General features: G+C 47.6%; 12 protein-coding genes and 1 long non-coding RNA gene across 18 annotated transcripts; 5 read left to right on the top strand and 8 right to left on the bottom strand.

Moving 5' to 3' along the window:
• Nucleotides 1–25713: 25713 nt before the first annotated feature.
• LOC129600711 (uncharacterized) lies at nt 25714–30183 on the bottom strand. Its single transcript, XM_055499273.1, is given in 9 exon segments — nt 25714–26375; nt 26440–26888; nt 26971–27341; nt 27374–27614; nt 27683–27754; nt 27756–27931; nt 27995–28156; nt 29928–30020; nt 30091–30183. Coding segments are annotated over 9 exon segments (1959 nt in total). The 3' UTR covers nt 25714–26073.
• Nucleotides 29674–41148, bottom strand: LOC129600706 (uncharacterized). Of its 5 annotated transcripts, none has more exons than XM_055499266.1 (6): nt 41015–41062; nt 39755–39851; nt 33791–34767; nt 32118–32648; nt 31232–31801; nt 29674–30929 (listed from the first exon to the last, which is right to left on the bottom strand). In XM_055499266.1, exons 3-6 carry the CDS (start codon nt 34737–34739, stop codon nt 30724–30726), a joined length of 2256 nt encoding a protein of 751 aa, XP_055355241.1. In that variant the 5' UTR covers nt 34740–34767; nt 39755–39851; nt 41015–41062; the 3' UTR covers nt 29674–30723. The 5 variants fall into 5 exon arrangements, with proteins under 5 accessions (XP_055355241.1, XP_055355242.1, XP_055355243.1 ...); XM_055499267.1 differs by lacking the exon at nt 41015–41062 and adding an exon at nt 40411–40729; XM_055499268.1 differs by lacking the exon at nt 41015–41062 and adding an exon at nt 40067–40094.
• On the top strand, nt 34342–37337 carry LOC129600709 (uncharacterized). The gene is made up of 4 exons (XR_008692115.1): nt 34342–35181; nt 35263–35356; nt 36419–36952; nt 37019–37337. It is a non-coding gene; the product is annotated as an uncharacterized LOC129600709 (long non-coding RNA).
• A 1402-nt stretch (nt 41149–42550) lies between the features above and the next one.
• On the bottom strand, nt 42551–49413 carry LOC129600707 (ATP-binding cassette sub-family E member 1-like). Its single transcript, XM_055499271.1, has 11 exons — nt 49159–49413; nt 48914–49054; nt 48201–48360; nt 47763–47904; nt 47554–47691; nt 47319–47485; nt 47044–47255; nt 46619–46900; nt 46132–46444; nt 45750–45872; nt 42551–43250 (listed from the first exon to the last, which is right to left on the bottom strand). The coding sequence occupies exons 2-11, from the start codon at nt 49050–49052 to the stop codon at nt 43091–43093; spliced, it is 1836 nt and encodes a 611-aa protein (XP_055355246.1). The 5' UTR covers nt 49053–49054; nt 49159–49413; the 3' UTR covers nt 42551–43090.
• A 192-nt stretch (nt 49414–49605) lies between these two features.
• On the top strand, nt 49606–53408 carry LOC129600698 (citramalyl-CoA lyase, mitochondrial-like). Its single transcript, XM_055499257.1, has 4 exons — nt 49606–50147; nt 50734–51268; nt 51365–51543; nt 53026–53408. Exons 1-4 carry the CDS (start codon nt 49683–49685, stop codon nt 53188–53190), a joined length of 1344 nt encoding a protein of 447 aa, XP_055355232.1. The 5' UTR covers nt 49606–49682; the 3' UTR covers nt 53191–53408.
• On the bottom strand, nt 53053–57353 carry LOC129600699 (S-adenosylmethionine decarboxylase proenzyme-like). Of its 2 annotated transcripts, none has more exons than XM_055499259.1 (8): nt 57055–57353; nt 55383–55872; nt 54945–55318; nt 54796–54882; nt 54610–54736; nt 54287–54541; nt 53917–54228; nt 53053–53618 (listed from the first exon to the last, which is right to left on the bottom strand). In XM_055499259.1, the coding sequence occupies exons 3-8, from the start codon at nt 55289–55291 to the stop codon at nt 53481–53483; spliced, it is 1266 nt and encodes a 421-aa protein (XP_055355234.1). In that variant the 5' UTR covers nt 55292–55318; nt 55383–55872; nt 57055–57353; the 3' UTR covers nt 53053–53480. The 2 variants fall into 2 exon arrangements, with proteins under 2 accessions (XP_055355234.1, XP_055355233.1); XM_055499258.1 differs by having other exon boundaries at nt 56803–57353.
• Nucleotides 57354–57812: 459 nt separating this feature from the next.
• LOC129600701 (motile sperm domain-containing protein 1-like) lies at nt 57813–60383 on the bottom strand. The gene is made up of 4 exons (XM_055499260.1): nt 59365–60383; nt 59098–59173; nt 58439–58986; nt 57813–58373 (listed from the first exon to the last, which is right to left on the bottom strand). Exons 1-4 carry the CDS (start codon nt 59567–59569, stop codon nt 58342–58344), a joined length of 861 nt encoding a protein of 286 aa, XP_055355235.1. The 5' UTR covers nt 59570–60383; the 3' UTR covers nt 57813–58341.
• Nucleotides 60384–60803: 420 nt separating this feature from the next.
• Nucleotides 60804–74395, bottom strand: LOC129600710 (disks large homolog 2-like). The gene is given in 18 exon segments (XM_055499272.1): nt 60804–61558; nt 61765–62084; nt 62478–62725; nt 62789–62965; nt 63065–63167; nt 66234–66300; nt 66450–66486; nt 66561–66576; nt 66687–66749; nt 66904–66980; nt 67047–67509; nt 67512–67686; nt 67753–67878; nt 67942–68106; nt 69175–69605; nt 71773–71910; nt 72948–73542; nt 74094–74395. Coding segments are annotated over 17 exon segments (2937 nt in total). The 5' UTR covers nt 72967–73542; nt 74094–74395; the 3' UTR covers nt 60804–61246.
• A 300-nt stretch (nt 74396–74695) lies between these two features.
• On the top strand, nt 74696–77277 carry LOC129600704 (uncharacterized). Its single transcript, XM_055499264.1, has 3 exons — nt 74696–74876; nt 74999–76614; nt 76792–77277. The coding sequence occupies exons 2-3, from the start codon at nt 75868–75870 to the stop codon at nt 77029–77031; spliced, it is 987 nt and encodes a 328-aa protein (XP_055355239.1). The 5' UTR covers nt 74696–74876; nt 74999–75867; the 3' UTR covers nt 77032–77277.
• Nucleotides 77278–77542: 265 nt separating this feature from the next.
• Nucleotides 77543–79252, top strand: LOC129600703 (uncharacterized). Its single transcript, XM_055499262.1, has 2 exons — nt 77543–77985; nt 78114–79252. Exon 2 carries the CDS (start codon nt 78172–78174, stop codon nt 78895–78897), a length of 726 nt encoding a protein of 241 aa, XP_055355237.1. The 5' UTR covers nt 77543–77985; nt 78114–78171; the 3' UTR covers nt 78898–79252.
• Nucleotides 79253–83807: 4555 nt separating this feature from the next.
• LOC129600705 (motor neuron and pancreas homeobox 1-like) lies at nt 83808–94024 on the top strand. The gene is made up of 4 exons (XM_055499265.1): nt 83808–84725; nt 88128–88294; nt 88912–88947; nt 93179–94024. The coding sequence occupies exons 1-4, from the start codon at nt 84059–84061 to the stop codon at nt 93812–93814; spliced, it is 1506 nt and encodes a 501-aa protein (XP_055355240.1). The 5' UTR covers nt 83808–84058; the 3' UTR covers nt 93815–94024.
• Nucleotides 94025–97485: 3461 nt separating this feature from the next.
• LOC129600702 (ras-related C3 botulinum toxin substrate 2-like) lies at nt 97486–100991 on the bottom strand. Its single transcript, XM_055499261.1, has 4 exons — nt 100468–100991; nt 99643–99932; nt 99437–99551; nt 97486–97972 (listed from the first exon to the last, which is right to left on the bottom strand). The coding sequence occupies exons 2-4, from the start codon at nt 99693–99695 to the stop codon at nt 97616–97618; spliced, it is 525 nt and encodes a 174-aa protein (XP_055355236.1). The 5' UTR covers nt 99696–99932; nt 100468–100991; the 3' UTR covers nt 97486–97615.
• A 16751-nt stretch (nt 100992–117742) lies between these two features.
• LOC129600712 (exportin-2-like) lies at nt 117743–124791 on the bottom strand. Its single transcript, XM_055499274.1, has 21 exons — nt 124719–124791; nt 124500–124642; nt 124324–124431; nt 123859–124010; nt 123690–123780; nt 123323–123544; nt 123067–123234; nt 122667–122796; nt 122522–122587; nt 121835–121944; nt 121676–121768; nt 120354–120845; nt 119945–120113; nt 119551–119762; nt 119294–119391; nt 119157–119218; nt 118962–119032; nt 118692–118861; nt 118390–118469; nt 118143–118285; nt 117743–117832 (listed from the first exon to the last, which is right to left on the bottom strand). The coding sequence occupies exons 1-21, from the start codon at nt 124789–124791 to the stop codon at nt 117743–117745; spliced, it is 2943 nt and encodes a 980-aa protein (XP_055355249.1).
• Nucleotides 124792–140955: the final 16164 nt, after the last annotated feature.

Here is a 140955-nt window from a genome sequence, read left to right on the forward strand (position 1 = left end):
AAAATATAAAGAACTCGGTTCAATCTTTCGAGATTTTACTCGCTCAGCAAAATAGTGGTCATCTGAACAACTTTTAAAAAAAGTCATTTTTTTGAAAAAAACCTGACTATATATAGCCTTTAAAAATCTGGTAAAAAGGCCGAAAAATTAAATCGAATGAAATGACTGAGAATTTATTCGGCTTAATTTAAGTAACAAAAGTAAGCAAGTCAATCTACGACCGTAGATAAGCGGACCTGAATATGATATCATACAATAACGATCATATATTTCCATGGATATTAGCTGGTCAGTTCTAGAACATTCCATCATGAAGAATGGAGCTGTTTCGTGCTGGCCTAGCTGGCCACAAACAGGACACATCATTTGCAAGCACGCGATATACATCCGTTGGCGCCACTGAACAATTCTTTTCGCAATCACATGTTTGAACAAAATCCGGTTTTGTGCTATACCATCCTCTTCCATACGATTGTTCGGTGCAATTCTACGTTGCTCTAGGTAGTTAAAAGCGGTTCAAACTGTTTCTGATCTCACGATAATTACCGTTGACGTGCAAAACATTTCGTCCTTCTAATCCCATGTATGAACGTAATCCTCCACGTTGCTCTAGGCAGCTACAAAAGATTCACACTATTAGCAACCTCACGGTACATACCGTGACTGGCTTACAAACAGTTCTGTCTGTTATCATAAGCTGAAATCCGTATTAACGTAACTGATCTTTGGACAAACAATTTTGCCACTGCCATCGATTCAAAAATATAAAGAACTCGGTTCAATCTTTCGAGATTTTACTCGCTCAGCAAAATAGTGGTCATCTGAACAACTTTTAAAAAAAGTCATTTTTTTGAAAAAAACCTGACTATATATAGTCTTTAAAAATCTGGTAAAAAGGCCAAAAAATTAAATCGAATGAAATGACTGAGAATTTATTCGGCTTAATTTAAGTAACAAAAGTAAGCAAGTCAATCTACGACCGTAGATAAGCGGACCTGAATATGATATCATACAATAACGATCATATATTTCCATGGATATTAGCTGGTCAGTTCTAGAACATTCCATCATGAAGAATGGAGCTGTTTCGTGCTGGCCTAGCTGGCCACAAACAGGACACATCATTTGCAAGCACGCGATATACATCCGTTGGCGCCACTGAACAATTCTTTTCGCAATCACATGTTTGAACAAAATCCGGTTTTGTGCTATACCATCCTCTTCCATACGATTGTTCGGTGCAATTCTACGTTGCTCTAGGTAGTTAAAAGCGGTTCAAACTGTTTCTGATCTCACGATAATTACCGTTGACGTGCAAAACATTTCGTCCTTCTAATCCCATGTATGAACGTAATCCTCCACGTTGCTCTAGGCAGCTACAAAGATTCACACTATTAGCAACCTCACGGTACATACCGTGACTGGCTTACAAACAGTTCTGTCTGTTATCATAAGCTGAAATCCGTATTAACGTAACTGATCTTTGGACAAACAATTTTGCCACTGCCATCGATTCAAAAATATAAAGAACTCGGTTCAATCTTTCGAGATTTTACTCGCTCAGCAAAATAGTGGTCATCTGAACAACTTTTAAAAAAAGTCATTTTTTTGAAAAAAACCTGACTATATATAGCCTTTAAAAATCTGGTAAAAAGGCCGAAAAATTAAATCGAATGAAATGACTGAGAATTTATTCGGCTTAATTTAAGTAACAAAAGTAAGCAAGTCAATCTACGACCGTAGATAAGCGGACTTGAATATGATATCATACAATAACGATCATATATTTCCATGGATATTAGCTGGTCAGTTCTAGAACATTCCATCATGAAGAATGGAGCTGTTTCGTGCTGGCCTAGCTGGCCACAAACAGGACACTTCATTTGCAAGCACGCGATATACATCCGTTGGCGCCACTGAACAATTCTTTTCGCAATCACATGTTTGAACAAAATCCGGTTTTGTGCTATACCATCCTCTTCCATACGATTGTTCGGTGCAATTCTACGTTGCTCTAGGTAGTTAAAAGCGGTTCAAACTGTTTCTGATCTCACGATAATTACCGTTGACGTGCAAAACATTTCGTCCTTCTAATCCCATGTATGAACGTAATCCTCCACGTTGCTCTAGGCAGCTACAAAAGATTCACACTATTAGCAACCTCACGGTACATACCGTGACTGGCTTACAAACAGTTCTGTCTGTTATCATAAGCTGAAATCCGTATTAACGTAACTGATCTTTGGACAAACAATTTTGCCACTGCCATCGATTCAAAAATATAAAGAACTCGGTTCAATCTTTCGAGATTTTACTCGCTCAGCAAAATAGTGGTCATCTGAACAACTTTTAAAAAAAGTCATTTTTTTGAAAAAACCTGACTATATATAGCCTTTAAAAATCTGGTAAAAAGGCCGAAAAATTAAATCGAATGAAATGACTGAGAATTTATTCGGCTTAATTTAAGTAACAAAAGTAAGCAAGTCAATCTACGACCGTAGATAAGCGGACTTGAATATGATATCATACAATAACGATCATATATTTCCATGGATATTAGCTGGTCAGTTCTAGAACATTCCATCATGAAGAATGGAGCTGTTTCGTGCTGGCCTAGCTGGCCACAAACAGGACACATCATTTGCAAGCACGCGATATACATCCGTTGGCGCCACTGAACAATTCTTTTCGCAATCACATGTTTGAACAAAATCCGGTTTTGTGCTATACCATCCTCTTCCATACGATTGTTCGGTGCAATTCTACGTTGCTCTAGGTAGTTAAAAGCGGTTCAAACTGTTTCTGATCTCACGATAATTACCGTTGACGTGCAAAACATTTCGTCCTTCTAATCCCATGTATGAACGTAATCCTCCACGTTGCTCTAGGCAGCTACAAAAGATTCACACTATTAGCAACCTCACGGTACATACCGTGACTGGCTTACAAACAGTTCTGTCTGTTATCATAAGCTGAAATCCGTATTAACGTAACTGATCTTTGGACAAACAATTTTGCCACTGCCATCGATTCAAAAATATAAAGAACTCAGTTCAATCTTTCGAGATTTTACTCGCTCAGCAAAATAGTGGTCATCTGAACAACTTTTAAAAAAAGTCATTTTTTTGAAAAAAACCTGACTATATATAGCCTTTAAAAATCTGGTAAAAAGGCCGAAAAATTAAATCGAATGAAATGACTGAGAATTTATTCGGCTTAATTTAAGTAACAAAAGTAAGCAAGTCAATCTACGACCGTAGATAAGCGGACTTGAATATGATATCATACAATAACGATCATATATTTCCATGGATATTAGCTGGTCAGTTCTAGAACATTCCATCATGAAGAATGGAGCTGTTTCGTGCTGGCCTAGCTGGCCACAAACAGGACACTTCATTTGCAAGCACGCGATATACATCCGTTGGCGCCACTGAACAATTCTTTTTCGCAATCACATGTTTGAACAAAATCCGGTTTTGTGCTATACCATCCTCTTCCATACGATTGTTCGGTGCAATTCTACGTTGCTCTAGGTAGTTAAAAGCGGTTCAAACTGTTTCTGATCTCACGATAATTACCGTTGACGTGCAAAACATTTCGTCCTTCTAATCCCATGTATGAACGTAATCCTCCACGTTGCTCTAGGCAGCTACAAAAGATTCACACTATTAGCAACCTCACGGTACATACCGTGACTGGCTTACAAACAGTTCTGTCTGTTATCATAAGCTGAAATCCGTATTAACGTAACTGATCTTTGGACAAACAATTTTGCCACTGCCATCGATTCAAAAATATAAAGAACTCGGTTCAATCTTTCGAGATTTTACTCGCTCAGCAAAATAGTGGTCATCTGAACAACTTTTAAAAAAAGTCATTTTTTGGAAAAAACCTGACTATAGCCTTTAAAAATCTGGTAAAAAGGCTGAAAAATTAAATCGAATGAAATGAATGCAAATTTTTTTGGCTTAATTTAAGTAACCAAAGTAAGCAATTCAATCTACGACCGTAGATAAGCGGACCTGAATATGATATCATACAATAACGATCATATATTTCCATGGATATTAGCTGGTCAGTTCTAGAACATTCCATCATGAAGAATGGAGCTGTTTCGTGCTGGCCTAGCTGGCCACAAACAGGACACATCATTTGCAAGCACGCGATATACATCCGTTGGCGCCACTGAACAATTCTTTTCGCAATCACATGTTTGAACAAAATCCGGTTTTGTGCTATACCATCCTCTTCCATACGATTGTTCGGTGCAATTCTACGTTGCTCTAGGTAGTTAAAAGCGGTTCAAACTGTTTCTGATCTCACGATAATTACCGTTGACGTGCAAAACATTTCGTCCTTCTAATCCCATGTATGAACGTAATCCTCCACGTTGCTCTAGGCAGCTACAAAAGATTCACACTATTAGCAACCTCACGGTACATACCGTGACTGGCTTACAAACAGTTCTGTCTGTTATCATAAGCTGAAATCCGTATTAACGTAACTGATCTTTGGACAAACAATTTTGCCACTGCCATCGATTCAAAAATATAAAGAACTCGGTTCAATCTTTCGAGATTTCATCTGAAGATTTTTTACTCGCAAAGCAAAATAGTGGTCATCTGAACAACTTTTAAAAAAAGTCATTTTTTTGAAAAAACCTGACTATATATAGCCTTTAAAAATCTGGTAAAGGCCGAAAAATTAAATCGAATGAAATGACTGAGAATTTATTCGGCTTAATTTAAGTAACAAAAGTAAGCAAGTCAATCTACGACCGTAGATAAGCGGACTTGAATATGATATCATACAATAACGATCATATATTTCCATGGATATTAGCTGGTCAGTTCTAGAACATTCCATCATGAAGAATGGAGCTGTTTCGTGCTGGCCTAGCTGGCCACAAACAGGACACTTCATTTGCAAGCACGCGATATACATCCGTTGGCGCCACTGAACAATTCTTTTTCGCAATCACATGTTTGAACAAAATCCGGTTTTGTGCTATACCATCCTCTTCCATACGATTGTTCGGTGCAATTCTACGTTGCTCTAGGTAGTTAAAAGCGGTTCAAACTGTTTCTGATCTCACGATAATTACCGTTGACGTGCAAAACATTTCGTCCTTCTAATCCCATGTATGAACGTAATCCTCCACGTTGCTCTAGGCAGCTACAAAAGATTCACACTATTAGCAACCTCACGGTACATACCGTGACTGGCTTACAAACAGTTCTGTCTGTTATCATAAGCTGAAATCCGTATTAACGTAACTGATCTTTGGACAAACAATTTTGCCACTGCCATCGATTCAAAAATATAAAGAACTCGGTTCAATCTTTCGAGATTTTACTCGCTCAGCAAAATAGTGGTCATCTGAACAACTTTTAAAAAAAGTCATTTTTTTGGAAAAAACCTGACTATAGCCTTTAAAAATCTGGTAAAAAGGCTGAAAAATTAAATCGAATGAAATGACTGAGAATTTATTCGGCTTAATTTAAGTAACAAAAGTAAGCAAGTCAATCTACGACCGTAGATAAGCGGACTTGAATATGATATCATACAATAACGATCATATATTTCCATGGATATTAGCTGGTCAGTTCTAGAACATTCCATCATGAAGAATGGAGCTGTTTCGTGCTGGCCTAGCTGGCCACAAACAGGACACATCATTTGCAAGCACGCGATATACATCCGTTGGCGCCACTGAACAATTCTTTTTCGCAATCACATGTTTGAACAAAATCCGGTTTTGTGCTATACCATCCTCTTCCATACGATTGTTCGGTGCAATTCTACGTTGCTCTAGGTAGTTAAAAGCGGTTCAAACTGTTTCTGATCTCACGATAATTACCGTTGACGTGCAAAACATTTCGTCCTTCTAATCCCATGTATGAACGTAATCCTCCACGTTGCTCTAGGCAGCTACAAAAGATTCACACTATTAGCAACCTCACGGTACATACCGTGACTGGCTTACAAACAGTTCTGTCTGTTATCATAAGCTGAAATCCGTATTAACGTAACTGATCTTTGGACAAACAATTTTGCCACTGCCATCGATTCAAAAATATAAAGAACTCGGTTCAATCTTTCGAGATTTTACTCGCTCAGCAAAATAGTGGTCATCTGAACAACTTTTAAAAAAAGTCATTTTTTTGAAAAAAACCTGACTATATATAGCCTTTAAAAATCTGGTAAAAAGGCCGAAAAATTAAATCGAATGAAATGACTGAGAATTTATTCGGCTTAATTTAAGTAACAAAAGTAAGCAAGTCAATCTACGACCGTAGATAAGCGGACTTGAATATGATATCGTACAATAACGGTTATATTGGTTGTTTCTACACGGACGCGCCGTGTCTATATAAGTCCGTGAGTGGCAGTACTTTGATCATCAGTTCTCTCATTATGAGTTTTGGCAGTTTCGGAGTTTCTAATTAAAATATCGTCGGAGATGCAGTTCTCGCTTCGCGTAGATTCGTAGACTTAGTTATGGAACATTGAGATATTAGCTCATACTCTGTCGTTGAGTTAGGTCGGTAGGATAGATTATTGCGGTAATTATTCCTATCGTACTGATCTCTTCGTCATCGGATTTGACACTACGTTAGCAAATCGAATAATCAAATCGGCAACTGGAATAAATGCGCTAGCTGCTGCCGTCTTCGACTCAGCATCCGCCACCAACGGTGCAGCCAGGATCCATGGGTGTTCCTCTTTATAAGCAACAGCTGCCTGGGAAATTAAGCGCTCCTGTATACAGGACGACGGCGATAGCGGCGCCGGCGTTCCAGTCAGCCCAGATGACATATCTGCAGCAGCCAGATAACCAGCAGCCGTTGATGTACTGGTCCGGACGAATATGTGCTTCGGTGCAGCAAGGACAGTTGAGCGGCCAGATGGAGTCCGTCCAGCAGACATTCGGCAGCCAGGGCATGGTTACAAAATACCTTAACGTCCAGTAACTGCAGGTGGCTTACTCGACCGACGACCTGTACAAACCACTGGACATAATGGCGCGGGATGGACAAAGACGACGCTAGGCGGCATGCTTGCGCTTTTGAAGCGGTTCTTGGCGCCGGGTGGCTGGGGTTCCCCGACTGCCGGGATGGCGAAATTGACCACGCGGTATTTCTGGTACCAGATGTGGGCTCAGGCGAAAGTTTATATTCGGGAACAGTGATGGGTACAATGGACATGGCCCTAAGTATCCTCGGCTCGGCGCCTAGTTCTGAGACGTCGGCTGGCTGGGCTAAAGAATGGTCCGGTTGACACGGACGGTTGAGTCTGAGTGGCGGGCGTCACTATGTTCTATTGACCCATAGTTGCCGATGCGGTGACCCTGATTGGTGGTGACAGCAGCGTTACTGTCGCAGTTGATGATCCCTGGTTCACTGAACTCAAGGGCGTCGGTATGGTCGGCGGTTGTCCCGTTGATGGCTCCGTTTGGAACCATTGACGTGGTAACGTTGATGATGATACACTGGCTGCTGGTAGAACCGTTGGTCCTGCCGCAGGGCCTCGTTGACTTTTTCTTGTCGACGTTGTGTATCCGAGTCCGGAAAGGTCGGTGGTTCTGCGGACATCTCGAAATGTAAATTCTAGAGATGTACTGTACTGCTACCCTGCACTTGTCCAGACTTTTGTACGGTTTGAGCCTACTGCACTGTAGTCGAGTGAGAGCTAAAGCCGCTCACGTTCAGTCAGCTGCCTGCTCTCTGCACGCAGTTGCAGGCCGTGTATGTGAATCGTGAATGGGCTCATACAACGTACGTGCGCCTGCACTGCAAAATAAATGGACAAGTGCAGGGTAGCAGTACAGTAATTTTTTCGCATCTAAGCAGGCGTTCTCCGTGCTTAGCCTTTCCAGGTCCTCGTTAAGTTCAGTAATACGTTGGGTGGCCGCCTGGTAGCCTTTGACCAGGCCGGCATTGCTGGGCTGCAATTTGATGATCCGGTTGTGTTGGCCCTGAATCACCTGTTTGGCTTGGCTGAAGGCCGGCTCAAAGGACAAAATTCTGTTGCCCAACGGCGCTGTTTTGCACAAGTTGGGCTCAAATCGTTGATTCGGTCCTGAGCTGGCTCGGGAGGGCAGCGATCTGCTGCTGTAGTTGCACGATCTGTGCTGCCTTCTGTTCAACCGTTTGGTCCAATAGTCCTCCTTGTTGGGTCACCCGGACGAGAGTTTGATGATTCTCATACAGCAGGTGAAATCCGTTGCGCAAGCGGTAAATCTCGTCCTGCAGCTTGGACATGTCATCGATAAGACGATCGTTTTCTGTCTGAAGTTGGTCCGCCTCAGAGTCAGTTTCGTCGATGATGATTCGACTTCCCGCCAGCCGAGCAAACAGTTTGTTTGTCTGTTGAGGGTTTATACCGGGCCCGCATTTTATAGCATTTTTTTAGCATTTTATAATTATTTTGTAAGTGAGTTGCCGCGACTTCAAAACAATCGTTGGAATTTATTGGCAATTCCCTGCATCTGACCTTGGAGTTTATTATACAACATTCTCAACGGGAACAGCGCGAGAGAGATGGATACGAGCAGTTTATAATGTTTTACCGGCGCACTCCCGTTTGTATTTCTATCCAATGTCACTGGTGAAGTTAACAACTGAATATTTGCACTGGTGTTACATAATTTATGGCAGAGCGAAATAAACGGAAAAGGTCACGGCGGTGTAAGACCGGCCGGTTTCGTAGTCTAATATGTGGTGTTTACGGAAATATGCATAAACGGCAACGAACGAGACGGCAATTTCGAGTCAGGAATTGTTATTGAAGGAAATTAGGCTGCACGGCTGTGACTGTCTCAGAAAAGCGCAAAAACATCGGTATAAAAGAGCAACAAGTGGAACGGTATATCAGATAACGGCATGTACGGGCATATCGCCCTTAACAATCAGAAAGCGCATTTCATGAGAATCGGCACATACTAAGTGATTCAGGCATTGGGCAAGGGAAAAGTAGCGAGCCGAGCATCAGGACAAAGTACATGTAACACTTCTCTCCATGAAAAAAGGACTGTCCGCAGTCCATAACTAATATAAGAAAAGCAGAAAAGCCAGTCAACCAGCAGTACAATAAAGCAGCTGTTTTTGCATTTTAAAATTTTCGAAACACATTCATGAAATAGCAAATAATAATATGCAAGTAATAGTTATACTTTATACGGTTAGAAGAAATACAGGTAATATAGCGGAATAATCTGAATTTTATTTTTGGAACGCTTTTAGGGAAAACCGGATTGAACCGAATTTTCATTTTATAAATGTTTTGGATTTTAAATTCTCTGACTCATTTTATAATAAATGCGGTTCAGTCGATGATATCTTTCGGTCGCTCTTGAACTTGAACTTTGATCAGCGGTTAACCGTACACCAAAACCACAACACCACACCGTATTTACGCAAATAAACAGACATTTCATTTCCTGAGGCAAAATCGACACAGTACAATTTATAAATATTAAGTCGCTGGTTTCAAACATTATTCATTCGCTTGTCTAAACACACGCCTCTTTTTCCCTTTTTTTTTTAATGCAGCTTTAGTGCATTCAGTCTACGATGCTAAACTCGTGTCTGGCTGGTAAAAATTTTTTTTCGTCTGCTGCAGTCGAGTCGCGCGTGTGCGATCTCGTACGAAATTTTGTTCTGTTTTTTTTTCTCAGCAATTTTCAATGCTGTTGCTTACGGGTTTTGGTCAGAGGCATTACAGCAAAAAATTTTTTTTTGCTGTTGCGGACAAGTTTTCTGCAGAGATTTCACAGCAGATGGTATTGCTGTTTCAGACAGGTTTTTGTACATCGATTCTAGACTGCGTTAGTTGAGGTAATTTCGAAGCATGTGAGCGATTCTTCATTCGCGTAGACACTGTGCAAACAAACTGCTGCACCAGCTTATCCGTTAACTATATTTTTTTAAAATTCCAATATCTAATTTTGCCCCAGAAAATTTCGATCTCAGTCTATTCACACAAACACCATGCGCTACCCATGGTTGTAATGCAGGTCGTTTAATCTGATCACGCACTGTTCGTTGTGAGGCGGTAATGACTGATAAAAATCGGCGACCTAAAGCTTCAGGTAGCGAACCGTATATAACTGGGTTCGCTGGAGCGAACCTTAAAATTACTGGGTTCCCGGGGATAGAAACGGGTTTATCTCCAAGAACTTTTTTTTTGAAATTCAAACGAAAATTTGACAATTCTCGAAGGAAATTTCCTGACCAATATTTTTGATAAATTTTCCACAAAAAATAAAGCGATGCTTTTTACTGAAAAATTTAAGTAAAACCTGACCATGTTAAATTTGACGAAATACAAGCGAGAACCTGACTTGATTTGAATTGTCTTTGCAAAATATAAAAAACAAAAATCGCATAAAATACAATATTTTTGAAATTTTGCAATAGAAATTTTTTTTAAGAAATTTTAATTAATTTGCTGGCTGACTTTACATGAGCGGGAAAATAAGGCTAATGCTAAGCGGTTGTACGCTGCTCACGGTCGGTGGAGTTCCGTACCGAACCGGTGCCAACTTCCGGCGCTGTTCCATCAACGCATTCCCAAAGGTCACCGTCGGTTCCATCCGTGTTCCGACCGTGTGCTCCGGGGAGGGAGTCCTGGCGCCGATTGTTGATCCATCCGAGTCCTCAGCGGTCGTACGCGCATTGGCGTAGACGGGATCCTGTCGGACGGTGTCCGAAGGACGGTAACGCGGCGTCATGGGAATATCCACCGTCCGTGTGGGTACGTCCCGGGACGGGTTCCGATTGGGGGTTTCCGTAGCGGTCGCAGTGACCGCAATCGTTCCCTGCCGTCGAGGCTGAAAATCATACTGCCGGCGCGAACGCGGGCGGCAACAATCTAGAAGACAGCTGAGAAACGCGATTACCGTTCGGTAATACCGAACGCAAAATACCACAGCAATGAAAACGGTTATCGAAGTAAGCGAAATATTTAAGAGACTATGCCATGTCATGGACTTCATTGTACTTTGAACATATTTTGGAGTAATTATGGTACTCAAATTTGAAATACCGGTCTCCAACATCAGGCCGGATAACTCGGCTGTTAAGTCGAGAAACCGAAAAGGATCCATTGACAAGGAGTCACCGAGAGTGTCTTCCAAGTTATCCGTCAGGAATTTGGCAGTATAATGCCAATGTGCAAGCGTTTTATGGAACGTAGGGTTTACAGGAGTCCAGGCACCGTCTTGGTAGCGGTAGAGAGTTCCGTGTATAATTACCACGGAGTGCCGATGGAGGCAAACTGAGTGCCTTTTGAGGGTTTCGCCGTCGAGGGCGATCGTGTATCCGCGATCGTCGTTTTCGGCCGCGATGTACGGATCTGGTCCGCATGTAGAGTACTTGACTCCGATGGTAACATTGACTTCCGTGCACTGGTAGATAGTCGCCGAATCTCCAAGAACTACGGCAGCCTGACATTTGGGAAAACCTAGTTTGCCTCCGACGACCACAGGGGAAAACTGGCTAAGTAGAATCAGACTTTCCATTTCCGTTCTGTCGGCCTGGCATTGCAACTTGTGCAGATGATTGAGGATTTTCATTTCTTGAAACGCGAAGAAATCCTCAACGTACTGAAGGTGGGACGATAGTAAGGTGGTAATTTCTGCCGAAAGATTTGCATTCAACCGACTTTGGATGCCAACAGGGGGACGAGCCGGAGGGCGGATTCTCTCAGTGACGTTAGGACGATACCAAGCGTGGTAAAATTTTATGCGAAGTGTCGGATGGGAGCGGACGTAATGAACAGATGCGCCTTCATCGCATGTTCGTTCCATTTTTCTTCAACCGTAAAGCTGAGTTGATGGAGATGGTCACGAATGTGGATCTCTCCTGATTTTAATTGGAACAACTGCCCCTCGCTGTCAAGAACCGTGTTAGCACGACACTTCGTATGGTTTTTGTCGGTAGTCCACACGTAAGTTACGTGTGGATGGACACTGGACTCGGAGAGAATAGACGAAGAAATTTCGCCAGTGGCGGACAGTACTGGACAGTCGTCACACGTGGTTTCGAGGGTCACGTTCTCTAAGAGACAGGTAATGACGTCAGCCCGGCGGTATTGGTTCCACCGGCGGTCAACCACAGGTATTGCGTCGTATACCCAAGTACGTCCACTTTTGGTCATGGCGTTTCCACTGCATGTCTTTGTTCTGACCATGTCACGGCACTGATCAGCGGTTACCGGGAGTGCGACCTCAAAATTCTGGCTGTTATAGCCGCCGAAGAAAAAACCTTCTTGTATCGTGGTTTTCATAACCATCCGACAAGCGGAGCCGGAGAAAACTCGAGTAATGTTCTTATAGTCGAGAAGATAGTACTTCACGTCATGAGTTTCTCTGATGGGGCCGTCTAACTGCTCGCACCGGATTCGCGCAGAAAGGTCAGCGATTCCCACGTATTTACTCCGTGAGCAGTCGCATAGCGTAGTGTTCAGTCCGGAAGTACCCGACAAGGTACAGAGTAAAAGAAGGACGGAAAGTGTCACAAAGCTGGGTAGACCAGCGCGCATGCGTTTTGCAGGAACTGGAGGCGGCGGTGCCTCGTTTTCTGGTCCTGAGTCATCGCTCGTAAGACCTTCCCGATTTCCTGGTTTAGCCGGAGCGTATGCGGGGTTGTGAACCGTAAGTCCCTTTCTCGATGGTTCTTCGTCCAAATTCACAGTTACAGTAGATTCCGCGTCGGAATCAGAATATGCTTCCAGAGGAGGTGGACTGTCAGAGTCCTTCCTCGCAGTAGAAGCGTTTTCCGTCATCGGAAACAAATGTGCGCAATGAGGACATATGTCGCTGACAGCGCATTCTGCGTGATATTTGTGGCCGCGAATACACTCCATCATCGGCGGAGTGCATTCTACCAATACCACTTCCGTACCGCAAACGCACATTCGGTGGCGGTAGACGGCTATGAGACATTGGGTACAAAGGAAGACGGGACGACCTTTTCTGGTACAGGACGCGGGCATCTGTTGGTTTATTACACCTTCCGTTATTTTTCCGCGTTTCACAAAGACGAATGTTAAAGACGTCTGTCGTTCTAGATGAAATAACCATTGCGTCTTCTCGATCCCTGTTAAGGAGTACGAAGTCCTGACCGATCGCCCGGAGGGCATTGTTCGTAAAGCATTTGCAGTCAAAACTGATATCCGTATCATGGTACGCGACATGACAGGTGTGCTCCCTGGACGAAGTCGGAAAAATGCCAACATTAGGAGAGCTATGGATTGGTAAAAACGGCATCAATGCTTTAAAAGCTATTGCCCTGCATTCATCATTGTGGGGGATCAATGTTAGAAACTGATATATCAGCGGATGGTAGTGAAAATTTCGGCGATAGGTTTCGTAAGTGTCGGCAACTTCACCAAGGTTTTGCCGTAAAAGCCATGCCCAGAGCCTTTTTGTCAGTGGCGCAGAATCAGAATGCGTTGTTTTGGCATAGCGGAGTACTACACAGACCTGATCAGTTGGGTCTGCGTAAGAATTTTCCTCAACGATAAAAAACGAATGCGCAAAATCGTGAGCTATTCTGTTATTGAAATCCCGTTGCGCGTGCTCATAAGAGATTTGACCGGGAGGATACCCAAGATGTCGATGGTAAATTCTGGTCGTACTACAATGATCACAATGGTTGGGTTCTCGTGTACGGTGCCCTGCCTGACAAGTTTTAACGGTCAAATCGTTAGGATGCTGAAAGTAGCCGTCGGTAAACAACTCGTGGTTGGTGGCTTTATAAAAGCATTCCAGACAGAAGAAGTCTGGAACAAGCTTATTATATAAATAAAGACCGTAACGTTGAGCCCGATTGCTACACCTCACGATCGGTGCATTGAGCTCGGGTAATTAATGGTCTGGGCATCGCACCGGCCCGGGTCAGTGTTACACTGAAAGGTCAACGAAGGCGTCGTCATATCAAGTTGTGTCGTTGCGCATCTGCATGCGAAAGGTGCAGGAAAACCGCGTGTTAATCCGTAATTTCCTACGGCTAGCTTAGCCAAGTACAGCGAGGGAAAGAACGGCTTGAGCGGTATATCTGTATCAATTTTGGAAAGGGCACTTATGCAACTTGTAAATTCCGCAAGACGAAGATCGTCAAGAAAAGTATTGTTTACGGTTGTTATACGCTCGATTTCATTGGAATCCAGAAATGGTTCAAGATAACGTTTTAACACCTCCAATCGGGCGAACGAAACCGCGCGTGCACTGGGTACTTCCGAAATTACAGTTGTCAAAACTGTTTGACGATTGGCAAGAGGGTGAAGCTCATTAGCAACACTCACGTGACAGAAATGGTCAAGTACGTACCGGTTGCCCAAAGTCGATGGGTTCAGACCGGTGTACCTGTAAACTGGTGCCTGACGGCCGTTGGGATCAACGCCCTACAACAAAAGAGAGAGAAAGAATTAATTTTAGATAAATTAAAATACCAAAGCTGTCATATGAAAATAAACTACTTGTTTCTTTTTATTTTTTAAATTTTATTATCTTTTTATTTAATTTTAACCGATGATACATGAAAGAATAAAATATGAATGCTTATTTTTCTCTCTTTTGTTTTAGGCGGTCCGAACGTCGAACCGTCTCCGTTCCGTTAGTTCCGGTTATCGGAACGTCAGGTGGGGTTGTGGACACTGGATCGTTTGTTTCTCGACCCTGTTCGAGATCCACGTTATCCAAGTCTCTTTTCCCTTTTAAGTGGTTCGGCCAGAACCGGCTCAACGTACGGTGTGTCCAAGCGCTCGCTATAGTGGCGCAAACGCTGTACATGGACAACCTGAGTCTTCGGCCGACCACGAAGAGATTCAATTTCGTAATTAACTTCGGACACTTGAGAGACGATCCTCCAAGGCCCGTGCCAACGAATTAGAAATTTTGGAGATAGGTTATTTTCAGGAGAAACAATTTCTTTTGGCGGTCCTTTTAAAAGGACCAGATCGCCAGGTGCAAAGGCGTGTTCACGACGGGTAACATTAAAGCGCGGAGCCGTCTTATCTTGCGCGTGATTCGCCATGAGGCCGGCAACCTCGCGTAAGCTACTTAGGTACGTCTGAATTTGATTTGGAAGCGTTTCATCAGGCTCTTCGAAACCAAGGTTTTCGCCAGGATTGATAATATTATCGATTGGATGAGTCGGGTTATACCCGTGCAACAATTCAAATGGAGAGACCTTAACCGTGTCGTTCACCATTGTATTCAAGGCAAAAGTTATCGGTATCACAAGGTCATCCCAGTTTCTATGTGTCGGAGACACGTAGTGCGCAATCGCTTTAACGAGAACACCATTTATCCTTTCGGTAAGGCCATCGGCCTTAGGGTTGTATGCCGTAGTCGTACGATGAGTAATGCGCGCTAGGCGCAACAAATGTTGCAAGAGACTTCCGGTGAAATGAGTCCCGAGATCCGTAAGGATCGACCTTGGGCACCCATGTCTGGAAATAACTTGCTCGTACAAAAAATGTGCCGCGTTGGCGGCAGTTGCAGCTTTCACGGGTCGCGCTTCGATCCACTTTGTCAAGTGATCGACGGCAACAATTATGTACCGGTTCCCTTTACTGCTCGGTGGGAATGGACCAACGTAGTCCATACCCACACATTCGAAAGGTTGACCGATTTTGATACGTTGCAGAAAACCATATGGTGGTTTTAGCGGTGGTTTCAGTACCTGACAGGAATGGCACGAAGAAATGTATTCCGCAACATCGTGGGCCATGTTCGGCCAGTAATATTTGAGATACAGAGCTTCGAAGCACCGGGTGATCCCAGGATGACCAAGATCATCGTGATACGCCCTTAAGAGAGTGACCTTTAGTGAACTAGGCACCACAATGAGATATACCGGATCGTTGCCGCGAAATACGATTTTATACAAAATTTTCTCCTTTACGACGTAGTGCTGAATTCGCGTTCGAAATTTCGCGGTGTCAGTGGCACCGTTCAGGATTCCCAAAATCTTTTTACAGAATTCGTCAGTTCCCTGTAGAGCAGGTAAGTCGACCGTTGAATCTGGTACGACTAGGGCGCAAATCTGCGGTAACGGTGGTGGTAAAGGTGATCGTGAGAGAAAGTCGGCTACGTTATTGGCACTTCCTTTTCGGTACTGGATCCTTATGTTGTATGGGCGCAAAGCCAGGATCCAACGAGCGAGACGACCACTCGGGGTCGGCGTTTTAAACAAAGGAATTAAGGAGTTATGGTCCGTCACTACGGTGAACGGTTTCGGACCTCCGAGGTAAAAATGGAATTTGTCAGTAACCGACCAGAAAATAGCGAGGAGCTCCTGCTCGGACGTATGATAGTTCTTCTCTGCATCGGTTAACGAACGACTTGCGTAGGCAACAACTTTGAAACCATCAGCTTCGCGCTGTGTCAGAACGGCGCCCAGTCCATCGAGACTGGCATCCGTTTCCAGGACGTGCTCCTTTTCATTGTCAAAGTGGGTGAGGATTGGTTTTGTAATTAATGAGTTTTTTATATCGTCAAAAGCGAGCTGCGACGCAGCAGACCAATGAAACGTTGTGTTTTTTCTTGTTAACTCGAGAAGCGGGGCGGCAATGCGCGAAAAATTTTTGATGAATCGCCGATAATGGCTGGCAGCGCCCAAGAATCCCTTAACGTCCCGGATACATGCAGGTACCGGACGAGCTAGGATAGCCTGAACGTTTTCCGGATCTGGGGCAATGCCCTGGGAATTTACCATATGACCTAAGAACTTTAGTTCCTTCTTCCCAAAGAAGCATTTGCCTGGTTTGATTTTCAGTCCGGCTTCTCGAAGCCGTTGCAAAACGATTTGAAGGTTTACTAAAAGATTTTGCCACGAGTCCGCATAAATTTCAACATCATCAAGATACAGTATTAAAATCTTTCCTTTGAGATCGCCCAGGACGCGATCCATCATGCGACTGAAAGTCGCAGGAGCCGTACGCAATCCAAAGGGCATTACTTCAAATTGGAAAACGCCGTCCGGCGTTCGGAAACAAGTAAGACTCTTGGATGAGTCATCCATCCTGATTTGCCAGTAGCCACTAGCCAAATCAAGGCTAGTAAAGTAACACGAATTTTTAAGACTGTCCAAACAGTCGTCGATTCTGGGTAATGGGTAGGGATCAAAAATAGTGTCCTCATTCAAAAGCTTGTATGAAACACAAAATCTTAAAGACTCATCTCTTTTCGTGCCAGTACCACATTGGCACATCGTTCTGAAATTTCGCATGGGCTGATCACGCCCTTTCGCAACATATCTTGGATCTGTCGAGTGATCTCGACTTTTGCCATTCCGCGAAACGCCGAAGCGGTTCCACGACTGGATTCGCTTCCGGTTTCAGAAAAATTCTGTGTGTCAACACGTTACAGGTACCGAGGCCCTGATCGTCGGTCGGAAAGACCTCAGTAAAATCCATGAGCAAACGTACTAGTTCGTTCCGTTGTTCGACCGAAAGGTCACCATAATTTAATTTTTGAAAATTAATGTCTGAAACTTTTGCCGCAATTGTGGTAGGACCAAAAAGGTCATCAATGTCATCTGTGATTTCCGAATTATTCTTCATAAAACGCTTGAGGTTTTCCGGCAGTAACTCTTCCAACGCGACTGCACTATTCTGAATCTCTTGGTCCGGAACCTCGAGGGTTCGCGTTTCTGTAACAGCTCTATTGGCATCCCTGATCCCGAAATTCTCTGTAACGGGTTCCTGATGCTTAGGGATTGTTTTCTCTTCGACCTCAAGGTTAATTAGTTCCTGATTCCCTGCTACCTCAGTGGCAGGTTCCTGGGTCTCCGGACTCGAAACCTCCGGGACCTCTAACTTGAATTCTTTCTGAATGCCAGTGACCTCGGTGACCGGTTCTTGGGTCTCCGGGATCGAAATCCCCGGGACCTCAACCTGACCTTTCAAACTTCTTTTGTTCTCGTTGCGCTTCAGCAACCCAAAATTGAAAAACTTTTCACGATCGGCTAATGCCCTTATCATACTATCTTGTCTCCTTTCCTTCCCATCTTGGGAGGAACCTGCGTCCAACAACTGTAACCCCTCGGGGCCTGCGGGTTCTGTACCATCAAGTGTCCTCGCCGTTTCCGGAAACTGTTCCGCCAGCAGAACAGCTTGGGAAACTAAGTTCGTAGATGCGGCCAAACCTGGGCTCGCCTTCTTTCTGAGCTCGCCCGGAAATACGGGTTTCTCAGACGGATTCTCCGTTAGTATTTCTACGGCAACTCGTTTGCCTGTCTTCGGACCATCTCGTGGGTCGGATGGACCGTGTAGAAGGTAAATGGGATTATTAAAAACCGGCTTCCCATTCCCTTCATCCTGACCATTATCCGGGTTTGCAAGGCCCGGAAAACAGTAATAAAGCAAGGGCAAGACTACAGAATCATTACGCAGTGTTTTAGAATGAAAATCAATTTGAATCCGTGTTTGATTAAGGTAATCAATTCCGATTAATACCTCAAAGGGTGCTTGGGTTATAACAAATAATTCACATGGTTGTACTTGGCCCAAAACTTCAAGATAGACATCAATCTTTTTATTTAATTTACGTTGTGATGTTATTGTGGAGACGTATGGGCCATCAGTATCAATTATTTCCAAACCATTAAGTTTCGTAAAACCTTCCGTAATTAATGAAATCCCTGAGCCGGTATCGAGTATCGCCCGGCATGATATATTATTCACACGAGCCCGACAGATAATTGGACCTACTTCATTATTTTTATGGGGATTTATGATGAAATGGTCTGTGCGTGCGTCGGTACCACGCACAGACCTATTCAGTTTAAAGAAGCGGGGTCGTCCATCGGGAGCTGTTCCCATGGATCCGCCTGAAGGTTACTGTGATAGAAAACTCGTGTCGGATTTGCAGCTGTACCGGCTGCCGGAAAAACTGGCGGGAGCTGTGGTCGAACGGGTTGCTGACCACCTGTAATCATAGGGACAGGTTGGGCTGGACCCACAGCGGGATAAGCATTAGACGGGGGTGGCGGTCCGTAAGAACCGCGAGCTACTGCGTTGGCGTAGGTGCCTCGACCTCGACCACGACCGGTCGATCCACGGTAATTCCGACTTTGTGGGTTTTGCCAGCAGACGCCTTTGAGATGGCCTGCCTTCCCACAGTAATGACATTTACGAGATTCGCGCTGCCGGGTGTCGCGGCGTTGACCACCGGCTTCCAACTGGCTAAGCCTAGCGCGAATAGCTTCCATCTCAGCTGGATCAGGCACCGCAACATCGACTCGTACGGCTTTTGCCTGCGTATCGGTTGGGGGCGGAAAGTTTCCGTAGGACTGTGTCGTCCGTTTAACCGTTTCGGTTTCAACCCGAGGCGGTCGGCGTGAAGGTCCCGCACCAGCTTCAGGAAAGGCTAAACGTTGCCTATATTTATAGGCGCGCGATATATTCTTCAGTCGCTCGAGAAAATCTGTGGTATCCTCGATCTCGTCATAAACGGAAACGATTTCTGCTTTTAAGCCATCAGGCAAACCTTGGAAAAGGTGTAATATCAAATCATCAGGGGAAGCGTTAGGATTACGCGTCGTCACAATACGCGTAATTCGCGTGACATACGCGAGAGGGTCATCAGTTGAAAGCATTTTCAAACTGGTGCCTTCGAGGTCAAAGTCGATGGGATTTTTCCCAAAGGTCTCTTTAAGAGCCTTCTTCAAATCATCCCAGCTATTGTCATCGGGACGATTGACAAACCAATGGAGGGCGTCGCCCCTGAGACAAGCTCGAAGACAGCTAAGTAACTGTCCTGACTTCCACCCGTAAAGGGTTCCCTGTGACTCATATTCAAGAATAAAATTATCGACATCCTCAAGAAAAGTCCCCGTGAATTTCGGCAGGTCCCGAATATTAGGGGCCCGAAGCTGAAAACCTTTTTCTGCTGGCTGATTATCGTCATCAGCGTCGCCTGGCGCCATGGCCTTTGCTGACTTTTTATTTGCTCTACGAGGTTTCCGGTTTTGTTTACGTAGTATCGAAAGGCGACCTTTCAGTTCGGTCCAGCTTAAATTTTGATTCACAGCGGACCGGAGAAGGTACCCTGTGGGCGAAGGCGATAGGGATTCAATTCTCGGGTCAAAAGGTATTGCCGAATGAACACTCAGATCAGGTGATTCATAGAAAGCTGTGTTGTGTAGATCTGCTTGATCAACCGTGTGGGGGTCGGAGTCCGAAGACGACTCTACGACGTTCCCAGGAAGGGTTGGCTCTGGCTTCTTGTTTCGATGCTTGAGCCAAAATTTATCAACCGTGGAATGGGAGCTATACTCCGAATCCAGGTTAAATCAATCTTATTAACACACAATTTCAAACGACGGGTAGGGCCATGACACAAAAAGTAGTAGAAAACAGGAAATGGGTTTGGTACCACGATTGTTCAAGAAGAAATTATCGGACCGATCGCTGAATACAGAATTGGTAAAAACAGGCGCAGCTGACTTATCAGTTTTTGTCATCCGGCTGCGCACAACAACAGCCAACAATCTTGGTAAGAATCTTTACCAGAAAAACATAACGGGATGATTCATCCCGAGGTAACGATTCTCTTATTTTAATATAGAACGGGTCACGTTTTGGAAAAATAAAGTTCATCTGATAACATACATGTTGAATGCTATGTGCAGCATAATATTTATGCTGTTTAAATGGATACGTACAAAAATAAAACGTAGCTCTATAGAGCATAACCGGAAAATATGAATATTATTTGCAAGAAGAAGACAAAAATAATAAAATGAAATCCAGAAAACTGTAAATAAATTTCCGAATGATGAAACCACACAAAAAGAAAAAGGAGAGAATCTTACAATCGATGCGGATTTTGTCGATGCGCATTAACCAACAACGTGTTACAGCAGGGACACACGGTTTCTGTTATATACTGGAAAACATAAAGGTCACTCAGGTTTTGTCGAGGCGCAACTAAATGTGCTCTCCTGGACTCAAGGACAATACAATGGACAAACAAAACTTTTGCATCATTGCTGAAAATGGTAGTACAAAAATCTGCGAATTCATCAACATCATCACTTTCTTTTGTCTGCCAAACGCTGTGAATTATTCGGCCCGTATGATCACGTGAAACAGTTTTATATGTGAATTGCATTTCACAACAGATTATTGAAAAGAAAGAGATAGAGGAATATGTCGATTTATTCCAATGCAACAATGAAATTCATACATAAGAATGTTTACAACAAGGGCACGTTGCCTCAGCAATATATTTTTGTATATACGGATCCGTACTTTTCTCACGTACATTAATACCGCTTCCGATGGGGTTGAATGTCACGTAATCAATTAATAATGCCTCAGGATTATTTTCAAAAAAGGTATCACAAAAGGAATCGAAAGCTTCTTCGTCAGCGTGATTTGCATTCCGAAAAAAACGCCAGTAGATTACGCCATCAGATGTACGGCGACAAAGAACTTTATAGTCGAATAACATTTCTTAAAATGTCTGAAAGAAAGTAAAGAAATGCCCGACAATGATTTTAATTAAAGAGAATGTACGCAATAAAGACGATTAGAAAATGCAAATATTGAAATATTAAAATACGGAGATTAGTGATTTATTCTATTCAGGAATTTGCAGCACATTGCGCATACCACCAAGCGATACCAAACGATCAACAATATCCTGAACAAGAGAATCCGTAATAGGCATTTTAAATAAAATCCCTGTATCTTCAGTATCCAGGTTTTTCCACTCGACATACAATACAGTCGAATTTTGAATAAACAGATTATTGCAAAATGCCGCTAGTTCATTATTATTTTGGAACGAATAAGTCTGCGACAATTGATGTATATACACCTGATTATTAATTCGCTGCACAAGAGATAATTCATATACCATATTTAAATTTTATCACGAACGATGCATAATTAATAAGCGGGATAAATTATAACAAACATTCCGACAATAGTCAAAAGTACACAACAGTATTACAGCATATACATTACGGCAGAATATCTGACATCACTTGATGCATTGACTCTAACGTTCCAATCGGAACGTATAAGAGTATGGTATATTCAAATATACCACTGGCAAATTAGCGTTGGTGAAAAATTAATTTATTTTTAAAAATTAATAACTGGTGCAACTTACAATACGGTGTTGCGCTTGATCCATCGTAGAACTGTGAACGCGGGAAAACGGCTTCCGTAGACGAAACGTAAGGCGGCCGGGTGGTCAGTTAACGGAATAACGATGCCGTAAATACCGATCGCACGCGACTGTAGTAACCGACAGGTGGCTTCTCAGTCGTCGGACCAATTTGTTACATAATTTATGGCAGAGCGAAATAAACGGAAAAGGTCACGGCGGTGTAAGACCGGCCGGTTTCGTAGTCTAATATGTGGTGTTTACGGAAATATGCATAAACGGCAACGAACGAGACGGCAATTTCGAGTCAGGAATTGTTATTGAAGGAAATTAGGCTGCACGGCTGTGACTGTCTCAGAAAAGCGCAAAAACATCGGTATAAAAGAGCAACAAGTGGAACGGTATATCAGATAACGGCATGTACGGGCATATCGCCCTTAACAATCAGAAAGCGCATTTCATGAGAATCGGCACATACTAAGTGATTCAGGCATTGGGCAAGGGAAAAGTAGCGAGCCGAGCATCAGGACAAAGTACATGTAACACTGGCATACCAGAAAATCCAGGATTGGCCACGGCAATGTACCAACCTATAACATTTTTTCCGTTACCTTCGAAAGTGTTATGGGGCTAAATAGCCGGAAGGCTACTCTGACGCCCTCAATGGGGCTAAATAGCCAAGGACTATGAAACCCCAGTATGGGGCTAAATAGCCAACTAACTATTAGACGGGCCCCACTGGGGCAAAATAGCCCAGTAGTTATTTTCCCCCCACACACTGGGGCAAAATAGCCACTCCGAAAAGTAAAAGTAAAGTAAAAGTAAGGGCAGCCGAGGCTTCAGAAGTAAATAGTAAGTAAAAGTAAGACGCGCGAAACGGGAATAGTTTAATTAGTAAAGCAGTCTTTTTACTAAGCGTCCGCAACAGATAAAAGTGACGGGCATCATCAGAATTCTGCTGAACATGCTCTTTTCCATAGCAGTTACGTTTGGCAGTACAGGTTTTCTTCTGGAGCGCAAAAATTTCTGTACTGCAGACGCCTTCAACCGTTTAGGTGGGCGAGTTACGTGACTGCCACGCGTATTAAGTAGTGCCATAGCATAATGAAGGCGCATATTTATGCCTTCATTTATGCTATGGTAGTGCTGCTTCACTGCAACGGATACGGTGTAATGACTTTTGCTAAATTTTGTTAAAGTTTCAAGTACTGTAACTTTACACTGCCCAGAACCAAGTTGCTTCATTGAAACAAATTTCTGAGCACAAATTGAAATTAATCGGTGTGCACACTGTCGCATAGTACAAGCAGTTATTTTTGTTTTAGATACTGAATATGCTTAAGAAATGAATAATTATGGCAAAATTGAAAACTTTTGTTGCGTACTGCGATTTTTCGCAAAACACGAATAGCAAATACTAGTTTACTAGTGATTACTAAGATAGTAAAAGTAAGTAAGGTTACGATAAAAAAACTAAAAAGTAAGTAAAAGTAAGGAAGAAAGATTATGAAAAGTAAATAGTAAAGTAAATAGTAAAGTCAATAGCAGACGAAAAGTAAAAAGTAAGTAAGGTTTTGGGACAATAGTAAATACAACACTGGATTTTTTTTCATTTTTGCCGTCTATCCGGTATCGACGCGACGATTCTGTTCAGTTTTTATTAAGGTTTTATTAGACTGCTGATCATTTTAGCACTCCCAATGTGCTCACAGCGCATCGTCCAAATGCGGTGGGTTTTTGGCTGTCTCCCTACGGCGGGAGATTTATCCCCGGCCTGATGTGGCATTGCGGTCGAGGTCGTATGGTCGAGGTCGTCCGGTCGGTGGCTGTCCACATTGGCAGCGGTTGCGGATCCGTTCCCCTTACCGGTCGCTCGGAGCACTGGCCGCACCCGGGACTCCTTTTGAGCGGACGTTCCAAGTGCTTCGAGCGCACCGGCTAGCGGTTACAGTTCTGCCACCCTCACTTCCAGTGTGCTCACAGCGCATCGTCCACCAGCGGTGGTTTTTCGGCTATCTCCCCGGGACGGGGTCAATGTCCATCTTGTCTGGTTGCTCGGTCGTGGTCGTCCGGTGGCTGTCCGCATTGGGAGCGCTGACGGATCTGCTCCACTGGCCAGTCGCTTAAAGCACTGGTCTCCAACTGTCTTTATAAGGGACAGCTCCAAGTCCTTTTTGCGGACTGGATAGCTGGGACAGTTCAGCCACCACTCCCGGCGTGTCACAGTGCACGGACACCCGGGCAATTTATCGTTCCCAATCTCAGTTTGTCTGCTGTCTTGGATCGGTTACAAAGCGCGGCTGTCCAGTCTAGGTGTGCCGGTGATTGGCAGTGCTGGGCGGTGGCGGACTGTTCCCCTTTCCGTGTTTCTTGGAGGACTGGCCGGCACCCGAGTCTCTGTGAGCGGGCCGTTCCAAGTGCTTCGAGCGTACAGGTTGTCGGGGACAGTTCTGCCACCATTGTTCATTTGTAAAGGTCTTTGATGCAGTTCACTTTGAACGAGATTTTACCTCCCGTCGTGCTCCCTTTTTCTCTGGGAGGGGCGTTTGTGCTTGTTGTTGGATCAATTTGCTTTCAGTGTATTTCGGTTAACGCAAACGCGAGCAACAGAAGTAACAGTAAAGAATAAGAAATTTTTACGCAGGAAGTAACGCAAATTACCGTCGCATATTTCCCAGTCTATAGCAACTCAGATGCACACACAACCTCCCTCTGAAATCTGAATCCACTCCACTCCTAGCTCTAAGCTAATGCAATTAAATTTTGCTTTTTTATTGTTTCATTAGTTCCCTATTTACTGCGTCTCTACTGCGTGTTAATACGGATGCGTCACCCTGCTACGTATTTATTATTATTATTATTATTATTACATCAAGAGCAGACAACCCGCTAAACGGGACTTCAACGTCTGGTCGGCAACAAAATATAACTAAACAAAAACAATTTTAAGACAGATCAACAGTTCGGAGAGCAAATTTAAAAAATCCCACACCATCAACACTGAGTATCTGCATGTTAACTTTTTTTATGCGCTCAAAGATGTTCCTTAGTCGCATGGCCAGTGTGCCTTCTCCGATCTTCTTCTTCGCTCTGGCTGCAATTCTCGTTGGGTTCCGCAGGTTGTACAGCATTCCCAGATCCGTGAAGTCGATCATCCCGACCATATACCGCGGCGGATGGTATGCTTCGTGGTTGTAGATCTTATACAGCCAGACCGCTTCAGACTGCTTCCAACGGTCGTACACCGGCAGGATGCGCAGTTTCTGATACAGCTCGGGTGTAACCCGCTCCTTGTAATCAGAAATCGCCCGCAGTGCTTTCCGCTGTGCCCTATCTAATTTCTCGCGTAAAGCCGAAGATGCCTGCGACCACGTATCTGACCCGTAATCCAGATGTGGCTGCACACAGGCATGGTAAAGGCTCCTACGCTGAGGCAGATCCAGGCCGTCTTTCGAGCGGTTGATCATTGCGATGCCGTAGTTAACTGTTCGCAGTATGTGGTCACAATGCACACTCCACTTCAGGTTGCGATCAATGTGAACGCCTAGATACTTGATATGCTGAGGCTGGTACAACCGCACAAGTACAGTATTTATTTACAGTAAAACTAAGCAAGAGTAGGACCCATAGGGAAACAAAACGGAAACATTAACAGAAAATGTAGGTACATTATACGTTGTGCTTTGTACAGGAGCGCCAATACTGGCATCGCTCTGGCCTAATCCAAAAGAAGGGACAACACTAACAACACTGACTGACAAGTTGTACTGGCACTGCTGCCAACCAGTGAAGTCTGTCAGTCAATTTCCGTCTGACAGCAGAAAACAGAGCATTGGTAAGCTTAGCTAATACTCAAAAATCGCCGGTTCATGTATACTCTACAGCACGGGACATCTTATGCCGCTCCCGAGACACTCAACCTGCCGGTGCCATCGCCTTCAATCCCCGCCCTCCAGGCTCTCATCCAGCTCGCGCGCCATCTCGTCCAGCGTGTTGTCGTCGTCGCTGAAGCGCGGCCCGTCCTCGCCTGAATCGCCAGCCGCACTGGAGCTGGTCAGACTGAGGTCCTCCTGTCGCAGCTGCTTGGCCAGCCGCACTTCCGGCTCCTCCTCGTCCTCGCTCGACTCCAGGTCTAACGAGTCCCGCTTCCGTTTGGCGCCCCGCTCCTCTTCATCCAGCAGCACGTCGGCCTCCTCCGAGCTGGAGCTGCTCTCCAGGTGCCCCACGGCCCAAGCGCTCTCTGCAATCAACACCACATCGTACAGTAGCGCCACCTCCAATTGCACGACAACAAAGCAACGCACCGTGCGGCAGCCCGGAGGATTTGGACGGTGCGTGTTCAGAGGCGAATTCCTCTTCGTCGTCCTCCTCACCGATGGCGTCGTCCACCTCGTGATCCATGCAGAGGATGTCGTCGGCCGACAGACCCGACAAACAGCTGACTGACCGCTCCACCGCCGTGGGACGCGGGCCCGCTGCTTCCTCGCGCTCCCGTACGGCAGAATAACTGGCGCCGTCCGCCGCCTCCTCACTCTTCTTCCTCTCGCCTTCCTTCCCCACCGCCTTGCCTCCGTTCACGGCTGCGTCGCTGCGCTGGGGGCGCCCGTTGCGGTGCGCGTCCACCTTGGCCGCCAGAACCAGACCGGCGCTGCTACTGCTGCTGGCCTGACTGAGGGGGAACAGTTTCTCGTCAACCCGCTCCCAGCGTCGCACGCACTCGGCCAGCCAGTCAGCGTTGACGACATGCACGTGCCTGCAAGCCAATAACCACATAACAACCACCGTTAATCACCGATTAACTCCACCGTATACTGCGATGAAGAACAATTACGTACATTTCGCGGGCTTTGTGGACCTTTTCCGTGCCATCCTTGGCGGCAATGAGGTGCGTGGTGTAGTTCTGTGGCTCGGCGGCTTTGTCCAGCAGGCTGGGCTGCGGCACCGCGCCAAAGGACCGTACCAACGCTTCGGCCTTGTCTCTCTCGGGCGAGGGAGTGTCGCTGGGGAAGAATCCGGAGAAGACCAAGCGGCATCCCTGGAGGACCTTCTTCCGCAGCGCCGGTATCACTTCTTTGGTTTTGGGCAGTCGCCGGTTGCTGGTGTCGCCGCTGGCCGTCTCAGAGGATGCCGGATGCAGTTCGTCATACTGGCGGTAATACTCGGCGTGGATGTTGATGAGAATGGTGCGCAGATAGAGGAGGTAGTCGTCGGCGTCCCCCTGCGTCTCCTCCGCGGCACGGTCGGCAAAGCGGTTCTCGTACTGGTGCTTGGTGGCTTTTCCGAGGGCGCTTCCGCCTTCTCGGGGGCGGCGGCATCCAGCTGGATGGCGACGGCGTTCTTGGGGAAGGGCGCGTTGATGTCGCCGGTGTTCTTGAAGTAGGAGTAGGGCCGCACGTGCACGAGATTGGCGGCGTAATTCCACACGTCTTCGCGGTCGTCGATAATGCAGACCATGTCGTCGCCAACCGGAAACAGGTCCCTATACATGCCAACAGGCAACAGTTATTACGGGCAACAGTTATTATTAATCTAGCAGGCTCTGCGCACTTGATATTGGCAGTTTTGAGACAGGGGTCGGAGATCTCATCGCGGGACAGGATGCGATGGGAGAAGAATGTCTTTGGGATCGAGGATCTCGGCAATCTTGTGGGCGTACATCCGGTTGCCGAAGGTGCAAATGTGCAGCTGGTAATACTTGAGGAGGTCGGCGAGGAAGTCGAGGGTGCCCGGGCGCAGTTTGGTGTGGTACCAGGGATTGTTGAAGTGGCCCTTGGACAACTGGAAATGGTGCACGTTCTGCAGCCATCATTGAAGGTCTTCATTAGCAAATCCCACAAAAACGAGCAACCGCAAACTAACCTTCAAGTTATTGTTGACGGGAGCAATGGTCGTGTGGATGATGGTCTGGTCCAGGTCGACCAGCAGGGCCAAGCGCCGCTTGCCGATCAGGTACACCAGGTCGTCCTCGCCAATGCGCTGAGCGATCTCCTTGCTCACTTTCAGCTCCGATATATTGTGCACCTACCCTAACAAATTTGTAAATAAAAAAAATTGCGCACGTATCAGAGCGGGTATACAGGAAGAGCCAAAGGTGCAGTACACCAAATAATTTTCTATTTCAGTAATTAGGCAGTTATTGCGTTGATGGTTTAGAAGCATGCTGACTACAATTGCAGTATCTCATACCTACAAATTAGACAATGCTATTATGAGAATGACTGACGGTGTTTATACCATTGTTACACCCGGTGCTGACTCCGACTTCCGGTTGCCGTTACCGGATCCACTTTAATTTCCAGCCGCAGGTCGGCGCCGCCGGCATGCGTATCTCATGGGACAGCCAGGCTTATCCGCATCTGCGCATCACGACCGCTCTGCAAATATCACTTGTTCTGTGAATCTGTAGCCAAGCGCAACCTATTCAAGCCCAGTCAATCTAATCACTGAGTAATCATACTGTAATATTACAATTTTTTTAAAATGCGCAACGTCCTGGCAGCACTATCCAGCGCTGTCACCCTGGGGCGAAGGCTCCCGACAAGTACAGCAATTTCAAAACCGTACTGAAAATGACGCACTGAAATTCCATAAAAATATGCTTTTGCATAATTTTGTTAGGAATGTAAAAAGCCGGAAACCTCGCAAAACCTTCCGAAATATTTCTGGAAAGAATTATATTATTATTATCAACAAACCGCAATGGCAACAGTAAGAAAGTAAAAAAACCCTGATTCAGTATTCACTAGTGACTATTCACTACGGTAGGTTTTCCAGATAGACCCGCCCCTGCACATAAAAAGGATAATAAAAACGCCACCAGAACGGTTCCTTGTACCCACTACCCAGGCCTCTAACACTTGAACAGAATCTCCCCTGAACGCAAAGTAATGCGTTTACACTTTACCTGCTCGTGAGAATATCTGTGTTTTCGGTCGGGATTGAAACAATCAAGAGAGATCAAGCATCTGAATTTTCCTTCGTCAGATTTGGATATTTTCTCGTCATCTTGCCAGGAATTCCATAGGTAAACAACACTTACTTGGCCACGAGAAACCTGCTCTCCAACGCGCACTTTGAATTTGGTGATTTTGCTTTCTATTTAAAAAATGCATGAATTTGTACTTAAAAAATGTTTGCGGGCATTTTTATTTTCAAGATCCAAGCACTTTTATGTATATTGAGGTACCCCTGTTTCGCCGACTCACTATTGATACTGTTCGTATACCGTACCTTGTTAATGTTGAAATTTGTGCATTATTCTTGACCTCTTCCAAAATCCAAAGTACTCGGTTAGAGACCGCCACTTTGTGGACCACCCGGTACGTACGTAAGTACCGTACTTGACGTCATTATTTTGTTTTGTCTAATAAATCTGTATTATATATTTGTATAAAATTAATAAGAAGGCGTGTGGTTGTACAGTATTGTACAGAGCAGGTACATGTTTCATCCCACTACAGCACTCGCACATTAATGACTATGGCTTGGTTTCGACATTAAAATGAGATACAATTAGTACATAAGGCGGAAACGCTCAGTGGAGGATTGCAGTTAATCATTTCATCGGCATTATTAATTTGGCCCACAAAACTAATGCGATCATAAGTCATTATAACGCAACAAGGACAGTGGACACCCACACAGAACAACTCAAAGGAATAGCTACAGAGGCAGCAACCGCAACTGTCGCGAGAGACAACAAACTACCCTGCCAACCGACCACTCCCTTGGCCGAAACGTACAAAACAGCAGCAGCAGATTCCTCTATCTTAAGTCAGTTAGACAAACAGACCAGACCAGCCGGCACGGCCGAGGGAAGCCTCTTTCCATCCATCCACTCTGTGGCGGCTGTCCCGTCCCGCTCCGGCTGCTCCGCTCCTCTCCACTACCACAGACGCCGATTCAATTCAGCCACACACCAAACAGAACCACCACCAGCTGCATCCGACGCACACGCTCCGTCCCGTTTCGTTTCCTTCCGGTCCGGTCCGCTCCGTCGCACGCAGGCCGAAAGAACCAAGCAAATCACCAATCAGCACGCGCAACATATTCCGCACTACATGGACAGATAGACGCTTCTCTCTTCCGCGCATTCATTCCATTCCGCCGCCAATCAACGCCAACACAACAACAACGCTAACACACTAAGACAGCTAAGACAACAAGACACGTCATTCCCACAACAAAACAATTTTTTTGTCCTTTTTTACTGTTAAGCAACGTCTAGTTAATTTAGCAAAAGTAACAAAACAAAATCCAACTAACGGAACGGGTTAGTAAAGTAATCAATTCCAAAGTGACAAAAACTAAGATACTCGTAAAGATAAAGGATAAAAAGCGCTCGCGCAAGTCCCTTCCCGACCAGACTGACGTCTTTAGCGGGCGTCCCCCTCCCGCCCCGGGAGGAGCGTCCCGTGTTGAGCCACAATCAGTGTGTGCAGATGCCTTCTGAACTCTTCCGCGCTCCGCAACCGCGACGCGAGAACGGAACGCGACGCCGTCCCCGCCTCGCTTCGCTCGTGTCCCGTCCTCTCCCCTCTCTTTGGCATGTGAAGCAGCGCAGGACAGAGAGTCCGTCCCCGCTCCGCTCACGGACTGCTCAGCAGCGAGGCGTCCTCGTCGTCGTCCGAGTCGGCACCGAAGCGGCTGCAGCGCTTCTTCCATTTGCACATGTTGCACCACTCCGACTGCTTGTTGATGCCGTACACGCCGCGGCACTTGCGCTGGCTGCTCCGCTTACCCAGCCGCTTCTGCACCGCGCGTCGCCGAGCCGCCGCACCGCTCTCTTCGTCACCTGACAATCAATTCAATTTATTCATACTAATTTGATTAATATTCGATTGTTTTATCCTCAAATAATCACCCACACATAATCGATCAATTATCATTGTAATTAATTCTGTGCAGTAACAGTAACTTGATAAATGATTGCAATAAATAAGTAAGTAATCGGAAAGGTTACTGCAAATTATTTTTGTTAAATAACTGGATAATCACTATAAATAATAATTATATTCGATAACTGATACACTGTTCTAATAATTTCGTAAATTGATCAGATAAATCTAATAATCTTGTGAAATAGTTTGTGCTTACCGATATGCGACGAGGGCGGACTAGGTGTCTTGGGGACACTCTGGGCGGGCGCCGGCCCGGGTTTCTTCTTCAAAAAGGGCGGGAACATCTTGGTCTTCTTGTACATGCGGTCTTGATGCTGCTGCTTGACCAGCTTGCCGATGCAGGACATCATCTCGCCCACCTTCTTGGAGGCGTCCATCAGGCCGCCCACCTTGTGCTTGCGCTGCTTGACGCCCAGCAGCTTCTTCTTGGCGTTGCCCTTCATCGTCTTCTTGTACAGGCCCCCCGCCCCGCCGGCCGCCCCGTTGAGGCGCTTGTGCTTCTTGTAGGGCCCGCGCTTGTAGGGGTAGCCCAGGGGGTTCAGCAGGGGCATGCCCACGCCCACGCCGAAGTCCAGTCCCTCCAGCGGCGGCAGTTTGGGCTCGGGCAGCCGCGCCGGCATCTCCAGCTCGATGCGCATCTCGGGCGTCAGGTGGCTCAGGTCCACCGAGGAGCACCGCGACGACGAGCCCGACAGGTCGCCCCACATGGAGTCGTTGTCGTCGCTGTCGTCCATCGCGTCCAGCTCCAAGTCCAGCACCGACGCGCCTAACCAACAACAGTCCAATGTCACACACTTTGACAACAAGCGCTCCATTGTGCAACGAGGTGTGCACTGCACTTTGCCCGCCCTGACATCACTTCCGCATGCGTTCGTCGCATGGGAAGGGCGCGCAGCCTTCACACCCAAACTCTATCGCATCAATCTCCTTATCTCCGCATACAAATCAATTCATTTATCGGTTCCTTGTCATATATCGCTGGTAATATTACTCTTAAGTTAGAGTTTTTATTAATATTTATTTTTTAACGTATTACTTTTTCGGCTAATTTTGTGCGTAATGTATTGGTTGAATAATCTTACAGGGCGGTGGGGGAATGCAGAGGGGCTGCGGCGGCATCTGGAAGGCGGGCGGTGAGGCCAGCGTCCCGGTCAACTTGCCGGGCAGCGGCGAACACGGTCCGGACTCGCTGCTGATGGAGTTGGAGCGCTGCAGCGGCAGGCCCACCGTGGGCTCCGGGTAGCGGCGCATGAAGCCGGTGAAGACGTTGCAGGTGAGGTTGGCGTCCCAGATGAGCTTGACGAGGGTGTTCAAATTGTCGTCCGTCAGGCGGAAGTGGGCGCGCCCGCTGTGCATCATGTGGAACTGGCCGATGTGCTTCTCCATCTGCTCCAGGCTGGCGTAGACGATGAAGCAGCGACTGCACTGGAACAGCATCTGCCCGATGGACTCGGTCTTCACTTCCACGGACACGTCGCTGTAGTTGGACTGGTTGGAGTTGGAGGAGGCCGCGCTGTTGCTGCAGCTGGCCGGGGACAGCGGCCGCGAGCCGGGCACCGCGTGCGACGAGGGGGACGCCGGCGCCGAGCTGGGCACGTCCTTCGTCGCTCCTTCTGCAAACACACAGCTTGCTGGTACATTTAACGCGAAAGGCTTTCTTGGCCGGTGCATCTCGGCTGTGTACACTACAAATTCTACAATCGCTGTGTTATCTATCTCCTAATCAGCGAAAATACCGCGTATTCACACATTTCATTTACTTTTCCCGGCCTGCGCCTATCAATTATCATTCCTTGGCCATCTTTTGCCAGCAAACCAAGCGTCCCTCGCTAACTGCGCAACCAAGAGTTGACTGGCCCATTTACAATACAAATTAGCGCAATCTGACACACTTCTCTTCACAGTAAAAAAGGATGCGCCATTATTTTCCCTGCAGGCAGGATTCCGGCTCAATTGCCATTTACACTGTTTGTCGTAGTTCGCTCTGCCGAGACAGTCCTGCGCTAACAATAACAACGGCACCGGTTTGACGCGTTAAACTGTAACGTACATCCTCCCGAAGCATCCTACATTCACTGCATTCACTCGCAACCTGCCACTGAACTTCACCCGATTGCGTCACAAGCCGGATTTACGGCTCTTTCACAACACTCCTCAACGGTTTTACTGCCCGTGATAACACACCAGATAAAATGTACTATGCAAATTACACGACTATTCAAACAATCAAATTTGAATACTACGGCCAAACGCGCAAACTGATAACTTCCATAATTTACAACGATACAGTTTTGTATCCAATGCGGCTACGTTGATAGGTAGAACAATACAATTAAATAATACTTAATCAGCTACGTAATCAACACAATTTCACACAAGTAACACAGCTCAACTAACGACCACTTCAGTCCGAAAGTACTTTTCGCAATAATTGTAACCATGCAAATTTTCAACTTTAACACGCGTCGTGAGTCTGGCGCCATAAATAATTTTCACACTGTTTACTGTTTACAAAATTTATTTTTGAAACATTAAATTACTGAAAATAACTTAATAGAAGGGCATGATTTACGTTATTTTAACTATTTAATTTTCAAGGCTGTGCTTTTCATAAGTTTAAAAGGAAATTAAATGTACGGTCAGACCAGCAATGATGAATAGGGTATTTTGACATAGCGTATGAAGAATCGCCGTGAGAAACGTACACATTAAGGAGTTTATTACGGTTGAGAAGCGCTGAGTCTCTCTCACTCACCGAAAATGTGATTAGTCCCGTGGGCATAATTGGTCTGACTCGGCGCTTGATTGCTGGAAGCGGGAGACGAGTGGAAGGGCTGCTGACGATGACAAATGGCCGGATGAGTGAAGGTGTCCGCTGGGGAGGGCACCAAGTCGCTCATGGCCTCCTCCAGCGCGTCCAGACTGGCGGCCAGGCTCAGCGGCAACGGCGAGGCCAGCGGCGACTCGCGACTGCCCGGCGAGGTGGGCAGCTGCGCCGTGAAGGACTTGAGGAGGTCGGGATCGTCGGGGTCGATGCCCTCCCAGCCCGCCACGTCCTCCAGACAGTCCATCAGCTCCGACAGGCTCACCACCGACTCCCGCTCCTCCGACTCCAGCTCGTCGCAGCCCGCCGCGTCGTCCCAGGGGTTGGAGGACACGGCCGAGGCGTTGGTGTCCAGCGAGACTGAGCGGATGACGGGCAGGGGCAGGGACACGGGCAGGGGCGGCGGCAGGACGGGGAGGGGCGCGGGCAGCGGGGCCAGCTTCTTCTCCAGGGCCAGGGGGGCCGGGGCGGGGGCCGGGGCGATGGGCAGGACTTTGAGGTTGAGTCGCGAGGGATTGTTGGTGATGATGAGCTGCGTGGGCTTGTTGCTGTTGCAGTGCTGTAGTGCGGCTGACGGGACACTAAGCAACCTGTACTGTGGCTGTGCAACTGCAGCAGACTGCGCTGCGGTCACGCTGGTTGACGACTGGACAGCTGCTTTGACCTTGAGGCTGGCCGTCGCCGCGGGCTGGCAGCGCAGGGCGGACGTCTTGGCCAGCGTGTGGCTGTGGCCGTCGGATTTGATGATGATGGGCGTCTTGTTGGAGAGGACGCCCACGGGCAGATTCAGCGACAACGTGGGCATGTTGGCGCGCGCGATCTGGATGGAGGATGTGGAGGGGGATTTGAGTTTGCTCTCAGTGGCGATTACAGTGGCCATTCTCTCCAGCTACACTGCTCATACTCTCCTACGCGGAAGGAAACAAAGAGTCAGATAGATCAGCGATTGATAACAGCTGCTGCACGATAGATAACAGCTACTCAATGCCACACCAGCAACAGTTGCGAAATCACTGGCACACACAACTAATTTGCCAACTCGACGCCGGTTGTCTGCGTTTCAACTTGAAGCAGGCAGTACAGCGCTATCCGGCTATCGCTATCAGATACGTTTTTCCTACGCTGCAGTCGACTGTATGGCTATGCTGGCAAACGTGCGTGCAATCTGCAAAAAGCTGCAGTCTGGTCTTCTGCCAAGTCGAGCTGTTTCGCCGAATGCGGATTCACCACTCGATGTCGCAATCACGCCGGTTCTGCCTGTGCGCTGTGTGTGCAGGCGAAAACACGTACGAATACGCTGCAGTGGCTGCACACAGCAGCAAGTACGTACAACACACGGCCACCATTCAACACACTGAACACACTGCTGCAGCTTTTATTCACATGTACGGCTATTTGCGCAGGCCACGGCACGATTCCAGGAAACAATCCAACTCGGCGAAAGTATGCAAGCTCAACTAAGCGGAGAAACCGGTTTGCAACAAAGTTTGCTTGAAAGTCAGTAAAGTTGTAGCGCTAATGATACCCAAGCATCGTCTCATCTTCAAAACCCAGACAATCGCCTAAATTCAACTACAGCATCTGTCTGGCCCCATTCATTGCACTTTTGGAACAATTATTTACAACGAAGATTTAATTTTTGCAGGGCAGCTAATTATTATCCCAAGCAACAAAACGAAAAATTAAATTCAACAAATTTCACTGGCCAATTTTCTTGAAAATTAATTTCTCTTTAGCCGCTTTGTTGTTAGGTACGTATTCATTTCACAGTGGATACTCATTTCATATTAATTATTAAACAAATTTCAACCACAATTGAGCAGTTACTGGTGACTGGAAAGTGGAAACAATACTTAATTTAATAACATGACTCGTAAAGTTATTACTTAATTATGCAGTGAAATTTCACAGTACTATACACTTAATTAACTGCTCGTATTTAATCAGACATGACATTGTTGCTCATGTTCTTAAAATTATGGCTAATTTCGCAAAATAAATACTTTCTCAGTTACAAATTTCCATTCAGCGCAATTTCATGAATGAGAAGCGAGATCTCATTCATCACGTGCATGACGTACGAGTACGTAGTAAAATTATCAAGATCAATAATGAGATTACAGAAATACGTACAGTACTGAAAGATGCAAGGAGTACAATAAGCCGTTAAGCAAAATGAATACTTAAATAAGCAATCATTTGCCCTTAGTAACGCAATGCACTCCCATAATAATTCTCAAGCCATACCTCTTTTTACTGAATTCTTACATGTTAACTCCTTAATCAACATTCAGCACAGCACGCCTTTGACTACGACAGAGAAGAATCAATAATAATGTCACAGACTCACAGCATTAATCTGCGCACTGTTTAATCTTTACACTTAATTTTCCGTCTATCAATTACGGCGATGTAGGGCGTTAGCTTCCCGTCGTCCGTAGCCAGTCTTTATTCTGATTACTTTTAATTATGTCCGTTTTGCAAAGGAATCAACAGCAGGTGCAGCCAGTGCAGCTGTACCCAGTGTACTGTTAATAACTGCTCTGCATATTATTACAGTGTACAGTATACTACTCGACTGAGCCGCGCTCTTGTGAATGGCCATTGTCCTGTCTAGTGTCCCTCGCTTTAATATCGCGCGCAAATCGCCTATCAGTGCGATCTATAGCCCGGATTAGTCAGCGATGCACGGCGATCGCGAGGATGTGGGCTGTTTAGTCTGGGCCGAGCGTGAGAACGCCGGCGCGGAAAGGAACCCGGAAGGGAGTTGTGTCTCTGCTCTGCGCTACTCGCTGCTGACTCGTCAAGGGCAAAAAGATCACCCCGACCAACACAACCCGATCGATGAATAAATCATCAGCCACACAAAAACTCACTGCATTCCCCAGACACCAGGCCGCGCGTAGCCTCTCGTGGCAGCGCTTTGACGAAAAATCAATCGACCGTCAACTTTTTGCAACCTACTACACATTGTGCATCTGCGTACGCGCGTAAACAGGTGTTCGCTGGAGTAGTACTACTCACGCACACCGCGCCAACGTACGGTTGCCGTGGCAACAAACGGCCAAGCAAAGGACAAGGACTCGCAGCCAAGTACGTTTGTTTAGCCAACCGGTTTCTTTTTGAGCTGATTCACTTGCATTTGTTATTACGCTACAGTTCCCCTGTCAATAATCGTCCGCACACGCTGCACTTTCCGCCAGATAAGTGAGAAGACAACTCTACTCTGCTTCCTCCATTCCAGGGGCGCGCTGCACTTGAGCGCGCTACGCAACCCCGTTCAGGTTGCTCATCCCCGTTGCACGGAAACCGTCGCCTTGCGCTGGCAAGGCAGCCAGAGCGTTTACCCGCAAAAATGACTGACAGCATTACTTTCATTCCTATTCAAACGGCTCTCTTCAAATCATTTCAATACCAACAATCAATGTGATTTTGCCTTTGTTTCACATTTCCAACTGATTTCAGCCATGAGCAAACAATTTACTGACAACCATGGAATTCGTACGCCTTGTACTGTACATAAGGATAGGATAATCAGTCAAACGGTTTTAACGGGACGTTTTTTTCTTAAATATAACTGACTACAGATTCAAAATCAGCACATTTTTATAGCCGGGAAACTATTTTCCAGAACTACTTTAAACAATCAAAAAAACCTGACTGCCATCCACAACCACAAGAACCGCCCTGGGTGGTTGCAATGGAGTCATAGTCAAAAACTTTTATTTTTGAAAACTGTTCTTGGAAGGATAAATTTCTGCAGCACCACCTCAGAAATTTCTTTTTATGAAATTCTTCATTCAGAAACCTCCAACAAATTTTCTGTCAAACATCTGAATAATCACTGTTAATCAGCGTTATTCATTCGAGCCGGAAAAAGTTTTCAAAACGCAGAAAATAAACTTTCGCTAGTGACTCCATCGCTACCACCCAAAGAGTTCACAACTTCACGGAGACGGCAGTAGAAATAATATTAACCGCTTATGATTTTAGAAAATTGTTTCCAGATCAGAAAAATTCGTTAATTGTGAATCTGCAATCAACTTTAATCAAAGAAAAAAGGTTGCCATAAACGATACGATTGTGGTTAAATGTAAGTCACCGACTTAAAACTATACTTCACAGCTAATATCAATTTATACCATTAACACGAACTTTCACAAAATCCCAAAATAAGCATTAACGGTAACTAAGAAGGTTGCGTAACAGTAGCGCAGAAACAGCCGTGCGAAATATCTCAGACGTCATTTACGGCCCGTGTAAATCCCAGATCGTGACAGCTTCCGCTGGGACATTTTGTGAAACGGATACAGTCTGCAATGACTTTGTACACAGCCGTGAGCAGATCTCAGAATACGGGCGCTGCACCGTAGTCTATTGCGTTCTGCAGTCTTCTACACAGGCTGGAAGTGGAGACTGCTACCCTACTCTATCGCTCAACATACGGGCAATTCGGCAAGCACTGGCCAACGCTGTGTGCGAGCAAGAACGCAAGAACGCCGGTCGCCTCGCCGGGCCATTTCGCAATCGCGACTAATATGCCGTGTCGACTGGCCTGGCCGGGCCCAGCCGCGTTTACATTCCGACGCACAACGGCTGTGTCCACGCCCCGCTCACTCAGCCTCTTGCTCATCAGCTGGTCAGCGCCGGAAAGCATCAAATCATCGAGAATATGTCTGTTCATTGGAGTAAAGGCTGCGGCCTTTACTCTTTAGGCTTTAACCTGCTCGGGACTTGTCTTCAACAATTTAATTCGACCTTTTTACATGTCTGTGATTTTCATCAGCATCGATGACGCTTATCGCCAGGAAAATCGCCAACTGCAGTCGGAACGAGCCGGCGAAACCGGCACTTATCTGGCCTTCTAAATCTCTCAATGGCCGGCGCAAATGCATGGCTGCTGCGCATAAATATCCTCGACTATTTTATCGGAAAGGCAAGCCACGCGGCGGCGCTCATCGCCGCACATCACTGTACTTAGATATCGGCGACGGCTTCGCTGAGTGTGAGGCTGCGAATGCGATAGATAGTTTATTAATAAATCGTAAGTGTACAATTAGAGAAGGTAGAAATTAGGTCGCTCTACTCTGCTAGGCAGACAGTGCAGTCTGGCGGATGAGCGAGGCAGCCGCGGCTGCAGTGCACACTGTACAGCGCAGCCGCTTCATCTGGGCAAACAGCCACTCACGCCCGCAGGCCGCAGCGCAGCGGAGGTTGCAGCCTGCAGCTGCAGGTGGAGAGCGGAGACGGGCTACGTTGCCTGCCATTAAGAGCAAATACTGTACGCTCTAATCAATTGACGAGCAGAGCAAACTTAAAACAAGGTTATCTATCCGCTGCAGATTATGACACCTACACAGCTACACAGGCTGCACAGGCACTGGCTACTATTTATAAATAATCTCCTGGGTCAATAATTTGCGCCCGGCCAGGCTGCCAAGCAGTGCAGCCATGGCACGGACACAATGCAACATCGATACATCGCTGATTAGGGCATTCTCGGCGTTATCAATTATCGCGCAGGCAAAGCGCCGGTGCCGCGCGTTGCAGCACTGATAACGTGATAGCCCAGCCAAACACAGGTATCTCACCCGCTTTTTCTCAACGAACGTCCTCGTTACGCCGCTACGCCAGTGCCACCGACAGGCTGCGTGTATGCATCAGCGCAGATGCTGGCATAGTGAAACCATATGTTGCGGTGCCGTTTAAGAAGAACTAGCCCCTTTTGACTGCCCCCCGCGGGCGCCGGATACCAATACTGGCAGGCGATTACTTTTGCGCAATTACCACCAAATAACTCTTCACTACCGACTGCAAGCCATGCAGAAAAACAGAGAAACGGACACTCTATCCTCGGTCACACTCACGACACGAACATACGGTTGCATTACATACCTGGCGATTTTGCGTGGCAGGCCAGAGCAGACTGCGCAGTTCAGCGGCGCGTAGTGCTGTCAGCAGTTAACTCCGAAGAGACAGCGCGGAAAACTGCCTAAATACAGCGAGAGGCCTCTTGAACAATCCACAACACTTGAAAAGTGGGTTTGCGATTTTACAACCAAAACGAGACCGTCCACTTATTTCTCAATCAGACGCTACTCTCGCTACGTATTCACGTATGACGGTATGCGCTATAGCTATTAGCTACACGATATGGCAGGCTGCAGAATACAGATAGCTGATTTTCATTTACAAGTACAGACATACACCGTCGCATCGATGCGCGTACTGACTCGCATTCCAAAAGTGAAATCGAAGAAATGAATTCCTCCGATAAACAGGCAGCAGCGTTAGCGTCTACATGTGTGTACTGCTGTTGCTGCAATCGAGAAACGCCGGCCGGCCGGCGTTTCAACATCGACAACCACCATTCACACACCAAATATTATGCGCCCGCCTTCGAGCACCGGCGCACAGGGAAAGTGCGCAATGATCGCCAGCAAGACTAACTACACTTTTCAGTTTACTTTACAGACTTTGCGCGAAAAAGCAAGAAAATTAATATTAATTTAGCAATACGAAAACGGCACCCGCCCAACGCCGTCGCTTACCTTGACACACACAGCCAGCAGTCAGGAAACAGAAATGAGCAAGTTATACTGTTATAGTAAGTAATCCACAAAACGAGAAATGAATAAATAACACCCAGTCTGCGCAAATCCTGTCTTTCTTGGTACGAGCCAAGGGAATGAAAAACGTAGAGTTCAGAAAAAACAGGCACACAGTATACCTTAGTGGTTGTTTCAGCACAGTTGATAATAATTAATTAATTACTGAAATGAACCGTTCATTGTGGTGAAATTTCGCAAGCAGAGTGCTGCGTAAATGAAGTGCAGAAGTGGCAGACTGCATTGGGCTGTCTACACCGCGGTGCAGCCGCGTTATTGTAACGCGCGCCGTTCATCGCGGCGTCTGATTGGCTGACTGCATCTCTCTCTGCGCCCTATGCTGCGCTGTCTGAGCTCAAACCGGAAAGGCAGCCGTGGCAGGCGGCAGGGCGGGCGCTGGCAGGCAGCACGCTGCAGCCTGCAACTGCGTGCGCTGTGCGGAATGAACTGGAGCATAGAAACCTGGATAGTCGCGTACATTTCTGGCGTACTACGAGTCCTCATTCTGCAATCAGCAGCCAGTCGATGATGTCATAGGCTGACTTACCATTATTTTTCTCTTCCGCCGCGTGGCCCACTCTCATTTTCTTCCCGCGTTGCACCGCTCCACCGCCACGGATAATCCAAAAGAAGATAATCAACAGGAAATATCAATAACACGCTTTGAATACCGGCTTTAATGTTAAAGGCCAATACGAAACCTCGACGGCCTCTACGATTCAGTCGATGACTCGATACTTGCTGATACTGCGTGTAAAATTAATATTTATACAGTATCAATAAGACTTAGTATTAAATTATTATTTCATGTATTTAAATATTAAAATATTATAATATTTAAACATTTATGCAACCGTAATATAAATTTATACATCATATGTACCACAGTAAAGTACATCATTCGTACAATTAATTTTATTATTATTAAATATTAACAATGTAAGTGCTAGTATTGCAAATATTTTTAAATGCACTAGCATTTAAAATAATTATTTTAACGTAAATACTGTACTTCTATTAGTAATATTAGTACGTGGAAGGAGTGTCGGCGCTCTCGCATTTTGTCAATACTCTCTTTACTAGGAAGTGTGAAGACTTATGAACTACTATTACAGTCATTTACAGGATTTGATTATCGAATACAGTAAGTACTTATAATAATATTATCAGCTCAAAGCGACAAAATCGCTCGGTTAAAAACTATTATGCAAAATAATTACTGGAATAAATACAACAGATGAATTCTGTCAGGCATCAGTTGCAGGTTGGCCAGTCTGCGTCTCACGCGGATGTGGTCATCGCGTTATTCACCAGAAACCGCTGCGCAGCGGGATGCCGATCGTTGTGTGTCTTCAATCTTGTGCATCTGACATCACCGGCAATTTACTGTACTTACTGCAGGAGAATTCCCTGCCATTTGCCAGAGCCCAGACAGAACCGGCATCAGATTCTCCTTCTCCCGATGGCAGTCGATGCGACGCCGGTTGGCCGACTAAGGCCTTGTCCCGAATTCAAAGCGAATCTCGCTATGGTACGGTTGCTCAACCGCACGAGGTGGCTGTATGCAGTGGCCACGCCTACAGATACGGTACGCGAAGCCACCTCGCGAGGTGGAGTTGCTGTATCGCAACGAGATTCGCTTTGAATTCGGGACGAGGCCTAAGAGTTGTCGCCGGCATCGCAAAGTCTAATGTTCTATTTAACTGCGACATGCACCGATCCAGAGACAGCCGGGGTAGCGTTTGCGGTTACGCAATCGACTAGTGGTGCGGTTTCTGCTTTCCGCTGCAGTGCCAGTGCGGACTGCGGAGAAACCGGGCGCGATAAATATATAGCGTATTTTTGGCATGTCTATCGATATGGCGTATCGTTAGCACTTCGGGAACATTTCTCTATCGGCAGCCGCGGGCCAATTTCGCAACGTTGCCGCAACGTTAACGCAACGCCGCGACGTGCAGCACGTTACTACGACTAATGATCGACAGCTGGCCTCCTTCGTAAATCGCGATCGAACGCCTTCATTACGATTCAATTAACCAACGCAACTCACAATCAAATAAAAACTAATAAACATAAACACGAATTAAATAGTCAATGATTTTTAATACGTATCTTATAATTATACTATTCTACCAGTTGAACTAAATAGTTACTAAATCTCTAGCCAGATAAAAAACCATTCTGCCTTGATTTTCTGTTTATTTTAGTGGAATCAGACAAGAAAAAATAAGCACAAAGGGACATTTACTACTCGTAGAGAAAAACAAGTAAATTAAAATGAAGTAAATGAAATAAGAGCGCGGGATGCACATGCAGTGGAGAGGGAAAGCGGAAGAGAGAAAGATGGGCAAAATAAACAAGTGGCGTCGCGGCGTTGACGGGCAAAGCAACGGCTGGGATAAGCAACGGCTGGTGGGCTGCTCTCTTCTGTTTATTCCGCGCCGGCGTGCAGAGTAAACAGAGTGTTGACCGCTCTCACCCGCCAGGCCAGCCGCAATCTTATCGCCCGCGCCTTATCGTCCACAAACCGACACCGCCGTCCACACCGCACCGCACCGCACCGCACCGCCGCCGCGGGCCCTGTCCCCCGTTGCGAGCGAGGACGGATCCAGTCAGAACAGAGCTAGTCCTCGAGGAAGAAGTAGTTGCCGCTGCGCTTCTGCTCCGTGTCCTTCACCGAGGCCTTCTTGTTGATGCGCGGCCGGAAGTTGTCCGGGTCGCGGCGGAAGGTGACGTCCAGCGACTCCAGGAACTCGTTCATGCCCGCCAGCAGCGTCTGCGGCCTGTGCAAAGGAAACAAAGGCAATCAACACACAGATAAATCGTCAATCAACACGGCCGCACAGCGTTCCAGGTGAGCCGCAGCCGTATCAACGTCCACGCAGTCACAGGCCTGTTTATCGCGCCCGCGGGGTCAAACTGCACGGCTGGTTATTTATTTCCCTTGCAGTTGCAGCTTCGCTACATTTAATCAGCACGATACATTTAATCACAACAAGCATCAGCCGATACCCGCAACCAGATAGTTTGATAGCGTCGCATTAACGGAATTTCTCAATCAGCTGACGCCGCGTTAAGGCTGCAAGCTTAACTGCGCGTGGCATGGCGCGCTGCCCGGGCCCCGGGCCCGACCAGACAAAAAACACATTTTCCCACAGACTGCCAGTGCGCGCAAGCAACAACCTTGTGCCTGGCGGACGCACTGGACTGGACAACGCGGCTGCCAGTAATGGCCTCCGCGTTGCATAAGGCGGCCTAACGCTTATCTAACGGCCATCGGCCATCGCCGGCCGATAACGAAAGCGCCAGTCCACATTTGCAAACCTAATTTGTGCAAATCCACTTCCGCACACCGCCTCTCTACCTCTGCCTGCACAACTACACACTGCAGGCCAACTGACAAAGCAAAAAACACTGCAGTTGTGTGCTGCCAGTGCCGGTCCTGTCAAAACAATGTCTTACTGATTCTAATATTTTAACCAAAAATAATTTTGTCATAAAAGAACAGAATAAAATGGCCCAGTCTACAAGCACTGCACTATACCAGTACATTTTTATATGTGTTTATACGATAATATTCCTGAAACTTTTAAAATCCAGTCGCTAGCAGTCTGCAATCTACAGTACTGCTGGCCATTTTTCAAGATAATCATCATTCGAAATTCATATATATCTGTACTAAGGAACGACCGTCCTAGGAAAATGGAATTCCACGGATGGAATCCAATTTCCAAATCCGCGCTCCTCGCGGGCGGCTCGGATTTGGAAATTGGAATTTAGGAAATCCGTGGAATTCCAATTTTTGCTTGGAATTCCAGATTCCCTGTATTTGGAATTCCAAGCGCATAGAAATGTCAGGGAAAAACAATGAAAACAAAACATTTTTCGTGTTGTTTTTCGACAGGTGGCTGCAAATTTTTACATTACCTCGTCTTCCGGTCTCAAACGATTTATTTTGAAAATAGCGTTTCTATTTTATTGTTTCTATAGTTACTGTTCCTATTTTATTTCTTTTGTATTCTCAATAGATCAGGAAGTCTGCTTGATCTATCCGAGAGAAAACAATGTTCTTCTTCAAAAATTTGCATATTTCGGTCACCTGGTGTTCAGATTTTCTGGCAAAACAAATATACTAGAAAGACTTAGCTCATATAATAATTCGAAGCATGAACTTACAAAAATCCATAAAAGAGCAAACAGAGGACAGAAATTCGACCGGCTGCAACGTAAAGGAACCGCTCTTCAACATTTGCAGAATTCAGAAATTTCGAGTTCAATCATTTTTAATTTTTCTATCAAAGTAAGTCAAAATATGAAACCGTATACTTAAATTGACCAAAACAAGAGAAAAATCAAAGTCATCCTCTTGGAAAGGATGATACGGAGATATCTAACGGCAGCGCTCAGTAGCTAACAATCTACAATCTGCCGACTTTTGATGTTGTTTTTCGCTTTCTTCAACTTGCGTATGCATGGCCGACAGTATTCGTAAATCGTACCGGTACTATACTATACAGTCTATACTACAGCAGCATATTACTGCCAGTCTGCCTTGGTTTATGATAGGCAGATAGTAAATGTTTAGGTTTCTTTAATCTGTTTGGAGTTTCAAATAAAGTTTTTAATGACGAATGCGCAGTAATTAAGCAGCTGAAGTTAATCAAAATGATTTTTTGTTCATAGTTATGTAAATAGATAGTTAAATAACGGTTTTCCAACGAAAACTAAGAAATCCTTGGAATTACGGAAATCCGTTTGGATTTCCGTAAATCCACGGATTCCATGGAATTCCATGGCAATTTCCTTTCCAAATCCTTTCCACGGGCTCGCGCCCGTGGATTTGTCCTCCTTAATCTGTACAGTATGTAAGCGAAAGTACCAAGAAAAAAGAATCAGTCACATGCAGGTCATATGTGCAATACGCACATTCCTCTCCCTTCTGAATGCGACAAAATCTATTATCGATAGAATTCATTTTAGCTTATTTTCATTCTACTATTATACATATTATGTGAAGTTAACTTATTTATTTATTGTTTACCGAAAAAAAGCCGAAAATTCAGAAAAAAACTATGTATCTTTTTAATTTGTCTTATCAATGATCACCTTATTATTGAAAAGCAGAATGCAGAAAAGCAGACAACAGCTACAGATACTAGTACTACTCCCCGTGACTGTACTTGCATTTATTGTAAAGCCCGTTTTGGCGCGAGAAAGGCAGTAGACGAAGGATGCGTAGGAAACGATCGGCTAATTAATGAATATGGCAACTTTAAACTTACGACTTGGCAGTGGCGTCGACGGACGGCGTCCCGGTGAAGACGATGACGCGGTCGGCCAGGTAGGTGGCCATGATGAAGTCGTGCTCCACCACGAAGGCCGTCTTCTTGGCGTGCAGGATGAACCTGCGCAACAATTCAGTTCACTTCATTCAAATAAAATAAGTGCAATTCACTAAATGAAAGAAATGCAAGTCTGTAAATGAATACAATTCAACTACTGTAAATAAACTCCAACCAGCTAATAAATAAAAATAAAGGAATCGGAATCAATTCAATGAATTATTAATAAAATAAAATCAATTCAACCGGCTACAGCTGGGCGCACACTCTCAGTGGCAGTTCAAGTGGCCTGCACTGCAACTGCATAAACGAGGCGACTGACCGCTTGATGACCTTGGAGGCCACCAGACGCTGCTCCGAGTCCAGGTAGGCGGACGGCTCGTCGATGAGGTAGACGTCGGCGGGCTTGCCCAGACAGACCGTGATGGCCACGCGCTGCAGCTCACCGCCGGACAAATTCTGCACCTCCAGGTCCATCAGCGCCTCCATGTTCAGCGGCTTCATCACGTCGGTGACGAACTGCGGGTGCACGTAGGCGTCGCGGATGCGCTCGTGCAGCAGCAGGCGCACAGAGCCCTGGAACTTCGGGCTGATGGCCTGCGGCTTGTACGACACGTTCAGCACCGGCACTTCCCCTGCAATTACCCGCATAAATGCACATTTCATGCTTCTAATTCATATTTATATCGTTTTCTAAGTAGGCTTGAATTATTCCTTTAAATTTAGTATCTGACTGCTTTTAAATTTTGTTATTACTAATTTGTTATCACTTTAAGACTTCAATTAATGTTTTATTTGTGTCAACTGACCTCCGTCGTCGGGCTCCAAGCGGCCGGCGAGCATCTTGATGAAGGTGGTCTTGCCGGTGCCGTTCTCGCCGAGCATGACGACGATCTCCGAGTCGGTGAAGCTGCCCGGCTCGATGGTCAGGTGGAACTTGGCGAAGCGCTTCTTCATGGCCGGGTAGGTGTACTGCCGCATGCGCTTGATCTCCTCCTCGCTCAACTGGTCCGAAACCTTGAAGGACAGCGCCGCCTCGCGGAAGCGCAGGTTCTCCGACGGGATGAACCCGTCCAGGAAGATGTTGATGCCTGTGGCAATCAAAACATATTACAGCCCTCATTAACGAAACAGTCTCCCATAAATCTCAATTATAAGTTAACGGTTAATTGCACTGGCGTTGTTAAAGTCCTCAAGCGGAAATGAAAGCGGTAAAGGAAGAAGCCAGACTGACCGTCTCTGACGCTGGAGGGCAGCGTGACGACGCCGTAGCAGCCGGGCATGCCGTAGAGGCAGCAGATGTAGTCGGAGAGGTAGTCCAGCACCGACAGATCGTGCTCCACCACCACGACGTAGTTGTCGTGCTGCAGCAGGCCGCGGATGGTCTGGGCGGCCTTCAGGCGCTGCTTCACGTCCAGGTAGCTGGAGGGCTCGTCGAACATGTAACTGCAAGACAGCTGGTTAAGCAAGAGGACGCGACAGTCACCACACTAGTCAGTGGTCACGCACATGGTGGCCGTCTGGATGCAGGTCATGGCGATGCAGAAGCGCTGCAGCTCCCCGCCCGACAGGTCGCCCACGTTGCGGTCCAGCACCGTCTTCAGGTCCAGCGCCTCGATGATCTCGCCCTTGATCTGGCGCTCGTCCTTGCGGGCCAGATGGTGGCCGACGGTGCCCTGCAGAACCAACCCAGACTTGTCAAAGTGAATACAGTCAGTCTCCCCACAGTTCCATTCCTTCGCACCGTGATCTCCTTGCCGATGCGGTCCACGTACTGCAGCTTGACCACGGCCTTGAGCTTGTCCTCCAGAATGCGCGTGAAGTAGTTCTGCAGCTCCGACCCGCGGAAGTACGTCAGCACCTCCTCCCACTCGGGCGGATCCTAAAGACAGACAGACAACGGTGAAGGTGAAGCCATGCAGAAAGGGGTGCCTCTTTCTATTGCCCACTGACCACGAAGCGGCCCAGGTTGGGCTTCATCTTGCCCGAGAGGATCTTGACGGCCGTCGACTTGCCGATACCGTTGGTCCCCACCAGCCCCAGCACCTGCCCCGTGCGCGGCATCGGCAGCCGGTGCAGTTTGAACGAGTTGGCGCTGCAACCAATCGCCAGTCAACCAACACTGCACAACTGCACTACACTGAGTGCAATACTCGTACACTTCATTTCAACCATATTGCGTATTATACAAGTAACAATACAGTAACAAAAATTCCACATTCACAGTGCATTCCACGCTCACACAACTTCATTTAACTTCGTTTGTCAAGTTTACTTTTTCAACTTTTAGTCTACTCAGTACTGTAATCTACCTATTATAATTTAAATCAGAATTTTGATTTAATTTGATATATACTTCAGTCAGCTCATTTAACTGTTTCACAGCATTACCTGAATCGGTGCGTGGTGTCCTTCTCCAAATTGGAGGGCAAATTAATAATCTGGATGGCCTCGAAGGGGCACTTGCGCACGCAGATACCGCAACCAATGCACAACTCTTCGGAAATGAAGGCCACGCGGTCCGTCGGCGTCACTTCGATGCACAGCTTGCCTGCAGTCACAAATCACCACTTTAGTACTGTATTTACGTTCCATTCTATGGGGAAAATCGGTTGGTTTCGCATAAATGTCGTTGAAAACGGTACATTAACGACAGAAAATGATTCCCGTAGTTTATTCTTATTTTATAACCCAAATTCTTCAGAAAAAGCCTCCTTGAAGGCGATTAATCGAAAGTGAAACGCGGAAATTTCCAACAGCATCCAAACATGCAGCGAAAATACCGCCGAACTGGGCGGTGGTAATTGCGACACATGCCGGAAGTCCCTGAATTCCCTCGTCTGCACTGTCTAGCCTTTATATCTTCGGGAAATTTCAATGTAATAAAATGTAAAAGAGATTTATGCAGGAGTACGGGATAGCCCGTCGAAAATCGGTTGCACAATTTTCGAGATAACATCATAACGTACTGAAGCGTCACCCACGACTGCCACGTTGATTAACAGCATGCTAGGGATCGTTCAAAATCGGAAGCTCACCCAGCTCCCAGGTGAATCGGAATACACTCAACGAAACAGAAAAACTTGGAACTTTTAATGGCTCACCCATGCGCACCACGGGGCAGGAGCGCTTGCACTCCTGGCGGCACTTCTTGGGCTTGCAGCGGTCCTCGTTGACGATGGCGATGCGGGTCAGGTTCTCCTGGGTCGCGATGCCGCCGCCGCCTCCGCCTCGGCCAGCCATCCCTACACAGCCACTCGTTAATTCCCTCTGATCATCAACACAATTTCCCAGATTGTTACGGCCCTTCCCAGGCCGTACCGTTCGTGGAAACGCCACGACAACTCACCAGCTGCTGGATCGCCGAACGACGCTGCGCACGCACTGCCTTCGATTAAAGACGCAAATTCACGTCCACACTGGGCCCAGCCTGGTTTCTTCCACAATCCAGGAAATTCAATAGCACTCGTAAAACACAATCTTTCCCAGCCTCGAATGTACAGTAATACAATTAAGCAATGGAAGAATTCACAAGGAGTAAAAAAACTGGTTGGTTTTCTGTTTTTACAAGCGCAGCACAGACTGCGCAGTTCAGCGACCTAGATCGGCTGTCGAGTTACTTATTAGATTACTCGCATCTGTTACTTATCAGTTATCACTGCGTGACATCACCAATCTTGCACACCGCCACATGGAGTAGTTTGGCGGGCAACGAGCCAAAATCTCTGTCTGTCCTTCTCGAGGCGGCGGTGTGCTGATAGTTCAGTTCTGATTTGAAATTCAGCGTAAACCGCGCGCAGAATTCGTTACAAAAATAACGAAATTTTTTCTTCTTATTTTCAGTTGATGATTCGTGGCTGAAATTTTTTGACTATGAATTCTGGTAAGAGTCTGTTGACTGTATTTAGCCGTGGCTTCATTTGGCCGTCATCCTCCTGGTGTCGACTGCCAAGCGGACCAAGCTCGTTTCGCGCCTTGGCCAGCATCAGCAGCAGCACGGAAGCAGGAGCGCAGCGCGACGAGCAGCAGCTGACTCCGGAAGAGCGCAACCAGCGGGCTCACGAGCAACTCAGAGTCCAGTACGAGGCTGCTCAAGAAGCAGGTGGGAAACAATCGCACGCTGAAGGAAGTGTCGAGGAAAAGGACGCTGACGATGAGAAGAAGAAGAAAAAGAAGGACAAAGCGCAACAGCAAGCGAGCGTCAGTGTGGCGAGCATTCCCCGTCGCGCGGTGATGTACGTGCCTGGCGACGACGAGAAGAAGCTGGCCAAGATCGCGCACCTCCGCGTCGACTGTCCCGTGCTGGAGTGCGAGGACGGAGTGGCCTTTCTCCGCAAGGTAACGCCGTTTTCGTCTTGTTTTGCCATATCCCAAACTTGGTGAAAACCCGTTTTTGATAACTGTTTATCATTCTGGGAAGCAAGTGTGCTCAACTACGCTGCCGCCCCGGGTGGTTGTAATTGCTGCAAGCACCGGAAGTTCTTGAACTTCTTTTCTTTGTAATCGTCTGCTTTGAGATTTTTGTCAGTTGTGAAAGAACTTAAGTAGGATAGTGATTTCCACAAAAACAGAAGCCAAGTCGAAGGTAGTAGATCGTGCGCCTTTCGAGCTAGTGATTAAACCCAATTTTTCTGACGATAAAAACTGGATTAATAACCACAGTAGACTGTCTAATCGGGCGGTTGTAACTGCGTCAAGCACCGGAAGTGCTTGCATTTCCTTCCTTTACGTTGTTCAGCGTCGAGATTTTCGAGCAACATGAACAGAATAAAATAGAAAGGTAATTTCCACAGAAACTAAAGTTAATCCGAAAAAGGTTGATCGTATGTGCCGTGAGCTATCCGCCTTGAAACAGTTTTATGCGCGAAATAATTGGTCTTCCGGCTGCCGCACTGTTGACTGTCTGGTTGCTGGTTTCGCACAGGAAACGGCTCGCAACCTGATCGTGCAAACACTGAACCGCGCCCCCTGGGTGCGGCAGCGCCTCTCCCAGGGCCGGGACGTGGCCGTCCGCGTCAACGCGCTGGCGTCGGGGCTGGCGGAGGCCGACCTGGCCGCCGTCCTGTCCGCCGAGCAGCTGCCTTCCACCCTGCTCATCCCCAAAGTGGAGGACAAGGACGACGTGGAGCACATTGCCCACCTCTTGCAGCAGCAACTGGCGGCCCGCGCCACCCCCCTGGTGTCGCCGCTGCGCCTGATCATGTACACGGAGAGCGCGCGCGCCCTGCTGAGTTTGCAGAAGACGCTGAAGACGGCGCTGAAGCTGGCCGACAAGAGCGAGGGACTGTTCCGCGTGGACGGCATGGTCCTGGGCTCGGACGACCTCTGCGCCGACATGGGCGCGCGGCGCTCCAAAGAGGCCGACGAACTGGTGTTCGCGCGGCAACACTTCCTGGCCGTTGTCAAGTCCTTCCAGCGCCAACTGCAGGCCATCGACCTCGTCTACATCGACTACAAAGGTCACCATTGCTGTCACTATTACTATCTTTTCTTCTGATGTTTTTGGTGTCGTTTGGTCGTATTAATATTTTTAACAAAATTCTGTCTGTCTGCAGACGCGGCGGGTTTGCAGCGGCAGGCGGAGGAGGGCGCGCGCTGGGGCTTCACCGGCAAACAAGTCATTCATCCCGGCCAGATCGACGCCGTGCAGGCCGCCTTTGCGCCCTCGCAAGACCAGGTGCAGTGGGCGCAGCAGCTCACCGCGGCCTTCCAGCAGCACCAGCAGCAGGGAAAGGTTAGTCGCCTACTGTTAGCTCAACTTGGCTGTGATTTTTCTACAGCTGCTAATCTCCAGTTACTGGCACTGCCAGTTTAATTAATTTAATTTTAGATTTGTAATTATGAAATTTAATGTGTTGTTTTGGTTCACTTATTTCTATCTTCAGTTCTGGTTGAATTTGATTTGTTTTCTTGAAGTCAAGTTTCGTTACGGCCAGGGCCGTAGCGAGGTCCGTGGGATGGGGTAGGCGCAATTTGGCTGCGCCATTTGCGCCCGCTTCGAAGGTCAGTCTAAGCCCACTGCGCCCATAAATTTCGAAGCCTGCGCCCGTTGCGCCCGTTTAAACAGCCCTCGCTTTAATACTTTAATTAATAAAATTAATAATAGTGAAACCTGCGTACATTGAACACCTGCGGTTCCAATTTTTTCGTTCAATGTGGCCGCCTGTTCAATGTACAGAACAGCTGCCCCCCAGGGCCCTCCCCTGGGGTCAGTAGTTCTGCTGCTCCTGAGGGCGAACGGACGCCGCCTCAATGGGGACAACCCCGTTACCAAGCCTTTTTTATGCCTTTTTCGCGCATAACAAATCAAAAATCGTGTGGTGTTAAAGTTGGAACAAGCGGATGGCTAGTAAAATCTGGTCCGTTGAGCGCTTTTCTTGTGTTTTTTCGCTCCCAAAACCAATTTCTGGCGCTTTGTTCATTTTCGAAAGGGCTAAATATTAGTAAATAATTAGCTCCGTTCCAGCTAATTTGTTCCATGTTCACTTTAGAGAGATGTTCAATATACGCGAGGTCCCCCCTGTGTTATAATCTACGAGACGCGCCGGTTCCGTAATGACCGTTCAATGTACACCCGTGTTCAATTTGCGCGAGTGTTCAAAGTCACAGGTTGTAGTTTAATTATTATAGTTCTTGATCGCCGTACATCAGACCCAGGCACACATCCGGCCAAAGTCCACTCTGCGCCACGGGCGCACGGTCAGTGGCGCCCGCTGCGCCCTTTGAAAAATCCAGAAATTTTGCGCCCGTGCGCCTGTGCGCCAGTTTCGGACACAAATTTAATTCAAAAGTTGGTCGAGGAGGGGTAGGCGCGCGCCAGTGCGCCTATACCCTCGCTACGGCCCTGGGTACGGCCTTCCTAATCCTACCTAAGTAATGATGTGATTTTTTGTTTTTGATTCAGTTTATAATATATGGATATTCAGATGTTATTAGATTTGTTGTTTACGGTAACTTGTTTATGGCGTTCCCAATTTAATTAGATTTAATTTGTTTCATTTTCTTAATTATGGGTCTAATTGTAATGAATTGGATTTTTAATTACAGTAATTTATTTATGGCTTTCAAAATGGTGTTACCGAGTCGCTGGCTGATCTATTCTTCTCCGAACAGATTTGTATGCTTTCTGGCGGGAATTCGACAAAATTAGTACTTTGTGAAAATGCAACAGAAACTTGCATCGCGGTTATGTGACTATTTTCGTGTGCATTTTCAGGGAGCCTTTGTCTTTCGCGACAGCATGATCGATATGCCGCTTTTACTGCAAGCCAGAAACATCCTGCAACAGCACGAGGTCTTCTCTAAACAACAAGAGCAAGCAGCCACTTCCGCCCAGCAGTCAGCCAGCAACACCACCAAATCCCCGTCAAAGCCGGGATGAACATAATGGATACAAACCGAATAGCACAGCACAGAATTTATCTACTAATTCTAGCAACAATGTTCTAAACGGGCGCGTTGAATTAAACGGATACTGGAAAACACTGATTACTGTACATCATGTTTTGATGAACAGAAAAAATGATGCGACTTTATCTCTCGTGATATGTGAAATTATTAAGAATGACGAGTTAAAATTGAATAAGAATAATTAGCCGGAAGCGGCGCGGTTGGGGTGGGGCCGTGTGTGTAGAATGCGGCACAAACGATGAGGCCAATTATCGTCGCTAGTCAGGTGATGTCCTGGACGTAGGACAGGTAGCTCAGCAGGTAGTTGCGCAACGAGTACACCTGCACGTCCATCTTCTTGTAGCCTTCGAAGGTCGCGTACTCGTCCAGCTGCAGCTGCATCAGAGAAGCCAGCGCCTTCTACAAGCAGCAAACACCACTGACTACTTCACAATACCGGCCAATTACGCAGATGGACGAAGACAATCGTAATTCAAAATAAAAATAAATTTATTTCCATTTTCCAAACGGAAATTACCACCAAAATATAATATCATTAATGACGAATAGATAAGAATAATCAAGTATTAGCAAATAATCTACGGATGAATTGTCAGCTTGTTGCAGCCCCTCCAAACTAATTTCAACAATTGCTCTTCACGTCTGATATAACAAGTGCAAGTGCGGACTTTAGAGAGGAAGTAGGAAGGCACTGTACCTTGCTGGAGTAGAGCGTGAAGAGGAATTTGCCGGGCTTGAAGACGTGGAGGACGCGCTGGAGGATGTCCAGGTAGGTCAGGTGGCGACTGGCCGGGACGTTGGTCTCGAAGCTGACGTAGGAGAAGGCGGACTGCGGCGTCACGTGGATGGTGACGTAGTGGCCGCTGGGCAGCAGGCCGTTCATCGAGTAGCCGCAGGGGTCGAACAAAAAGTCGTCCATCTTCAGTCCGGGGATGATGCTGTCGATGGCCGCCTTCGCCGTGGCCTCCTGCGCCGTCGAGCAGCAGCGCCGCGTGAAGATCTCCATCACCTGTGCAAAACGCTCACAATCAGCTTAATCAACAGGAGAACTGGTCCAACGCGCGTACCGCGGGGTCCAGCTGCTCCATCATCACCTCCAGACTCTGGTCGTCCTCCGCCGGCTGGTTGCCGGGGGGCCCGCGGTGCCGGCGCTGGCCCAGACAGTACAGATACCAGCACTGGTCGTTGACGCGGCCCAGACAGTAGGCGCTGCCCTGGAAGCCCAGATCGTTATCCAAATACTTCACTTCGCGGTCGAAGCAGCGGTGCAGCTCGTCCTGCAGCTCCGGCCGCAGAAAGTCCTTCCGCGAGTAGAACAGGTCCTGCAATCACAACACGCCGTCAAGATAACCGGGAATCCATTGCGCGTGTAGCGGACATTCTGACTGACCTCGACGCCGGTGAAGCAGGTGTACTTGTGGACGAACTGCAGCAGCGGCTGGATGGCCTTGATCAGCGTGGTGCTGCCGCAGGTCTTCAGGATCAGGCAGCGCGCCGACACGAACATGCTGCTCTCACTGCAAGCAACATTCAACGTTTAACGCACGCTTTGGAAAAGGAAGAGTTTAGCGCCCACCTGAGGACGTAGGCGTCGGTGTCCGGCGTGGAGATGCGGCTGATGATGGTGGCGTTGACGTGGCCTAGCAGCTCGTCCAGCATGGGTCTGCAGAGAAGACGTCAGTGAGTTAATCATACAAGCGACAGAGCCAGTCAAGCCATGCGCACCGGGGAATGGCGCGCAGGTCGGCGGGCTTGCCGCTGACCGCCGCGGGCGTCAGCTGTCCCAGTTGGTCAACCACCGGCGTCTTGGAGTGGTCCGGCGTGTGGGCGTCGTGGAACCAGATCTCCAGGAGCTTCTCGGTGCCCTCGTAGAAGGAGTCGGTCACACTGCTCAGCGCCGCTTCGCTCGCTACCCCCGACTCCAGCTCCACGTCGTCGTGCAGAGAGGACGCGGGGGAGGCGGGTCCACTGTCGGAGGGACTCGGCGGGGGCGAGTCGGCGGTGTTGGCCAGGAGGGCGTCCATGGGTGGGTCGGTGGGTGGGGGCGGGGTTGGCAGCGAGAGGCCGGTCATCTGGGCTTGTTAGGCCGGTGGAAGTACCTGCGCAAAGGGGTGTTATTATGTCATCAAGCAGAGCAGACGGTCGCGCTGATCTGATACTGACCAGCTCTGGCGTGGCGAGTGGTTGGGGCTCAGGCAGGCAGTGACAGGTCCGGGGTCCTGGTCAAGGCGGCAACCTGAACCGGCAGCGGCGGCAGCGGAAGAGCGCGTTCCACAGGGGTCAGCTGACCATGGCGGCGACAGCCGGGCGGAGGAGCAACGGGCGCGGCGACGGCGGGAGAAAGAGGGATGCATAAAGAGGGGCCCACTCACAGGGCTACCGACAGCAATAACCACGGATGGCTATTGGACGCAGAGAGAGGATCAATCAACGACGGCGCTCCACTACCAACATCCGGCAACCAATCCACCATTCCCAAGTGAGTGAAGACAAGAATCAAACGCACTGGAAGCGCAGTCAACAATCTAGCTGCTGAGTAAAGGAATCAGAGACGGAAGCCAGTTGCTGAGGATGATCAGGGCGCAGTTTTCAGCGTCGTCACGTCACTGGCAAATTGGCAATCAATGCCTGGCCAGACGTCCAACTGGGGATTCTGCAAAGTAGTCAACTGAAACGTACCCGGCAAACACAAATACTGCTCAATGCTCATCGATCAATCGATGACGGCGCGGCGCGGCGCAGCGTCGCCGGCAATACAGGCATGCCTACGGTACTGTACGTATATTTTGTGCTTTTGCCAACAAACAGCCGCTACCGCTATCAAAGTTGCTGACGCGCACAGGCCTGTATCTGTACAGCGAAGTTGCAAGTACTTATTTATAGCTGTCTGAGTCTCTGAGAGGACTGCGTAATCGCACGCACCCACTGTAAAACTGGCCAAATTCGGAGAAACGCGTCTCTGCGTCCTGCGATTGATATTAATGACTGTTTAGCTACTGGATGAGTACTCGTACTGTAGGAATTTAGGTATAACACTAACAGTAAATTCGGCAAACTGCCCAATTGATGATAATTTATAACGTGTAACCAGGATACAAATTGCTTTGACGATTTGACGGAAAAACGGTAACACTATCACTGGATAAGGTGGGTAATCTGTTTAATTAAACTGAAAACTGTGCTGTAATCAGTACGAGTACAGTAACTGATCGTGAGTAACCATGAAAGGCCGCACAAATGGCGACTGCTGCGAGTACAAATCCTGCCGCTCAAAACGGTCTGTATTTACGAACCTTAACGACCAAGTCCCTTATCGCAGTCTCCCAATAAACAAACATTAAGACGTAATAAATATCGGCCTGATTGTAACGATAAGTTTCACCGTAAAAACAGTTGGTATCCTGCGAGTAGCACTAGCGGAGTACGAGTATGAATCACATCGATGACCAATAAACGAGTACAACGTAACAGTCACAGTGTCACATCGTCACTGGATTAAACTGCCTGCGACGGCGCCACTCGACTAGCTTGATGTGAACAGTGAATTGTCAACAATGTAGATTGTAGCATACGATGTACCTACCTGGTCCGCAACGGCAACTCGGATGAGAACTCAGAAGGCCTCCCCAACAGGTCTCTTCGTCAGCAACGTGGAGCGCTCTGGCTCACTCGCGATTCAGGCTCAAATTAAATACTACAGAGTACAGACTTCTCGATGGCGTTCCACGGATAAACGCTAATCAAGCTGCTCGATGGAACTTCGTCAAGCACAGACAATCAAACCACGCTTCTTCGCCACCTGTGTGCAAATCCGCGGCGGACCAACTGTACTTACCGCGCACGCGCAACAATTTGTGTCTCCAAGCGATAAAGGTCCACACTGTCGTTAACTGCTGTTAAACAGCTACAAACTAGAGCGATGTAGCAAAAAGTAGCTACTGTAATAAAATGTGTAATAACACGATCAGATGAAATGTTGCTCGATCGAGCTGCTGCAGGCTCTGACTCGAAGAATTTCAGTATTTCACTATTTCACCCAAGAAAATCAGTCTGAGAATGAGGTGAATTCTGCACGACTGTGCGGCGTGACTGGCAAGTGGCAGACTGCACAACTGAACACGAACAATTAATTTTCGGCTGTATGTACCCTGTACGGACTACGGATGTCAGTGCGGCACTGCACTGACTGGCGTCACAGTGGCGTGACTGCTGCAGTGCAGCTGCGACTGCAAGTCCGGTCGTACTGGTACTTACCGTCGTACGAAACCACGGAATATTCAATACTATATAGATATGCCGACAGAAATTTATTTGTACATATTCGTAGTCTCTTTAACAGTATAAATAATTTCTTTTAACGGAACAACGTGGTCTGATCTTACGTGACTTTTTTCTGTAATCAAACACGGAGCTTCAACTGACAATATTAAATTGTTAGTGTATACAGTGTTGTACGCTATGTATTACAAAGCGTATACGTACTGTGCATTTCCACCGGAAGCCGCATATACAACTGACCGACTTCCGGTGGATATGAAATCGCGCCAGTGCGAAGTCGAACCTAACAATTAGTAACGCACGTAAAAACAACAAGGAAACTGTTTTAATTGCTGAATCCTTGATCAAATGAATTAACTGTCCATTTGTATGGACATATGCACAATTGTCATAATTATTATTATCCGTAATACGTGCCGGTGCGAGTACTGTAATAAAGGCGTCAAGGGCTGTTCTGACGTCATAATTAAGGGATACTTATCGTAATGTTAGTTATACTCTGTACCATCGACAATCACCAGAACTCAAACAACGACTAGGAAAAAACCCCAGAAGAGCCTAACAATAAAAAGAAGACAAATAAACGGCCAGCGTCGTCACTCAGGTCAGGAGGCAGACAGGACTGATTGTGATTCTATTTGTGGGGATGGACAGCACGCTGGCCCATCCAGACGGCAGAATGCAGTGAGTGCAGTCCTGTCAGCCGGCGGAGAAGGACAATGATCAGCATCCCGCGATGGAGACATGTCTCTCCTAGTCCTGGCCAGTGACACGAACACGATAATACCGCGCGCAAACGGAAGACGGACAATCCAGTACAGTACAAGAGCGACAGGGCGCTTCATCAACTGCGCAGAATCACCATCGTCACTAGTCCTGCAAAGCAAAGGCAAACTGAGTAAACACTGCGTGCGCCAGCAATCAAGCGCAGTGGAGCCTACCGAGAATGTAGGCGGCGACGAGCTTCTGGTTGAGCGTCAAGTGCAGGTACACGGGCCAGGGACTGTTCTGGTTGTGACTGCCGTGTCCGTCGGTGGGCAGGCACAGGGCGGCGACGCACAGCACGCCCAGCAGGACGATGAGGGGGCTGGGGGCGGTCAGGTGCGACGGAGGGGGCCCGCTGACCGGCGGCGGAGGGGCGCTGTCGCTGGCGCCGAAGTGCACCTTGCCGCGGCGTCCCAGCGCCGGCTGCCACTGCGCCGCCCCCGCACCTGGGGGCGGAGAGGCGGGGGCGCTGCGTGCGGCCCCGGCGGCGGAGGAGGCGGAGTGCGGGAGGTTCAGGGGAGCGAACTCGCTGTCGCTCTCCTCGTCGGCGTCGGCGCTGCGGCTGTGCGGCGAGCGCTTGTCGCGCAGCACCGCCTCGAAGGTCTTGCGCCCCAGCAGCCCCCCGGGGGCCTCGGGGGGGCTGGCGTAGGCGTCGTAGATGTGGATGCGGAACTTGTCGGGCTTGTTGAAGTGCGCGGCGACGGGCGCGTTGTGCCGGATGATCCTAATGAGGAGAAGACGATAATCAAGACTTGATTGTGAAAGATTGTGAACATGAACACGTAACAATGACAACATGATTGTGAAAGAACCAAGGTTCAGTTGAGCTTCTTACACGTCGGAGCAGAATCCGGGCTTGACGGTGCCCTGCGCGTCCACCACGCTGTACAGCTTGGGCGCCGTGCAGTACACTGCAACAAGCGACAAGATCAGAATATGGTCAGGGGAAGAACAAGGGACGAGTACTATCAGAGTATCAGTGCTCGACAAGTGCGTCGTGTCTGAGACTGTTCAAAACTGGGATGGATAAGAGGCATTACAATTTCATGGAAGAACTAATGACTGTCTGTAACTCTGTAAGTAGTACAGTACTTTCGCTTACCTCTGAATCGGAGGGGGAAGTCGTAGGGGTTGTAGATGGTGAGGATCTGGCGCAGGGAGTCCTTCTCGCTGGCGAAGAAGTGCAGCGTGTTGGGGAAGATGAAGACGGGCAGTTCGCGCTGCGGGTCCGCTGCGGCTGCGCCCTGCCCCTGGGAGGGCGAGCGGGGGGCGCCGCTGCTGCTCGACACGGCGCGCTGCACAGACATGTCTGCAGAGTGCAGGATCAAAGACTAAACGGGAACTGTCTGTGCGGAAGCGTCAACAGACCCAGGTCGCTCGCGTGCCACAGCGCATCTCCACACACGCGTCCTGATTCCCCGTCCACTCGCCAGATCGCAGCAACACAATGCTTCCTCGCGCGACAAGTCCGCAAATGAATGCCAGCACAATCAAGTCAATCAATCGGAACCAGACTGCAGTTTCAGATTGACACTGGCACAGCAGAGTGCAGATCCGTACTAAGCACTGCGACAGCTGCTCAGCCTGCTCTTACTGTCTTGCATAATCAAACCAAGCCAGATTCTGTCAAATTAAGTATCAACAGCCTTCACGTATTCGTTCTCGGGTTAACTTCTTATGTTATTCTTCTCACCGAAACACATTAATCCCTCATAAAAATTGCTGAAACTATAAAATAAAAGTTGAATCAGAGGAAATCCAGCAGGTTTGCTGTTTGCAGCAAGGCAGTCCTCAAATTCAAAGCGAACCTCGTTGCGATACAACAACTCCACGTCGCGAGGTGGCTTCACGTACCGTAATTTTAAGCGTGGCCACTGCAAACAGCCACTTCGTGCGGTTCAGCAACCACAACAAAGCTCACTGTGTACAGAATTCGAGACGCACCCTTACTGTAAGTGTGCCACAACTGCAACTTACAACCAGTGCATGTGCTGCAGCACGTCACCGCTGCACGTGCCACTGTTATTGCAAATTCATAATATTATATACATTATACCAAGGTATCTTCACTAATAACGATTAAGTGAAGATACCTTGATTATACACGTAATACACTCTGTGCTCCGCAATGAATTTCAAAACGGCAACTGTCCCATGTGCAATGTAGATCATCATCAGGCATAAGTAAGTACGACTGTACGAGTAATTATCATGACAATGTCATGTGGTAAGAGTTTATGAGCCTTGTGGTCATGTTACCAGTATCCGTTTGATTAAGCCCGTTATATCTGTAGTAATTTTCAACATATTTTCAAATTTCAAATGAACGCATTCTATTAATTTATTTTCCATAGCGTAACACTGTAGTAATGCAATACAAGTACTTCTATGGGTCGCGATCAGCTCCGTCTTGCAAATCATGTTTGATCCCAACCGGCAACGGTTGTTCTGCTATTCTTCATAATTTAATATTAATTTTGCGTAAAGCAGAAACATTAACTCATTCGCTCCGTGGTGAATCTGCTAACAGCGTCTCAACCATTACCCCTTCTCATTTTTAATTCTTATCAATATCCTCGATCTGGCACACACTGGCAGCAACCGCTTAAAAACACTACTATACCCGTCCAAATTCCAACGCGTAAAATTAATAAAACCAAAAAAATAATTACATTGCCACTGTGAATGCCAATGGAAACCGAGAAAAACAGAACCCACGCTACCAACATATCTCAACACATCTGTATCTGTACGTCGCTCAGAACTGAAAACACGCCGCACAGAGCGGGCGCAAAGAAGAAAATTAATAAATACTATTCTCGTCTTCGATTCAGCGAGTGTCGGCCCGCTGCAACACGCCGGTCGTCCATCGCAGCAAGAGCGATCGTTCTAACGTGGGCATCATAAAACAACACGCTGTCCCGTGTTCCTGTCATGGAGATTCCGTGGTTTTGTCGTGTGGCCGGCGCATTCCGAAGCGCTGATCATATGCGCTCCTTGCTGGGTATCCAGGCCTTGTCGCCGGCCGCCTCCCGCTCGATGACCTCTTTCACGCGCAGGTACAGCTCCTCGGGCGTGTCGCCCGTCACCGTGGCCGTGAACAAGTGCCCGAACTCCTTCTCCAGCTTGGCGCAGCGCTCCAGACTCTTGTGCGCCATCTCCTCGCTGAGACGCCGGTTCATCTCCATGATGGAGTCCAGCGACTTGGGCTTGACGTACACCACCACCGGGTACAGCCCGTTGGCGTGCAGGCGCCGCACCGCCGCGCCGCTCACGTCCAGCACACAGTGCAGACCCTGTTCCATCCACATAATTACGCTGATAATCACCAATTAATTCGCCAAATTATTTACTGAATATCTAATCAATAAATAAACAATATCCAATTAACGAGATTATTCACTGAATATTTATTCAGTTACTGTAATAAACGGCATTCAGCCAACTAGATTACTTATTTATTATTTAACCAGTTAAAAGATGGCTTCAGTTGGTTACTAACCTTGTCGGCGACCTGGCGGACGGCGGCGACGCTGGTCCCGTAGAGATTGTCGCTGTACTGGCCGGCCTCGATGAAGAGGTGGTTCTGGATGTCGCGCTCCATCTGCTCGCGCGTGACAAAGTGGTAGTCGCGGCCGTCCAGCTCGTGGTCGCGGCGCGGGCGCGTCGTGTGCGGGACGCAGCTGGAGAAGCGCTCGGGCTGCTCGGCGATGAGATCGTCGTTGATGCGGTCCTTGAAGGGGCCCATGATGATGACGGGGCGCACGTACTTGAGCCGCTCGTACACCACCGGCTCGTACGAGGCCACCGCCTCCTCCACCTCTGCAACACACGCAACAAGACGTGCACAACACTCCACTGTGCAGTCAGACAGACAACAGCGTCATTACTCATTAGTCATTATCGATCGATACAACTAACTATAAGAGCAATCTGTGATGCAGTTGCACTAGGACAACTCTGACTGATTCAGCCAGAGAAACAAAATAAGGAAGCCCTTCATCCCGGCAATCCAGCGAGCGCGACAGCCGGGGAATGGATGAAGGGCTTCTCTGACTCGCTGCAGCCACAGGCGCCGGCCTGCGCTAATCTAATCCAGGTTGCGCTATTGCCACTACTGAATCGACACTTTCAGCGTGCATGCGCGGTTGAAATCGAGATGCCGATCATCTCAAGATAGGCGCGTCGACTCGATTAAGAGATTAGCGCACGTACTTTCCGATTCACTGGTCTCGTCGCCGCTGTGCTCCTTGCCGGACTTGAAGAAGGCGAACTTCTTGGAGGCGGCGTTGGGCGTGGTGCTCTTGTTGCCGGAGTTGTTGTCCTTCTCCTTGTCTTTCTCTTTGTCCTTCTTCCTGCCGGTGAGGCGGTCCAGCGTGCTGGTGCTGGCGCTCTTGCTGCCGCCCTCGCCGCTGGCCTCGAACTTGACGGACTTGAGGCGCGCCCGCTCCTTCCGCTCCACCCTGCAACCATAACCCATGCGTCTCAATCACAGTCTCCCATCGAGGGACTGCAGGATCCCTCACCGCTGCTTGCTGGGGATGATGCCGAGGCCCTCCTCCTGGCCGCGCCAGTTGACGCGCCGCGCCTGCCACCACTCGTCGTCGCTGGCGTTGGTCACGTGCAGGATGTCGCCCTGCACGAAGGCCAGGCCGCGGCTCGGCAGGCCGCTGTCGCGCGACGGGTCGTAGTCGATCTGCGACCTAAAACGGAACAAATGCCACCATTACATACTGCTTGCCGACGTAAAAAGCATAAACATCTCGTCGGCGGGACAACACACAGTCAAGCATTGCACTGACCGCACGTAGAGCGAGCGCTTCTGCGTCGGGCGCAGACTGTTGCTGCTGGCGCTCATCATCTTCTCCTTCAGCTCCTCAATCTTCTCCTCAAACCGCTGGTATTCTATAACCAATTACACCGGCCATCAGTATCAAGCTGAACATCAGCAAACACTGTAATTAGCTATCCTTATTGGGGAACACGAACACTGTCTTCCCATCGGCATAAATAATAATTAGCCATCATCAGCAGGCTGTCTCCTGTGCGTCAACACAGAACAAACACTATGGGTACGCGGCATGCACATCGCATACGAGTATGCCTTCGTATGCATTCCACAACCGCATTATTTTCCTTCATGACTTTCTTTATAATCGAACATAAGACGCCTCTTGCAGCCAGCTGAACGCAACCACAATATTTATTATGACAAGATGGCCTCCAAATCCAGATAAAATAAATACACTACGCTACTACGCTGCGCTACAGCAGCACAAATGGTCCCAGCCCAACGATTACTCAGTAGCTGCCTGCCAGTACCAGCCTGTTAATAGAGTGATTAGATACATAACATCCACTTCCGGTACAGCATGCATATGCCAGTAATGCCACCACAGCAAAATTAATTCAACTGTCAATGCGCTATCGCAAATACACTTAACTATAATACAGTAAGCTTAATTAATTTTCATGAATCAGTCCGACTCACCAGTCATCTACAATATCATTTACACATGCGTTCACTGACAAGTGAATTACAGCAGAACAGAATATAAAGATATGAGCAGGTCATACAGCTGCGGCAATATTCACCGAATAAGAACATTTCACTTTCAGCATCAAAACCAATTCAGGTATCACTTATCATCAAAACAGCGGAATGTTTGTCAATCCGAATTTAAAAAACCTTCAATTTCATCTACAATCAAGCAGCAAACAGTCAAACTGCACTGTACTACATCGTCTATGCAGTATTATAATATTACAGATTTATGACTAATAGCACTATTATTATTATCGTAGATAATAGGTAGATGAAAATGTGCAGTACAATTGTACAGCAAGCAATAAAATAACCTGATAACGTTTAAATTTCCACTGGAAAATCAAGCACTTATGGAAGTTTCACCAAATTAACATCTGCATAAATAGTAGTAACAAATTAACACTAATTGAATTAATTAACTAGAGTAACGTTTAATAAACGTTCGTAATCTTGTTTGTACTCTTCCAGTTCACGGACCAGTTGTAAGTGAAACGGGAAAAACTGCAGAGCTCGTTACTGCTCGTCCAGATGGCAATGTTTAACGTTAACAGTAAGAACGTGGCCAGAATACAACGGAAAATGAGCAAGTTATCATTATTATGATATTATCAATTGACAATTTATACTGCAGTTCACGAAAGTCTGCAATGTTCTTTTCTAATCCTACTGCCAAACTTTGCGGCGACGCAAACCGGCAAACTGCAGCTGCTGACTGTGAAATTAATCTGGAAGCAGAACACGAGTACTACAAGCACTGGTTCCCGGCAAGTGAGAAGATGCAAGTGTGGATGCGAGCACATCGAGGCTTACAGCTTACTTAATCTAATCAGATTACGTGACCATATCAAATGCTGTATCTATATAGTATTCCACCTCATTCATCTATATAATTATTAAAGAGCTGCACGACGAAGACTAATAAGAAACACTGAAACAGAATCGAAAACAAAGTTAGGAACGCGAGGGCTAAACACTAAACACAAACTGCAATAATAAGCCTACAATCATACAGTACAACTACTGACGATGAACAACATACCCAGCAGCAGCAACAGCAGGCAGCTTGACTTTGGCAAGTGCGATGCAGCGTCGACTGTCGCGCGCTCCATCAGATGCAGACAGCCCCTGCCACTGCCATCGCCATCGCATTGATCGAGCAGCCACACGCAGGTATCGCTGCACAGACTGATACGGTCTCAGCAATTAGCCAACTTCCCATTTGATCAACCAATGGAAGAAGCAAGATCAAGATAGGGATGTGGCAAAAGGGAAGCTTAGAAACAGATAATTAAGCAGGTTCCCCACTTCGCGGACTACCAAGTCTTTAAAAACTCTCCGCAATGCCCGACTAACACAGAGAAAGACCAGCCAAGAACTATCACAGTTCGCTACTCAACACCAGCATCTGCCAACTGTCACCGGTCCACCGCGACTGACAGGTCCAACACAACTCACACCTCAGCAAAAAGGATATACTGTATCTCCAAAAATATCTTCAAAAGTTAAAAGACTTCACTGATTTTATCTGTCGAATAAACTCTTTATTTCTACAACTAAAAGAATTTCCACAACTTGAACTGATGTGAGTCACAGTGAGTGGGACACGGGCCACACGGCCAGGGAAATGCACACGTACGCTACGTCGCCGTAGCGATAGCGTGCGCCGTGCCGTATATGTACAGTACTTACTTTGAAGCCGCACGCTACCATGCGTACGCAGTACGCACTTCTCTGTGAGCACTGAGCAGTGCCTGTGCCATTCTTTCAAAACAATTGGGAATTGGCTCTGTATGATTTGATTGATTTCTCAGTGTACGATCATGAACAGTTATGAACATAATTCATTTGTTACAAACCGGTTACGAAACTAAAACTTATGCCATAATCCGTAAGGTAAAAAGACCGCCCGCACTCTTCTGCAGCTACGGCATAATTTGCAGGCAGTAGAATTAGGCACACACTGGAGACGCGGTTAATATCGGTCTCGGTTGCCCTCACTGCGCACCGGAAGTCCATCAATTTCTACACTTTTGGCTGAATGCGTGTACCGTCCCACAAACTTTGCAGTTATTTTCAGTAGCGCACGCATTTTACAGCAACCGCTGCTTCGCCAAACACTGTGGAAAAATTTCGGCTTCGCATTACTTAATTACTAAATAATATACGCGCGCTATTTTATTAATTTTGTAGTTAACACTGATCATTCGCACGCAACGACCAAAAAAACCTGCCTGGCATAACTACAAAAAGCACAACAATACGCACAATATCGGGAACTGAACAAAATACCAGTTATTTGTTACATATACAAAATTAATAATACTGTACAATTCTTTATACACGCTCCTTTCTAGTTTGCACCACCACGTGGCAGATGCAGACTTACGTACAGCCTCATGAACCTGCGCAAGTGCGCCGCTCACCTTCAGGACAGTACTGGGCGACAATGGTGACGGTCTGGCCGGCTCCCTTCAGCGCATCCGCCGCCTCCTGCATCCGCAAAAAGAAAACATTACTTTCTTGATTTTTCCTTAATATACGCAGCCACACAAATGCTGACGTCAAGTGGTCAGCGCAATCGCATTCGTCCGCAATACAAGTGCTATTAGTATTACTACTGGGTCAGTCACCTCACCCACCTCGTGTGAAGCGTGACGCAGATTGATTCCGTTGACACTGCAATCACCAGCACCACACTGTATTCAAGCGCAATTTCCTTCAGGACAGCAATTGTGGCGGCGCACTCTTACCTAATCAGTCGATCGCCTGCCGAAGCCGCCGCATCAAAACAAACACAATTACCATAATGATAATGCCCCTCAACGAAAAAAATCATACACACGCAAACGAACAACAAAAAAACGCAGTTCTCGTACCTCTGCGCAGTTTGCCGTTCAGATCACAACTGCCGCCCGGCACAATGTAGCTCAAGTAGATTCCTGCAAGAATACAACTGCTTGTTCGATTCGGCAATAAGCTTTTATGCATAAAATTAACCAACAGTCAGTCAGTGCTAAGGAAATAAATAAACCAACTGACAATTTCAACGCAAATATATGCATTTTATTTTATTGGTGGCAGTGCCCGACTCACCTTCTCCTTCCTCCCCTCCGACAATGTTGAAGCCCAAACCCTGTGGTCCCTTGGTCAAGACAACGCTGCGCAGTTCCCTGTTATCAACGCAGAAAACAGTTCACATTCCGAAATGCAGGTGGTGAGAAGACAGCCATGCTTACCGGCTGGCCTCGGCGTGTTCCTCCTCCAGCGCCGCGATGGGCGCCCGCACCGCCATCCCGTAGGCCGGGCCGGAATAGTCGCTGCTGTCGGCGCGTTCACTGCGCGACGGCGTCCGACTGCGACTGCCCTCCTTGGGCGCCGACGACTCCGACAGCGACACCGAGGACTGCGTCTGGACGCGCTGGAAGGACGCCTCGTTCCGCGCCCCGGGCGACGTGGCCCCGGACCCGCCCTCCGCCTCCGCCGTCGGGCGCTCCACCAACAGCTGCACCGTCTGGCCGCTGTTCTTCAGCAGCGACACGGCCACGTCGTGCTGCACGTGGTCCAGCCGCGTCTCGCCCACGGCCACCAGTTTGTCGCCGGCCCGCAGCCTTCCGTCCAGCGCGGCGGCGCCGCCCTCGACGATCTTGGTGACGAAGATGCCGTCGTCGCCGGGGACGTGCTGATTGGCCAGACCCCCGCGATGCTGATGCCGAGGCCGCGCGAGCCCTTGTCGATGGCCAGCCGCAGCAGGGGCCCGCGCCGGCGTCGCAGCCGCAGAGTGACGATGTTGCCGGCCTTCTTCAGGGCGTCGGCGGCCATCTGGTGCTCCACGTCCAGCACCTCGTCGTCGTTGATCTGCGCCAGGATGTCGCCCAACTGCACCGAAACACAATTACTCCACCCGTACACCACACCGACAACGGTTTAAGGAACACGACATACACGCATGCGGCCGTCGAGGTGCGCCGCGCAGCCCTCGACGATCTTGCTGATGTAGACGGCGGGGTCGTTGGGCGTGCGCGGCTGGTCGTTGCCGCCGGCGATGGAGAAGCCCAGTCCCAGCGGACCCTGCACAGAATAACACACCAACTATTTCCTCCCGAGGCAGATGCATATAATAAGCGGACGTACGCGCTCCAGGATAATCTCCAGTTCATCGTAGGGTGACTGAACAAAGTCAGCCAAGGGAAGACCGTTCGTATCCACGCTAACGCGCCGGGAATGCGGACCCGACCCGACACCGTCGGGCTCCTCATTCCCGTTGACGCCCTGCGACGAGTGCGACCCGACGCCGCTCTGCAGTCAAAAGAAACATGCAATTCATTAATATCCACTGCAGCACGTCACCTATCGCATTAAAAACGGAAAAACGGCTCTGGCCGTCCTGGAAAACCAGTTTATTGTAATCGAATACCCGTAAGTCAATCTCAGATAATCTTAATAAAAAATCGTTGTTTTATTAAAAATTGAAAGATTTCTGGCAAACACAGCACCTGGTCGGATGCACAGCCTAACAAATTCCACAGCATTATAGTAATCCTTGCAGTTCCGGGTCATTAACCAACTGACATTCATCAAACACTACAGTAACGCAGCAGAAAAGCGACCAAATTGCATATAAGCCAAGAAAAAAATACTCAACACTCAACAGGCAAACGGTGAGAAGCGATTAACCACACTGGTCCACACAGGATAAAAGAGCGAAATGTTGCCACTTGAGATACTGAACAGCAGTAACGTAGCAAGCTTCTACTACGCAATGCACTGGAGAAAACAGCGATTACACGATAGACCAGCGGCAGACAGCGCGAGCACATACGGTAATCAGCTGGAAGAGAGATTGCCCATATCGGTCCCCGGGAAAGCTAATAAACGCCGGCAATCAATGCCACCAAATACAAATAAAACACCTCTCGTCTTGGCCAGCCACATTAGTCATTACTCTTGCTTACCACGCGCTTCGTAAGTACGTGTATGCGGAGGGCATACGCGAATGCGATGAACGGCGCATATAATATGCAGTGAACGCACAGAAAAATGCCACATTTTCAAGGACCGGACACGAACGGATGGACAAAACACCAGCGCAACGCATTCACACGGAAACTGTTGTGCAATACACTATCGTACATATCGTCATCACTAAGCACATCAGACGCTAATAATTATCTATTTCATTCTATGCAGCGCAACCGTTTCGCAACCACAGTACAGTATTGCTTACTGAAATTACGGAACTGTTTCTGCTTTCGTCTCAAAGAATTTCGAAAGTACTGCTTCCGTTAATGGCTAAAAGATTTAGTAAAACTGCGTACTACAGTAATGTTGGCATGAAAATTCGACAGCTGACGGTTGTTGTGTTACCTGAGAAGGCCCGTGACCGGAAGCATAATGAGCAGCAGAGATTCTGCTGTTGCTGGGGGAAGGCGAGGTGTAGGAGAAGGCAGTGGGGCTGCGGTTCAGGCTGTGGTAGGCCGGGAGGGGCAGCGGCGGGGAAGCACTGTTGAGGGAGGCCGTCTGGACGTCGTAGGCGGCGGCCGGCGGATTATGAGTGTGCGGGTGGGCGTCGAAGCGGTCGTTGGCCGCGTCCAGACTGGCGCCGGCGTCGGCCTGCAGGATGTGGGCCACGCTGTCCGAGCCGGCGGCCAGCGAGGAGGACGACGCGGCCGAGTCGTGCCGCTGCACGCCGAACGGCGCGTTCTGGAACTTGCTGCTCATCAGCTGCGCCTCGCGCGTCTTTTGCTGCACGCTCTTCCCGTCGTTCATCAGCGTCGTCTCGTAGAACTCGTGGATATCTGCACACACATGCACGCAACCGATTACTAGTAATTCAGCATAACACGTCGCAAAGATTCGCAATGCTCAAGCATAATAATTTATTCTACTTGTACTGTTTAATGTGTAATTGTGTACTGCGCAGTGTGTACATGTACAAGTACCACATAGACAACAACATCGATGTATTGTACCTGTATGTCTGTAAGACTGTAACCAGTTATTTATAAAGACTAAGTATCAACAGAGTAGAATAATTATTACTATGTATAGTCTGTTGCTTGAACGATGATATTCTTAGCAAAATCACGATCAGTTCTTCCTACACACGTTAATTTAAAGCAACACTATAAACATTAGCTTCTGGCGATGCCACTCGTACGATTTTGTGTTCTTTTGTGTTGCACTGCAGACTTTTATTCAAATACTCAAGTGCAACGCCAAACTGCCAATGCGTCATGCGCTCAAGAGTGGACAATTAACAATACAACAAATCCACAGATTCCAGTTTTTACCGTGAGTGATTCAGGTGCACCTGTGAATGCAGTTTGCTACTGTACTTGTACACAGCAAAGTACGGTGCTAATACTGAATGCCCGCCAAAACGTATAATTATATTTTCTGCAAACGTTGCATTTTTCACTCGTGGAAGTTTGGAAGCAGCGGTAGTCTGACCTACAGACAACAACAGGAGGTACGGCTCGTATAGCAACTAGTTACGTGGAAGGCATACAAACTGCAACCAAAATGCACTTCGTGCAGTAGTAAACCGAGGAGTAAAAAAATCGATAAGCGGTATTCAGTAGCGTACAGCATTCCATCATGTTTTACAAGCACATTACGAACTGCATTACAACGTAAGAGCTTTAACATGATCTTATTACGTACATACTTGTACAGTAACTGCATACTCGTTTTCCCTTACTTTCAAGTTTCGACACTGCGTACAGTGGACGCTACTGCTCAAAAAGTACAGCTAAAAGCCATTTTTTTCTGTTCAGTGCGACTTGAAGAGCGCCTAGTGTCTTGCCGCATTTCGCTCACTTAGTGTCAAATTGTCAATCAATAAACCACGCCCGAGAGTAATCCACAAACTGCAAGCAGCACTACTCCCGCTAAACTTCCCTAAGCTTCCTTCCGGCTACCGTGTCTCACTGGCGACACCCTTCCCGCTCCCCGCCTGCCATCTTCTACGACGCATTACCAGCCATTCCGGATCGCAATACTCGTCGACGTAAACGGCAACTGCACCACTGAAACCCCGCAAATCTGCTGGAGACAGCCAACGAACCGGAAACAATCCCGTCTGCAACTGAGCCGGCAACGCAGCCCCTCTTCTTCCGCTAGCTATAGGCTACACCACCCCGCACACACTGCCACAGACCCTTCCTTGTTGCTACACAGCAGCACTGCGCTCTCTCAATCAATCCCATGTCAATTACGGATGCAGCCCAACACAGGCCCCACTGTATCGCTATCATATTCATCGCTCCTGTCCGCAACGGTCAATTTCCCTAGATGCCACTCGGCAGCGTGTGACAACAACAACCCTTTTCAATCGGACGCAAAAGGCCGGCCCGACCGGCTAAAGGGTAACGGCTCATCGTGATTAACTTTCCCACGCCGTACAGTTATCAGGGATTCCCTTGCATTGCATTCCGCGGATTGCCGCGCGGACAATGCGCTAATCACGGGGAAATATGCCAACATCGATTAGATTTAGGGCGCATCGCTCTTTAGCGCACAGGCCCAGGCAGCGCACGGGCGGAAATCAATTCAACGCGGAAGACTGCCGGCCAGAGGAGTCATTACGGCGGCGTACACACTGCCACAATGCACATAACCGCCTCAAAAGACGCTCATGGATAGTGCACACAAGACACCAGCAGCGCAAACAAACTAACCGACTCGACGACTGTATCCTACTCAATTATTTATCCCGCGCTTCCGGCCAGTCTCCCTAACGCGCTTCCTTGACATTTCAATCCGCCCAAAAAATAATAATAAAAATTTTAAAATACGGGATAGACTTTCTGGCTTCATCCTAAACTGCGTCAAAATAGGCGATTGAACATTGACGAGGGAAGATCAACAAGACAACGAACTGGAAGAAATGCCAGTGTGGCAGGACGAGTGTCGTTGCGCTGCGCAAATGCCTGCTGCATGTGTACATGAGTACATACACACCGAGGAGGGCCTGGAAGAGGGAGCTCTTGAAGATCTTGATCACTTGCTCGACAGCCTGCTTCAGCTGCTGGTCCTGCGGGCGCGCGGCGGACAGCCGCGAGTAGTAGTCCTCCAGCAGTTCAAGGGCGCGATGGGCATCTACGGCAGACAAATAAGACAATGCAATAACATTACGCAATTATCCTGCAATATGTACCGGTTATCCAGATTATTTTCACAAGGAGAAGAGCAAAACATACAAGTACGAGTATGTATACATTAAAGTAAGTATCGCAACATCAGCGTAATAAACGCCAAGATCTAGAAAAGCAATACAACCAAAATCCAGTTAATACTTCTCAGGATTTAGCGAAACACTGCAATCAGACTAACCATACATCACGATTTCAAATGTATCAGGGTATGTACGATTGTAAATTGTACGGTGTACGGTGTACCCCCTCATAATATTGTCAATTTACCTTTACTGCTTTACGTATCATGAATTACGATGTCATTAGCGAGAGAAATTGAAAATAATAAAAAAAGCAAGATAAGGATTCAAGTACAAATAATGCATTTTGATCGATTCTTTACATACACATTACTCGAGTAGTGAAAATACAAATTGTACGAGTATTCGAAGAATAAAATGAGTAGATACAAATTCAAATACAGGTTAAACACAAATTAAATTCAAAGAATGAGTAGGTAGCCATTACCAGCCAATAAACAGGAAAAATTAAGAAGAAAATAAGTGCAAAAACTGTGGTAGGCAGTGCAAACGTACATTATATCTGTAATAGATTACACAACTATTCAACAACGAAGAATTTGGTCCTCTGAGACTAAGTCCCCTCCTGGAATTTCGTGGGGCTCCGAGGGAGAGTTGACATGCATGCGACAAGCGAGCGTCCCTCAGGACAAGCAAATGAATTCAACTGGCCTTTCCCCGCATTTCTGCCAACATGTTCACATGTTCAGCCATCTGCACCTGCCAGTTGTATCCGTCCTACGATCTTGTTGGCTGTCCAACAGTACTTTATGCAGACATCATCATTACGACTATTAGGGGTATTTAACATTCTGATACGATCACGCAAAAGGCGAGGATAATTAAGCTGAAGACGCAGGTACAGTAAGTAGCAGCGAGTCCAGAATCCCGTCTACCGTTCTGTATCTGTAGTTGGGCTTACCTTCTTTGCGGGCAGGCATTCCCGTGGAATTATCTTCCCCTCCGAGGCTCAGCCACAGTGATCAGTTAATTAATCCGTCACGCAGGGATCTGCACGCTGCCACTGACGAAGGAAGCCTCGCTCAACCACCGCAATCCAATCCAATGATCCAACTGGCCTCCCACACAACCAAGACGCTCCGCTCCCCGATTCCCGCTGTGCACTGTGCAGCCACACTCCACACACAGCGAATCAGGCATTACACTGGCCAGGTGCACACACAGGAGGTCCGTGCTTGTCGTGCCATCGTGGCTGGTCGTGGAGAATTAAGACAACTGCAAGAAGACGCGTATCCCGTCAGGCTGATAATCCTGGCCTGTGCTCTGTACTGTACAGTGGCAGCCAATTGCAGCTCCTGTGTCAACAAAGCGATGCAGCTTATTGCTTATGCTCAGGCATCCAGTGAAGTGTTGACTGGATCAAGGAATCCACATGCACTTCACTCCCATAACACTGTAATCAATTCCTCCACAAAATACGAGGCCCTGTTGAACACCATTTCACTGTCATCTTTAGTCAGCATGTCAGACTCGCAGTCTCGCAAGCAGAAACAGGCCTATTAAATATTAATTCTAGTTCATAATTACTGAAACTGCGTCAATTACTGATCCATGGGATCCATGCCTAACTAAAAGCCACTCACAGCTCCAGCACGTCTTCACAAGCTAAATGCAACCATTACTGCATTCTTGCTTCTTCTTTTCAGGTAAGTAAATAAATCAGACTACAACCAGCAAAGCTAAACAATATTCCGTATCCAAGTCTGACTGCTACTCAAGTTACAAACTGAACACTTTAAAACACAATCAGCTGCCAATTGCCTCTATTACTAATATTATTCGTTCGCTACAAGTAACAAGTATTTCCAATTTCCCTGCCACATTTCTGCAGTGCTCTGTGTAAAATGCAAATCAAAACACAGTTCACTGTACCACATAAAATTTAACTGAAATTTGAAACGGCCAGAAAGGCAGCAATTTCATACACCTTTCGGATACAGAAACTAATGAAGCAAATGTCCTACCGAGAATTTATTACGGTCTAAATTTATCGTAGGATTAGATAAATGCTCTTGTTTGCTAATTTTACTTCAAATACGCAACTTACCTGCTTGTTTGTGTTTACGGAGAAACCACGCTGTTGACAGTGGTGGCGTTAAACAGACGGGAGCATTCAGTAGCAGACTGCACTTGCAGTCCTCCTACATACATGCACACTATACAACCTCCCACGTCCCGTACAGAATCGCAATATCGCACCAATTACTACTGCACTAAATCACTAAATAACTACTGAAAATTAAGACAACATTCTGCAAACAGTAAAAACTCAAAACTACAGTATTGATTTCATAAAAACCTAAAAGCTAAAAGCCAAAAACGGCTGAGACTGATCAAAGCAAAACAAGCAACTTGGATATTCGAAGAATGTGCTCGTGTTTGGTGGTGGCGCGGAATGGCGAAGGCAGATATCCGGTTCCAATACCAGTACTTTGCCACACGCATCATCACTTCCATTGGAACCGGAAGCATTTTCTTTACTCTTGTCATTTCCACTTTCACTTGGCGGCACAGCCGATCGCTAAGAGGCGGCAGCTGGATTAATCAGTGTAAGCTGTGTACTGAACTCCGAGTCTCCGATAAGGCACTGGCGCGACAGGCGCAGTCTAAACTATCCATTGGAATTTTGCGCTGGTTATTAAGCTGCCCATCACTTTTTCGGTTTTTCCTCGCGTGCTCGCCAGATTCCAATTTGGAGTTTTTAATGCACGACTGTATCCTTTTTCATCTTTGCACGATATCCCTCCTGTTCGCACTACAGTGCGCTTAAATTTTCGGTGTGTTGATCTTGCTTCCTTTTCTCGCTGCACTGGAAATGGGATTTAAAAAGGTATGTGAGCGCAGTGCTGCGCAGTCCGCGGACTTCGCGCACATGGTTTGGCTTGCAACAATTTACAATTGATCTCCACTTTCACCGTGCAGCGTCAACTGCTCGTGTCGTTGTGGTTGTAGCGCCGTCGCCTCAGCCTGGCATCGCTACAGGAAATATCGCGGAAGCATGCGGTTGCGTTGGACGATCGCGTCGACAGCGTGGATGTGTGGACGGATGAGGGCCAGCTGCAGTACGGACGGGTGGTGGACGCGGGCTCAGGCGGCCTCTTCATCGACTTGCTCTGCCCCGATCGCCGTCGCCACTTCGTCCCCTTCGGCCGCGTCTTCCGCATGCAGGAGGGTTGCGAGCTGCGAGACTGCTGGGCGCCGTGTCCGGTGGAGGTCCTCTGGCGCGCCCATCCCCGCGGACCCTGGACCTGGGTGGGAGCGGAGCTGTTGGTGCTGCACGCGGAAGGCTACCGGCGCCTGAACGCGGGGATAATGCGGCTGTACGACGCGGTCGGGGCCGGTCGACGGGGACCCCTGCACGTCATCCCACGCGCCCGGATCCGCCACGCCGGTAAGGATGCGGTCGCAGGCAGCGGGAACAGCGTTCTGGCTGGCGCGCACGGCCGACCCCCCGGGGAAGAGGAGCTGCGGCGCTATTACGGGGAGGCTTACACTCAGCTCTTGGTCGGTCCGGAGACGTTCGTCTTCGGCCAACTGCAGTTGCCGGCGGCGTGTGCCGCTGCAGCGGAGGAGACGCAGCGCTATCTGATGGAGGCCTGGTTGCACCGTCCTCCCTTTCGGTGGCCGGCGTTTGAGTTGTTGCGTCGGCTGGATGAGGGTCGCACGTGGTTGTACGTGGAGCGCACAGGCTTGGACGTTGGGAGGTCAAGGTGAGTGGGGCGGGCTGGCTTCTGATGGCATCCCTAAACAGAATATGAGCGATTCCTGTGCTGAGGAGCGTCCGGGAGGTTACGCCACGTCTGCCGTTAGCGCTGCCGCGGATGCTCCGCATGCTGGAGGTGCCCGTGGCCATGGAGGCCGCCGATGGCGAGGGACTGCAGCAGTTGCCGGTGGAGTTGTTATCTGCGGTCTTCTCCCATCTGGACACGGCGGAGCAGACGCGTCTGCGCCCGGTGTGCGCCCTGTGGGCCGCCGTCGTGCAGTCGCCCTCCCTAGCCTCCGATCTCATCATCAGCGGACGTGACGACTACGCTCTCCTGGCCAGCCTCGTCCACGCTCTCCGCTCCTCCACCCACCGCGTCGTCCTCCGCGACGGCGACCTAGACAGCCTCCTGAAAGTGGGCGATGCGGCCGCGCACTGCCCGGGGATCCGTGTGCCCCGCGTCCACCTCCATCGTCTGAAGTGCCGGTTGTCCGTGGACGCCTGCCCGCACGTCTCGCGGTGTGGCTACGGCTGCGCGGTGAGCCATTTTGCGGAGGCACTGCGCCGACTGCCGTGCGAGGAGGTTTCGCTGCTGCAGTGTCGCGTCGACCTGCTGGACGTGGACTGCTGGGATGATGAGAACCCGTTGTATTGCGACATGGACATCCCTGTCAATATTCCCGTAGCACACGTCCCGCCGACGAGCGCGGTGGAGGAGCAGGTGTGGGAGCTTCTGGAGGCGGGTATGGCGTGGACGGCAGCTGCGGATGATAAGCAGCACGCCGCCGACTGGCTGGCGGAGATGAGAGCAGACCAGCAGTCGCTTGACCAAGTGCAGCGATCCCTACTGAACAGGCTGTGCGAAGTAGGTGTTACGTCTCGTTCGTAAAACCAATCTTTCTTCTGCATAGCCAACAGAAGAAATCGTACGCATAGCATAAGATTAACTCGAGAAAATCTGAGAATAACAGAAGAAAGCCAATCCTGACGAAGATTGCACAACAAGGCCGGTGGGTGTGTTGAGGTTGTGAATTGCTTGCAGACGGTGTGCGCGCTGCATCACGCGCTGCGGCGCGCCGGTGCCCCGCTGTCCGAGCAGTGCAGTGCGCTGCTGCATGCGGACGTGGAGCGTGCGGCGCCGCTGCTGCTGGCCGGCCTGGTGCAGTCCGCCCAGCAGTGGGAAGTGCGCCACGACGGCACTCTGGAGGGACAACAAACAGAGGAGAGGAAGGCTGATCGGACGCTGCTGAAGGCCCTCGTGGACACGCGCATCGCTCGCTGATCGCCTGCTGCCTGTTCCTGCCTGTTTCCCTGGTGTCTGCAGCTGTTGTTTGAGCTTTCTCTGCCTGCGCTGGTTTGTAGCGGGTGGTTTTCTGTGGTTCGGTTGTAAAAATTTTATTTGTCTTTTTGTGGTGATTCTCTAGTCGTGCCGGACTAAATAATCATTTTGTGATAATCAGTTACAAAATAACAGAAAATCGGCGCCGGTTAACCCAGTACAGACCAATGAGCATAGACCACCGAGATTGACGAAGCATTAAAGAATATCAGCTGGAAATGCCGTACTACTCTAGGTCGTTCGCATTAAGTAATAATTATTAGCATTTAATTAGCTGCAACTGCAAGAATCTTGAAACAAATCCAAAGCGCCGCCGGAAGGAAAAGCAAGCAAGCCAGTGAAGCCGCCATCCGAGTGCGGATGAACAGGGCTACTAGTATGCTGAATGCGTTTTGACAGTTGACACTGACAATTGATGTGACTGCCTTCAGTGCCTTGAAGTGGCGTCCAGCCTTTTACAAAGTATTTCAGGTTGTAAGATTTTTCGGATGCATCGGTAATAAGTATAACTAATACAATCTTGCATTAATTACTCATATCGTTAGCGTTCATTAATTAATAATAGTAAAGCACGGCACAGTTCTCATCTGAATCTGAATGCGATATCTCGTGCATCATATTCATCGCCCCTGCGTGCATGGTAATACAGCCTGCAGAGTGCAGACTGCATCCCTGCCGCGTCGCTGACGCTGTATTTGCTTGTGCAGCAGATCTCGCAGGGACACCGGGACACGTTGCTACGGACGGGAATCGTGGAATCGATTGAGCCGTAGCTGCACTTGTGCACTGCTCCACTACATTGAACTGTACGAGCATCGAGTACGGCTTGGTGTAAAAGGATGCTTGACTGTCAGTCAGTCAACGGGCGCAGCTTGCCATTTTAACTACGCTACTAAGGTACTTACTTTAACTAACTAAAACTTACAGCATCCTTAGCTACCTTAAGGAGTTGCACAGCATCAGTGTTTGTTGAAGGACAATCCGAGTGCGAGACTGATTAATTAAACAGACTTGTCAATGTCTAGCGTACTGCCATGTGAATCCTGTGGATTGCGCACGTGCAGCGACTGCGCGGCTGGGTCGATGGAGGCATCCACGGGAGCGCGGGAGGAGCCGAGGGGATCGCAGGATGCAGACGAGGGCAGCAGCAGCTGCGTGCAGCATCTGGCGGGCATCGTCGAGCGGCTGCTGGACGACGGAGAGCAGGCGCTGGACCTCTTCCTGCGCATGCAGTTGCTGGCGGAGAATAAGCGCGCGGACCGCGCCACCATCAGCGCCTTGCAGCAGCAGGTGGCTGATTTACAGGCCGACAAGGCGACGGATCGACGGACCATCGACGCGCTGCGGGTGCTCGTCGCCGAGAAGGAGCGCCTGCTGCAGGAGGTGCAGATGGGAGGAGCCCCCAACCCGCCACTGAAATCGGCGCTGCCCCCCGCGGGCGCCAAGCGGCCCCCCAAGACGGTGACCTTCGCCCCGCTACCCGCCGTGGCCGTGGGCGTCGACGGGCCGGGGAAGCGCAAGCGCTGCGAGCCGCTGCACACGGCGCGCGTCTGCAAGGCCTGCTGCGTGCAGTTCGGCGACGAGGCGGAGCTGCGCGCGCACGCCTGTCCGCGGGCGCAGGCCAAGCGCTATGCCTGCCCCGCGGCGGGCTGCGGCAAGGTCTTCGCGACGCTCTCCAGCCGCAAACGGCACGAAGGCAGCCACGCCGCGCTGCTGCTCGTCACCGCGGAGACGGCGCTGGAGGCGCCCGCCCGCGCCGGCGGTGACAGTGCCGGTCATCCCATGGCGCGTCGGCCGCGCCGCAACTGAAGTCCGAGGCGGCATCCGACCAGTCGTGGACATTAGTTTCGGTTCTCTTGATACGCTGCGCTCACTTGTCTTTGCTGCACTTTGCAGTTTTTTCTACCTCACGCAGTTGCTGTTCAGTCGCTATTGCACATTTAACTTATTTGCATGTATTTTTAATTGGAGATTAATTTTCTAGCTGGCTTTTATAGCTTGAATTGCATTGCGGCTGCATGTTCGTTGAATGAATTTACTCACTACTGTATTATTGCTATACAATTCTTGTTTATGCACTAGAAATGTCTAACGCAACTCAATGTCTTCGTACATTTTTACATGTGCAAAAGCAGTGAAAAACCGTCTTGTCGTCATATATAAACTGGCCAAATTATGATCATTTCTGATTTTGTAATCAGGTGCGCTTTTTTTGTCAGTTGTAATTTTGTAATCAGGTAGTAAATTTCTTATGCACATGTTGCACGATCAAATTGTAAATATTTAAAGCGAGGTAGTATCTGTCCTTTAATTTATTTGTACTCGTATCTGTACCCGGAAGGCCGGAACCAACGCGATCCCAAATCAGTTTGTTTGTAAAGTCTGCAAACGCGTCGTGTAAGTACTTATTTTCATCGCCAGCTTCCGTTTCTGCTGAACAGTGTCGGACACGTACAGTAGACGGAGGGAATCCGGAGCCACTGAGTACTTGTAGAATCCATTTACAGATATTATATAGTGTACAATAGATACAACAATATTGTTACAGTACGACATTATTCTATTCAGATCGTAGATCATCATTTAATCCTCTATTTATTTACTGTTTACCGTAGTCCCGTACAAATGAAGGAGTAGTAGTAAACCGTACAGTACTAAATGCATTTACGGTACAAATTCTGCTGTATTGTACAAAGTAACTCGTACATTTATTACTAGTAACACTGTACAAAGTACAGTTGCGCATATTAGTCCGCATTCTGAAGCATGATGTCTCAGAATCAAAACCGTTGATTTGTTACTGTAACTGGAAGTGCTTCTTAGTTCTTACCGTGATTCTTACCGTGCTTCTTATCTGCAATCGAAACCAGCAATCGTACAGCATCTGCATAAACTGCAAATAAATTAATAAAATGCCGACTACTAGATTAACGCAGTTATATCTATATTAACTGATATACGTGTAGTCGGTTTTGTACATCAACTTGCCATTTGGTACAATATTTGTGTCAAAACAGTCGGCAGAAGTACTCGTGTATTTGTACTTACATGTACTTTCGTTAGTTGTCTTACATGTACTTTCGTCTATCTCTGGTGTCGGTTGAGACTGTAGATTACATCTTTATTATGAAAGATTACAGTGTATTATGTGTTGAAGTGATGTAGTTGAACCATTGGACTGTAAAAATAAAACTTTCGTTAGTACATGTAAGTACAAATACACGAGTACTTCTGCCGACTGTTTTTTTCCCTTTAAATTTTATCTACGCAATTTGAATGCATGTATATACACACTTTTTTGTGGGAAAGTTTTCGGCAGAAAGTAAGTTATTCAGCTCGTATTATATAAACTGGACTACTTGAGGTGTACATAACATAAAATAAAGTAAAGCCAGTCGGCGTCGGAGCACATCTGTATCTACGGCCCGGAACCTGGACTCTCCCGATAGAGCCGCTCGTTCCTCTGTACAAATACAGGAACGCAGAAGAGAATTAACCTGTACAAAATAATTATTAATTATTACGGAACACCTGCAGTATTTCGTCTAAGCCATTTTCTTGCAGCATACTCGTGATATTGTCTGTGATCTCGATGTCAGTGCAGTACATAGCAGTAGCACAGATAGATATATATATATATATACGTATATTTTGACTAAGGGCGCTGTAAAAGAAGATAAATCCGCGATAATTAATAGGGCCATAACGTGCGCATCTGGCAAATCCCTCGATCCGACCCGATCCGACGCGATCCCAGAGCGCATCCAGCAACCTGCGTAATGGCGTGAAATGGCGGCGGCGCTTTGCGGCCAAGGAGATCAACTGGCCGCTCAAGCATTGTCCGCTGATTATTAATTATTGTGCAGGTTTGTCCGCTTGGCCGAACGTATATACACAGATATACAGTTGTGCGTAGCGGCTGGAATTTAATGCGGCCGGCACAAATGCAAATGTGCCGAGTCAATTCACCTCACTAATTCGCCTTCGCCTTCGCTGCATTAAATAGCCGGCTTAATAATTGTTAATATAGCGCTGCCGCATCCCTTCGTGTTAAATTCCTTTGGCGGCGGTAATTGATTGGGATTCTTCACTGGGACAGCGTGTTTGAGTTGGTTATGCGTTTAGTAATAATGTTATTATTAGCTGGCTCCCTCGCAGCCCGTGTGGCCACCGCTCATCCGCTTAGCATAATTGGATTGATTATCCACACGCACCGTGCGCCTTAATTCACAGCCCTGCTTGCTTATAATTATCCCACATCTGCGAACCGACACCAACGATCCCAGCCACATCTATACATGTACATACGCATCCATACACCGCGCTAATAATCTTTTTACCCTGCTAATCTTCCTGCAAAGATTCCATTAATTAACCTAATGTACATGTATATCCTCTGATGCTTCCCTGTACAAATTTATGTACAAAATGTATTTTTGCGCCTTTTTCCGTAGAATCGATGCTTTTTTATAGGCAGAATTAGCAGAACCGATCACATAGTAATATCTGTATATAGATATACATTCATGTATTACTTAGTACATTACTGCATAGTTAATTATATCTGTACGTCGTTAGCTCAGCATGGCACGAAGAATTCTTAATAAATTGTGTTGTGTTACAAGACAATTTCATTGCATGCAATGCATGCAATAACATAAAGATATGCGGTACATGTTGATGATCAACTGTCGTCGCTCGATCGGTTGGCATTTGCCGCACTGTACAGATATGATATGTATGCTGCTATGGGGCGAATGAAGATTATTAAATGGGCAAATAATCAGCTAATTACACGGACAAATCTGTATATAAACTGCCTGTTTAGCTGGCATAATCCAACTTGTTTTCCGCGCTGTCCATACATGTATATAGCGCTGACTGACAGACCGCCGCGATACTTTCCGAGTTTCACTAGTTGTATATAAAGCGGCGCTAAATGAATTCGAGCAGCGTGGGTAATCAGTATATTACCGTGTAACTGTAATTGAATGCGCCCGCTCAAAGCAGCATTAAAAAGCACGAAAAACGCTCCGAGCCAGCGGCGATCAGCGGCATGTTAGCGCTTCTACACTGTGTAAGTTGCATGCATGAATACTTTATTTATTCGCCGCGGCTGGTGTTTTCTTTACAAATTATGCCAGCGTTTGCTCGGCAAATCGAAGCGACATGTGCCTTATGCGATTAATATTGCCGCGCACATATTGGCTTACACTCATGCTGCCAGTATATGTAGTAGCTGGCAATGCAAGCAACCGCGATTCTCTTTACAAGTGGTCAATCACAAAAGTATACACTGATGCATTTACTGTGCAGGACGCTTCGTTGCCGCATATTACTCACGTAATTACTATATCGCACAAACCTAATCAAATTAAATTTAAACCACAGTACATGTCAGCACATCTTGGTGGTCGATTTTTGCAGCGAAGAATTACCCTTATTGCTTTTCTTTACGGTTATAGTAACTTGTAATATTACACGGTAGATTTTGTGTGATTAAAAATTAAGGTTACCGTGCATCACGTTAACAACCCGAGCAAACCAGAAATCGGCCAAACACACCGATCTATTAATGAAACAACGGGAAAAGCGAACTGCACGTCGGGAATCGGGATCGCGGCGGCGGAAATGGAGCGGATGTGGGGAAGAAATAAGCACTTAGGGTGATATATCGCTGCCCTGTGTACACACATGTATCACGGCTGTATATATATCTATGATGTTGCGGTTAGCGTTAACGCGGGGCCACTTGTTACAAATTACAAGTGAAGATCAATAATTGTGTAATTGAATCGCCGGTGGATGTTTAGAGGCGTCCGTGTCTGTACATGTAGCGAGTATATACAGTATACAGAGTGAGAGTAGCTGCGCAAACAAATACAATCACACAGAACGGAAGTGGCCAAATGCGCCAGATCAACAGCGCAAATCAATGATCGTTGCTGTTACATTTAATTTACTTTTCAAGCCGCCAAATAGGCCCTTCCATCATCGGCCACTTGCCCGGTAATGCCGCGCCGATCGCGCTGCAATTGATTCATCAGGCCAGCGTTTTAACTAATGTAATGCTCACTTGTCAGCCGAATTAAATCGCCGACCGGCGCACTTCTCACCGAGCAGTGTTTTGTGTGTTAGCAATAAAAGGTAATAATTTACTACTTACTTCAAATTATTATTCTTAATTGCTACTACATTTTGTTTCGATTTCTTGCCAACGATAAAAGCAACATTTTCTTGCAAAGTTATACACTGCAACGTCAGATTACATTAATGCAGCCACACCCACTTTTAACCGGCGTTGTGTAAAGAAAATAACAGTGGTGAATATTTAGGTTAGTTTGGCAGCGCACGAGTAGTTCATACAGCTGTTTGTTATGATACGCTGTTTACTGAGATTACACGCTTGTAATTACTACTTGAATTTAATATAAACTATCTGAATGAGTGCCATTTACCGCTGTTTGCCGCATTCCTGCTGTAGCTGCTACATACAATGGCTGCAAACGCAACGCAGTGGGCGTTGCAGGCCGTGACTCACGCGCGCGACCGCAGCTGATTGGCTGCCGGCCGCCGATGCGCTGACCGACAGCCAATGGCGCGCCCCATTAGGCGCTGACATCAACGTCGACGCGCCGCCCTCTCTGCAACACTGCTGCAGTGAATGCAGTGGCCAAGAGTAAAATAAACTGACATGCCGTTCCGTTCCGATCCGTTGTGTTGTAGCGTGTAGCGTGTAAGTGGCAAGTTCAAGACCATTTACAACAAACCCCATCAATGCACAACCGCATTCAATTACCATTTATACCAGACCGAATCAACACGCATTTGTCCTGAGAATCGCAGTTGTATGCTGGACAGTGCTTAATTCATTACCGCCTTCTGTCGCGCTTGTGGTAACTGTTATTAATAATTACCTTGGAATTTTGTTTTGCGCATGAGTGACGTGTCGTGCACATAATTGCCGAGAATGAGTGTCCGCAACTGCAACGGCTCCGTGGTCAGCTGCAAGAAGACGCCGGTGACCTCGTCGGGATCGGGATCGGGCTCCCCTCCGAAGAAGGCCTTCTCCATCGACTCCATCATCAACTCCGACTCCGGCGCCAAACGCTTCTGCCCCGATAACCGTCGCCAGTCGCCCTCGCCGTCGATGGCGCCGGGCCACCGCTCGCACAGCACCTGCAGCGCCACCTCTAACACCTCGCCGACCCCCTCGGCCGCCTCGCCGCCCACCACCCGCCCCTCCCTGTACACTCCCACGGCCCACAGCCTCGGCGGCGGCAACGGCCCCTTCCCGGCCGGCCCCGGCTCCTTCATGGACAACTTCAGTTTAGCCGCGGCGGCCGCCATGGCCGCGCACGCCTCGGGAGCGGCGGCGGTGGCGGCGGCCGCGGCGGGTCATATGCCGCACCACCCGGTCAACGCGCTCTTCGGCGCGGGACGCTACGGCGGGCAGCCGTTGCCGCCCGGGCCGGACGCCTTCCCGCTCAACTCCTGGATGAACATGGGCCTCGGACCGCGGCCGATGCTGGGCCACCTGGGACTGGGATTATCGCCCGGACCGGGGCTGCATCTCGGGATGAACCGCATCTTCGCGCCGGTGCACCCGCCCGGACACGGACCACCGGGACTGTCAGGTAATTAGCAACTGCATTAAGGACACCGTCGATAACGACGCGTAATGACCGTGGCCGGTGTATTTTACGAGCGGCGTTCATTGCCAATGCATCGAGGGCAAATGTCGTTAATGCAGTGCGACAGGTAATGGCTGCGTGGATAAGTTACGATGCGGGCAAATTAGGTAGAAGTAGGGAAATAAATCAAGTTGTTTGGTTTGAGCGATGATTAGCGGTGCGATCAGTGCGAGCGCGATTAACCGGTTGTGTGAGTGTGTTGTATGCGGAATTATATTATTAAGGCAATCAACTGCATAATGAACCGGCAAAGCTCCATTGGCTGCGATGCGCCACGCCCGGATAATTGCCCATCATTAGCCGGCAGTCCCGGCGTTAACGAGCGGGTTTTTTATAAGGAAACGGGCTGCATTCGTCAACTGCGTGTGTGTGTATCGGTTAAAGGCTTAATTAAGACGACAGCGGACGCTGGAGTGCGGTCGATTGCATTTCCCGTACAGCAAATGTATCGACTATTAAGGGCATTAGTTATACGCAGGTGCTGCTTGTAAGTTATAACCAGCACCCGGGACATAATGAACGCCGAGGTGGTCGGTGGTGTTTTCGCGTCTGAATTGCTGTATCAATGGCCGGGCATTCAGCACAGGACGAGTTAATCATTCCCGCGTAAATTATTGACGCTGACGGACAATGCCGGCCACACTGTTTACTCGCTCCTTCGCACAATGGCTAAACGCCATTTTAAATTCATTGCCAGCCACACTGACACGGCTATCAATGCCTGTATGCTGTGCCCATTTCCAATTCAGGCTAGCTATTTTTAACCAGCTTACAAATTACGCGTCTACACATTTCCCAGCGCATTGTCCCGGTGTGAATCAATCGCATTGTGCGGCGGCGCATTTCCGCCTGCAAATGAGCGGCGGAATATTCACGGCGGCGCTCATTAGCGCGGCTAATCAGTCCGCGTGAGAAGGTCACCGGCGAACGGTTGACGTCAGTGTGCGTTAACGGGGAAATCAGCCGTAAGGTCAAGGATTTCTTCCTTTCGCTGATTACGTGCTGTGCGCTGAAGACGGGCGGCGTTGCTCGTATGCAGCCAAGGCGGCCGTTCGCTGATCGCTTTTACAGCTATCTTCGTCCCATTGAGAAGGTTAATTAAGCCCACTTGATTGCGCTAATGAGCGCAACATCGCCCGGCCGTTGCATTCAGTGTCTTAATAATCCGGCCGTGGTTAATAATATTAGAGCATGATTATAATGCGACGTCAGCGGGCGGAGCAGCATTCCTTTCTTGACTCCCGTACACAGTTATACGTACACACAGCCGCTTAATTATACGGCCGCGACTTAATCGCATTATTCCTTTCCCGTACCGACAACTACAAGCGCAATTGCCGGTGTTATTGTGCGCATGATCCGGCATTGTTCGGCCGGGATAATTGTTCGTCCGGGCATTCTTCGCTAGCACGCATAGATGTACACGTATATATACGCGTCGCATTGACGCTAATGAGACAGATCCAATTACGCCGCCAAAAGAAACGCTTATTCTCCCATTCTCGTCCATTAATATTGCCCGCGATTGTGTTGTGCCGTGCGTGAATCGCGGTAATCAATTACACCGGCTGCCTGTATATACAGGCCTCTTAATGCAGATGTAAGTATGTGTGTTGCTCTCGTTGAATTGATTGATATATGTATTGGGAATGAAACGGGCAATTTGCAAATGAAATGCCCACCAACGTTGTCGTCCGGTGTTTGTCTAAGCGCCGGCACAATGCGCCGCGATGTCGATATTAGCGTTAAACAGATGCGCGGTTGTTTGGCCGTGTAATCGATCGGGTGTGAATCAGGTTGTTACAAATTAATTAATTCCCATCGACGTACCCGGCATCTCTCCATTCCCTTCCCATTAATTACCCGCTCCACTTCCCGATTAATTAGGCGTGCTCGGTGTATCGACTAACTCGATACCCGTCAAGTGCCGCATAATTAAGTGTGTACTAATCGCTAACCGTAAATGAACTGCACTTCCCTAATAACTGTGATGTTTTCCCAGAAAACGGTTTATATACAAACACTGCTTTGGCGCATTGTGTGGCAATCACGCGCAGCGAAACGTTGGAAGCCAAAAACTGAGTCAACACTGTCGACCGGTCGGGTTCGTTATTTTGCTTGTTTAGAATTGAATTGATTGCGAAGGAGGAAAGTGTGGCGGGATAAATTGGATAATCGCGCTGAGCGCGCAGCGATTAGCCGGCGCGGAGAATGCGCGGCGCACGCGCGGCATTTACTATTTAATCGGGAGAGAAAACGCGTGTAATGGAGCCGTGTTGTGCATTAATTTGGCAAACAGTGCAACAGTGGCGTTTTGTTTGTGGTCGACAGTATACAAGTGTACAGCGGCCAAAGTGCGTGTCGCGCAAATGGCCGATTCAACGATTGAGCGCAGAACGACGGCAGCGGCAAGCAGCGCTAATCTAGCGTATCATGAGAAAAAAGTGCATACTTAGGCAAATACGGCCCGGCCGGACTGAAAAGAGTCCACGCCGGCTAAATAGTAAATTCCACTCGATGGATGCACTCCGCTGGTCAGATTACGCTCTTTACAAATTGCGCTTTTGCGGAATGTATACACATGTCTGCGCCGCACAGCACAGCGTTAACACAAGGGACGTTAACAATTTATTTAGCTAATCTTTTCCCGCTTTCGCATCAGCCGGCATTGTGCGCGGATGTTTTTCTTCCATTCGCGGCCAAATTGCCCGACTGTTGGCGCTATCGCTGCCGGCCAGTGAAGCGGAAGAGGAGATGCGCAAGACAACCGGGAAGATAGCGGCCGCGCATCCTCTTGTATATACGAGTATATTGCCCGTCGTTTACCTAAATGAATAGCCGTGATTGCGCTGATTGGAGCGGCGTGAACGTGAGCGTGTCCATCGCTGCAGCGGAGCGTGGCTACAAGCGTCAGCCGATTAGCCAGCTCTAAATACGCTCCCTTATCGCAGCCATCACAATCAGACATAGCAAATTTAAAAACAACTCCTTATCGCCTCGATTACACCCTCAATGAGCAATAAACACGGCTAGCGTGGAAATCGGAATGCGGCTGTTTATGTACAACACGGCAGTCTTGCGCCAACCCGGCGCAAAGAGCAGGCAATTAAGGTCACTTTGCGCTGTCCAAGGAATTCAGTTTCTCCTTAATCGAATGTACGAGATTAGCAAGAATCCAAACACATGCTGCATAGTTGACGTTTTTCGGGACGGACCGATTAAAGCACTGCACAAAGCCTGCAGTTATTAAATTATTTTATATCACAGTCTAAATATATTATAAACTGCATCAATCATCAAAGGTCATCGCATGTTAATAAATGGCTAATGCGGTGTTGATTGCAGAATCGGCGGCGATGGCGCAGTCGATGGGTTTCCTGTACCATCCCTACCGCAAGCCGAAGCGCATCCGCACGGCCTTCTCGCCGTCGCAGCTGCTGCGACTGGAGCACGCCTTCGAGAAGAACCACTACGTGGTCGGCACGGAGCGCAAGCAGTTGGCGCAGAACCTGGTACATACGTTAGCGTCGCTCACAGTCAGCATTGTAGACCGTCATTAGCGGCATTGTTGCCGGTACAGTTGGCCACAATGCCGCGACATTCGTCAGTGGATAATTATAGCCCGGTGGCTGGCCGCGACGCGGCTTGTCGACGGCCGCGATCGGGCTATAATACAGCCAATTACACGCGGGCCCTCCAACGTGACAATTGCGCTTTTTGTGCCTTATATGGAGTGTTAATTAGCGTGTTATTGGCATGATTAATATCGCCACTTGGCTGCACACACCAAGCAACAATTGACGATAACGACCACTTTGCGCTGACATTCACCTGTATCCATATATCTTGCCAACCTTCACAATGTCATCTAAATTATTACGCCACAAACCGTCAAGGAAAATAGCTCAATTCATTACGTCCGTGTTCCTTGTAAAATACCAGCTTTTTTTAAATAAGCGATCCCATTACATATACAGTACAGTAAAATTAAACAAAAACTGGATGTAGTTGCTTGCTGCGATATAGCGAATGTCTGTATGGCGGTACCAGTGTAGATTTTGTCTATTAATACGAGGACACACGTTTCCTGTATAACTCCCCGTTAAGTGTTGTTTTTCTGCTACCACAGGCACTGACGGAAACGCAAGTGAAGATATGGTTTCAGGTAAGCGGCAAAGTCTGTTTTTCTTAGCAAACAACTGGCTGAAAGCGGTGAAAAACGCACTTAATGTATCACAAGTATTGAACGTGCACTTAAATGCTTAAAATATACGATGCCGGTAATATTACTGAGTGTCAAACACACGGCCTGCAAAACATTCAACTTAACTGCCAATAAGCAATAAACACAGGGTGAATTACAAGGGTAAATTAGCCAGTGACCTCTGGGTGCAATCTGTAAACTGGCGCTGCGGTTGATTATTCCCGGTGCAGTCGTTGGCACTGCGACCCGTTACGCGCATACGGTCGTTCGGGGAGTTGTGTATATACGCGGCCAATTGGCACAACAACTGCATTGGTCGCTGGTTTAAATGGCTCGTAAATGGACTGGGAATGGCTTGATTTCGAGGGAATTAAGCCGGTCGATCTGCGCGTTTAATGTCCTGCATCCGGGCATCCGGCCGGGCTGGATACAGTCATGCAGATGCAGCGGGGATGGGGAAGGATTGGCTGGATGATGGAGGCAATTTCCCTGATGACGCGATCATCGCGGGCCTTGTCGGCTAATACAGCGGGGCAATCAGGGCGCGTATTATGGCCCGACGCATCAGCCTGGCCATCGAGATTGCCGGCGACAGTCGTGTGCCGACAGATCGCGATGAGAGCCAGCAGATTGGCTGGATATAGATATACGTTACGCGCGTTAACGTTGCGCTGGATGTAATCCGCGCAACGTTGACGTTGGGGCCGGAAACGACTTAACTGGCCATTTTGTCGGCTAACGAGCAGGGAGAGGGCTTGTAAAGAGGAAGAATTTGCAGATTGGATTACGATCCGCGCGGCCATTTCCGCTCGGAGCCCACGCCACGCCGCGAACGTTTATATGTATACATGTGTATATATACATCCATCGCTCCCATACCCATGTACCCCGTCCAGCGTCCCGTAACCGGGCCCCGCTGACTTCCGCTGCATTGTGCCCGTCACGCCCAGATTGCCGGCTCATTTAGCCGGCAACTGATATGTATCCCGGCCCATCATATTCTATCAGGCCAGCGCACGCACGCTAATGGACAGCGTAACTCTACACCATAAACAACCCACTCAATTGCTACACTTAAACTTAGTTCGCTTTTATCAAATCTCCATTATAATATTATGTATCGCTACACGAAATGTTACAGCAAATTGTGGCAGTATTCTTGAAGGCAGATATCGGGTGACCAGGGCGGTTGCCCTGTGCGCCGAACAGGCAAAAAAGGCAATTATGGCATTGAGGCGCGCTAAACGAGTTTGACGGTTGGGCGCGATATCAGCGCTGGGCATCGTTCATTGCGGGAATTCGAAGCAGGGAAGGCTGCATTATCGTGTTGATGACGGGGATGCTTAGCGTAATTACACTGGCCAGTTTAGCGCTGACCACGCTCCGCTGGACGTCGACGACGCTGTATCTTCTGTATCTATGGCTGTCAAGCGGATCGATCAAGGCAAACTGCGCCCCGCTGCGCGGCTCAATACTCCGCTCACCGATGATCGCTTCATTTTAAACGTTTTCCCAACCGATATATACGCGCTATCCTAACCACCAACCATCAATATCTGCCAGATTCTCCAGCACGTCCAGCGGCTTTAATTGCCGCTAATAACACTCGCCACTTAGTCCAACGAGCTGCGAGATGGCCAATGTGTCAGCGCATGCAAAACGCTCCTTAATGAAGCGCATTACCCGCCAAATAATACACTGTCTGTCACTGCTTTTGATACGTGAAACCGGTGATTAAAGTAATTATCAGGGAAATCAAGTAGTAATCGAATTTCTGATGAAAGCAGCAACTGCGCTTTGTGCAGTATTACAGCTTTCTTTTGCTTGGGTTTGCCTGGTTTTCTGGCAGTGGTCGGGAGAGATGCGGTATGTACCTAAAATTGGCGTTCGATACCAGGGAATGAAGCGTGTTTATGTGGCATGATAATGTTATTGCGAAGGGCGTTGCCGGTTAATTATTCCGCAATCTGAGCGCGCAGTTAGGTGGACGATGACAGTCATTGGTGTATGATGGATGAGCCGTTCCATTGGACTGGGCGCTAAGGCCGGCTCGCGTTAGGAACAAATCGTTATTATTTCGTCCGGGCTAAAGAGTGGGTATTAGTGTCAGGACAGTGGACGGCAATTGCTCCGTCAGAAATTCAGAATCGGCCAGGTATGCTGTATCTGTATCGCTGCAGGCTTCATTCCTTTTACCTTTAACAACGGCTAAATTAACCGGCTGTATATAATGCAGCAATAACATTCAGCTGATCGGATATACACGCTCATTCGGCATAATAATATATCCAGCGGATACTGCGCTGACCACATGAGCGTCAGATGAGAGAAGCACAGGAATAATTGAGTTTAAACGCCAGACAGATAGATATTCGTAGGCAGGCAATCAAATTAAATAGCTGACTGACAGACAAAGCCCCGCTCGCTCCATTCATCGGGACCGGGTTTAGATCTCAGGCAGCAACGTGAATATATGATTATCACGAGATGATGGAACATCCATCACTGCCCGAACCGTTCGCTTAATTATCAACCAGTGTCCTCTGCTGTCCTGTCCTGCAATACCTGTCCTGTCCCCAACTGTCCTCTCGCTGCAACCTCAACCGAACCGGTCGGGCCAAAAGAGATAGAGTGCACTGCATCCTAATGAGTCCATCATCGTCTCATCACCACCTGCACAATGCATTCTCGCCTTTTATTCCCCATTCACGACTTCAGCCGCGCCGTTTGTAAACCCAGCTAAACAATCATTTACTGACCGTTGCTATTAAATGCCACTGCAAGAATAATTTGTTTTCTTGGGCGCACATGTTTCTTTTGCGCTATACAAACGCTGATCTTGCCATGTCCGATTACCGCTACATGGAACAATAACACCTTTCCTTGTTAATTATTTAGGAGATTATTGTTAAGCTAACTGTATTTCAGCTTCATTAGATTAATGCTCTAAACTACGAGAAAAATTAGGATTTATTAGAATATGATCCGCAGTTTTATTTCCGGTTCAGTTTAATTTCTGCTATCAAGCGGCTCAGTGGTGACCTTTGCAATTTCCGCAGTAGAACGAATGATAGCACCGTAAACGACTGCGATAGTGGAAAATCGAAAACATGATGGCTGGTAATAAAAACATAATAAAGCAGAGCGCTGACGAGTCAAACTGCAAATGAGCTGTCGTCGCGATGATCGGCTGGGGCGTGTTATTAGCGGCTGATTACTGCTCCTTTCACTGCCGACCATTTCCACTGAATATATTCGCCATAAAATCATTCGCCGACTGCATTACCAATTTACCGTGATGGCATTAGCATTTAACAGCGTGCCAGATATTCGCGCGGCACAGCGAGCCTCTCGAGCAGTCGAGAAGCGCCGCGCTAACTGCCCGCACGGCAATTTATTCCCAATGCATATAAAATAATTTGCTCGTTACACGTCCGATTACACCGACTGAAACTGCCGGCATTAGCGCAGTGTTCAGTGTGTTTATATTGGACACTGACAACAACGCCACAATACATTCATCAACGTGCTATGCAGCCATAACTATAATAGACTCGCCTATTTAATTTGCTGATTAAATTGCTGCCCCGGGGTCAGCTTCGTATCTGTATATATTCGTATCGAATTGTGTTGTCTTCTTGAGTTGTGGCCAACCGGTTTCTGCTTTCTCTTTTTAATCGGCGTTTTGCTGGCTATAATTTACCGCATATCAGCGCTGATAGATGGAATAAATATCCATGTTATATGCCATTGATGCGGACTCGTCGGTCACGTCGATCGCCCAACGATCGACGCTCAACGAGCGACGACGGCATTAATTGCACGTCAGCAGCGCAGCAAACAATAACTCGGTAATGTCAGTTTAATGGGTTGTTTTTGTCTTCATTAACAAGTCGCTCAAGTGCAGCATTACACTTATATGGCCATGATACGAGTGTAAGCAGCCGTTTCATGCAGTGAAATTAATACCCGCCACGTTAATCACTCAAAGCATATATACGCACACGCACCCGTTATATGCACGCTTAGAAAACCACCTAAATAGGCAGCAAATTCCGAAAAGTCAACATTAAATACGTATTAAAAGAAAGCAGCCACACACACCGCTGTATCATAAAACTATGCTTATTACTTTAGTCTTTAAATAATTAATCGTTATCACTAAATCCAAAAATATTGTAATTTTGTGTAGAATCGGCGAACGAAGCATAAGCGGCTGAAGAGCGACGGCAGCGTCGACAAGGACGGCGACGCCGACGTGGACGACGAGCCGGAAGAGGACTCGGAGGTGGAGCTGGAGGACGACGACGTCGACGGCGGCGCGGTGCTGGAGCCGCCACCGGCGGGGGACGCCGACGCGTCCAGCTGTTGCCGGACGTCGCCCAGCCTGGCCCATCACCGCCACAAAGACCGCTCGCGCCACAGCGTCCACGTTGACGAGGACGCCGGGAACGGGAAAGAAGCCGTCGCCGTCGCCGTCAGTGACGCCGACCGATCTCAGCCAGCTGACCGACCGGAAAAGACCTCACCGTCCAGAGAACCGGACGCCCACCGCCACGGCGGCACTCTCCAGGACGGCGAGCGTCCCGGCGGGTTCCCTGCGTTTCCCTTTTCGGAGCCGGCGGCGCCGCATCCCAACTTCTTCGCCGCGGCGGCGGCGGCGCTCCCGCGTTCGGCGCACTCCAACTTCGCGCCGTATACGCCCACTTCCGGCGCGGTGCACCTCCCGGCGCCACCGTCCGCGGACGCCTACCACCCGGACACCGCTGCCCCGCGCAGTGCCACGCACCACCACGCGATTCTCAGCAGCAAAACCAAACGGAAGTAAATTTCTCTATTCTTCTACGCCTGTTGTTAAAGGTGTATAGTATACGCATTTGTGGGAAAAATAATTCGAATGATGCTTTCCCTGGTTAATCTGACTGCATCGACCGGCGCAACAGTGTTAATCACGTCAAGTGCTGCAATGATGCAGATTGTATTCCCTGTGCATGAGTGCAGTATATACGAGTGTATTCTGTGCATTTCCGAGCAATGAATGAATTACAATTCGATTAACATTACCGGCAGCAAAAATATCAAAGCAGATTACCTGCGTCGGGCGAAATTAATCGCGTAGAATTGCTTAACACAGCACAATTGTAAGCAGCCGAAGAATTGCCAGTCAAGAAGAGTGCAAACACGAACGGCTATGCCGGTTATGTGTGTGATTTGATCCGGCGAATGGAGGTGTAATACGATTCCCGAGAATCCCGACTTGCACACATCCATTAATTTAAAGCCGGCACAAGATCTGCACGGAGAATAGTGCAGGTAAGTAGTAATACGCAACATTACGTTACTGCCTGCACACCGCCTCCATTATGGCCGGCAGCAATCCATTTGGACGTGCCCGGCAGATTAAACACTGACCATAAAGGCGGCTGTGTACAGTCTGGCGACGACTGCTCGATGGTTGGTAAAGGTCAAACAAATGGGCAAATAAATAACAACATTCTCGTAATAGCATCAGCGCGGATCCAACCATAATATTACTAACCCAACAACATAATTATATAATAGAAACAACAAAAAATGAAATAAATCCAGTTTTCAGAAATATTGTGGTTTAATACTGTACATAGTATTTCGTAAACCCAGAAAAGGATTTCGGATCACGGATTATTAAGGATTATTAATTTAAGGATTAAGAAAAAAAGGGATTATCAATTTTTTAAGCTTGCGCTAGCACCCTTAAGCGTACCGCGTTAAAGGGGGTGCAATGGGAATTCCGAAAATACATGTATGAATGCAAGAACTAATTGAAGGGTACAACACATGTCAGAACAAAAATATAGAACAATATAGAACAAAAATTAAAATGTTCTGTTACCAGTGTATATTGTATTGTACTCGTACGCAACAATGCTGAAACTGCTTTGCGAAAAAAAACTTAATAAGGAATGTGCAAATTTGGATATACAGTATGCTGCTCGTGCTCTGTAGACGCGACAAAATTTCAAAAACGAGCGTTATGTACATATTCCGCCATCGTTGCGCGCACAATTAGTATGTAGCGTATGCTGCGTTTCCACTCGCCTCGACCGCTTGTATCTCTGCAGATCAATGCCAAAACCATCCTGAATTAATTAACAACTTGAATACTCGTATACGTACTTTATTTCGATTAGTGATTTTCACGGCGATAACCAGATACTACTGCTTTAAAACCAGTTTAGTCACTTAGAAATGTAGATTTAGAATTTAGACATTATCAGATACAATTATACAGAGTACGCATAACCGCTGTAATATTCTTTCAAAGAAAGCAATTGTTTTGCAGTAATCATACAGTGCGTAGCTATGGGCAGTGGGCACCTCAAAGTTATATGCATCAGACAGTTATTATGATACTCTTTATTTATGTTCACTCAGCGACATAACATTCAATCAATCCACTACGGCCAGTACTGCACAATCAAGAATTAAAAAAACAACCAAAATCGCTGTTGTCAACAACTTTATTCTTTCCCGGTAAAGTTCCTAAAATCGCGGCCGCATTGCCTTTAATAATTGCAAGGCTAATGCGCTGCTTTAAAAAAGCCGTGGATCTGCCTTCTCCGGTTCTCTCCTTGATTTTCCGACCAGAAAAGCTGACCATTTCTCTTGCTCCTTCGCCGAGCACTCCGAGCGTTTCTACAGCAAAGGGATAAAACCAGAACTGATCGCCCAGATCCCGATAATTGTATTGTTTCCGGCTTTCTGCTTGGTGTGCCGCTGCGCCCGCAACCTTTGCTGACCATCTAAGATACGACTGTGCTAACGTGTCCGCAAAGGTGGCGTCCCATACCAGCTGCTTTCCTTCTCGAACCGGCACCAATGTCAATCCGTCTGGACGTTTTCCGTTACGTCTCGGGATGAACCAACGGGTTCCAACTCGCAGGGAAAGCCCGCTGCTACGCATCCTCGTTCCAGTATACTGTTCAATTCTGTATGTTGGCTCCATCTACCTTTGCTGTACAGGCAGGATAATCCATGATGACCATCTGGAATTACCTGGAAGCCACATCCTACGCATTCATGCGGTGCCACTACTGGTAAACCGAATCGCAATCCTACTGCAATTCGAACTTGTTCGTCATTCACCACCGTTCCCAAGCATGCTGCCGGTAGCGCGTGGAGCCATGCCGCAGATTCTTTCTCAGACGCCGCTAATAGTGTTGCCATTTCCTGCGGTTTACCACTGGCCATTGCTTGTAGGCGGAGCTGTGAGTATGTACGTTCCACGACGGGCCAATCCCAGCTTTTCTGATATTTCCTCAGATTTTCGGAGGGCATTTCGCACTGATACGTCTTCACCCACTTGTCCGTAGACAGTTATTATTGTTATATATTAATAACTGTCCGTAGACAGTTATTATTGTTATATTAATCGTTTAATGTACGTACGTAGTATGTAATGTACGTATACGTAGTAGAATACTGTAATATAGTATTATCTTAACGTGGTACCATATTACACTATGGTGAGACGCATTCCCCTTTATAACTTATACGTGACCTCTAATTACCTGTAGTGCCCTGGACTTGCCCAGCCTGACGCGGCAGTCGACGGTGACCTTTGGAAGCGACTTAGTGTGCCCGACCGCCAGCCTCGGCTGCACCAACTGTCCGGCGCTTGGAATGGCCAACTGGACAAATGATATACATGGAATGAAATATATATATATCTATATAATGTGTGATGTTGCGTACATGGGATGCGCCACGCCTTGACTGCATTTCCGCTGCGAGGTGCCGCTGCATTTCGGCTAGGAGTGGTCCGCCGGCGGCCCGGGGCCGAGCAGAGATCTAGACAGCTGCCTACGCTAGTATGACGAAAACTGCGTCAATCCCAACGCACGGGATGCTTCGGCGGTGGTGCCTTGACGGCTCCGCCGCCCTCCGGAGCTTCCCCGACGGCCGCCGGCGGTCCCTTGCCGTAATTACGAGATTGACTTCTCCAGGTAGTTCTGTGGGAAATTGGAGATTCTTCCTACGTTAGTAAAAGAGCTTTCTTCACCAGCCAACACGATTGCTTTTCTGCTCAACTGCCTTTTTGATGATAGGGAACACAGATATGAAGCGGATACTAATGCTGCATTAATTGCACGTCAACTGAATTATTGTGTGTCACCGGTTACGTTATCGCTGTATTGCACAAATAATTATGTACATCGGGTGCGACCGCCTTGCGCTATTTCCGGCGCAATATACTGTAGTTCTGTACGTTCTCGTGCCACCGAAGCTGACAACTTCAGGAGCATTACGGTAAGCATTAATTAATTTTACTACTTCGACTAGCAGACTAGTAGAATCGTTATACTACAAAATCTGTAGTAGAACCCCTGAGCAAGCGTAACAAGCAGAACAATACGCAACAACGCAAACAAAGCGTACAAAGGTCATTTATAGCGTCGGTATATATACACAATCTTGTTAGTCGGAGAAGAGAAGAGCAGCACAATTTATTGACTGATTAATCCGAATCGCCGGCAAGCATACGAAGACATGCAGGCTGGCCTCGTAACTGACTACCGGGGCAGGTGGACCTGCACGACGGACAGCGGAGATCCCTGGCAACGTCCCCTCCCGCGGGCGCGGGCGGGGCTCAGACGAGGGTGCAGTTGTACTTGCGCGGGCGGTACTGCTTGGGGAAGAGGACGGCGCGGGCGGCCTCCTCGAAGACGGGCTTGAGGCCCTTCTGCGTCAGGGCCGAGCACTCCAGGTAGCGGACGGCGCGGATCTTGTGGGCCACCTTCAGGCCCTGCTCGCGGCGCACCGGGGCGTGGCCCGTGTCCGCCAGGGAGTCCAACACAGCGCGGTCCTCGCGCAGGTCGATCTTGGTCCCCACCAGGATGATGGGGCTCGCCGGGCAGTGGTGGTGGATCTCGGGGTACCACTTCAGCAGCACGTTGTCTAACGAGGACGGCGAGACGACGCTGAAGCAGATCAGGAACACGTCCGTCTGCAATTAACCGATAAATTGTGAGAAATCCAATTAAAATACGCAATTTGATTTATAAAATTAATGTAAATGTAATTCGGTTTCGTAATGTATAGAACTAGGGTCATAAAATAATGTATGGTCTGTATTGTACAAGTATGTGGCTGTACGTACGCTGTGTGGAATAAATTACCATGGTATATACGCATTATTAAATGCATGCAATACATATCCACATAATTATTATGTGCTCTGTATAATTATATGTATGCACATACATAAAGTAATAATATATTTACGCTAATATAGATATGAAATCTATTGTATATCTATATTATATAGATACACTCACACAATGTCATATCAAGGAACTAGACCTATAATAACTACAAAAAAGCTGAGGCATCGAGATCGGAAAAACCAGAACCTAATAAAAAAAACTGTAAACGCCATTAGATTCAGCATATTCAGAAACTGTATCACATGCATTTTATTTTAAAAAAAAATTATTTAAACCCGTCCGACCGATGCCGGTTTCGGCAGAACTGGCTTCGGTAAAGCTTTCAAGGTGACCTTGAGAATAATAGCAATGCCAGTTGCTTAGAACATTTATTAAAGTGTATGTACTACAATGAATTTGTAGTTATTTTATTTGCAAACATGTTGAATTTTAATCGCCTGATTGCTGTTCAAATGTTCAATTTTTAAATGCCTAAAAAATCCGATTCCCTTGATTGAATTAGCCCAGGTTTCGAAGGAAACAAAAGCCAGTGAACAAAACTGCTAAGGCAGTGAGTGACCCAGCTACCGCCACTGTCCAGTGAACAAAACGAAATCACTAGCTGAGTGATGACCGAGCAATAAATCACTACCCTAGGTGAACAAAATTGCTAGATGAGTCAGTGACTGAGCTACCACCACTGTCCAGTGAACAAAATTGCTAGGTGAGTGAGTGACCGAGCTACCACCACTCTCAACTGAATAAAATTGCTAGGTGACACCGTTAGTGAGAGACTGAGCTACCACCGCTGTCCAGTGAACAAAGTTGCTAACTGAGTGAGGGACTGAGCTAGATTCCTTGCCTAAGAAGTTCTACAATAACTGCTAAGGCAGTTAGTGAATTTACTAAGAATTACTGCAAATGGAATGATTTGTTCAAAGCGGCCGTGGATCACAAGAAACGCGGAGGCGAAGCCGCAGCGGTTTCTTGTATATAAATATTGTACAGTACACACACATGTAAATATATAGACTATAACCCAGTGCAGTTCCTAGAACCGAAATTAAGCCCGATCGGGAGCAGAAATTCTCTGGCCCACACTAAGCATTATCGGGTCCTGAACCGTGCATATACCGGTATGTACGACAGTACGAGTAGTATGTTTGTACATGATTATTTATACTCGTATGTATAAATGAATTCATATCTATAATATCTGTCGTACATAAAAAACTTGTACACAGTACGCGACAGGCGTGACTTACTTGAGGATAGCTGAGCGGTCGCAGCCGGTCGTAGTCTTCCTGGCCGGCCGTGTCCCACAGCCCCAGGTTCACCAAGATGTCGTCCACCTTTAGCGCCGCGGAGAAGTTGTCGAATCTGCCGACGAGATAGAACAACTCTAAATGATTACGTTGTGCAGTTACGCGTACAAACAAGCATAAGAGAAGCCGGCACGCCGACTACTTACACGGTGGGGACGTACTCCCCGGGGAAGCTGTCGGTGGTGTAGGAGATGAGCATGCAGGTCTTGCCCACCGTCCCGTCGCCCACCACCACGCACTTGACCGGGCCGTCCCACCGACATCATGCCCGACCGGGTGTAATTTATATGTGGTCGGCAACTGGCAGACACAGATGTGAGAAAGAGCAAAATGGCTCGTGCAGCGCGCTACTCCATCCGGCTCTGCACTTGCTTATTTATTCAGCGCATGCTGGCCAGGGGTCTCTCCCGGTCGTTGTGATCCGACGGGGGTAGTCCTGTTAAGGGAACAGAATCAGCATTATTAACTCCTTGTCACATACAGAGCAGACTAGTACTGTTGTCCTTCACGCGGACTACACGGGCAGCGTGCCACCGCAACGTGTGGCGGTTGCCGTGTGCGCAACGTAACCCCACTGCTCCCCGCGTCGACTACGCCAGTGCCAAAGCGCCAAGTTCGGTCCGTCTTACCAAAATGGTACTCTATTTGAACTGCCAAACCGGACACTCACGGTTTTCGGCCGTGACAGCCGATTGTCTTCAAAATATCAATTGCATACGTAGCGCAACAGTCCATGACTCCAGTTGCGTGCAGTACAGCTGACGCAGTGCTTGCCAAGAGGTTGCCCGAGGTTGCCCACGACAAGCAGCGTATTTTTTTGTTAAATTACTCATACTTTTTGTACTGTTTACGAAATAATATTTGCAGTGTAAAACGGTTGCGTAGCTAAAACAACCCGACAGCAACAACAGAGCAGGCACGCTGATAAAAAAGATACATATATATTGTATACGTTATTATGTGGTACTCACGTTAATTCTATGGACGCATATATACTCCTGTGCTGACCACGGCCCTGCGCAGTGGCGCACACTCCGACAGCATCCACCGGAACCGAGTAAACAAAACTGCCGTAGAATATAGTTTTGCGGGGACCGGACCGGATGGTTGAATAATGTAGCAGGGATTTCAAGGCAGCAAGTCCGTCAACACACTTGCACACACAAAGTATGCGTGTATATTGGAAGCTAAGGCAGCCAGCAGTAGACCGATGTGTCAACACAACGGGCCAACAAGGAGGTGATGCTGACGATCAGCGCCCGGAACGGGAGATTTGTTGCCAACAGCAGGGACCTGGATATCGACAGGGAAGAGTCATGGAGCTGCGTATACAGGAGACGAGCAGCAGCAGGAATGATTCAGCTAGCTGTGGCAATATGATTGTATGTTCATGCAGTGTGGATGAGCTGTGTGTACGTATAGATAGATGCATGCACAATGGCCAGCAGTGCTGATGCCTATTGCCTGCCCATCGCTGCACTTCCCGTGTCTGGCGTGCGGCAGCGGCACGACCAGTGCCGCGTTAACGCGTTTCATTCCATTTAGCAGTTAGCTGCCTGGCCTGACGTGGAAGGCATACTTCTACGCATATAATATTATACGCGTTTATATGCACGTGCTTGAGCCTTGAGGCTGCCGCAGCCAGCGGATAGCATGACTAGAGCCAGTGCCTGGCTTTCCTTTCCTCTGGCCGGAGCCGGAACTGAATCAGATCATGATGGCGATGAGTGCCAGTGCGAGTGGAGTGAGTGGAGCAGCCAGCGGCAGCAGGTAGACATATGCGGTGTCTGCCTGCCGCTTGTACAGTACAGTTAAAATACGCTCAAGTAGCCAGTCGGACTCGGCACTGATCGTGTGGTTGTGCCGAAAGATACTGTAGATACGCATGCAGTCGGATAGGGATGAGTCGGCCCGTTATTCATCCACCCACTCACTCACTTCCCTGTCCAACGGCGCACTGCCCACCTCATCCGGCTCATCATCCGGCTCATCGTCCGGCATCCCAGTAGAATGCTGTATCGGCACTGTACATGAATGTACATGTAATATAGATATGCCGATGCCGGTCCACTTGCCTGCTCTTAAGCTCGCTTCCGCTGATATCCTCCTTCCGCGTCATAGGCACGGCCGCAGCCAACTCTTCCCTCTACATTCCATTCCTCTCCATTCTAGATCTGCCGGCCTCTAGATCTCGCGTGTCAAGCGCCGATATCTGGATAAATCACCGCCAACCAGCCACCATGGCCAGGCAACACAGTCAACACACCAACCTAATAACCCATTTACCAACATCTATCTCTGACTCATACAGTACACTCGATGCATCCTGTATGCATCATCACTGCAGGCGCTCTAGATGTACGCTCCTCGCGTTCCCGTTCCGCCTTCCCGCGCTCGATGAAAAACAGGCAAATCTCTTCCCTTACACCCCACGGAAAATCTGCCGGTTTCATGTTGTCGGCTGTCAACAGATGTGTTTTTCGCTGCTAAGAATCGACAATTAATTTTGCAATCAAAACACACTGACATTAATTAGTGCCATTAATTTGAATACTTCCGCTGCCGCATCCCAACAAGTAATTCCGCGAAACAGCATATTAAATTCCGCTTCTATACCAGTGCTAGTACGACACCGCAGAAGCGGTAATACTGTATACTTTGCAGCAGCGTTAGACAGCAGCAAATTGCACTGCTTTATTCTTTCACGGTGCGCTTAGTCAAGTGCAGAGATTGTTGTTTAAAGGGAATAACCATATCTTGGATTCGTGAGCAAACTGCACTAACAATTACAGCTACTGTGCGTGGACACTTAGCCGCAAGATTCTGCACCGGAATCTTTCAAACAGGAGACCGCCAATTCGTCAGACTGACTGCCGGCCAGGTGCGGCAGTTCTTTCTTTCTTTCGCAGACAACCAGCTTAAGCGTGTGACGAGAGTCTTCCTGCGGTCTGTCGTGGCCGGCCTGTCGACTGTACTTTGTAGCGGTGCACTACTTCCGGCAACAAATTGGAATACTACCAGCGCGCTCGTCATACCTTATGGTAAGATGGCCGCCCCTGCACAGCCCGATTTAGGCGGCCTTCCGAAGCCGCAGTATAGCGGTGTGACGTGTCGATGGGCAGTGGCGCCACTACCCTACATCCGGATCCCGACCAGGAGAGACTTCCGGTTTAGGAAGGAACAGGCGCAATGCCTTCGATTGCATATGCGCCGCTGTGTAGCGGCGGCAATTTCCCCCACCGAGCGTCGTTTGATGCTTTAATTAGCTGTCTAGTTGTTTGAACTGCGGCTGGTATACGTACCGGTAGACGGTATGTTTACCATGGTAGTGCTGATCGACGGTCGCACCGAAGCCGGCTCAGCATGCAGATCTATGGGCCGACTTATCGTACAGTCATAATAACAGGAGCTCCCTGCATCTGTTGTCCAGGAACCACTTCGGCCTGCACCTTTCTCCGACAACTCTAGCTACTAGGTAGTAGGTAGTAAAGCGCCACTCCAGTATCAGCTACAACAAGTGGAGTACTTTGTCATGCCAAAGTACCGGATGAATATACATGTATATACGACCGATGTGCGTGCATCCATCATTGTGTCCCTTCGGTCTTTCCCGACTGGAATTAAACGGACCAGTGCATCCCCGTTAAATGCCGCTGGTAGAATGCTATATCCTCGATGTATCCGAGCGGGGCCACTTAATCGAGCGAAATGCCTCTATAATAATAATATTAATACAACGGGGAACGCGATTTGTGTAATGGGTACGATCCCCGATCAGGATAGCATAGAGGAAGTGTTTCTTTTGTAAACTCTGTTTTGTTCTGGTGCATCGTTTGTACTCATACCATGATACTTATTAAGGGTTCTTCCGTATAATATTATGATCCGGAAAACACAAATTTCTGGCGGTCACGCAACGAAGCATTACCAAGGACGGTGCCTGCGCGGTTAAGGTAGGCTTACGAATATCAGGTAGGCTACACTCCACATACTGCGGGAACCAATCATTGCTCGTAGCGTTTGCCGGTCCATCTGCCGCCATGCTTTGGCTTGCGATTCATAGAATCTATGAATTATTTTTTGTCGAATTAACTGTTTTCATTATTGGACAGCACATATGTGTACATAATATGCAGTAATGGGTAGAGTAGCCATCGTCACATAGGAGATGTAGGGTTAGAGAAATTATTGGGCAGGAAACGGCAACGCAGCTCGCACGGTTGACCGTTCCGTTCGGCAGTTTCTTTGTTGGTTTCTCCGTTGATTTACCGCAACAGCTACTCGGGTAGTCTGCCCGAGATTCGGGCTTGACTCGTGGGACCGCGAGCCTGTGCAGTGACACGGCAAAATTTAATTATAGAAGCATATTAAATACAGTATTCGTTTTGTATGTATACGTTCATTTTATATTCTGTCTTCTGTCAAAACTTCGATGATTTCCTGAAGGAAACCGCTGTTGTTGTGGCAAGCTGTGTTGCTTGCAAATGCGCCGGCCTCTGACGATGGTGGCGCACTCCAGTATACAATGTATATATACTGCCCAGGGAGTCCTTTTTACGTGTCCGAAAGGTCACTCCCAAGGTGACGAGGGGGGATCGCCGTTCGGTAAGGATGAGCGTTGGCCTGACAGTACCTGCGTGTCGACCGCCAGGGTGGGCAGCAGCGGCCGTACATAAGTAAGGCCGTCATGGGTAATTTGCTCCCGCATCCCAGCGATCCAGCGGTGGTCCGGCGCCGGTCCGATCGGGCTCCTTCTCCAGCAGTCTACAATAAGCACCGGCGCACCGCGTTTAACCAACGAGCGATCGAGACAGGCTACTATAGTACTAAGGTTCACATATCGAAATTGTTCTGAATACGGAGTGCTTCAGGTTAACTTTCATGAAAACCTTACGCTTAAACTTGCGTCGACGACCTCGGAACCTCGCACTGGCCAGGGCTATCAACGCTGCTTCCGCGTTTTCGCATGCACTGCAAAGAGAAACAGACGCCTCTCTTCTTGCACCCTGCCAGTCCACCACTTCCGGTTGGCCGTGGACAATTGGACATTTTGCAGGTTTCATCAGCTGCTGTACTGAGGCCGCGATCGGGTTTCTCAAAGGCCAGCACAGGGAGACAGATATGCAGGTATGCAGGCCAGTAGCCATCATGTCCGGCAATGGGCGAACGGATATTATACGCCGCTAACGCCGGTATCCAGTAATCTAAATAGTTGTATGCACAGTAAATCTACAGTAAATGACATGTGCAGCCGGCAGATCAACGCAGCGACAGGTACGGTAGTTAATTTTTGTAGCGAAGAGGAAGAGCGAGCTAACGGTAGTTGTCCGATTTGTCTCACGAGGTCGACAACGGCAACATAACCAGCACGACAGATCACAGCGGAAGTGAGAAAGGGACCATTAGTAAAGCGCGCTACTATTTTGCCCGTATCAACTTCCAGCTACGTATTCCAGTGTCCGAAGGAACATGATTAGTTCCTAATAAGCAACGCCAATTTCGCGAAGTGATTAAGGTGAACTTATCAGTCCCTATCTGTACTCGTAGCTCTCCAGCTTTTCCTACTACCGTAGTATATCCATATACTCCTTGTCGAGGTGACGTGCGACGCATGCATACGAGTAGCTGTTTCTGTCGCGACAAATCAACTGGCGCAGTTGAATATTATACAGTACGTTCCTGCAGTCTTGGAAGTCCGTGGAAATCGGCCTGCGCGCTAGAGATGAAACGTATGTACAACCTAGAGTGCAGATACTCAGCAGAATAGAAGTACGGCATACAAACATTATTACCTAATTACAGTATTAACGTGCGTCATGTAACGCGGCCGCAGCTGCGTTACACGGACAGCGCTTAAATTCGGTAATGGCCATCGGAGGTACGCACGTCCACTGCTTTCCTGCTGATTAGTGCAGCCGGCACTGGGATGGCGATTACGCTAGACAATACATAGTTCCATAATAATAAGAATTATTATAGCGGAACGTACTTGTACGTACGGCTGCAATCACGTACTAGGCAGCTTTGCTGCTGCTGCTGACGGTACTTGTATATTATTACAATTATAATACATATATGGGGCGCGGTAATGCCGAATGCGGTAATGCTGGCGCGTCATTATAACGCGCAGCTAGCGCACTGCAGTTCCTTCACTTCATTGCTGGCAACTGCAGTCGCCCCTGAGATCTGTGAAGAGTGGCTACTGCAAATAGCGTGGCAACTTTTCACAAGTGTCAGGAGCGGCCGGCAGCTCCGCCGCTCTAGCTGTCGGTCCGGGGCCCCGGGCCGGCCTGTCCAGTGCCGGCGACTCGCCAGGCCTCCAGTCCGTCATCACTGGCACGCAGCTAGAGTCGGCCACTGAACGCCGTGGCCGGCGCATCACCAACTCCATCCATCGCATTGGCTCGCGCGTTCCTCCATCAGCCAATTCTCCGCTACTATGGCTACCCGTACAGTAGCACAATATGGCTCAGTGGGGCAGCTTCCGTCTTGGTAGCGCCAATAGCGCACGGCAATTTATTTGACACAATTACTACTATACATACTTCCCGCAGGGCAGCAGGACCGCTGAGCAATTACTACATAACACTAATAATTACTAGGTGCGTCCGGGAAAAAATCGGCGATCGATCGTCTTTCTTTCAGGCTAATATACTGTAAATGCCGTTCATTCCTACGGACGTGGCGCAGGCGTCCACCGCGTTAATTATAACGTTATAATTAACGTTACAATCCAGCTATGCACTAAACGTCCGTATAGCCAGACCGCCACCAATAGCTGAAAAAATGCAAACGGAACTGATAACGCAACTGATAACGCCCGTTGTCCTGTATTGCTTGTTGACATATGTAACATACTAATGATACTATCGAACACACAGACAGCAACAGCAGCCAGAACAATTAAGACCGAAGAAGGAACAAATACAGAAAGACAGTATAATTTATGTTATTCGGCAATATCGTGGCCATATAATCATTACTATGATACGAGTATCATCATGAAATGCAAAGATTACCTGTAAGCGTAACCGCCTACTGGAAACCGATGAATATTAATCATGCTTAGCTTTAATTTCCCTACGTCACGTCACGTCCAGCGTTGACAGCGCTCCGCCAGCAATGACGTCCGTGCATTCCGGGATTGTGCTCATCCTGGCTTCCCGGCTTTTGGCTGCCACTGAGCTGCAGCCGGAAATTCCGTCGCTCACCAACAGCACGGAGGACGATGTTATACAAGCGTCATCGCATTCCCGAGGCGCAGATCTTCAGCAAGGCCGGGCATCGGACCGTGTACCCCACATCTTCTTCTTCATTTCTGCGCACATGTACAGACGCCTGTAACTGGTCAGTAGTATCTGCACATTGGGAATAAGTCGGTGTCTGGTTAGTACTTGCATCTATACAGGTACACTTACCAGTTAGTACAGAAAAGCTCCGTAATTAACTACTTTCTCCTGGCCAAGTCCGGTGTCGATCGCCGGTAGAAACAAAATGATCACTATCATTCAACAAATTAATGCGGCGTCAGCGGCGATTGGCTACGTGGTCCAGGCGATACGTCGGTTAGCTGCGGGCCCGGATAGGTCGCAATTAATCATACGCATAACAACGCCCGCATTTCCTTCTTCCTCTGGATGGAGATCCGGCTGATTCCGCGGTGTGCGGTCATTCTGACTAATATTACTGCACCTTACCGGGGTGCGACGCGGTGGGGCGGTGCGTTGCCGCGTTAACTTGCCTGCGTTTCTTTGCTGCAGGGACCGGTTTGACAACTGCGGAAATTAAATCCGGGGCATACCAGTTCCACGTTACCATAGAGCGAATCTGCCGGCAATTTCACTTCTGAAAATACAACTGTGTTATTAGAAGTGACGTTGGCGGCGACAAGCTCACGGGCCAGCTCTGATCCTGGGAATCACAGCTTCACGGCGCTTCCAGTACGATTTAATGACCTGCCTATTGGTATCATTGTGGACATGCAGCTTCCTTCTACTTTGTATATATGCTTACATCAGGCTCAAGATTCCGATCCCTTACCGTGTCCGCTAACAAGGGGTCACGGTGCCCATGTAGAAGACAGGACAGCAGCTAGTGCTATCGTGTCCTCTAGCTGGGCGTCGCGGTCCGGTCATGGGCGATAATGTAATATACGTCATGCCACTGAATTCGAAGTGCTATGAGCTATCCTAGCGTCTTGTCAGGCCGCACAGAGACCGTACAGTACCGCCCGGCGCCCCGAACTGTGAAGTCGAACGGTATAAAGAACTACGAACAGCAATTTCTTGTTTTAAAGAAACCACTGGAAAGTGATATTATCATAATACATACGTTTGATTACATTACAACCTTGCCCTCGGCACGTCCAATTTAGAGCCCCCAAACAGTAACAAATTTTTGTACGGCTACGTACGGTTTCCGCTTACGGCTCCTACGGCTACGGTACGGTTACGGCAGAAATAACTGCATTGACCGTACGGTATACCGTATACGGCAGTACCGTATACGGCAAGCCCATTGTAAAACCGTGTTTTGGCTTACGGTTACGTACGGCACTTTCGTTACAGTACTAATTTTCACTACGGTTACGTACTGTTGTGCCGTACAGTATGCCGTATAGGGCAGTGCAGTATACTGTTTGGGGGCTCTAACGTCCATACAGAAAAGGTCACGCGTTTTTTACTTCAACCTGGATTGTGCTGACGGACAGAAACGTATGGTCGTACACTGTACTCGTGTACGACTGTTTTCCGAAATACTTGAAAATAATTCTGTTGAACGCTCTAACGGTCACGTAAAATGAGGATTACTTGTATAATTGTTTTTGCAAATTAAGCATTTAATTTTCATCTGTTCGATCCTGCGCTGTCATCTGTACGTTGGCAAACTTTACAGTACAGTGAAGCCTCTGAAATACGTACACCTCCGTACGGAAAATTTCGTACGTAATTCAGGGGTGTACGGAATTCAAATTAGCTGCTCCCAGCCGCCCTCGGCGGTGACTGCAGACCTGGGGGCACTGCACCACTACGAAATGCTCTGCACATACTGCGCAATGCATGGAACTCTAAAAATACACGGATTGCATTAGTTAACATACAAAATTGCATCAGTCTGTGTGTATGTAAACAGACGAGAACAATTTTCTCGCACACTTTCAACAAAAAAGATTAATAAAACCTTACTCAGGATACAAAAATCTAGCAATTTCGAGTATAGTTTTCTTTGCTTCTACAGCTTTACCATCAAAAAGGTTAAAATCTCCAGTTCCGAAACAACGGTGTACGCATTCACGAGGTGACTGCGTACAGTCAAATGCTTGTGCGGTACAGAGATTAAGTGTGCGTGTACGTTAGGTAGAGTTTCCCCCCTGTACTTTAGTCTACGACGTAGTTCGGTACAAAATTTTTCGTACGTAATATACGGGTGTACGTTTCTTCGGGGTGTACGTACGATGAGGTTTAAAGGTATGCACAGTACAGCGGCTCCACACAATCGATCCGATATCCAAGGTATATCATTTGAAAGGTTCTCTTCTTCGCCACTCCACGGCCACCTCTCTTCCACTAAATATTTCTCACGAAATTTCCGATCAGTCTGCTTGCGCAGAAATTTCGAAAACTAGGGAACCGGGAAAAGTCAAACCGAGTATGCGGCAGACTGCATTTGCGTCCACCCGGTCCTCCAGTTTTCCTTCCTGGCACTTTCCCACAGTGCCGCTCCCTTCATCGATTACCAAAGGCTGGCGCACAGTAATTACTCTACAATATTCCACCAGCCGTGAATGTAAGTAATTTTATTGGGTTAATCTAAGTATGACATGCTACACCACCGGTTCCACGAAACACCATCCGCACAAAGCCATGAATGTACATAATTTATCCCGCCAATAGCGTACGAATACAGGCGGCATATTTTCTTAGACGAAATGTACATAAGTTCTCTGCATCCGCACGCTCACCAGCCGCGACCTTTGAGAGATGTTTAACCTAGTCAAACACGGGTAAAGCCGGCATAATCAGCTCAACCTCGTTCAGAGAAGAGAAACATTCGCAGCGTCGTAGAAAGCTTCTTGGCAAACTCTTTTCTACAGTAGATAAATAAAACACATGCCTGATTTATATACAAAGTATATTGGCGTAAGTGAGGAGCAGAATGCTCACTTGACCAACTGATAAAGCGCCCGGCCATCGCGAAAGCAGTCGGTACGGCCCGTGCGGGTGACCGGCGTACGTACGCGGGGCTTCACGTAGCCTGTACGGCGGCCTCTTCAAGCCCGGGCCGCTCTGTGACCTTACGCCATTTTAATTATTTTTCGTCTTGAAACGCTTGCTTGCGGTGATTGACAGTATATCGTTCGGTCCGTTGAATTGGGGATTTTTGTGTGAAACTGTACTTATCGTAGTGCAGTTGCTCGGTTTCTTGAGCGTGGGTCTTCCTGCGGCGACGGGTAGTCGGTTATCCCTGTGTGCTGAATGGCCCGAAATTACAAGCATTTGTCTCGCGCAGCTCGTGTTTTACGGTGTAGACTGTTTCTCTTGTTATTCGGGCCCCGAACAACAAGAGAAACAGTCTACACCGTAAAACACGAGCTGCGCGAGATAAATGCTTGTACGGTAATTTCAAATTTGTTACCTCCGTGTAGTGCTTCAGCGGCGCGCACAGGGACGTACAATACAATTATTCTGTATTCATACAGTATAATTATACAGTATATATGCAGAAACGGCGGTAAGCCATCCGGAGACCGAGCTCGGGTCATTACGAAAATGCACACTGTCATGGGCTTTTAGTCTTATGTTTCCGGACCAATTTGCCGTTAACGGCAACCAGTACGTATTGATTTTCTGCACTTCTTTTCCCACACTTTGACGTACCCGTTATGACCGATGTAGAATCGTCGCAGAAATACCAGTTTTCGGACATGGGAACTTCTGCCAATATAAGTAATGAAGAATCATTATGGCACAAGTGTCTCCATATTGAAAAACCGGGCTACCCCAAAATGTAGTGCCACCGCCCCACTCCCACAACCGCTTTGATGATTACAGTAGGCACATTCGTTGTAGACGCAGTAAAATAACTGGGAGCCATTAATAGCGAGCATATGCAGCACCGTAGATTTTCGGCACCTGTTCGTTATGTCCGGCCAGGATGCGGCATCGGACATGATCGGACACACGATGCCATGCAGTCTAAAATGGTGCTAAGCTATTCCGTTCAGGGGCTAAACGCGATCACTGGAATACTGTCACTCCTTACAGTAAAGCAAACCAACAACAACCCCAATACCCGAAACAATAACAGAAGATAAATAATCGTACTTAGTTGAAAAACATCAGTTTTTACTCTAGGAATAGGTAGATTCAGTTTTCTGCTTCCAGGACATCATCCAAACCCACCCGTTTACTCAAAACAATTCATGAAATAGTCAGACATTGGTGCAGTGCTGGTTTGACTTAACGTTGTTGTGTTTCAGACATTGTTCTTTCGAATGAACCTAACATGGTATCAATCCAGCAGTGGATTGGCCCGGCGCACTTTGGTCAACCAGACCGACATTTTGTTCAGCCACCCGGTACGGAGAGCACTCATTTATCATGCTACCGAAAATGGCAGCATTAGTCTCTGTTCGGGGCACATACGGTAGGTTTTCCGGTGACGATAACGGTATGACTCACCACAAATTTACCGTTTTTCTGCCTGTACCGTACCGTAGATAACGATAGAAAGCGTTGGTATCGTTAGGCATCTCCGGTAGAATCTTGTGAGCCGTGGAATTAGTGGATTACCGTTTTGTCAAAACAGATAAGCACTTAAAAAATCGCTCTATTTAATAAATATTTTGAGCAAGCAATAAAAGAGAAATAACATCCAGAAACAATTTATTTTGTGAGGGACTAACACACCGGAAGTCGTCTGTGTACTCAAACTGCCTCCCCACAAGCGGTTGGTCACGCTCTTGCAAATTCACTGCACAATTTTTTATTTAGTGAGACCGGACCGAGCCCGAGCCGAACTGTGTATCGAGCGTTATCGTTGTGCTTAGCGAACACACAAACTTCTAACGGTGATGAAAACCATGACGGTAGGCTACTGTTATGGTTACCGGAAAACCTACCGTTTGTGCCCCGAACAGAGACTATTATCTTGGTGATTGCAGTGCCGGCCGGCGGCCGGTATTCCCTCACGAGCCGCTGCAACACTGGTGGTGAATGTCCGCCATGCGTCCCACTGGTCGCATCACATGTAGATCAGTGCGCCTGTCCAACGAGCCGCATTGATCGCTGCACGCCGGACTCAAGACGCTTGCGCGCTGATCGCTGCTCTACAGCACCATTTACCGGGGGTTTCATGACCTTTACACCCTGGACAACTCGCCGCTTCTGGCGGCCATCGGACAGAATTGCCAGTCCATCCCGCTTGGGGAAAGAAGGATGCATGGTGCCGCCGCAAACAGATTGACTACACCGACTGACGCAGCCTGGGATTCGTAGTGTAGTGGCCACTGGCAGACACAGCTGTTGCAAACGCAGTGCAGTGCAGCTTTTTTTTGGATAGCATCTGCATTCCGTGCCAAGTTTTTTTGCATACGCACTCAGCTGCAGTCTAGTGATTCCTCTATCGCAACAGCGGCGTTATGGCTAACGCTGGAGAGGATATCATTATTGTTGTGGAAGTTCTTGGAGAAGATGAACTGCTGCGCTGTGGAGTAGTTGTGTCGCGATCAGCAAGCGGAGTACTCGTGGATTTTCGATGCACAGGCCGACGGCGCGAACGCTTCCCATTGGAAAGAATCCTGGTATCGACGGTTTCTCAGTTTGTTCCTACCAATGTCGATGACGAGGCCTATGGGAGCGCGGGTAATTTGTAAGAAACCATGCAATCATTTCGTGCAGTGTTTTGGTTTCTTGGTTGGTTGCAGAAATGAAGGAAAAAGAGCCCGTCGAAGTGCTGATGCTGGTGGAGACGTGTGTCCCGGTAAGGAATTGCATTTGACTGAACTGCGCCAGGGTACATGTTCATGCACATAAAGCATGTACTGTAGCAAAATGGTATCGACGGTTAAATTAGTCCATTTTTGCAGCGTAAAGGCGTCCATGGTCCTTGGGAACCCGTCGCGGCCGCCAACGGCAGAAAACGCAAGCACGGTGACGAGTTCCTCCCCTGTCCGGCTGCCAAGCGCCTGAAGACGGAAACGGCAGTTCGTTGGACATGGCTGCCGGCCAGCGTGCTCGTTTATGACTGGCCGCATCGTCAGTTCGCCCTTGTCGAACTCCACCTGGCAGACGGCGATTTCAAACGTGTCGTTCCGATAAACCGCATGAGATTCCTTGCAGGCGGAACCTTACCACCTTTGCGTCATTTTATAAACCATATAAATGTCAGCATCGTGGACGAAGCTGCAAAGTTTTACGTAAGCATCGCCGCAACCTACTGCTATGCAAATACAGATATACTGTAATAACAGAAAATTTGCTGTGTAAATTAAATGTGTAATGTGAGAAACAAATTTCATGTGTAAAGGCAAATTGTTGCAGAGACACCCGCTGCTTAAGCCGCCGCTTGCAGAAGATCAGCATCAATATGCCGAAGACGGGAATGAAGCGAATAAGCTGCGCTTTCTCCCACCGGAAATTATGGCCGAGACCTTCCAGTATCTGCACACCGTTGATCAGTGCCGGCTGCGGGCGGTATGCGCCAACTGGAACAGCATCCTCACATCGGCTGCCGTGAAGACTCAGCTGCACATTCCCTGTCCAACGCAAAGTGAGCTCCTTCTGCCTGCAGTGCCCTTTGCTGGAGGGATGTACATCGCAGTGGCATGTGCAGATAGATGCTGGACAAACAAACCTGTTGCCATTGGTGGAGAGCCAATAAAAAACGATACTTGTACTCGTCTGCGGAAGACAGATCTGAGACAAATTCCCCTGTGCAGCGGCACGTCGTTACACCGGATCCTCCAAGATGCAGCCGGTCAGTTCCCGCGGACGCTGCTGATTGTGAAGGATATTGACTGCCTCCTTGATCTGCCGTTCCGGCAAAACTACATTGCCGTCCTGCACAACGCTTTCGACTCCCTGACGGCAGTTTGTCGTACGTTGATTATTAAGAATTTTAAGATCCGCATTCCTTTATCCTGGCGAGATGGACATGTGACGATCACGGTCCGCATCCCGTTCGCACGAATGAACAGTAAGCGGCGTCTCAGTGAAACGGACTGGTGGGACATGATTGAGCAAGGCTGCCCGCGCCTGCATCACGCGGAACGGAAGCTTCTAGCAAATGCCATCCGTCACCGTCAACTGTCAAGAGATCTGGTATTACACCAACTCCCTCCTGCTGGTAAGAGAGCCTGATACTTTACTCGTACAATGAGCTAACACTCAGCAGAGCAAAACATCCTACAACGTCGTTTCTGGCCAGCAGCGTTGTAATACCGTCAAATTCAAGCCTACTGTTATTTAAACTGAATGTACGGTGGAGGCGTGGAGCGTAGTATATCAATGTCTCACAATTAATGCTTTACAGATCGCCCGGCATCGACAGACGGCTGATCCTCGAACGAGCACTACTTATTTAAAGCCGTTTCCCGAAATTGGCGACCCACTGGGTGTGATGTCCGTTACCCGAATGACACGAATGGTGCGGTATCTGATGTACTGTCGCATAACCTTCCAAGAACTGACCGCCAACGTGGAGTGGCCAACCGATCAGCGCGGTAATGACGACATGATGATCAACCTCGCACATCTTTATATTTAAATTATTCTTTCATCCCCATCGCACACTTTCTTTCTCTCACTCATTGGAAAATTCAACTGGAAAATTTGTATTCATTTTCTGGTAAGAATACGTTTTTGTTCAGCGGTTGTTTCCTCTTTTGTTCTAGTCGAGACAGGAATAATTGGTAATATAATTTTATTTTATCGCGAGTATCCATGTACTTTTTTGTCCAACGCATGTATACTGGGTTTGATAATGGGGATGTTTTGGCGTATTTTGTCTGTTGTGCTGATCATGCTGCTTTTTTTGTATTGTTATTTTCGATGCCCTTGATTTTGCAGGATGCGTTGTTTCTATTAAATGTATTACCTATGAGAACTTTCAAACCAATATGCAGTACGCACGGGAAGCATTCAATTTTTTGTTTTACGTCTTCCCAATGATTTTGTAACAAATTGTTGTGCGGGAATAAAATATCTGCGAATGCGCATCGTATGCTAATTAGATTCAGTAAAAATCAACAAGGTGGTCGTTTTAGCGACACTTCGGCAGACATTAGTAAATTGCTCTACAGCAAAATTAGTAACTGCTGCAACTTAACCAGATGAAAAAGTTAATGTAATAATACATGTATTTATTTATTGGTTCGTTCAACTTTGTTGCTACTTAACCCAGCATTACTAATTCTTGCTCTTCGGCCCTTGCTACAACGTTGCCGAATAATATTCCGGAGCGTCCTCTCGATATTCAAGATATCAGGATGAGTGAAAATGGTTTTTTCGCTAAGTCTAAAATATTATGTTAATAACTCACTGGTACTTTGTACTAGTTTATTTATGGTATTGGTAGAACATGAAAATATTGTATGCAAAAGCGAAAGCAGCTGCGCTTCCGGTCTGCCAATGCACGCCAACGTGCATTTTTTATAGTAATTTTAATCTGGATGGTTGACAAGGCTCCCACAGCACCACAAACTATTTCTATTTTGAATGAATATGGACAATCAAAAATTTTCTACCTTCTGTTCACTCCAGAAAGTACCCGGTGCAATATGTCCGTATTCAACTAACTGCGAAGCACCGAACCGCGTTCAGTTTCATGAAGGCCAAGGTTATGGCTGAAAACGTGTACAACGGGAAAAGGTTGTGATAATTTCCTTGGCTTTAGTTAAAGCATTAGTCTTGGGATTAGGTCATAATGACTTATATGGGATGACCATTAAGCTCATTCCGCTGCTGATTATGTTTAACCATTTTTTAGACTTGATGACCTTACATTAAGAGGTCGAACAGGTGGCTTGATTAATTCAAAACGGAATTTGGGTCGAGGATGAGCAAGAACTGCAAGTCCCGTATGATCGCCAGGCTGCTGTTATTAGTGCACCTATACACTTACAGATATTGCAACCGGTAACCCGGCTTCGGCCTCTGCTTCCTGTTCTTTGACTGGACCGCGCTGCTCTAAATCTAATACAGTAGTAAATTAGTAATCTGTGGTGCCCGTGGATTTTGGAATTGTTCTGTGTAACACATTGTTGTACTAATCGTAAATATCCAGTGCATTTTCCCTGCCTACTTCCCACAGTTACAGTGTGTGTACGAGTACGATGCCATACTCTTTCTTCCGTATTTTAGCGGGAGAATCGGAAACGCAGCACGTGTCGCGCAATCAATCCATTACGCTCAGGAAACCACAGAAACTAAACATTGAAATGGCATGGGTATCCATGCGAACAGTTTGGCTTCATATATGCCGCGGTTACTAAGCCCACGCTTGCGGCGCGCTTGTCCTGTTGACCACTGTCCAACGGGAGACATCGCACCGACTGTTCTTCCTTTGCTGCCTTAACTGGAATTAGCTCCGCTAATTCTCTTTAATAAGATTGCGCGCTTCTCTGATTATGATATTATACGAGTGCCTCGTACAATGTGCCTAGGTAGTCGCATGATTCGCATCTCATTAGGCAGTCGCATCTGATGCTGCAGCCTCGCCGTGCTATTGACAGCTGTTTGCGCTCAGTAGAAGTGTCAAATTTCACTGTTGTGCCGGTTCGGCTGATATATTGGAGTTCCCATAGACAATGCATAGGGTAGGGTCGGCAGAAATGTGGGAGCTGTTCGGCAGATATATGGGAGAAAAACCACTTTTCTGCCGGGCTCGCCAACCGTCAACAGGCCAATATATCTGCCGGCTACAAGCGCTGATTCAGCCAATGGCGATTGCGAAAGTGCCTTAGTTGTAACTTGTATGATAGATGTATGCGTGATTCGTACACATACAACTAACCAACGCACATGCACTAGTATACATAAGTCCGTTTATTTACCGTATTAACTGCATGGATTTATACGGAACACGCACACTGGCAGCTGGCTTTCCCTTAGTGCAGCTTGTTCCACTGCATGTACACGGATTAATTGTGCTTTGTTCGGAACCTGATCTCCGCTTTAAATGACATTCTTCTTATTTAAACATTTTAATCACTTTCTACCAGCGCAAGCTTATGGTTATGTAGACTGGCTATTTGTCGAATAAAGCAGAAACTCGGCAATTACAACAGCAATCACAGAAACAGCAAGAAAGGAAACACGTAATAATTATGCATGTTAGAGCGCCCGTGCCATGTACGCTGCGAGAAGCCCATTAAAACTGATTAACGACATAATAAGAGAAACGCCGGCGATAGTGTTGGGGCATGTGGCCAGCCTCAGCTCGGCCGCGGAGTCTCGTGGAAACGTCGGAAACGTTTCCACGAGACGTTGGAAACGTTGGAAACGGAGTCTCGTGGAAACGTGGACCACCGGAAGGAGCGCATGCGTAGAGTGGGACACCTGATGCGTGGCCAGGTGAATAGCTGCTTCCTGGTACGTGGCCAGGGAGGTTTTGCGGCACCTGATTCGTGGCCAGGTGATGCCCTGATACATGGCCAGGGTGATGGATCCTGATTCGTGGTCAGGATGTATGAGTGCACCTTCCGGTGCGGTTCTGTGCGTACCATGGCGAAAAGCTGCGCGAGTGAGAACTGGGCTTTATTCAATATTTTACAAAGTACCCATGCGTTAGTCTAAACAGTACAACATGATGCTAAAGAGGGGTGGGAAGGCGGGTAACTTCCAGCAGTTGAAAGGTCACATTCAACATTAACGGTTGCAAAAATTATATTCGATCCGACACGCGTGCAAAACCAAATGAAATGACAGCCATCGCTTAACGCACAACCAAATTTCGCGCAATGCTATCGAGTAACTAGGTTAACTCCCGCTGCCGATGAAAGGGACGGAAAAGCAATAAGAGGAGGAACAGGTAAGCGCGGGAGCAGCTGCGGTGACAAAGGGCAGGCAGGCAATCCGCTAGTAAACAGGACGATTCCGCATTCCACGGAGATATTGAGGAGGCAGTCATCACGTCCGTGCGAAGTCCAGCAATCGTCCATCAATGTCCTGCTTTAACGAGAATTCATGCTGGCCGGCGTTTCTCTTACCGCGTTAAACAAAGTTAGCGCACCAGCGCAAACTTCCATTATGTAAGGGTCACGCTGGCCATCGGACAGTAGCGGTCAACAAACTTCCGTACTTCGGGAACAGAGCAGTCGTGCAGTCTGGCGCGCACCTACCATAAGAACGGTTTACCCAGCACGCTAACATCCACTGTAATCCAATTTTACTCGACTGCACGGGAGTTCAACCATAAAAATTAATAACAAACTGGAAACGTGCTCGTAATACGTGAATGACGGTTATCAGCAACACAAACTGACAAGCACACCACTTATGCATGTAACGTACAACTACGAAATCAAGCACCGATCAAGTTTAACTCAAGTGAATAAAGCATGTATTTCATTATTAATAAATACACACGATAACTGATAATTAAGTACCGCTCTTAAAATGACTATTAATAAAGAATGATTCCTTACCGTTTCCGGTCGGCTAAGGGTTAAGCTGGCCAGCTGTGTGGCTAGAAGTTTCTGGCTGTCATCCATAACCACACCGCTGACGTAGTCTCCTTCGGCCTTTCTGGCGAACACCAGTTGATGCGGCGCAGTGGCCCGTGCCACCTCTGCACAAAGAATGACATACTGCGTGTCTCAGGGTCAGGGTTGGAAACAAATTAACCAATCAGCACTCAACAACAGTCAACTAGGTAACTGCCCCCGCACGCACCAAATGAATGCGCATCTTCCACATTCTCCTTTTCCGGAGGCCGTTGAGTCAACTTGACGCAAGCTTCCAGGATGCTCATCCTACAAACGTTGCACTGTTATCGCTCAACTCGCAACAAGTCTGCAGTTTTGTGTCCAATGTCCATGCGGCATTGACGACTCAGATACAGTATGTAGGTACCTATATACCTTAAATACCGGCTTGCATTGCAAACAAAACCACTGATCATTAACTGACACCAAGTGCTGAACGAAGAACTCCACTCGAAAAAAAACAGGAAAAGTTTCAGAAAAAATAAGTACAGTAAAAATTCGCCACGTGAATCGTAGACGCCGTCCAACACGTGGACAGTATCGGTCAGCAGCGCCACACAGCCGACAATGCACAGCTTCCGAGGCAGCCGCCGTTGCACCTTTAGCACTTCCGGCAGCATAATGCGATCCAACAACATGGCAAAAATATTCGGCTGTACCTGCCATATTCGCCAACAAAGCTCAGCCAGGTACGTCTTTCGTCAACGAAACCACAATGTGCTGGGATAGAAAAGACGGGACCAGCGTATGCATACGCACCGTATCAGCACTGGAAATGAAGGCGGCCGTTCCCAGCCGCACCACCATGAGGTACAGTGTCGGCACCAGATCTACACCACACCATATACACCGCATAATTGATAAGAAACTGCTCAAGCAAATCCAGTCCAACGCTGCAGAGTCTGGCAGAACGTACTTACTTTGGACAAACTTCTCCGTTTTACTCCGTTTTACTGTACTGCAAGCGCTGGAAGAAGAGGGTAAAGATCCCTGCTAGATGCTCCTGCAAACTGTCTCTGGAATTTAACGCACAAACGTCAGCAGGCGCACTGTCCAGCAAACACGGACAAGCGGAAAACACGGTGCTCTACCGTGGAGTGTTGTCGATGATGGGTCGCAAGAGGTTGAATCCTTCGTGGTCGTACTTCTGGCTCGTCACCAGCATCTTGAATAGGCCCAGTGCCGGCTTCTACAAGAGTCGAGAATGTTGTGCTTTTAACTGGATACTTATCTACGGTAGACAGCAAGTCTGCGCCAATGTTAATGCATTGATGAGTATATAAACCGAGCCATTTTCGCAACAATTAGCCGAGTAAAGCAATCGCAAAGGACGGCTGTGTTTTTTTACCAGTTGTCCGACCACTTGCTGGGCGTTGGCCTGGAAGTAGGCGCCCACGAGGCGGACCAGCGACGGCAGCAGCGCCTCGTTGCCGCGCAGCGATGCCGGGTACAACAGCGCTAGCCGATCCAGTAGCAGCAGGTAGTCGGCGGGAACGTCACCGCTGCCGGCTCGACTCTCCAGTAGTTGGGCCAACAGTTGCAACACGTACGGGACGCATGCTAGACGACGTTCAGCAACGATTGATTTGTATACTGGATCATATGTATACACGAATCGGCTTTATGCGCCATGCACCGGCAATATTCAGTTGGAAATGCCGGGCAGCTAATACATTGCCGTCATTGCGACAGGAGTCAGCGAAGATGGAAGGATTAAAGTGCTTGTCAACTTGTCGTGTTACCTTCGACTGATTTCTGCAGAACAACGGTTGCGCCGGCTAGTAAGCCCTGTTCCAGTACTTGTACAAGAGGCGCGCGCTCTCGACAAGCTATGCGGATGCATAATGCCGTGGATTCGAACACATAATGAGCGTAGCGCGCATTTCCCGGATTTTGCATGAGAGATGGATTCTGTAAAAGAAGGCAGCGCATTTACTCAGCAGCGCATTTAGCAGATATTAAGGAAACGCTATGAATTTGTCAATAATTCCGGTAGGAAAACATGACAAAATGGTCGGAGAACTAACTAATACCAACAGTAGCTAAGAAGGACAATAACGAGTAAACAAGAAGCGTAAGTATGTGACTCATCATGATCCTACAATAAGCTGCGTTAAGCAGGTATGCGAGTACTGTTTCCCATTGTATTACGTTTGTGGTACTGGCTATGATCGCATTGTCCATCCGCTGCAGCAGTTGGGGCACAATGTCCATCAAATGCGGCCCCATTTCGCTGCTCCACTGGAAGAAGGACAGTGCTCGCATAACACCTAAGGAAGCAGGAAAGTGACCACGGTTCACCGTTGCCAGCAACTGCGTAGTGCGTGTACATTTCATGGCGTATTCGTTCTCATCCAGTCGTCCACGGGGATGGGCGTCATCCGGCGGACTAGTCCAGCGACAGGCCAGCAGATGCGAGAAGAGCGTCCGGGGTGGCAGAGGATTCAGGGAGGCGGTGCGATCCAGTGCGCCGAGATAGAGCGGCAGCTGGTGCGGTGTGAGGCGCAACCGCCCCGTGCTCCGCTCTTTCAGGGAGAGCAGTCGTTCCAGGCAGTGTGCGGCGTAGGTGTGCACCGCCGTATACGGCGATTCTAAATGGCGGACCACGGCCGGGAAGAAGGAGACCAGCATTTCCACCGGAAGCTGACAGCAAAACACAATAAAATGACCATCATACTTCGCCATCGCCATCATTTCGTACAACTGCACACTGTGAATCAACAAACTTGACACCCTTTACATTTGCCCGTGTTGGTGTGCACTTGTTGGATCGCATGATTAATACTTTCTATATCCAGCAATTAAATAACTAACGAACACCACAAAGCAGACAATATAAAAAAGTGTAACCTTTCTATACAGCAGACGAAATAAAACTACAGTGTATGAAAGAGCGACCGTTCTCTTGAATGTGCATTATGCCGGTTGCATTACAAAGCGCTCGGCATATCGGTCAGCCTGGTCAAGATGTTCAAGTAGTCGCCCGCTCGAGTGGCTGCTAATTCGGCCGAGTGCTAGATTTGTTGATTCACACAGTGCAGTTGACCAGTAGCGAAGTGCGCGTACTGCGTGCAATTGCAACTGTACCTGTGCTCCAAATGTCACCACAAATTTCAGGCAAGCGAACAGGAGCATAGCTTGATCTTCTAACATAAACTGACGTTCGAAACGCAAAAGTGCACTCGTTGACAGTCAAAGGAATTACCGGGACCGTTGTGAATATGCGGAGCAATACGGCGCTGACAGAACGCCACCACGTCAACGTGACGATTAATCGCCGTCGCTCCACACTGCATTCACACAGACAAAAGGTCAGCCTCGTTAACGTTGCCATTAGGGAAGCGTGCTCGCTGTTTGCAGGCACTGCATGACCGAAGCGTAGCGTTTCTGCTTAACCTAGATGACCTTTGCTACGCCTCGGTCGAACTGATCAAATGTCAAGAGTACAACAACTGCTCGTAGTCGTGTCGTACCCGTGGCCGTTGCTCCTTCGCAGCCAAGGCCATCGTAAGGAAAATGGCACAGACTTTCATCTGCCAATTACCATGGGAATCTTTCTGATATTCCTAAAGTAATAGAGAGCACTATAATGTTTGCGATGCATGGAAGCGGTGCAAGCTATAGTGACCCACACTTAACCACTTCTCGGTGCAGGCCAGCAAGCAGTCCGTAACGCGCTTCTCGTGGAATATCATGGCAGCGCGCACCAGACCAGCAGCGGCTCGGCGGCGTGTTGGGATATCTGCAACACAGGTACAGGAGTTGGTCGCAAGGACGCCTAATGAACATATTACGTGTGCGGCATTTTGTAAGCCCCATATGCACATTTTCGTCTAAACGGTGAAATTTCCTCGTTTCGCCAAACCGAAGTTGGTTCAAGACTACAAACTGTACTGTACAATGATTTCCTGTCGGTTCAGGTTAAATTCCAGCGGAATCATTTCATGATTCGTTGAGGTCCGAAAATTGGGCACCAAACGCGATCTGTGCGGGAACTGATATTCTGATTTACTGATTTTATTTTATGCACGTTTATTATAAGCATCCAGAAGCTCTGTTGTGGCTGCTGCTTGTTGTCCACGTCTTGAATGTATCCCAGCCATTCGAATTAGCGCCACCATCAACTGCTGCATTTAAAGAGGCATCGTCTCGCCGTACGAAGACATTCTTATTTCCTACCCACTGAACCCATTAAGGGCCATTACTACAGTTCTGCATGTGAATGTCAACGATTTTTTTACCGGTGTTTTAAGAAACCTTTTATACGGTTCTTTATAGTCATACGAATTTTGCAGAATAAATAGGGGAAAAGAAGTTACCTGAATCTTCAATATCACGACGGATACATTCTTCCGGCTGGGAATCAAAGTCATCCGTATCCGACGCTGTAAAGGTCATCGTACCAAGTTACACCTAACAACACTCCAAACAATTTATCACCGCCACGAAGTTGCTTTCACTCACGGCGCAGCTGCATATTTGGAAGGATGATCTGCTCACAAACGGCCTCGAGTAAGCCTTTTCCATTAAACACATTGCGAAATACATCCTGCGCCAGTGCTGCGCTCAGAAATTCCATGGAGCTCAGGACCAGCTGAAATGCATTAGACAGCATTGCATCTGTACGTCCAACACAAACAGCAGCCACGGCGCACCAGCCGTCTCCAAATTCAGAAAAATCTCAGTTTTCCAAGGAAGCTAGAATATTAACATACTTTCGCCTGCAAACGTCAGCAGGGCGTGGCCAAACCAAAATTAAGTAAATACGCACAGATCTGTACCGAGTAGTATTAGGTACTATCCGTACGCTTCGGTCACAAGTTCTTCGAGGAAGAATAATAATATTAGTATTCGCGTACCATACCTGGTCGTCCTGCATCCACGGTGTGGCCTTCGTCGTCAGCGTAACAACGCTCTGCACAAACTGTGCCGCATAAGGATCAAAAGCAACGTCATACTGAACAGCCAGCAGGGTGAGAATGTCACAGATTTCCGACTGGATATTGCGCAGAACACCCGGCTCATCATCATTCTATCGCCATACGATACAATTCAAATTCATTCTGTAAGATTTATAAATGCGCTATATACGACCATTTGACCAACAAGTATAAACTTACGTCAGCGCGCAGATCGCTGTTTTCGTAATACAAAAGTGTGTTAAAATTGGATATCCAGGCGTGGAAATTCTGGATAAATAACTCGGGAAATCCTTGGAAAATCAAGCTGTGGTAGATTTTACAGCAGAACAGAACGACATGGAACGCTTTAATCAGGGTGACCGTCGCATGCGAATCCTCACGAGATAATTCCTTCAGATTCGGAATGTCGGCGATAATTCCCTAGAAGTATATAATTACACGTATGCACAACACATCCGATTACTGCTTCAACAGGACGGTGATGCAGAAATGAGCGGGGTTACTAGGAAATTACGAATGTTACTGGTTACTTACTGCAATGGCAGGTATTGCACAAAATACCTACCTCGAATAACATTGTGAACTTGGTGGCGAACTTATCCACGACATGAAGGATTTCTTCCACTAGGGCTGGCGATTTGCAGGCGACACGATAACTAGCATTAGAAAAGCGACCATTAAAAAATTACAACTGCTCAACGAAGTGCATATAATGTAAGTATCTGTATGCGCACTGCTTAAAATGGCCGTGGGCAGTGCGTAGAGACGCCAGAATGGCGTCGATATCAGATTCCTTTGCGTCGAATCTGGCTGTGAGGTCAGTTATCAAAGCAGGCCAGTTCGTTGGGAAATCAATCTTCGCAATACCGGTGATAGTTTCGCTGATCTGCGCCAACAAAATTAAATTCGCGTTACACAAGTCAATGAAGTCACTCCGGAAAGCAGCCCACATCGCGCAAGTTTTCCGGCCATTACAAAAAATACTCTAATTTCAGAGAGACACAAAAACTACACCATAAGTCCATAACAAAGGATTAATTAGATAATATGTAAAGGAACAACTGGAAAAGAAAATGAAAGTGCAAGAAACATTAGGAAATACCAATATATAAAAACTCTTGTAGTGCTTTATAATGATTTTGTTCAGGTTGCGCAGTGCGCGATAGAATTCCGAGTGCTGTACAGTAATCAAAACGTACGTTCTGTTGAATGATTTGCGGGACACGATACATGAGAGGAACCAATTCCTGCTTCAGGTAGTCGCAGGTGGCAGCGGGAACCAGCACACTTTGCGCTTTATGGGGTTCCTGCAGAATGCAAATACGCCAACTCTAAGGTATGGGTACTTTATTCACCTACTGCTCACATTCTTTACCGGCCAGCATTTGCGAATGTAGTTGTTCAGCACTCCGGCAGCGGCCGCACGGATGTCTAATGCACAGGATGGATCATCAATAATCGACACCAGGAGCGGTCCAAAGTCCTCACGATGTTCCAGCTGCAGCAGAGCCATCTCGCCTGCGACAGAGAACGGGTGATGGATGGCATTTGCCGTACAAAATGACTTTCGGTCCACTGGCAACGAGCAGCTCACCTTGCTGACGGGTTGTGTCGGGCAGCAACGTCCACTGCAGGCAGAGCCGTAAAAAATCGCCGTCATTCGACATCTTCCGAGAAGTGTTGGCTGCTGAATTGATCTCGCACGTGCTTGCACGTATGTAGGTGGGCAAATAATTCGAACTGTATTTTATTCGAATCCGTAAGGATTCGGTGCATGCGGTTGCGTGCGGCGCAGCGGCCTGGCTGAAGAGTGAACAGCACTGGACTGTACCACTGTAATTATAACGCCCCTAGAACAACTTGGAAGGATGCGGCCAACCTTGGTTTTTAGTGGCCGCTAGGCGCTAGCTGTAGGCAGCGGGCAGCCTGCTACCCGTATAATAATTATGTATGTATTTTACAGAAAATTTGATAGAAGTACGTATGGGCGGTATGATACAAGTCGTCGTAACGTCGACGTAGTTTACAGATACCTATACAATACTTCTATAGGTACACCATTTATGACAGTATTTACTGTACTGTAATTAAATATCATTAGCTATAAATATACAGCCGTATTCTAATGTGATTCACTATTCATAACGTAAAAGTTATAACTGTCACTATTTATACTGTCCAATCATCTCCCATCTCATGCATGCACGAAGGACTTAGTAAAACCAGAAAGAACGACAAAGGCCAGGTGGAAATTCGCAATCATCAATGTGAACAGCACAGACAACATAATTATGCACGCAAGCGTCACTGCGGTGAATGGGTCGACTCGCTGGGCAGGACGTGCACAACTGCAAAGACATCGGTCGGAAGCCTAGCCATAACTGTGTTATGTAAGGTCACTTAAAAGCTGTTGTGTCCTGAATGTATCCCATGTCATCTTTTTCTTTGTTTTACCTTAAAAGGAGGCGCTGTTTTGTAGCAAAGGGCAGTAAACCAGTTATTATTATCTCGGACCGGATGGCTCTCGTTGGCACCGAACTCGGGGAGATGATACGGCAGGAACAGAGAACCCTCGAAAACGGTGAGCTGTGGTGGGCGAAAGCAAAAGTGTTGTGGTACATGTGCACGAATTGGGCACCATGTACGGGAACGCGGCATCGGTTATGGGAACACCACCAGCATCGGCTATTTTGGCCGAACTCCTCTTTGTGATTAAGGGGACCACTAGCAGTAGAAAGCGGGTCTGGGAAAACGGGAACTGTTCAAAAACGATGGCCAGATATGTGTTTTCCCAATTTTGACTGAACGCAGAGAGGATTTAGCTACACAATGGTGTGACGCGATCCTCTCTGGCCTGTGTCTAGACCGAGCTATTCATCAAACAAAGAAGAAACTTTGAAACCAAAAGCTGAATGAGAAAGTATCTTTGTTTAGGATGTACTATACATTGTTGTGTGTGTTTTCGCCTAGAAAGCTTATATACCGAAACTCCAGTGTTGCACAATCGACTGCACTCCGAATAACTGCGAAAAACACTTTTCGAAAAGTGTTTTTGCGTTTAATTGAATATTTTGAAAATTTTTTATCAGCATGTTTCGGTATATAAGCTTTCTAGGGGAAAACACACACAACAGTGTGTATTACATCCTAAACAAAGAAACTTTCTCATTCAACTTTTGGTTTCAAAGTTTTTTCTTTGTTTGATGAATAGCTCGATCTATATTGCCAGAGAGGATCGCGTCCACAATTGTCAAATCCTCTCTGCGTTCAGTCAAAGTTGGGAAAAGACATATCTGGCCATCGTTTTTGAACATTTCCCGTTTTCCCAGACCCACTTTCTACTGCTAGTGGTCCCCTTAAGCCGCACGTTTCCGTTTTTGGCTAAGACTGTGTAATCAGAAGAAATCGTTTACATAATACTTCAGAAACTGACGACCGTTGTGTACCGCCAGTTTGAATTAAGGCAGAACGTGACGTGGTAAAGAAGGAAGAATAATCATGCGTAGCAAGGTCACTTCCGATGACCGAACTGCGCTTAGTTTTTAGCGTTATGAACTACAGGATGGTGACTACAGTTGTAAATGTAAATCCAAAGGATCTGTATTTAAAACTATGTACGAGTGTAAGACCAGACTGACCAGTGTATAGCCTGACTGCACAGCAGATGCTGTTATTATAGTTTACCGTATTACGTTCCACAGCGAGGCTGCGAGTTGAGCGACAACGTACAAAACAACCCTTGTGGGTTTGTAGGTTTATGTTTGTAGGTTTTTAGGTTTTAGGTTTCCTTGTAGGTTTATTAATACGAAGTACTTCGGCCCCTTTTTCGTGTTATGTCGAGGGCGCATCTGAAATGGCAGTATTAGCAGCGAGAGATCGATCTCTTGAAATAAGTCACTATCAGCAGGCGTCAAAACGTTTTGATGCACGACAAAGTCTCCATCCTCAATTAATCATCTTTCTTAGAGTACAGTACGTTTAGGATGGAAAACAGAGACGGCGCAACCGAGTTATACAGTTTCCACGGTTTAAGAAAACACGAGACAGCTGTCCACTGAATGTATCCTGCCGTACCAGTTGCGTGACCTTTGCCGAAATATCAGTACATCGAATACGTGCCTCCTTCAAATTACATCCGTCTTGCAGTATGCTAGAATTACTGTAATTTGCCGCGTTTAACTAATCTAAGACGAACAATTTAATATAATATCTGTATATGCCGTTTGCTGGGCTCCGTAATCTGATCGACCCGGACTACTGCTGGTCGGTTACTGGCTGATTAACTGGACGCATTTTCATTACTGTTGCGGTATATATCGAAGCTTGATGACATTTTTGCAGTCTGATCAAGCATATTGCCGCTTTTTTTAGGGTAATACAGAATTACGGATGCATTGCACTATATGAGTACTTTGGAGTTTAAAGTATGTCGGTTTTGGTGAGCTGGAAACGAGCGCTGGTCGGAATATCTGCCTTCGTCTGCGTTTGGCTCGTCGTTCGCGGCATATCGTCGTCATCGCTCTTATAAAGAAAATTAATTTTGTGATCAGTATATAATGGAACTGGAATCAATCTCCTCAGGAACAGCTAGGAGAAATATGCTGGGATTAATCAAGACATCAACGGAGACCAAGCGTTGGTCGATTCCAACTCGAAGAAGAAAGGAGCCGGATGGGTCGATCGCTGCTACCATCATCGCCGCGATGAGCAGCCCGACAGACCTGTCTACGCGGCACTCCGCGACGAGGACGAAGGGCCTTTCCGGTTTCAGCCGGTTTTTATAATCAGGGCGCTGGTGGCATGTCCGCGTTGTTATGTGTATTCCCGTGTAGAGACAGTAGAGTCGTGGCCTGGCTAAGTTTGTTGTTGTTAAGCTGAACAAGTAAATGCACAAGTAAAAGGTCAAACAAAGCATCTTCGGTAACGCATTCGCAAACTCACGTATTTTGCTTTTTCGGAAAGAGACTTGAATATGCGTTACCGCAAATGCTACTCGTATATTTCCCCTCGTAAAATTTAATCTGTGGCGGTAACATTAATATTGGGATACAGTATTTTGTTGGGAAATTCCTCGTAGCAACCTGACTCCGTGCAAAGAATTTTCCTGGCGCATAGCAGATTAATTATTCCCGGAGAAAGAACATTTCTGGAGCAAAGAAGCGTCATTTCCTTTAACTGTCTTTTCAAGACGCCACTATACAGTTTCATCGAGTTCTACTACAATCTTATGGTACGGTATGACTTTTTAATAAATTATTTTTCAAAAATGGGAGGAATTGGAGGTTGACCCAGAGACAAAATCGAATTTTCCTACAAAATCGTATTTCCTGATTAGAAATACTGGTATTCAGCCAAGTAGATTAATGTATATCAGAATTAATGAGTCTAAGCCGTTTGCGGTACAATGAGTGGCTCACGCGAAACAAACCATCAGAATAGACGGCCATTTTGTTCAGCCACCCGGTACAACCTGCAAATAGAACAGCAGTATAATAATATTATTATACTTTTACTGTTGGATGAGCATGTGCAAGTAGTGTAACCGTTGCTGGTCTTGTTGTATGTTGCTGAAACGGACTATTATTTTCGTCGTATTCTTAATATTCACCAGTCCCGTCGCTGTAGTGCGAGCAATCAAATCAGGCAGATTAAGAACCACAGGAAAGACCACAAGAAAGAGAAGTGGAAGCATTTTAACCCCGCCCATCTAATGTATTCACTTGGCGCCATCCTTCCCTGGAGCCTACTTAATTGCGTCTGCTCAGAATAATCTGGCGCACGACAGCACGGATATCGATGGAGGCACTTGCGTCGTGTGCAAAACGCAAAGCTTGGAAAACGATGCTGTGTGCTAATTCTGGAATCTGGAAGTCTTGGCTTACCGGATGTTTTTTAACGCGCAAAGAAGGGAAAACAGCCAGATACTTCTGCTTTATGGTGAGCCAGATATGTAGCCGTGTTGGGCACACTGAATATACGCGCGAAAATCTCCAGTGATACTACGAGTATTACGATAGGGATAACTGTGGATGTTTTTCAATGTTTAAAATTCATTTCATTTTAATTTTTATTGGTAATTTAACGCGCCGCGGGGTTAACTGGAACCATGCACTCTAACGTCCAGGTAAGATAATGCTGGCTGTATACATGTACAGTTTGTACAGTTCGCTTCGCTAATTTGATGATTTCTAGTGCGGTCATTTCTAGGATGCTTGTAACTGCCCTGCCAAAAATTCATCAGCCGATGTACATCGTCTGCTTCTATTCAGATGGTTCGAGATTTAGGTGTCTAGCTATTAAGCTATAAACAGTTTGTATTGTAGCTATTTATTTATTATATTTCAAGACAGTAAGCGGAATGAATCACATTCAAACTGTCCACACTGATCATGACCGTGTGCGTTGCAGATACAACAACTTTTCCCCGGTTACCGACTGCAAAAAAAGGACTGGATCGAAAACATTCTTTTTGTAACTACACACATACAATTGTATTTGTGCAATTACAGTAAGAATGCTTTTGATCCAACATGTGTTGAACTACTGACCGTGAGCCGGAATCCATTGCGTGTGAACGCCGGTGGAATCTTGGTGTGGGGAACCTGGGTGTGATGCCGGTGAGTGCTACTGTATAAATACAAGATACACGTCAGAACAACATCGTCAGCGTGAACCAGAACACACGGACTGATGGTAATGTCTCGGTAGGCTGTACGTTAAGGCTTTCTGATTAAGATACCTGGATGTTGTTCGTGATGTTACAAGGACGCAAGAGCGTGCCGCCTGCGGGCGCTCGAATCCGCTCCGTCTGCGGCGGCCATTCCGTTCTTGGATTGCCCGGCAACGAAAACGATGGACCTCGCCCAAAACCATGCAGTTGCATCGTGCCGACGGCACCATGCATCTGCAAAGCGTTGGGCCGTTGCTGTGCCGCTGCTGTTGCACTGTTTGGCTGTATTCACAATAAAACATCGCAAACGTTAACAGAACCCTATGGTGTGTGGTCTGCAGTCGCAGATCAAATTCTTACTTAATTACCACATAGCTCGTTAACTGCGCGGCGGAAATAATTGTGTTGCTTGCTTGGGTGATATTCTTAATTTAAGTTTTAAATGCGGTAAAGCTTTCTATTTAAGGTTCTCGTACAAATTACATCTTGGCCGACGCCGACCAATGCGATTCGACGTTATCGAGTTATCGAGCCATCGGTGGGGCAGCGCTCATTGTGGACAATGATTGCCGGCACACCGATGGCTCGATAACTGGTCGTCGGGGACTTGTGACGGAATCTCCGTCGCATGATCCCGGCCGGCTTGGCGTCCGACTCTTCCGCCGCCCGCGCTGCCGCCGGTGTAGTGCCGTCCATTCGAATTCGCGATGCCACGAGGCTCCTCAAAGTGACATTTGCGCGCGTCAAAGCCGCAATATGTCCTCAGCACACGATCATCGCCACAATTTATAATTGTTTGCAACACAATGCTGTGCCACGCAGTTGTACATATTTAGCCTGAATCGTGCAACTTTTAATTTGATTATTATATTTTACTGAATATGACAATTAACGAGTTAATTGATGTCCATGTTAGCTGGAGGACATGCGCTCCCGCTTCCTCCTCTCCCCATGTGTAGCAAGTTACGTCAGTCTGTTGGTGGCGCTGCGCGTCGCCGTGGCGCTTAGATCAAAGCGGCCGCCGTCTTGCACGGGCATGCTGTTTGCGCTTAACACTGTTCGTGCGCTCGCAGTGGTTCTGCATTTCTACATTGCTGTTTGTCTCTGAGTCTGCTCCTTCGAGTTCGTGTGCGCGCGAGTGATCTCTGTTCTTTTACCACCCGCCACACCCTACTGTTCTTCTTCTGCTGTTATTTCGCACTTGCTCAATAAAGGGGCCTTCGGTTGCGCAGGGCACTGGTCGCTCTCTTCCGCCGACCCCCGGTCGGCCGGCTTTTTGCTGACCCACGGTCACCGCACACAGCCGATCACCGAGAGCACCAGCCGCCCAGCAGCCGGGGCTCCAGTGCCCCCAGTGGAGTCCGGAAGCGGTAAGATTAAATTGGAATTTGTTTCTCAATAAGTACAAAGCGAGCTTCGCTCAGCAGTTATAATCAAATGAAGAATTTGTCCCAATTAACGTGAGAAGGGACTGTGCACAACACACTCATACTGTTTTACTGAATGATTATTCGTTGGGTCGCAGATATCGAAGTCTGCTTGAACGTGTTAATATTGACAACTCCAAGCAAACGTCGATACCTGCGCTGCAGTTGGATTTTAACCGCTCTGATCGGCATCATCCGCCAGCCGATGGACACTGAACAGCCGGAAACTCGTCAGCCGCGCCGGCAGTCTGGTCATGTTCACTACTACTACTCTAATAGAACACTACGAGTAAGTTTACGTCGTACGAGGTTTTTCTGCGCCAAAATTTGCAATTTCAAGGTGATATTTGTTCAGAAAATTAGCGATATTCAGTTGACCTTTGAATACTCGATACCAACCGGCAGCCGGTATCGTAACACAACATCGTTTATTATCGGCATTGGCGTTACGAAGAAACAGTACAACCGGATTTGGCGCGGTTGCTCCAGCAAATTATCTGTGTCGTTTACACGTAGCTGGAACACATAATCTGGTCGGCTGCCATCGCTTTGTGAGACCGTTTTGCAGTCTCAAAAAGCTTCTTTTCCTACAATGGGGATTAGAAATTCTGAACTTATTTGTTGGACAAGAAACGGTATTCGTCATATCCAGAAATTTTACTGGAATGAATCCTCTGTGGTGCTGATTTTTGTATGTGAAACTGGTTTCAAGTTTGGATAGGCAAGTTCTTCCAGAATGGCGAATTAGTCGACTGGACCCGAGCAAATACAACCCTGCAATCATCTGCTCAAATTGTCTGGATTGGAAAGTTTCGCTTAGATATATTGTTGCCCTTGCAAATTCATATTATTAGTAATATTATTATTTGGGTTGTCACTCTTGTGTGCTTTTTATTACTGAGGATTACTCCCTCCATTATGAAATGCAACGAAAATGACTACTGGCCACGGTGTGGCAGCTCTCGGAATATACAGAACCATTCAATCATCTCGTGGTCGTACTGAATAATCGTACGAGTAAGCCGCCGGACGGACGCCAAAGAGACGAACGGACAACAGGAAAATGTCGGTATCCGACGTCCGGAAAACAGTCAGCCGGTTTTCGCAATGTTTCGCGCAGCAAACAGAGAAAGATGGAGGTTTAGGTTTGTGTTCAAGAGGTACATATGTAGAGATACATAATAATATTGTCTTCATTATCTGGGCGTCCATATTCGGGCAAGTTGGATGAGCATGTATAACCGTTGTCGGTCTTGTACGTTGCTGAAACGGACTAGTATTTTCGTCGTATTCCTAATATTCGCCAGCCCCGTCGCGGTAGTGCTGGCAAGCAAATCAAGCAGAATAAACCATAAGAAAGAGAAGTGGAAGCATTTTAACCCCTCCTATCTAATGTATTCACTTGGCGCCTTCCTGGCAACAATTGCGTTTGCTTGGAATAATCTCAGTCTGTTGTTATATTGCCTTATCTCAGTTGATTGGTGGGTAAATCTGGCGCGGTTTCCAGAAATTTCCGCCAAACGGGAAATCGCACTTCGCAGTGAGCCAGTAGTCCGTCCAAAGCAGTTGGAATATAAAACACTATTAATTCGAAGTCATGCTACAACAAAATACCTGTAAATATCTACAAAAGCAACAACATGTTCGATGAAAAAAAAAATACATGGTAAAATCAAATTACAGCAGACATCACGTACTACTGAACATCTTTGGGGGCGAACAACCACTCGCGCACCCCAATGTTAGAAGGCCAGTTTTCTGCAGTAAACATTTTTGCAGACTCATGAGCATAAGAACCAACACGTGCAAACAGACTATTCTTACGGCCCTTCTTAGCAGAGTAGATTGACACAAATCTGACTGAGATTCCATTTGATTCAATGGCGTTTTTGAGATCTTTGCTGTATTCGTCGAGTGTCTGATGTCGGGTCGGATCCAAAGGGGGTATGCCATGTAGACAGTAATCCTTCTTCTCATTCTCCTTGTCGGCTTTACTGGCGCGGTTTACCTTTAGTGTCGATGTGACGATGTCGTTTCCTGACGTGGAATCTCGTGTACCGCGGACAATTTTCTTTTTGACGACGGTTGACCAAGAACTCCGCGTGCCTGATGAATTGGGAGAGGGACTATCAAAACACGGGGGAGCGACGGTAATCTCAGGGGTGAACAAAGGTTTAATGGGACTGCCTAAAGGAGGGAAACTTTCAGGGTCTTTAGCAGGCGTCACAGTGGTCGATCGAAACCCAGAGGGTTGAGATGCTAATCGACCAGTAGCGACAGTGCTCGAAGGAGATGTAACTGGAGTCTCTTTCATGGCATTAACTTCTTCTTTCAAGGACTGAAATGACACAGCAATCTGCTTGTACCTCAATTGGCTTTCGCGAAGGTCCTTGATTTCCGCTTCCATTGAAGATAGCTTAGCCTTCAGGAGCTGGTTCTCTTCCACGATTGGGGCGGCAAGCTCGGAGACCTTAACCTGAAGGCAGCTGTTAATTCGGGCATCCAGGCTCTCTGGACCTATTGCGTTTCTTTCAATGAACTCGAGATCGTTAGCTATGGCCGGGATCATCTTTCGTATCAGGGGGATAAGTCTCGCGAAGGACCACTGATCCTTAGCCGTGCCATCTGGGAATAGACCTGAGAGCAATTCGACATCGAAACCCTCGTAGCCTTCGGGTTTGTCAATGGCTGCACCAGCCATGGTTATTCCGTAAACAGTTATCCGATAACCAGTACGATTATGATCAGACAAATAACAACTAAATCAGATCAGACCTAGATAAGTATTTGCAGGAGAGATATCTAAGTTTTTGTCAAGACTATTAATACGTTATACGAGTACATACGTTGGAATATTATTGTATGATATATAGCCGTGTAGACGGTATACGGTACGGTCAATCCGGTTATTTCTACCGTAACCGTACCGTAGCCGTAGAGGCGTAAGCTGAAACCGTACGTAACCGTATTGAAATTCAGTACGGTTTGCCAGCTCTATAGCCGTGTTGGACACACTGAATGTACCGTACGCGCGAAAATCTCCAATGATACAGTACTACTGTGATAGTGGTAAGTGGTAACTGTGGATGTTTTTTAATGATTAACATTTTATTTCATTTTAATTGTTTATTCCGTTTTAATTTTACTGGTAATTTAACGCGCCGCTGGGTCAACTGGAAGCATGCACTCTAACGTCCCGGTAAGATAACGAAGAGTTAGCTTGCTAACTGCAGTTAAATTCGTGGCAAATTCCCTGTAGTCTTTGTTACTGATAAGTCAGCCCCTTTCTTTTGCTACGCTTGAGAAAATAAACCAGTTGCCGTCGGCTGTGCACACGGCTTGCTCAAGCATGTGAGCAAGCCGTCTCGGCGGGAGGAGGCTTGCTCGGCCCCGCCGAGACAGCCTCCTCCCGCGAGAGGGAGGCGAACAGGATCGAGAGAGATGAGAACGCCTTGGAGTTCAGCTTATATACGCGTCAAGTAATCGGCATCATTGTAGGGCTAGCCATTTACAGAATAATGATAGGCCTGCTTGTGACAACGCAATCGACCACGCCGCAGCTTCCGGCGTCCACTGGAGCCTGATGGACGAGCACGCTCTACTGGCCATGCAGGCGGCCATCAATGTGGACGGCGAGCGGGGTGTCCAGCTGCTCAATGCCAGCGGCTCAGTAGCCGTCATCGATCCATGCAACTGACATCCTCCATGTTCAGTTAGTAAATGTATGTATCCTGTCCATGACCCATATTGTCTTGGGTACGGAGTCTTTTGAAGTCCAGGGCGTACTTTGGACCTTAAGAGATTGCTTACTCAAGATCGCCGAAGATCCTCCTTCGCTACTTCCCTCACGCGCCCGCATTTAATTCCCGCAAAACATCTACGTTCGGCACGCGCTTCGCGCCGGGCCGAATATGTGCAGTAAAGTACACTCTGCCGCTGGAGTAAAGGACCAGTAATTTGCTGTTCATGCGTTGCGGCCACTGTGGACAAGGCGATCCTGTTCCCCGAAATGAACCACTATCTGCATGTTCAGGGGTCAGCGCAGTGCGGCTCGCTATTAATGTAACCGCGGAGCCCCTGCATGGTTAGTTGTGTTTATGTGATGGTTCTAATCGCGAGAGAGATCGTTGGATCGGAGCTAGCCCAAACCAAAGCAGTGTTGCGGACTATTGCACACTGCCTTAATTGAGTGCCGTAATTCCACTCACCATCCGATTGGAGATACCGCAACAATACAGGAAATCAAAGTCTCTGTTCTGTTCTACCCAGCAATGTTGAGAAATTTCTACGTTTGCTAAAAGAGCGACTCAGTATTTATGTGGAGCGAAAAGCAGAACAACTGAATTCACGGGTCGTATGCATAACGCAGCAGTTGCTCCGCTGCCAAAGGAGCAATCGACGGTGAAAAGCGTAGCAACGCCTGGACGTGGCCACGGCGGCACTGCGTAGCATTAGGGAGAGCGAGGGTGTGGCCAGCAGTTTGTACCTGGCCGGGCAGTACGGTCTGCAGCGCCACCGGAAACAGCATACAGCCATTACAGCGTATTGGCGGGAAGGGCGCAGGCGCCAGGCGGAGCAGCAAACCGTGCTCCGTTCAGATTGAGTTTTATTAGCCTAACGTTCGGCTAACGGAAAACGTTAACGTTTTCCGTTGATTTGCAGGAATTACAGCCTGATTAGAAGTAGGTTTCTCTTTTGTATTGCGCTATCAGCTGGCTTTCCCAGCATTGAACCCCGTGAGAACACTATCCGCTGAGGTGAAAAATATGCACTGAGGTGCTGCTATTAACTGATCGTCAAGAGCATAAAATTCGTCTGACGCCTCGAAGAGCGCCAGGTAGCACTTTTCAATTCCACAAAGCTCAAACCCAGTACCATCACCCAGTGGTATTGGAGCTCGCGCTCGTGCAAGAATGTGGTTGACAACCACCGCTAGTTAATATTATAATATAATATCGGATTAGACTCGTAGATGACCAGCCGCAAGCCGCGGTCGTCCGTTGCCGCTATTTGCGGCAGTAGCCTGTCGACCTTTAATCTGCTGGGGAGACTGCGCAGGTATTCCGCGGTACAATTAAAACGTAATGCGTGGCACGGTGACAGTACTATACTTGTACACACTGATGTACTGCGCATGGGCGCTGAACAGTCTGTACAGCGCCAGCAAGGCACCTGCCATTTGCCAAAAGATGAATGCGGAATGCGTGGTTGTATCTGTACCTTCACAGTAATAATATAATTACACGGTTCGGGGATCGATCGGCAGCGGACGTCCCTGCCGACTCGCCGCGCCGATCTTGCATCCCGATCCCGATCCTGTATCCCGGCTGGCTCTGATTATCTTACAATCATAATTACTGTTTTTGTCGAGATTTGATGTAACGTATCGCGCAAAACGTAACACCACTTTATCACTCTAATTGTTCCAGTTTGTTTTCTATCGATCTTTGGATACTGTTAACGATGTCTGTTTATTACAAGGGAATGGTGAATGTACCAGTGTATTTCGATTTACTGTGCTGTATTGTACTGCTGTCATTTTGTCGCATGCGTAAGGGGGCATTAAATTCATTATTATTACGAATCGCACTGATGACAACTACTGGATGCCTCGGCTTTTGCCAGTCTCCTGTGTTTGGTAGTTCGTGATTGTATCTCAAGTTCGAAACCTGTGCGGAGTCAGCAGCGATCCTTAGCCTAACGAACACGGCCTGATCATTTATTCTAGACAAAAAAAAAACTGGAAATCTCCTGCTGGTATATCGTGGACCAGAATCAGCGCTTTATCTGGGTATGTGGAAGCAATCCGGCGCGATCGCGACAGCGCTGGATTGACTTCACTCACCCGGATCATTCGCTTGATCGAAAGGAAAACTATTCTGTGGTCCGTAAGGCTGCGCGTTGCCGCGCCCTCCGCTGCTCCTGCTCTCGTCAACACGCTGCCGAGTGCCCACTGCCGACCATATCACAGCATAGAAGTCTATGTGCAATTGTACGCTGGACGAATGCGTGCATCGTGAAGGGTTAGCCGCGGTTAATATGTCAGGATGCCAAAGTGGATGTTGCGCTTTACTTGTTGGAATTGTTTGTCCCAGTATACTGACCTCACAGCCGGCGGATAGTATTCTCACGGGATTCAATGCTGGGAAAGCCTGCTTCTAGAGCCTAGCGCAATACTGAGAGAAACCTACTGCTTTTCAGGTTTCGCTTGCTACAAATCCATGCAGAACGTTAGGGTAAGAAGCCTGAACACGAACGCAGCATTGGCACGTTGTACACTCAGCTTGCGGCCTTCAGTTCTCGCCATATGCTCTATCCTGTTTCCGCTGCTCTCCAATACAGACGCACTGCCCGGCCACGCCCGCGTTCTGCCTGGCGCCAATGCCATTGCCCTAACGCAGCGCAGCGGCGGCGTGGCCGCGTTCAGTCATCGCTGTGATTTTCGCCGCGAATAGGTCCTTCTGCAGCGTTGCAATCCTTGCAAGTGACTGATGCAGCGGTTTTTAATTCCGCACTTCCGATTTTCGCTCAACATTACTGAGTAAACTTGAACCCATGCTTTCAGCAATTGTGGAAATTCCTCAATGTTGCTGGATAGAATAGTAAATTTACATATTTCCGGGATTGTTGCGTCGTTTCCCGTCGGATGGGGAGTGGAATTGCGGTAGTGTGCAAAGCACGACTCACCACAGATGTAGTTTATGCTGCGATCCATTGATCTGTCTGCCGATTATAGCCATAATATGAACACGCAGCAGTCGGCAGATGCTTCGCGGTTCCCTTCTGACCATGCTGAAGATTTGAAGGTAATTTCATTAGCAGTGAGCCGCACTGCGTTGAGCATAGCAGTCCATTTCGAGAAAAAGGCCAGGCTAATCTCCATCCAATCAATTGCCAGCGCGTGCTCAAATCCATCCCCGAATTTCCCTCAACTGGCTTGCCGCAGGCGCCAGGCCAGCACTTCCGGATTTCTATCCGATCATCTTGGCCGACTGCTTGCCACAGTGATTGTCCAGAGTCTGCTGATTCTCCATGCACTGGTGTAGCGTAACACGATGACGGCCACGTTGTTAATGACCAGCTGTAAGTACAATGTGACAACAGCTGTTCATTAACAATGTGGCGAACCTGGCATATGCCGCGATCGACGCACGGCTGCATAGCTGCCTGGCTTCCCAGCTGCCTACTGAATTACCTACTCTAGTTCTTAACGAAGACGTCAAGATCCAAAGGCATCACGAGCCGGTGGTCCACGGGTCTGGCTGGCTAGCTCCTGCAGGCAGCGCCCAGTGGTGCTTGTCGGAGACCGACGGTGGAACGCAACAGCCGGGGCGGCCCGGGGCCGGGCAGTCCAGGGCAGTGGGCAGCGTCGAGGCAGTGGAGTGGCGTGGCGCGCACACATGGCGTCACGATATACTGTTCAAGACGTGCAGCGTATTGTACAGTATATCCGCTGGTCCGAGCGACGAGACCGAGCAGGCGGCTGGACGACCGTCCGAGACCGGCAGGCGCAGCGGTGGAGAACGGAACGGAGGAAGGGTGCAGTGTGCGGCTGATGCGGCTGAGGATCGGGAAGCGGCACTGGCAGATCGGGGTGCGTCGTGTATTATGTACGAGTACGTTGATCCGGATGGCCAGTGCATTTCCTTTGGCTGCGGCGTCCGGACCGATTGTGTAACATTTCACAACCCGACATTTCTTGGCGTAACGTTTCATGGCGTGACATTTCACAACCTGGACTTTTCACAACCGTAACATTTCATGACCACAACATTTCGCAACGAGGACATTTCATGACCGAAACATTTCATGACCAAGCCGGAACTTCTATTCCGCACTTAAAGAAACTTAAGGAAATTGCCTATTTAATATTCTCCTTAAATCTGGCCAGAAAACACTTTGCATAGTGCAGAAAACAACATTATCTTTACTGCTATTGACAAATGGTAGAATCAGTAAGGTTAATATTTTTTTAAACCTAACCATGCTGTCCATACAGGAATGAATATTTTGACAGTACAAATACGGAGATTTTGGTACTACTATTATTAATTTTCTGAAAAGCGCTCTCAAATACCTGTTTATCCAAATACGTCCCGGGATTATCATACAAGGCAGTAAAACATTGGAGATTGTTTCGTTTGTGTACAACAAAATTAAGGCTTTAATATTCTACTTTGGCCTTGGGGCAGATTTCCCTCGAGTTAAACTTTACCGGTGAATGAGTATTATGTAATATGTAGGTATCCGGGTACTTCGGCGCAGATATCCTGTCGAGACCCAAAACGCAATCTGCCTCTGCATTCAAATATTTCTTGCTGTTTGTGTATAAGTAGTTCATATCCAGATAGTCTGAGATGAAGCAGCATAACGTTAAAAACGGCACGCCAAGCACAATGCAACGCAGTAATATCCTTATTATTGCCGCTGATAATTACTGCAATATAGGCAAAAGTAAAAAATAAATTACGACGAAAAAGTTATCGGGAGACGGCTAAGCGATCACATCTAATGCTTACTTGATCCTGTGGCTTGTTTAGATCATCAAGAATTTACAAGTATGTGAAAGGGCCTTTACTCTTTGTACAAAGTGGTTGCCAAAAAATAGCACAACTGTAATTTTTTTTTATCTGAATTGCTTTTGTGGTATGGATGGTTAATGTCGGTGTTTATATCGGTTTATCCGAATGCGACATTAATACGCCAAAATTCTTAGCGTATAATAATGCACGATTTCAACAAAAAGAATAATACTGGTTTTGTTACGTGTTTTATATACCTTTCTAAAATTTGCAGTGACTAATGATGATAATTTTGCCTAGGGTTTGTCTGCTCAACGATTAAACTAAATTAAACTAAACTACGAGTTCAAAATGTTGCTGTCGGTCATGAAGTGTTACGGTTGTGAAACGTTGCGGTCATGAAATGTACGTTGTGAAACGTTACGTTGTATAAGGAAACACAGCGGCTTGTTTGAAGGAGCACGAGCAATCTGAATCCGTCACGTGCTCGGGGATTGCGCTGAAAGTCTGAATCTAAATCTGATTCTGAATGCTAAAAGTCTGAGTCTGAACACAAAAATTCTGATTCTGATTACTGAAACTCTGAATAGAACTCTGAATCTGAATACAAAATAAGACTCTGATTCTGGCCGGTGATGACCGGAGTCTCTAATAAAACTGTAATGAAATTTAACTCTGGCGATAACAGCTATCTATACGAGTAATTATAAAATATTTTTAGACGGTGTGATTTGCGAACTGCTCGTAAACAGCAATACGGATTACGGCACCCGGTGGGACAATAAATTCCCGACAAAGGATGGGACTTATATCGGTAACATATGTGCTCGCATGATTACGTTTGCGAAGAAAATATGTAATTATTGTTTTGCGTCCATTGTAGGATAAGACAGCCGGCATTTCTTCTGAATTTACCGAACGGACCTGTGTCAGTACCTGTCAGTACCAAAAAAGAAGCCCTTTTGTAAATGCACTATTTCATATACTGTAAAATAGTACTGTTAAACTAATATACTTCCCAATCGCTGTTAACAAGACAGCACGTCAAGGTTGCTTTGACATGCAGCGTGAATCCCTATCAACGGCTTGCGACTATCTGCAATGTGGCGCATAAAGCATACCGAAAAGGCGAAAACAAAGAAGCAGTTACTGAATTATGGCGCCGTATCCAATCGTAACAAACTGAAGCGGCCAACGTCCGCACTCCGCATA

This window comes from Paramacrobiotus metropolitanus, unplaced genomic scaffold (genome assembly GCF_019649055.1).
Source record: "Paramacrobiotus metropolitanus isolate TYO unplaced genomic scaffold, Prichtersi_v1.0 Parri_scaffold0000190, whole genome shotgun sequence".
NCBI classification, from domain to species: Eukaryota; Metazoa; Tardigrada; class Eutardigrada; order Parachela; family Macrobiotidae; genus Paramacrobiotus; species Paramacrobiotus metropolitanus.

What these genes read in the sequence shown, in the direction of transcription:
- LOC129600706 (XM_055499269.1), bottom strand. Translation starts at nt 34,739, where the DNA reads ATGGCCACTGTAATCGCCACTGAGAGCAAACTCAAATCCCCCTCCACA. An exon ending in CGGGACTAATCACATTTTCG is followed by an intron (nt 32,649 to 33,790) that starts GTGAGTGAGAGA and finishes GTGTGTTTGCAG; the next exon opens with AAGGAGCGACGAAGGACGTG. An exon ending in CTGCATTCCCCCACCGCCCT is followed by an intron (nt 31,802 to 32,117) that starts GTAAGATTATTC and finishes GTTGTTGGTTAG; the next exon opens with GCGCGTCGGTGCTGGACTTG.
- LOC129600707 (XM_055499271.1), bottom strand. Translation starts at nt 49,052, where the DNA reads ATGGCTGGCCGAGGCGGAGGCGGCGGCGGCATCGCGACCCAGGAGAAC. An exon ending in CCAACCTGGGCCGCTTCGTG is followed by an intron (nt 47,692 to 47,762) that starts GTCAGTGGGCAA and finishes GTCTGTCTTTAG; the next exon opens with GATCCGCCCGAGTGGGAGGA. An exon ending in GCCTCCAAGGTCATCAAGCG is followed by an intron (nt 45,873 to 46,131) that starts GTCAGTCGCCTC and finishes ATTGTTGCGCAG; the next exon opens with GTTCATCCTGCACGCCAAGA.
- LOC129600698 (XM_055499257.1), top strand. Translation starts at nt 49,683, where the DNA reads ATGAATTCTGGTAAGAGTCTGTTGACTGTATTTAGCCGTGGCTTCATT. An exon ending in CGTCTACATCGACTACAAAG is followed by an intron (nt 51,269 to 51,364) that starts GTCACCATTGCT and finishes GTCTGTCTGCAG; the next exon opens with ACGCGGCGGGTTTGCAGCGG. An exon ending in AGCACCAGCAGCAGGGAAAG is followed by an intron (nt 51,544 to 53,025) that starts GTTAGTCGCCTA and finishes GTGCATTTTCAG; the next exon opens with GGAGCCTTTGTCTTTCGCGA.
- LOC129600699 (XM_055499259.1), bottom strand. Translation starts at nt 55,291, where the DNA reads ATGACCGGCCTCTCGCTGCCAACCCCGCCCCCACCCACCGACCCACCC. An exon ending in ACCGACGCCTACGTCCTCAG is followed by an intron (nt 54,737 to 54,795) that starts GTGGGCGCTAAA and finishes TGTTGCTTGCAG; the next exon opens with TGAGAGCAGCATGTTCGTGT. An exon ending in CCTGCTTCACCGGCGTCGAG is followed by an intron (nt 54,542 to 54,609) that starts GTCAGTCAGAAT and finishes TTGTGATTGCAG; the next exon opens with GACCTGTTCTACTCGCGGAA.
- LOC129600701 (XM_055499260.1), bottom strand. Translation starts at nt 59,569, where the DNA reads ATGTCTGTGCAGCGCGCCGTGTCGAGCAGCAGCGGCGCCCCCCGCTCG. An exon ending in CCCGGATTCTGCTCCGACGT is followed by an intron (nt 58,987 to 59,097) that starts GTAAGAAGCTCA and finishes TCTCCTCATTAG; the next exon opens with GATCATCCGGCACAACGCGC. An exon ending in CGTCGCCGCCTACATTCTCG is followed by an intron (nt 58,374 to 58,438) that starts GTAGGCTCCACT and finishes TTTGCTTTGCAG; the next exon opens with GACTAGTGACGATGGTGATT.
- LOC129600704 (XM_055499264.1), top strand. Translation starts at nt 75,868, where the DNA reads ATGCTCCGCATGCTGGAGGTGCCCGTGGCCATGGAGGCCGCCGATGGC. An exon ending in TACTGAACAGGCTGTGCGAA is followed by an intron (nt 76,615 to 76,791) that starts GTAGGTGTTACG and finishes AATTGCTTGCAG; the next exon opens with ACGGTGTGCGCGCTGCATCA.
- LOC129600703 (XM_055499262.1), top strand. Translation starts at nt 78,172, where the DNA reads ATGGAGGCATCCACGGGAGCGCGGGAGGAGCCGAGGGGATCGCAGGAT.
- LOC129600705 (XM_055499265.1), top strand. Translation starts at nt 84,059, where the DNA reads ATGAGTGTCCGCAACTGCAACGGCTCCGTGGTCAGCTGCAAGAAGACG. An exon ending in CGGACCACCGGGACTGTCAG is followed by an intron (nt 84,726 to 88,127) that starts GTAATTAGCAAC and finishes TGTTGATTGCAG; the next exon opens with AATCGGCGGCGATGGCGCAG. An exon ending in AAGTGAAGATATGGTTTCAG is followed by an intron (nt 88,948 to 93,178) that starts GTAAGCGGCAAA and finishes AATTTTGTGTAG; the next exon opens with AATCGGCGAACGAAGCATAA.
- LOC129600702 (XM_055499261.1), bottom strand. Translation starts at nt 99,695, where the DNA reads ATGCTCATCTCCTACACCACCGACAGCTTCCCCGGGGAGTACGTCCCC. An exon ending in GGGGAGTACGTCCCCACCGT is followed by an intron (nt 99,552 to 99,642) that starts GTAAGTAGTCGG and finishes TCTCGTCGGCAG; the next exon opens with ATTCGACAACTTCTCCGCGG. An exon ending in GACCGCTCAGCTATCCTCAA is followed by an intron (nt 97,973 to 99,436) that starts GTAAGTCACGCC and finishes GGTTAATTGCAG; the next exon opens with ACGGACGTGTTCCTGATCTG.
- LOC129600712 (XM_055499274.1), bottom strand. Translation starts at nt 124,791, where the DNA reads ATGTCGAATGACGGCGATTTTTTACGGCTCTGCCTGCAGTGGACGTTG. An exon ending in ACAGCGATCTGCGCGCTGAC is followed by an intron (nt 123,235 to 123,322) that starts GTAAGTTTATAC and finishes GTATGGCGATAG; the next exon opens with AATGATGATGAGCCGGGTGT. An exon ending in CGTGGATGCAGGACGACCAG is followed by an intron (nt 122,797 to 123,066) that starts GTATGGTACGCG and finishes AATGCATTTCAG; the next exon opens with CTGGTCCTGAGCTCCATGGA.